Source organism: Sinohyriopsis cumingii, chromosome 6 (genome assembly GCF_028554795.1).
Source record: "Sinohyriopsis cumingii isolate HCF-2022 chromosome 6, ASM2855479v2, whole genome shotgun sequence".
Classification (NCBI taxonomy): domain Eukaryota; kingdom Metazoa; phylum Mollusca; class Bivalvia; order Unionida; family Unionidae; genus Sinohyriopsis; species Sinohyriopsis cumingii.
In genome coordinates, this window is record NC_142966.1 from 65736931 (window position 1) to 65881109 (window position 144179).

The 144179-nt window shown below is 37.0% G+C and overlaps 2 protein-coding genes across 3 annotated transcripts; both read right to left on the reverse strand.

Annotated features, from left to right (window-relative positions):
• Positions 1-2102: 2102 nt before the first annotated feature.
• LOC149797112 (placenta-specific gene 8 protein-like) lies at positions 2103-85435 on the reverse strand. 2 transcript variants are annotated; one of them, XM_089961782.1, is made up of 6 exons: positions 68601-68830; positions 38838-38871; positions 16022-16152; positions 15354-15465; positions 3732-3907; positions 2103-2721 (listed from the first exon to the last, which is right to left on the reverse strand). In XM_089961782.1, the coding sequence occupies exons 2-6, from the start codon at positions 38854-38856 to the stop codon at positions 2614-2616; spliced, it is 546 nt and encodes a 181-aa protein (XP_089817908.1). In that variant the 5' UTR covers positions 38857-38871; positions 68601-68830; the 3' UTR covers positions 2103-2613. The 2 variants fall into 2 exon arrangements, with proteins under 2 accessions (XP_089817908.1, XP_089817907.1); XM_089961781.1 differs by lacking the exon at positions 68601-68830 and adding an exon at positions 85357-85435 and having other exon boundaries at positions 2104-2721.
• A 9855-nt stretch (positions 85436-95290) lies between these two features.
• On the reverse strand, positions 95291-113225 carry LOC149797113 (placenta-specific gene 8 protein-like). The gene is made up of 6 exons (XM_089961783.1): positions 113039-113225; positions 108610-108650; positions 106905-107035; positions 106351-106462; positions 99335-99510; positions 95291-98558 (listed from the first exon to the last, which is right to left on the reverse strand). Exons 2-6 carry the CDS (start codon positions 108626-108628, stop codon positions 98451-98453), a joined length of 546 nt encoding a protein of 181 aa, XP_089817909.1. The 5' UTR covers positions 108629-108650; positions 113039-113225; the 3' UTR covers positions 95291-98450.
• Between the last annotated feature and the right edge of the window lie 30954 nt (positions 113226-144179).

A 144179-nucleotide genomic window follows, 5' to 3' on the forward strand; every position in this document is an offset into this window, starting at 1 on the left:
TGCCACTATGGACAATCTGTATATTGATATACATGTTATAGTATGAGCTTGCTACAAACATTTTAACTTTCATTTTTTAATAAGAGGCAAAAATCGCATTACCATTTATATCCAATTTCATCCATGAGATCACTGGGGTAAAATGTAACGTAATACTGAATTAAGTAATAACCACTCCATTTCGGTCTGTGCAGAAAACGTGAACCTGACAACTGTGAACATCCTATAGAACGTTTATAGAATATAATCGGAACGTGATCGGAATTGACATTTGATGTAGAGAGTTGAGAGTATAGTATCCATTGTTGAGATCAAAGATGATTGCGAGTGAAATGTTGGTGAATTTAACTTTTGTGAAACATATATATTCTATTTCAGCGAAACATATATTTTATATTAAATTTATATTTTAATGTTATATATGCTACCGTGCACCACTTGCTCGCACGGGAAGAAAGTCATTGAAACCACCCCACTACCACGTGCTTAAACAAATTAAATTTACTATTAATGGTAAGAAAATGGTGATAATTATTCATTTTCGTAAACCTTTGTCCGGGATACGATTTACAATTCTCATAAAGAAATTGAATGTTCATGATTTAATCCATATTGATTCACTCTGTTCTTTACATTTAGCATTCACCCACGTTCAATGTCATACTGTCTGCTGCTTAATCTGGGTTCCAGGTTAGCTATAAATATTTTGCATTAATTATGCGCTATTTGAAATTTGGTTTTGAAATTTTCGCACATCTTGCCTACGGCGAAGAATAACATAGTCAAAAAGTATAAAAACAGGACACCGTTTTAATTGTTTTCAGTGATCAACCGAGAAACTTTAACTTGTTTTCTTTTCTTTCTAGTATACAGTTGACAGTGCATTTCCTCAATTGTATGGTCTCTATATAGAGATTAAATACTGAATGTAGTTTGTTAGAATTTATTGAGTTGCCATTAAAGGTTGTTTGGAAATCTATAAATTATTTTGTTTTCGTTTTGAGCTAAATATGATCAAATCCGTTGTACATGGTGTGTTGTCAGTATGCCAAAGATTCCTGGATTGGACTCTAGTTAGTTCCCAACAACGTTTGAAACACAAATTAGCATTATGGCTTGAACGTAAGATGGCACGATCATATGCATATAGTTGCAGCTAATAATAAGAGCCCTTGCAAGCTACCATATTAATGGCATGGAATCGTTCTAAAATAAAACAAAACATCGTACTGTCAATGATCTGGACTCTGTATTTTTAACTTTGATGATGTTTTATTGGGTGAATCGAAGACCCCACCCGTACCAAAATAAATAAATAAATAAAAATTCGTCTAATAAGGAAACACAGCGCAACTTCGTCAATTATATTATGCAAATTATTCACTTCAGACATTATATCCTGGGTAAATAAATATATTCAGAAAATTGAAATAAAACGAGACCTTGATAGAAATAGAAACATATATGCAAGTGACTACTACCACTACTATCAATAATAATAACAATAATAATGATAATAATAATAATAATGGATGGTAATAAACTGTATGCTTGGAGGATTGAAAACACACATGTTAACGTTTATAGGATTTGATTCTTTGACATCGTGGTTAACATATCAGCATGAAACACTCCGAAATTGTGTATGGTATTGCGGACTCGGAGGAGTTCCCCCTATGGACACTTGCAAGAAGTTTCAATTTGTCAGATACAAATTTCTAAAAAGGGCTTCTATATAACATGCCCATTATAGATGAAATTATTTTGGCAGCCGCAATTAAGCAAAAGATACTGGTTGTTGCTGTTGGTTCTCTATTATTTTTTGTCGATCTTTCACCTATCAAATAAGGCTCAACAAGATAACTTCAAAACTCGTTGACTTGAAAAACAAAATTAATGTTTTCTACGCTTTTCGAATTCTGAAATGTGCTTTTTTAGAGTTTCATATTTGTCTTCAGTAGCAGTTCGAGAACGGAGAATGATGCTTCGAAAGAAAATTTATAGCACAATTAGTTGACCTAGATATTTCTTTCTGATTTGTTTTATCACTACCGGAATAAACCCTGTTGAGACGTTATGTGTCTGAGCAGACCGAATTCATTGCCAAATTTACCTTTCTTGTCACCAAATGTGTACGTTTTGGCTATGTTCTCTACAGTACTTTAAAAATACTTCATTAGTTCAGGTACGAGATTTTAAAAAAATGTTTTTACGACTTGTTAGAAAACATGAATTCCAGGATAAATAAAATGAAAAAAATAAAATAAAATGGGCCAATGTTTATTTTCAGACAGCGTCTAGTTAATACGTCAGTATACTGAAACAGGTATTAACAACAACGCAAGCTACAATCGTAAGAATACAGGTTGCCAAATATAAACTGGTACAAAAGCAATTAACGAAGGATTATGTGATGGCATAAATTAATTCGAAATAATCGCCGGAAGGTCATCAAAAAGTTTCATTTCCATATTAGTGTTTGCTTACAACGAGTTTTTTCCTTTTTAAAACTAATGAAACACACAATAATTTGACATTCTGCCAAACGTATGAGATACACGTTTAGGTAGCTCTTTTGTTATGCTCAATTCACCAGTCTCATTTTGGGAGTTTTCAGTCGTGATTAGGATGCTGTCTGATGAAACCGTACTCTCGCTTCAGCTGACACATGACGCACAGAGGACAACAACAAACAGCCATGCAGTCGCCAAGGATATTGCCCTGTAATATATATATATATATATATATATATATATATATATATATATATATATATATATATAGAGAGAGAGAGAGAGAGAGAGAGAGATGATAGATAGATAGATAGATATGTGTGTGTGTTTTTGTGTGTGTTTGTTTGCGTATGTGATGCATGTATGAGGGCCACTGTGAGCTATACATCTTTCTACATATCTAATAGGTTCAATATTCCTTCAGCAGTGGAAAAGGTTGTCAAGAAGTAGTAAGTATTCTATGTCAAGCTGTCAAAGTATTAGTTAAAAGCGGCGTCAATTTTCATTTAAGATTCATAACCATATATAATGTCTTCACCTCCAATCTGAAGTCAGTACCGTCATTAACGTTTGACAACGTAATACAATTCAGTCTTTACAAAAAATAGCATTACAGTACTTTTCAATGCATATGTACTATTACGAGTTGATGAGAGTGTATAGCATGGTCGCTTAATTTGTGGATGATTGTGCTAGACAGTGTAATATTTGCTTTGGTAAAGGAGAAAATAAACGGAAAAGCTGGTAAAAAGGCGCATAAGGGAAGTTTATGTGCCCCGGGTGAAAAGGGTGATTTGATGATTTAAGAACGGAGAAAACAAACCACAAGGACTGCATAATAAATAAGTGAGATAATATTATTTTGAGTGAAACCAGCTATATCTAAACGATAATTCCATTGTTATATTGTGCAGAAAATATGTTAAAAAAGAATTATGACCTGACGATACGATATATAAAGTTATTTGCTCTGTGTTTTCATGGTAAATATTCAGTATATACGCAGTTTATTTATTGCAATTAGTTGTAAATTGATGGTAAATTGTTTTCTTTAATCACTGCTACCTTTTCATTTTTGCTGTTTTAATTTTGTTATTGATTGTACAATTCCAAATATACGGAGTTAAAAATATATCAGTCAATATCCCTGTCAGTCACTGTATTCCACTCTCTCGGTCTCTCATTCCCCCGCTCTCTCTCTGTCTCTCTCCCTGTTACCTGGATTTTATTGGCCTCTCGTACTTTAACCCTGAGGGCGACTAGCCATGGGACTGCGGTTCCACATACAGGAATGCATTCCCCTGGACAGAAACACGTCGGAAGACAACAAGACTCGCCCAGCTCCACGGCCAGGTAGCAAGAGTAACATGGCGTGCAGCAGCATGCCATCATACCTTGAAAGGAATATGTGATGGTTTGAAAATGACATTTCCCACTTATAAGTAAGTATCGCTTTATAGAGATTTTCCCTAGACCCGTTGAATGACATATCAAGAATTTTCTTTTTACTACTTAAGTATAACTATTTTTCTTTAATTCGTGTATATCATATTTTATAGCTAATGTATGTGATGTGATGTGATTTTTATTTTTAGCGTCGCTTTAACAATTTTTCAGTCATATCGCTACGTTGTCTGCAGTGTGGCAGTTTATAGTGAGGTCTAGCACTGGGGCATCATGCCGCAGACATGTAGCATGATGTCCCACCCAGTCACATTATTCTGACGCCAGGCCGACCAATCCTAACACTAACCTCTTAATGCTGGGCGCCAAGCGAGGCAGCTGTTAGTACCATTTTTTTAAGTCTCTGGTATGAAGCTAATGTATGTATGTATGTATGTATGTATGTATGTATGTATGTATGTATGTATGTATGTATGTATATATATATGTATGTATGTATGTATGTATGTATGTGTGTATGTATGTATGTATGTATGCATGTATGTATGTATTGTTATGCATATTTGATTTAATTTATATCTGATTTAATTGTTTGCAAGGTTTAACATTTTTCAATGTTTTTATTTCATTATATGTCAAACTAATGTAGTTTGGTTTACTAGGAACTCGATAATTTTCCAGAAAATAGTTTGACCCTGACTGTTCATTTTATAAATACATAAAGCTGACTTAGTTCACGACCTTAATTCTAAATTAGTAACAGTCACGTGAACAATTTTTTTTAATTTAAGAAAGACAAAAGACAGTTTAAAAAAAATGCATTTACAAGCGGAAGAAAGAGTAAAATTAGTGAGATTGAGGCTGTACTGAATACGTGACCCTAAGTTTGTAAATAGGTTTATTGAAGTAAACCACTTTTTTATTTATTCTTTGAGCAAAATGATTGGTTCTTGCTGATAAACATGACCACGTGGCTCTTATCCGAGCATCTGTTTTGCGCAATATTTAAGTTTTAAACCATTGCTTGGAGAGCTAGAGATCTCAGTCGGGCTTCTAAACACAGGAACGTAATGGTGTTTATTTTGTTGTGTCATTTTCGGAATTGGATTTTAATGTTTATTCAAATTATTTGGATTCAAAAGGATCAATTTGTTTCTCTGGAAATATTTTTGAGTGCTCATACAGAATTCTTGAACAAAGACATTTCTTAAAAAAATTATTCGGATTTCCGAAAACGGAGTGTTAATTCTTGTGTTTCTACAAGTAATTGTAGACAACCACACTATACAGGGTACAGTATACGTCAAAGCCTTTCATTTTGGATTCTTCGTCGGGACTCGAACTTAAATTCATTAGAACATTTCATTATTATGGCTCCTAAAATTTTATACGTGGATTATCATTGGATTACTTTTGTACTTGATTGTTAAAACCTTAAGTTCTCATTTTTTCAATTTTTACAGTATTTTTCTAGGGAAATAAATATATTGTTAAATTTTTCAAAGCTTGTTGTTTTTACTCTTTCTTATGTTGCTGTTTATTAGAGCCTAAACACGTAATATAAGAATATGTATATATGTATGCGTGTATGTATGTATGTATGTATGTATGTATGTATGTATGTATGTATGTACGCATGTGTGTATGTGAGTGTGTGTCTGTCTGTGTATGTATGTATGTATGTCTGTCTGTCTGTCTGTCTGTATGTATGTATGTGTGTATGGATGAATGGATGGATGGATGGATGGATGGATGGATAGATAAATAGTTGCTTGTATTCACTTATGTATGTATATATTGCTTGTCGTATCTATAAATGGATGGACATGTGTAGATATGTAAACGAAGATATGTAGATAGGACGGATATAGATTCGTATCGGTAGCTAAGCAACAAATAGAGATGAAAGTAGGCAGGTAATAGCCACACACCAAATCCTGTATGCCAGGTTGGTGCTTTAGGATTATACCTCTGTTATTTATTGAATTTGGAAATGATTGCGTATAGTTTAGTCTGCAGCATATTTCGCCAGTTTTGAGGGTATTTCTGTCAGTTTCTGTATTATTTTACAAAATCAGTAGATGAGGTGGTAGCTGTTCTGTTGAGTTCACTATCATGTTGAAATCGGCGTTATGCTGCTCAAAAGTCACAGACAACTTTATTTACAATAACTCCAATGTAATTTCAGTTCCTCCAATATTCCATTTTTGCTTGGGAAAATTTGGTTTCATTAATTTGTAAAACCTTAGTTTTTGTGTGGCTTTAAGTGTTCATGGTTGTATCATGCTATTCATAGCAAAATAATTAGACGTAAATCAGAATGTAGAAGTATCTCTTTGATATTGCTTGTTGATTTTGTTAACAATACTTTCTCCTACTTTAGCAATATGAAAATCCAGCAGTTTATTACAGAGAGAGAGAGAGAGAGAGAGAGAGAGAGACAGACTGTGCAAAATGGAATTTATAACAATCTTACATAATCTCATTAATGATAATAATAACGACTATAATAATAATAATAATAATAATGATAATAATAATAATAATAATAATAATAATAATGAGGGGTTAGTGAAGCGCATAATCATCAGAAGTTCTAGGCGTTTCTCAGTAATAGATAACACATAAAAACATACACAACGAAAAGATTACAACAACAAACACCAGGAAGTTGGAAACAAAAATATGCTGATAATAATGAAGGAAGTAAACAGTATTAAGTCCTCAAATCGTTTTTTTTTAGTCGAAATAGGTGAGACTTAACAGCACTCTTGAATGAGATAACAGTGACATTGTGTCTAAAGTCGTTTCACAGTGCCGGGCTCTGGTACGCAAAAGAACGTTGTCCGTATGACATCGTTTTACCAGTTGTAAAATGAGAATACGAGTGTCGGAAGAGGTCATATAGGTACATTGGACTTGAGCCAGTTAACGAAATGCAGCATTGTGAAGATATTTTGTGTTTGATTATGGATTGAACGGGTAGCCAATGGAAGTTACAGAGCAGGGGGAGGAGTGTTCAGTTCTTCGAAAAGCTGTGTTGTTAAATTTTTAAAATTCAGTAGCAGATACAGAGACGAAGCAGATATAAATTAATTACAATAGTAAAAATCAAGGAGGGTCAGGACTTTAATTTACCCACTATCCGAAGCAGAGAGAGGGAGGTTGACTACCCTCAGAAGGGCAGATTCAGTTATATGGCGAGGTAATTAAGCGGCCTGTACATCTGTCAAAATACTACTTGAATTCAGGCAAACAATTCTTTTACGATATTAATATGAATGTGATGTTAGAAACATGGCGGCAGTTCTTAAGATCGTTATGATGCAGCGTTTTTTATTTTTTTGTTTTTTTTTTTGTTTTTTTACCAATAGAGGCTATACAAAAATAGCTTTGAAAATTAATGGGAAGTCCCCAGATGAGAGATAAGTATTTACAACATCAGACAGTGTTGGCAATATTGAATCGAAGCACTCAAGCAGCAGTGATATCGGAATCGGATTGAGTTCACTTGACTTTGGAACTCCCTTCATACCAATTGTATGTACCAATGGCACCATAACTGCCTAAGTAAACTGACAAACACAAAACTCTCTAAATCGATCGACAAACACTAAATTCTCTAAATAAACCGACAAACTACCAAAACAATAAACACTCTAAGCCACTGATAGAACGTAACTCTTTAAATCAACTGACAAAACTAAATTATCTAAGTCAGCTGAGAAAAACAAAACTCTCAAAATCGACTGACCATCACTGTTTATTAAATGGATTAAAAAGAAGCAAACTTCATAGATGCTTTTGAAATTCATTATAATTGTTTTAACATATATCTATATCTTTTGTTTTGTAATATCTTTTGTATATAAGACTTCTTTGGTTATAACAAGCTGATATTAGCAAATATTTAACAATCTCGAACATATCTTCATCTTGAAGGTCTAAGGTTTCCCAACTCCAAATAAAATCCATTGTAAATATACACGCATATTTTGTTTTTCTGTGTACGCATGCATACCTTAAAAAGGCACCATGATTGATATTATTCTTTGGACTCCTACTCTCATCTTCTTGGAATATGTTCTAAACGTGATCATCCTCGCTCGGTATCTTTAGATTGGTCTGATTTCAAGTTCAAGTCATTGATGCACGCTGATGACCGATGACAATATAACTATATAATATCGATATATTTAATATCAAAAGAACACATACTTTCTAAATCCCAAAATTTAGCTATCCTTTTGAAAATGGGCGTTTTCAATTTTTACAGCTTCAATATTGGGATATGCGAAGTGTTGGTTAAATATTAGTGTAAGAAAAGTGGGATACGATGGCCATCTTTCTTCAGGAAAGTTTCAATAGTTTTGAGAACAGCATAACTAAATGTCAGGAATATAATGTTTCCTTCAGTTGTAGATTTTCGAAGGATACAAACTTTTACATTGTAAATACCTGATTTATCCTTGTTCGGCATCTGGCGATTCCCAAAGAAACACACCACTATCCTAACCAAGCTTCAATACACGGTGAACATGTGTAAACAAATTAGCTATACACAACAAAAGGCATTATTTTAACTAAGGTAGGTCTCAGTGAGCAAATATTTTTCTGTAGAATGGTGCATGGTATGAGCTGACCACGTTACTTGAGGATATAGATCTGGATAGGGCAAAATAGAAGACCGGACTGCAGACAATGTTGATAACATTTGTGTTGAAGAGGGAAGGTGGTTGGTGCAGGGGGTGTAACATAAAACCCTGTACGTTGCACAGGCATGCTAAAATGTGTTCATAAGTCATACTGATATACTTGATTTCCTAAAAGAGCATGAAGTAGAACGCAATACTGTATTTTCAGAAACAAAATAATTTTGGTGGAGGAGTGGTAGTGGCAAGTATAAAACCGCCAGATTAATTAAGTTTTGCGTTGTATATCTATATTATGTCTTTAATTTTTGTCCATGATTTTACTCTGTTAAGCCTGTGTGCAAAAACGGAGGACAAACGGGAATTGACATTAATCCATAAGTTTACCATGCAGTGGACTCTTGGGGGACAAACTGGAAATACTATGTTAAATAGGCACACATGTTTAACGTGGGTGTGGGTTTATAGGGTCAAAAGTGTTGAAAGGGACAAACGGTAACAGTGTTTATAAGGGCTGGCCTCAATGAGGTTACATTAGTACTGTTGATGTTTACCTGATTTGGCGCCGCTTTTGGTATGTATAGGAAATCTAATTTTAAATCTGTCCATAGGTTTAACAATGGAATACATTTATAAGGACGGATGTGTTTATGGAAAGAAAAGTGTGTATAGTGTCACATATAACTACTGATGATTAAGTGTGATATATGTCAGGTGTCGATGTATTGCTACATAGTGATGTACTGCAACACGGAGTCGTGGCCATGTACAGAAAAATAACATTTACAATTATTCATTGCGATTCCCATTCTTGTTTTTATCTTACTATTAGTCTTTAATTTGCGTTCAGTTATAATTTGAGAGGACTTCTATATTTATTTATTTAAACTATGCATTGTAATTACAATGTGTTCATGTTACTCTTTGGGCTAAACAATACTTTGTGATTATTGTGAATTCATTTAAAGACACTTTCAGAAAATTCATTTTCGAGAGATCTTTGCTATTGACACTTCTGCACATTCAAAGCTATTGGTACATGAGTATATTCAAGACCTAGAATTCATTCGGAATCCCCTAATATTTTGGACGTCTGACTGAACTTCCTAGTAGCACATTTGCCACATGTTAAGCCACTGTGAAAAGCCTCAAAGGTATAAAATTTATTTTGGTGGAGGGGGTTGGCATGGGTAAACTAATTCTAATTATGTAATATTTACGCTTCACTAATATGTAGCTTACCGTTTTCATATCTAGAAAACCTTCCTCTAATTCTAAGCAGTTCTAAAATATGAACCATTGAAATATACCAGAGCGGAGTGGGATGAGAGAATCTGACTACACAATTTAAACTAATTTCACCCCCACTCAGTAATAATAATAATAATAATAATAATAATAAAGTCAGTAATGCAAAATATGTCACTGCTGTGTAGCTGAATGTGTCAAGTAGGATAGAGACTGGTGACCTACAAAGAGGTAGAATTTAAATTCTGCATCAGAAATTTTAATAAATCCACTACTGTTAACAGAAATCAGTGATACTTATTATATCTCAACTATTGTTTCCAGATACAAATGACCATGGTTGTGTCTGTTAAAGGCCGAAGATAAAAGGAGGAGTAGATCATATGCAATCACCAAAACGCATGATTTAAGATGTTTCCCAAAATCGAGTGATTGAAGACCGCCTATAAGGTAGCGATAACTCTGATTTCATTTGATTGAATGAAATATCTCTATCAGTAAAAGATCAGTGAGCTCTCTGCATAGTGAGTGTAGGCAACCTAGAGATATACTATGGCTGCCGAAACATCGGATGAGTTCTTTAACGGAAGGGATAAAAGTGTTATACACTGCCTTCTCCTTTTAAAATTGTTAATTGGAACATACTAGCAGTCTATAAGATTGTCACCAGGTCAGATACAACTGTGACTCAGAATTTCTCAAGAAGATGAAAGTACCGACAGTAGTTATTTTTTTGTCTAGAAGACATACAAAGCATATGAAAAATTCAAATGACATCTGTGGCTAATTTATTTAATTTGATCCTATTCAAAACGAATGCGCTATTAAGTGTGATAATCACGACCGGCATGATGGATACTCAAAAAGAAAAAGTAGAAAATCTGCCAATGCAGTGAGAGTGGGGCAACTAGGATTAATGAGGTTCCTTGTGCATCAGTCACAAATGATTCTTCATTATGGACAATACACAGACCATCTTCTGGCACGAATGATGTATCCAGCAAACTTTCTTGAAAAGTCTCACTAGCGGAGATTGGTCTAACGTGAAGGTTGATAACATGAGGGATGTTTTGAGGCTGATACCCGTGCTGCGACAGTAAGTTCTACCAGTGAACTAACATTCTGACTTGTCTACCAACAAATTAAGGAGGTCGGTGAACCACGACCATTGAGGTCACAAAGTGCATATCAGGATGAGTTGAGCAGTGGAAGTCTCGACTTTCTGGAGAACTTGTGGAATCAACCTGAAGGGTGGGATCAATAAGCCAATGACCGTTGCCATTCCAAGCTGAAGGCAACGACTACCCAGACTATTGAATCGGAAAATGGGGAGACATAAAGGTGAGCTAGTTGTTAAGTTTCTTAATTACGATATTCCAAAATATTCCCTCCAAGGACTTAATCGAGTAACCGCTACCTCTTGATGCTTGTTCTTGACACAACTCCAATGAAAACTTATTGGCCTGGCCTAGACATACTGTCTACAAGAATATAATTGCCGTGAATATGCCAAGCTCAGATAGTATTTCCTCTAATTCTGTCCGGAGTAGGATGTTCCATATCGCCACCGAAAGAAAAGGAGTATAAATTCCCCCTGGTGTCTGACATGTGCAACCTGAGATGTGTTGTTAAAGGAGATTATCACACAATGGCCCCTAATTTGGTCTATGGATTCCTGCAGGGCGTAAAACACCTACCTGTTTTCATAATGGTTAGAAGGACTTCATCTTGAGACTCAAGACCCAGGAGAAATACACCTTCTGACTCTAGATGTGCGCACCAACCTGAGACTAACGAGTCGGTGTACATAGATGGGCGGAGTTCGAGACTTCTAGTGGAACTCCATTCAGGAGTCGATCCCAATTGAAGAACTCCATCCTATATTATTCAAAATCAGACCCCAGCTGACATCGAAATCCTTGTGTGGTTTCGACGTGAAGCCTTCACAGAGAAAATATTTCATGGACCCCAGGAGGAAAAGGCAAAGTCAGGCCAACATCAAAGTTTTAGCCTGAACAGTCCTCAAAAAATCAATGATTCTGACTATCGTTGCTGATGGTACACGTACTCTCTCCAGAAGAGTGAGGATTTTTATTGCCATGTAAACAAAGTCCCGAGAAGAACGAGCTCTGATTTATCTAGATTCGGCGTGAGTCCGGGCTGTGCCAACGTGGATCAAAATGGAACAAAGTTGCAAGAGGGACTCTTTTCTGCTGTTTCATAGCAACCACTAATCGAAGATGCTTAGTCATTTCTTATATTCTGATGGTGGGTTGGGTAGGCACACAAAATCACAAGCTCAGTTTGAAAGGAAACTGATCCTTATTCAAGAGGATGCACAGTCATTCAATATCGGAAGGCACTGGTTCTCTCAATTTCGGAGGGTGGGATGGGCGCACTCCTTTCTCTCAGCATAATGCCTACTGTCTCAAGTTACATGCGTCCCACTCTGAGATCGATCCTATGCATTAATAAGGGACTGTAAATAAACGGAGGAAGGGGAAAGACCTTCACTCGTGCGTTCAACTTTCGACCACATATCAAATATGATCCTGCCTAGGACAAGAAACAAGACATATGTAAGTACGTATAAATGTTGTGTGCGATATATAGGCTTGGTATGTGTGACGATGGGGTTTCTTAGGCCCAAACTACCCAACTGGCTGTCTCTTTGTTCTAAAGGAATCTGTATAAGTGTAATAACCAGGTTGCCCTAACTTTTAACAAACAATTTAATACCTCAAAGGTGGTGTTAGCACTGTAACCTGGATTAAGGAGTCATTATTGTTACGACTCTATGACCTTAAACTAAGTAAAAGAAACTGTTCAAAATCAAAAGGTTTTGCAAAATCCAACAATAACGTATCACCCTCTGAATGCAAAGTGAACATTTAAATAGAACTTACAGTATTGCGAACAAATTACCATGTAGTCCTAATTATTTTAATTTCAAGTCCAAAATTATAACGTATTGCAAATGAGATCCAGTGGTGCTAAGAATGAAGTCAAATCATGAATGTGCTGATGAACCACCAACCTCGACTGTAATAATGCGTCAAGAGTCTTGATGTAACAGACTGATAAAATCACGATTGTCTTTAAATTAATTCACAGTAATCCAAAAACGTCAATTTATTCCAAAGGCAATGAGCAGTTTGTAATTCCAAGGAATAATTGAATTTAAATGCACACAACCAAAAGACTGATTCCGCTACATATATTAGATAGGATTAATTATTTTTGCTTGATATTACCATTAAAATAAACAACTAAGAAGCACTAATAGATATGAGATGAGGGTTCTGAGTTCATTTCCAGAATACTTTAACAAGATCAAATGATCACGTAAATATGTTTACAAACCATTACAGTGCAGCGTATGGTCATTGAGCTGAATGATGATGTTTAAAAAAAGACACTTAAATCTACAATCATGAACAAAAATGAAACACACAATATAGATATACATATCATCATCCTTACATTTTATTATCATAATATGACTTTGAATAGAAGCGTACAATATCTACTAAGCTACTGAGACATATCAGTCTTGTCCTAACAAACATGATACTTCAAGGAAGAATTATTTGCATTTGTAACACCGCTCAGAAAATAAATACGTCAATAAAAATGTATTGGCAATATCAATGTGATTTCGACACACAGCTAATATTATATGCAAATAATTATTGAAACCTACACGAGTATAATGCTAGCTGAGCTTTAAAATAGAGCCTAAAAACAAACACAAATCTATCTAAATACTATTTCAGAAAAATAATGGGCATTTTGTTGATCGTTGAATGAGAGGGGTTTATATTCTAAAGTTCGGAACAGCAACGACCATTACTGGTATGTATTATATCTGGAAGGAACAAATATCGCACCTTGACACAGCATGTAGTCCAGAACAAATCATGAAGCGCTGTTGCACCTGGACCGAAGAATCAGACTGGGATTGTGAAATACGTCCTCAAAAACGTTCTAGAGTGTGACAATTGTACACCTGGCACTGACGAAGGTTTTCATATCAGAAAGGAATTATCTACATTTAGTGAAATTTAATGCACTACCATTTTTACAGTTAATGTTTTGCCTCCAAAGTTATTGTTCTCATTTTTATTTACTTTTGTGGCTGAGATAGTTTCCTACTATTCATTTATTCAGTGAGCCACCAAATCTTCTTACATTTACATCAATAGTTTTCACAACTTCCTACACTAATTCAACATATCTAAAATGAAAGCAATTTTGCTCATTACTTCATGAACATAGGTAATAATAATAATAATAATAATAATAATAATATTATTATTATTATTATTATTATTATTATTATTATTTCTATTATTATTATTATTATTATTATTATTATTATTATTATTATTATTATTACTATTATTGATAATGCTACGATAGTCTTCAGGCCTTATATCGAGAATGAATTTACATTTGTACAAAAATATTATTCAAATGTCTAGTCGGAGTTTCTCAATGTCTATGCTAAAATAATGATGTTTACATTAAACGTTTTGGTGTAAAGAGATTCTTATGTTACGTGTTTAGGCTCTAATAAACAATAAGAAAAGAAAGAGTGAAAACAACAAGATTTAAAAATTTAACAAATGATTTATTTCCATGGAAAAACACTCTAAAATGAAAAAAATAAGAACTTACGGTTTTTAAGAATTAAATCCAAAAATAATCGGAGAATAATCCAACGAATTAAATTTTAGAAGTCCTAGTCATGAAATGTTCTAATCAATTCAAGTTCGAGTCTCGAACTTTGGATTTCCGAATTAAGGTCAGGAACTAGGTCAGAAATATAACCAGTGTTTCTATTATTTGGTATTTATTAAAAGATTCAGGTCAAACTCAATTTTCTGGAAAATATCAAATTCCTAGTAAACAAAATTACATCACATTAACATGTAGTGAAATTTAAAAAAATTAGAAAGTGACAATTAAATTAAATGAGAAAAAAATTAAATCAAATATGCATAACAAGATATATAGCTGTATTACGGCTATCGAACAAATGACGCCATTTAGGGCGGTACCGTCACTCGTAACTGTATTCAATTACCGTGAATCTCACAATGCAGCCAAGGAAAAAAACTCCCAATTATAAATACTTTTCCTAAATCGCATGATACAGCCAAGGACAAAACGGGTTACAAGATGAATCAAACAATTGTTTTGCCTCATGAAATGAACCTGAATCTTGTTCGTTTTTTAATTGATAAAAAAGAGGAAAAACTGAAATGACAATGACTGTTTGTACAAGTTTCCCGTTGTATTTGGGTGAAACAAATATCAATTTCAGCATAGTGTTGGGATCGACAAAATATTTTCAACATTATATCGAACACAGAAATTCGAAAGCCCCAGTCCCGCAAAAATACAGTATTCCCTTGAAATCGTTTATATAAGATAAGCACATAAATGTCGATAATAATTGCTATATTTGTGAATAAATGAGATTAGAATTAGTGAGGTTTTATATATTTGGAGGGATAGATGGAGAGTTTACATGAGCTCGCATCCTCTAAACACCCGCAAAGCCCCGTACTCCAATCTCTAGGACCAGTGCTTCGTTGTGGCTGCTGATTTATGACGACTGTGGTGCTGTTGCTTTGTTGTATCTTCAGAAGAAAGAATAAAATCAATCAGGCATTTCTATCTATACGCCCATCTATTTAAAAACAATTGCCACTTCAGCAAAGGAAAGCAGAGACAATAAAATAATATTTTTTCTTCTAGCGCCTTCACATCATCTTACACATGTCATTTGAGTACACTATAATGACTCTGACGGGTAAATCGAAAATAGAATGAGAGATTTGATGTCATATCAGTTTATACTGTTTATTTCTTACCATTTGGTTATAACTTCCTTGTATTTCCCAAACTAATTTTATATTTATTACAATCTAATTTTTAATTTTCCTGCACCAAACCATTTTCTGTCAAACTCAGAAATGACGACATAAGTTTTCTCGTGTCAAACAACTATATCCGGAAAAAGGTTCATCTTAATTTCACAAAATTCACAAAACGTTTATGAAACATGTACATTGATAATTTTGCGTGTGTTATTCATAATAAACGTGGGGTATATATAGTGCTTATTCTCATTTAATTTCGAATCCCTGTTTAAAATTACTATACCATCTAAATGCTATATCAATCCATACATACCGGCTGCATCATCTGCATCATGGAAAATCCGGGTTGTTGGACATATTGTACATTCGGGTAATATCCAGGTAAACTACAATCCATTGTCTGGTTGTTCGTAGCCGCTTTAAGTTGCGGACGGCTGCTGGAAACTTATGATCGATACAGAGGTTAAAAAAATTACACATGCAAATCAACTATTATTTGATCAGAGCTATCAAAGATCAACTGTATGAATTCGGCTGTGGATAAAGGTTTTGGTACCAGTATTTATGCATAAAACAAATGCTGAAACACACAAAATATTTGACTCTACTGGCATATGATTTATTATCTTGCTGCAATGTAGGCATGAACATCTGGGAATAATATATGACTCAAAATGAATACTATTTCATATTGTCTCTCACTTTACTGAACTACACTGATCAGATAACACTAAAACAAGTTGAATTGCTTCGACAAATGGAGAAAAAACGAAACCATTCCAGAGAAAGCAAAACAGAAGGCTCAAACAATTAAAATTTCTTCATAAGTTTTCTAAGTTAAAGAATGTTTTAACATTTTTCATTGCTTAGTCGTTTCATTTACATAATATTCTCACACAGCGAAACAAGTGACAAGAAATACGTATATTTGTCCAGTAGAAAACATTACAATCTTTCACCTTTTAACATATTTTTTGGTTCACATTAATTCAAGTTATTAATTTTGTCAAGGCCTCGAGTTTATTCTACCGGTCATCCCACACATCATTCAAAAGTTAACTGATAGTGTCACATGATCAAAACAAACATTACTATTGTAAAGGAAAGGAAAGTTCGTGGAGAGACATTGTGAAACAACATAAGATGTTAAGCTACCATTAAGAATCTTGTAGAATGAAATGCTCATACTTTTACGAAACCAGATCATCATGTCTAGAACTAGTCTTTTATACTGCAGATGTTAAAAATTACGGCAAAGTAACTGTAAGGCTCATGTATAAGTTACTAAATAGAATCGATGTAGAATTGCATATATCTATTATGAACGAATCTCTCTCCATACAATCATGAGTTAAGGTAAGGCTAGTCTTTTCGGCAGTGTGCATTGCTATTCGATTTTCAGTTTTGAAAAAAAAATAAAACTTATTTGTTTCAACACTTAACGGTAGATCCATAAATTTGATATTCATTAGCAGGCAACGGAGAATTGAAAGGCACCTTTTAACATACAAATGAATGAAATCAAACAAAAATAACTTGAAATCAGAGACAATCAAGTGATTGTCTAGTAAGGCGTCGTAACTAATATCAATGTACATTTGTAAGCATTTATTTCCAGTAGAAAAAAACTGTATCAATTCAACAATAATTCGTATGCCTTGTGGAATAGTACTTAAAGCTAATGTCGGGATGTTATGTTTAAAGCGAACTGCATTATCTGTTCTAGTGTCTATCATTTATGAAAGTATTTGACTTTATTACAACCAGGTATATTACAGCTAAATGTTTAGCGAATTAACTCGTCACGATTAAATGCGTACGTGCTACACTGATGCATACCATATTCATTGGTTTTATCTCAAGAATGGACCATATCACAAAGTTATGAAAAATGAATGAACACTTCTGGTTTTAAATAAAATCACATGCTTTCTAGAAAATAACATTTATTCTGTATATAAATAGCAATAATTAACATCACAAAAATACTTAAATCAATACATCATATAGGTATTAAAATGTATCAGAGGTAAGTTTCTCTGTTGGACATGATAAAAAAACATGTACAAAGGCTCTGCGTACCCAGCACACATTAATATTCTCTTGTCAGAACTTGCAAACAGTCATTATTATTTTCGCGATAGGTGGTCTTTTCCTTTAACCGTAACCGTCTTTGAAGACTTGCATTGTCTGAGACGTTTCCAAGCTGGTCCCAATACATGGTTTGCTTCCTGTGACTGCACTGCATTCTAATGGTAGTGTTGCATTCTTCCAGTCTTCTTTACCATCTTTTCATATGATCTTCATTCTCCTTTACCTCTCTTTTGATATTACTAAGGTTATCTTACGATTTTCTTATGTAGTGTAGTTTTTTATAAAGCATTGGAGGATTGCCAAATTAACCGTGTACCATAAAACCTACTCACTGGTTTAATATATGCATCACTTTATCCTTCAACGTTTTCCATGTTTTTTCTCCCATCATCTTGGCTGACTCAGATATGGAGACATTAAGTGTTTCTAAATTTAAAATGTGACGTAAGTGCAATAATTTGGATATTGCACATTGTTTGCTAGTAGATGCAGATATTCATATAAGAATATATGCTAGATGTTTCTTTAAAAGTGAAGTGACCGATGTAAAGAAACAATTAGCTCCACAGACCTCCGTTAGTACGGAACAAAGCTGATGAAGAACTTGTCCTTCAACCTGTTATTCTCTAAGTCTGATCCCCTTATAATGTCAGATCACTCAGGTGCATGCGCAAATATAAACAACTTAGGTCCCTGATATATACCAATAAGTCTTTCTGTCTCAAAACAGAACATAATTTTTGAAGCCTCAGTTTAGTTTGATTTTGAAGCCTCACTTTAGTTCGATTTCTAAACTCAGTTTCTCTAATTCTTTTGGACATTAAATTATACTACTGCTTTACCATAGGAAACGGTTCTACCATACAGATTTGTCAAGTGCGTTCAACGGCAAAGCCAAGAACGTGGGCATTTTTCAAAAGAAACTATCAACCAATTTAGGTCTCTTCTATAGTTGACTGATCATTTCAGTTTTATTACAGGACGATGCGTTCTTAATCTTATTTAAAGCTAATCATTAAATGAATTCTTGTATTTCCATTTCTTTGCAGCATAAATTATTTTAAGCCACGTTGTAAACGTGTCAGTTCCGTTAACTTAAACAAAACTCACGCTGTTAAAATGTGCAAAAACATGTTAAATACGAATTCTGTCCTGACGATGCATTAAGTTATTTTTCTTTATTTCTCATTGTGAACATTCATAATATATGCATTTATTTCTGTTTGATCTTTGTAAATACATGTGTTGTCTCTCCTTTAAACGCCGCTGCTTCCAATATTTGCCATTCTCTTTAAATTTTGGATTGTACTGTTCGTAATGCACAGAAGAAAATAAAGATGTAAAAAAAACACACACAAAAAAAAAACAAACAAAAAAAAAAAAAATACAAAAAAATCAAGTTTGCTCGCTTGCTGGCTCTCTAAAGAAACCAGATGTATGATACCATTGCTAAGTCACACTTAGACTTTCAACCTGCGAAGATGGAAGAAAACCAATCGGAAATACACACCGTCTAACAAGATCTGTGGTGAATACTCTATAACCCAAATTACACCTATGAATAATACCATCTCCCCCCAAAAGGGAATTACAAGTTATTTAAGCAATAGCTATTTTGTCTGTCACGAGCAGGGTCGTTGGTCAATGGAGTGTCTTACGCAGAAACAAAAAGTGGAAGAAGAGAAAAGGGATGATCAAAGAGACTTCATAAGCAAAGGAACCATGTACTTAATGCAAGATACTATTTTTTTATACGATTAAATTATTATTGTGATATCTATATCCCGAGAATACACCAAACGTAAATAAACAGTGATTTTTTGAATAATAATAATAATAATAATAATAATAATAATAATAATAATGATAATGATGGCTTATTGATATGTATCTTCAGCCAGAGGTCCGTATTACAAATAAACATTATTATTATTATTATTATTATTATTATTATTAGTAGTAGTAGTAGCAGCAGAGGGGGCGAATCGGACATTTTGTCCAATCGTTATTTGGCTTAATTATTACTTTCTGCACTCAACGATCTAGTGTCGTCAGCGCCTGGTAAAAAAAAAACGACGACGTCGTTGGGGGATCGTCGCGTCGTCATTTGGTTTAATTAACACCTTCTGCGCGCCGATCCCCAGTGTCGTCAGCGTCCGGTAAGCACATCGACGACCGCGTCGATGTCATCGCCCCCTCTGCTGCTAAGAAGTTATTTACAATGATCTTACAAACAGAGTGATCACTAACTCCTCCTCCTGTAGATCAATTAGGTTATTTGACTGATCGGTGAGTTTAAAATTAATTCTCGTTAAAAACCGATCATGGCATCGCATATAGACCGGATTAATCGGATTCTCAACAATTAAAAATCCCGGAGGGGCTGTTGGTGAAAATGAATAAAGGATATATCCCTGTTGAGCTTGATTTGATTGATTGGTATCTACCTGGTAACTCCCTTCGATAACATCACACACTAGATTGATTGCTATCACCGATGCGATATTTACGTTGTATGGAGCAATATGCATACCATCATCCCCGTTATCGTGTCTGAGGATATAAGTTGATGGACTGAGAAAATCATTAAGAGACTTTCTTAGTTCTGGCGCGTTGTATCCTGGAAACTTGAAATCGGGTAAATCGGCTTCTGTGATATTATACCCGGTTAGGAATTTTTGTTTATTATCATCGCTGCTATCGGATATTGTCTTAACGATTCGCTCATTAATATATTCCATGTCTGATATAAGTTGATTTAACACCTCAACGTGTTTTCGTGTTTTTGTTTTCCGTAGCTGTTCTAGTTGTGATTGGTAATTACGATTAATCTCGGCAAACGCACCAGTGATATCATCTAAACGAACTGTGACCTTGGCTGACAATTCAGGAGTTTTCTTATACGGAAAAAACCATTGCATGGTATTCCTGTCTTGAAATATAAACTCGCTGGGTAATAACGTGTTTCTTATAATAGACAAATCATTCAGATAACTGGGATTAATCTCATGATACGATTGCACATTTGTGTGCAAATCCGCGGGTGGATTCTTAGGCCATCCTAGTATGGTTCTTATTGAACTGTTATAAATATCAACCATATACCCCGGTGTGCTTATTTCAATCGTCGATGATAACGTCGGTTCATGAACCGTAATAGCGATTTTTGATTCCTTTCCTGTGATCGATTTTATTCTGCGTTGAAATTCTTTATTGATTTGCTCTATTTGGTATGACCCAGTTGGTATTGTAACCTCCTCCCAGTCTGGGGTCCCATCGGGTTTATTTTTCCGTGCAAAAACCAGCGAGTTATTAGGTTGTTGTCCGTTAAATGCGTCCGCTCGAATATTAGGCCAACTGTGATATACTCGCAATTTTGCCAGCGCTATTTCCTTCACTGGAACCGGCGACGGGAAGTTCACACTGAATTCGGGTTTCGTTGACGTTATTGATATCATATTTGTTTGTACCGGAGTGGTGTTCTCCGCGATCCGCTGAAGTAATTGAAACCCTTCGGGGTTCAGCGACATTATTATTATTTGTTGTCTTTAGTGTCTAATTTCAACAACCAGGTGGTTCCGGCTTCCAGTTGAAAATCCTCGATTTTTGACATCGCGGAGCTATACAACTGGACCATCGTGGAGAATTCAACATCGGATACGAACAAATTATCAATTGACAACGAGATCAACCCGGATAATTTCGAGTACGCGTCGGATACTATTTGATGTTTTACTGTATACTCGTTGAGTTTTTTCTGAAAACACGATGATATCTTCCTAGTGATTGCGTTGGCGACTCCAGCAACTGTTGTCATCGCGGAGACAGCGATTGGAACAGCGATCGGGGCTATCGTGGTCACCGTGGATAAAATAACACCGGTACCGGCCACTATACCCGACACCGAGTACACGACCGCGTCGATGGCGGTTATTTTTCGGCGGTATTTTTTTATTTTTGCACGGTATTGTTCGGAAAGCGTTTTCAAGTTCGCGGAGAATTCTTTTGCGGTATCGAATCGATATTGATGTGACGTCGGTGATACCTCTGATTCAATTTCCTTGGTGGTCATTTTTATTTTAAAAGAACTAGTGTTTTTAATTACTTAGATTCGCTACAAATTCCATATACCATGTAATGTTTGCCCCGGCTAGATTTCTATCAACGGCATAAATTGTAAACTTTTCAGTTGCGTTCTTGTCTATAATTGTTGATATTGTATTGTTAAACCCGGATGAACTCGACGATAATATATTAAACTGCATCATTGAAATCAGTGTCAATCGATAAATGCCCTTAACAGTTGCGGTGATATTTACTGTATTCTGTGTAGGAGTCCAATCGAATGATCCATGCCGAATTGTGTATACTGTGTTGATGATGTTCTCATGAGGGATTTTTATTTTTTCAAATTGCTCTGCTACTCTCGGTAGCCCGTCTTTAATCGCTTCAACATCAGTTCTGATTATTCCTACTTCCTGCCAATGCGCGTCTATATTATTCTTGTTCGCTGCAACATTAGTTTTGATTGTTTCTATTTCCCGTGTATTCTCGGTCATACTTTTTTTGTTTGCTGCAACATCAAGTTTGATTGTTCCTATTTCATATGTATGCACGTCTATACCTTTTTTGTTCGCTGCAACATCAGTTTTGATTAATCCTATTCCCCGCCAATACGCGTCTACATTTTTTTTGTTCGCTTCGACATCAGTTTTGATTGTTCCTATTTCCTGTGTATGCGCGTCCACACCCTTTTTGTTCGCTTCAATATCAGTTTTGATTGTTCCTATTTCCTGTGTATGCGCGTCCATATTATTTATGATCGTTGTAACATCAGTTTTGATTGTTTCTATTTTCCGTCCATGCGAGTCTACATTATTTATGATCGTTGCAACATTAGCGCCGATTATTTCTATTTCCCGTTCATGCGCGTCTACACTCCTTTTGTTTGTTGCAACATCAGTTTTGATTGTTTTTATTTCCTGTCCATACGCAGTGATATCATTTATAGTTATTGTAATCTCATCCGGCTTGGTATTTTTTTTACCAAAGAATTTATCAAAGTTGTCATCGATCCTGTTAACATTTTTTCGCAACGGGGGTAAATTGGCCGACATCTCCATAAGATTCGAAATAGCATTTTTTATTATTACAAGATTTGGTTCGTCTGCCGTCGGGGGTCCCCGAAAAAAACTATTGACAATGTCTCGCATTTCGCTGACGTGCGTTATCATCGACCTGAACTGTTCTCCATGAAAGTTAAATTCACCACGTAAACCCTTTAACGAATTTGACATGGTTATATAATTGTCGCCAAGTGTACTTATTTTTCCATTTATTGTCAAGATGGATTCACCCGGTTTGAGTCGTCCGTCGCCGGTATACAACGCGATAGTGCCCTCGGCGGCATCACGCTGTCGTATTAAAACGTCATTCAGCGACACATTACTGGATTTCAATTTACCCTGGCGGTCTTGAAATACAACTATTTCATCTGGGTCAACACTGGTTAAGTTCAACGTATCAGCGATTTCATCCTCAAATAGTTTTTTTATGTCATCGGTGGCGGGCGTTTCCGTGGGCTTTTTCAGCGCCGAAACCGGTCGTCCCCAGATATCAATCATCGTTATTGTAAAAAAAACCAGCGTTTCTAATTAACCCGCCGGGCCTCTACGACCCCACTAGTATATTCGTTTACAACCATATGAGGTGGTTTTCGCGATGATGAAATCGCCGCGAGTACGTTCAATACCTCACGGCCACATATCGGCGGGTCACTCAATTGCTGTGTTGGCAGCGTGGAATAAAAAACCCGGGCTGAACACGCCCGGGCTGAACACGCCCGGATATACCGCATAAACTCTTTCGGCGGAGCTAACCCGTATGAATCAAAATAGACGATCGCACGCGGATCAATCGCGTATGCAACCCAATGAGTTCCCGCTCCGGAGGACCCATCGAGGTTAATTATGCCGGTTTCAATATTTCTTGGTGCCGCCGGTAATTGATCCCTCATAAAAACACCTCTGAAGTTTTTTATCGCTAGCGCGTTTGCGGCGTCTATTAAATCAAAATTAGACATGGGAGTCATAGACTCCCGAGTCAATAAACGGTTCCCGGTAGTCTTAGACCCTTTCCCGAGTACCATGAATACGGGGTTCCCGGTAGTCTTAGACCCTTTCCGGCCACGGGTCGTTTTTTTTTGTAGCCTTTCCCGGTTGCCTTCTTCAATGCCATCCCCGCCGCGGTACCAACGGCTCCTAACGCCGCCGCCTTAGCCACTGCTGGTGCGGCCGCAGCAATCAATGCCGGAATCGCAGCTAACAGCGGAAATATCCCACCGGTCTTTTCCATGTTTTTAATTGCTGCGGCTGAAAAATCTATTTGAACACCCTTTTTATTCTTCATCGCATCATTGAAATGTTTTATTTGACGCGCCGTCAACGATATCTTATGATTACCACCTGCCATCTGTGACGGCTTCAGCGTTATTGTGGTTCCGCATTGTTTAGCCGACTTTGATCGTAATTTCTTGACTTGACCATCAGTCAACTCTACACTGACGACACTATACGACATTTTATTGTAAACGCGTTTATGCTTTCAATTACATGTTTTCCACTGGCGCATCAACGATTCTCATTCGTCCACCAACACCTTCTAGCAGCATTGATTTATCGCTGAGAATGACAGCGACCGCTCTGTAATTAACACCAGCTGGGGCTATACGAGCTCGGAAGTGTATATCAACGACGGATTGTCTCGTTAAATCAAGATGTTCCAACGAAAAGTAATAAATCGGATACAGGTTTTTAAAATCAAGTTGTGATATTTGCAAACCAGTGTCGACGTTTTGATCACGACCCATATATGACAGCAATCGATGATACACACGTGCGACATGGTTGTCACCGTAATTAAGCTGTATATCCTCGGATGGTTCCTGTTGTCCGTTTATTCTCAGCGAAACCTCCATGACTCCTAATCGATCAAATATCATATGGCTGCGTTCTTGATTACCCAATCGTTCCCTATTCTGTAGCGCTATGAATATATGACGCGGGGCTGAAACACCCTGTTTTGATGCTAGGTGCCATGTAAACGTATCGGCGACGTTATCCTCTTTAGCATCAGTTGTTACCGCTAGCCAACTCAACAACGATTTCCCTCCCTGTTCCATAAATGCTAACAATCGTGCTTCCGTGGTAACTGATGGAGTCAGCACCGGCATCCACAATGCCATTTTAGTTAAAATGACTTTACAGGCAGCGACGCCATCAGCATGCCATATTGCATTGTTATCATCGCCCCTTCGCGTCAGCGCGATTGTATGCTTAGCCCCATAGACAACTTTTCTAACATTTCTGCAGAATCCAAATATGTGATGGAGTGGAATCGCGCATGAAAACTTTCGGCGTGGTCCTTGCAACATTCCTATTCGTGTTGCAAACCCTAGATTAAAATTATCGTTAGTACTTTTTATGATATTGAACTCAGCACCCGGTCTTGTTCTGCGGTCTGGGTTGGCTGCTTCATCCTGGTCAGCTGCGGTATTTCGTGGTGTCAGCACGTTGATGTACTGAATGTGATCAGCGTTATCGGTGGAGTCCTTTGCGAACATCATAGATGGGCCCGCCGATCTTGTATAATCATCCGAGTATCTCGCCAACCCAATTATCGTCGTTGCAACATCAACCTCGCGTTCTATTGATTCAATTTCTCGCCCGTCAATAAGATATCTGGCGCTCTCAAATAACGCCATGATACCGTTGTTGACGAAGCCAACTCGAACACGATGGTCATCTGCGTATGGTGCATTATCGGCGGCATTTGTCACGAGTTCTCCCTCGATTTCGATAAACGCTTCACACGGCAAAAAATATTTACTGGTATCTTGGACTTGAAGTTCAATTCGCGATCGTAGGTCAGGTTGCGCTGCATAATAAGAATAATATTGATAATCACGGACAGAATCATCCCTGCGTACTGGGGCGTCCATATCAAACGCGGGATCAGCGGTACGCGCAAACATTCTATTATTTATCATGTTGATGTTTTCAATTGCGATTTTTTCGTCGTAAATTCTTTGAATTTAAACCACTCCCCGCTATCGCGTTCATGAGCGCGTTGGTTGCCGCATCGGCGGATGGCGAAGTCGTCGCCAACGACTCTAATTTTTCTTCCACGGCGTTATTTATTACTTTACTGACATTTGCAGGCATCACTGTCGTTGATGGCATTACCGGTGGTTTCTGTTTTTTTCTCCTGAATTTCACCAATGACATTAGTTTGTCCCGCGCGGCTGAAAACGCCCTTCCGGCAACATCTCCAATGGCACTAATACCCTTATCACGAATAACATCAATAGCCTTCATTCCTAATTGTTTGGCTAACGGCGCTACTTTTGGAGCCATTCTTGTAAATAACCCCGCAATGGTGCTACCGAGACCATCTCCATAGTACGCGCGGTAAACAGGCAATCGCGAGTTTACCACGTAGACGAGTACTGGTTTATCATGGTTGTAGTGTATGATCATCCTTATTAAAAACACCAGTTTTCCAATTAATCATCCACGAGTTCGTCTATGAGCGTTCGATATGCATTAATGTCCATAATACCGCCTGCAAATAACCGCTTGCAAATATCAGCGGCCTCATTGATTATTTCCGTAGAGTTATTTCCGGCTCGTTTTCCTCCAATTAGTACTTCCAGCCGTGATATATCACTGAGAACACTATTAGGGCAGGTAACGCCGTAGGATTCTTTACCAACAGGGTATCCTTTTCCTTTTTTTGGTGTTCTACTCTTAACTTTCTCGAGGAATTTATCGTAATCGGGATCACCACGATGTGGTAATGCTTCTCTATGTTTACTCGCTAAATACACTATTCTTGCCCAGTTCTCCGTCGAGGTTATTTTTTTCTTGTAACCTTCATTGATATACTCATCTCGAATGCTCTTAGTTGATGTTGTAGCAACAAAATTAACTAATTCTTCATCGTCGTCGATGTCTCTAATTTGATCTATTGCGGACTTTTTAAGAACATTACGGGGTATATTTCCCTCTTTCTTTTTTTCTTTCGATGTTTCTTCGGGTGTTTCTTCGGGTATTTCTTCTTCTGGTTCTTTCGCAGTAGCACCTAATTCTTCCTCGTCGGCCATTGTAACATAAGGTTCTTGTGGTTCGGTTATAGCGAGTGGTGGTGGCCTCCGTGTTGTAGCAGCCGCTATTTTTGCAGGGAGTGTTTCTAAAGACCTTTTTGTTTGTTTTGTCTCTGCCGCTATCTTTTCAAGCGCACCAAGAACGGGTACAGTTGCCGCTGTAACATCCTTAGTCGCTTTAGTTACCGGGGCAAAGAGTTGTTCGCTTCCAACAGTAAAATCGGTTTGCATTTGTTGTCGCGTTTGAAGTTTCTCTCTCACCCTGTCTCGTAACGGTATAAACTTTTTAAGCGCTGCTAGCCGCTCTCTGGCTAGCCGAGTAGTAAGTGATTCACCTACCATTATTGTAAATTGATCCGCAATTTTCTAATTTTCCGCCGAGTGTACCATCGGGGGCTCCACGGAGTTTTCGTCTATAATCCTTCTAATGTTTTTGATCTTACTAGAAATCTCCCGGCGTCGTTCATAAACACGTCCGAGTTTTTTTCGTATTATTTCAACGGCAGTGAATAGTCCAATGAATGCATTTGCGTCATTGTGGTACAAGTTTTCATTGATCGTATGTTGTAATCGTTTTATAAAAAAATACTCGCGGGCCAGGGTAAAACGCCCCCGTTTCGACTGTTCGTTAATAATCTCATAATCGGATAATATTTTTTCACTGTCGAGACCATCAGATAATTCAATTCCTTGATTTTTTAATTTTGAAATCTCAGTTAATATATTATTGATGTCTTCGATATTCATTATTCTTATAAAACATCTTATTTCTAATATCAAAAATTTTAATAAAATTATTGGGGCCATTTTTGACCCCGTTTTTTGTATGGACAGTACAATGCCGTAGATCTCCACTCGAGTGTTGTGGCAGATTGCAGGCATACATGGACAGTACAATGCCGTAGATCTCCACTCGAGTGTTGTGGCAGATTGCAGGCATATACATATACTTAATTAAGGACATTCACATCTTGGAACCCCAAAGCATACATCTCCGGGAGGGAGGCCTAGGGTGACAAACGTCATCGTAGACCGCCCAGAAGATATGCTTGGGGGACATCACTACATGTACTTAATTAAGGATGAATATATTTATAATGAAATGATTGATGGATGATGGGACGGCACAAGACAGCACAAACATAAAACGGCGGGGCGGAACTCTACGGCCAATTCAACCAATCAAAAGCAACCCAATTAAATTAACCCGGTTGCATGATTGTGAACAAAAGACAACCACACGCCCGGGTCAAGAGCGTGGGTTAGTTTTGATTAGTTGAATTGGCTTTCGAAAGCCCCAGGCTTATAACGAGTCATCTTATATATAAAGTGACTAATACAGCGGCGTCAGTCACAAGGTGTGTGTTAATTTGAATTCCCTTGAATCGTTTGAATCCTTAAATACTTATTAATGGTGTTTCACGGCATTTAAATGAAACCAAATACTCAAATAAAACATTAAAAAAAAGAATACAGCTGTTAGATAATAGCGTGTATTTCATTAGTTTTCATCGTAAAATGATTAATTAATCGCAACATTAATTGGACTTCAAGGGACGCAACATTAATTAGACTTCAAGGGACGTAACTCTTGTCATGCGACGCTATCACAAAACGAGTTATCTCCCTTTGATGTTATATATGAAAATCGAATTCTATGACCCGTCTTTTTTGAGATCGCTGTTTGATATATTCGTTCTGCAACAAATTGTATTGAGGCGATACAAATGTCAAAATATTTTCCTGCCTCATTCATCGACTGAAATATTTTTTCCTCGTGAGTTGTTGTATCAAATGACTTTACGGGTTTTGCTTTCTTTGAGTATTTACCAGTTTGGCCTTTTTTACTATTTTCACTCTGAGAGATGGCTTGCAGATTACACAGTCTATTATTTTGATAATTAGAATCAATGTGATCAATAACGAGACTATCTTTGATCAATCCGTGGAAACATTCATAGATGATTCTGTGACAGAGATATTTTTTCCCTCCAGCAGTAAACATTAAATACCCGTGATTGTTTTTCCATCCAACCGGCTTCTTCAGTCTACGATTTCTAACAATACCGTCGCGAGATGCCTCGTAATTGACGAGCAGGGGATGCGGCTGAAATTCTTGGTCCATTTGTATAATAATACTACTTGTCTAATTTATTATTTGGTTTAATTATGAATCTTTCAACGTAGTCTTGGGGGGTTTTGATGACGAAGTCGGCGGTGGGGTTGATGACGGCGTTTTTAATTCGCTTGTCATAATAGCGTTTTAGTTCCCTGTATCGCTTTCCGCCACAATTGATACACAACTGTGATTTTCCTCTTACACCGACGTGGCAAACCAAGCACGGGAGGGGGCCAAGAGAACCATTACGAACGCTTTGTAAATGATACCCGCAGAATTCACCTCTACATGATTTATTGCACGGGGTTGTCGACCCAATCATCAACCATTTGCAGTGATTCATTATACTATATTCTTTCATTTAAATACTTGTTTTAATTATATGGATGAGTTCGAGAGATTGGCAGCAATTAAACCCCGGAAAAATATTAGGTTTAATCTCGATAGAGTCCTCAAGGACACACCAAAAGCGTTAATAAACGATAAAACCCTGTTGAGTAAAATACGCGATTGTATCAATGAATTCAAGCGTGATGGCGCATCTCACAGTTGGTCAACATTTCGAATTGATGGCATTGTTGATGCTACCATGAACGACAACCGCGCAGCAATGATAATATCACAACTTGACGGTAAAAGGTATTTCTTCAGAGTAAAATTCATTGTCCGGGTGGAATCAGGCGATTGGATCATGCGTGATAAATTTGAACCAGTTCTCAGCGACAAGAAAACAGTCACTGTCAGCCGCGACTCCAAGCCGGGGTTGTTAACCGGAATTGACAAACCATACTATGAACGAGCGTATCCTGAAACAGCAGTTGTTTATGGAATATACCCGTTAAATAAGAAACCTGATATCGGAAAACTGAAACCGATGAAACAGTCAACTGGGATAAATTGTGTAGCAGAACGAATAATAGAGCATTTTACAAATGCATGTCGAGGAAACAAATTGACTGATTTACGACGTAGCAAAATCAACCAGTGGGAACTAACCGTAAAAGAGCGTGGAGCAACCATCAGCGACATAGCGAGATTAGAAACATCGCTGAGATTTCCAATAACCGTTACAACGATAACCGGTGAAGTATTATACGAATCGAAGTATAAATCGAAGGGAGCCCCAATCAAAATTATTGATCATAACGAACACGCATGGACGCCCGTGATCACAATATTTCCACGGGATAGAACAGTAAAGTATATACCCGAAGAATTCCTGGGAGAACAATTCTCCAAGGACGGTTTTCTCGCGGAGAGGAAACTATTTGATGCTATTGCCTACTTGTGTAAAAACGACCCTGTATCAATGTGGTTACTTCGCAGCGCTGAAAACGATGCGGATACCTTTGATCAGTTTGTAAGACCAAACGGTGAATTATATCGCACTGAAGCATTTCACAACAGGATGAAAAAAACCGCCATAGAATTTGAGGAGCATGATGAACAACTGCTAACAAATTGTTTTACGATTCCATCGGTTGTAGCTCATGTTGCAGCAAGGAAAAATGCGTGGAGACCAACGCGCAGGGAATTTCTACCGGATGTACAATCCAGTTGTTTGGAATACTATCACGGTGGACTATGGAACACTGAATACAACCGCGACGCTATGATCTCGGTTGATATGGTTGCCTGTTATCCAGCGAGTTTTCTCGGGTATGGATCCGCCGCTGAGTACTTTAGACGATTTGGACACCCCAGTCATGAAATGACTCGTGTTGCTATTAATGGACCACTGCCTGATTTTGATTTAACCGGATTCGCTCGCATAGTATCATTTGAATTCGCGGCAGGACTCCATCGCTGTTGCTATATTTGGATCGGTAGACACATGGCTGAAAAGAGATGGCTGCCAATAGCGCTGCTACGGTATATGATTGATTGTAGCATGCTAGTTTCGTTGATTGTCAGTGACGCGATTATATCATACCGGGCACAGACTGAAGTCTGGTTACCAGAACCGGAGCGTCTAGATAGCATAATTGACGAGTCCAGAAAAAACATTGATGCCGACGAGGAATATATCATCGAATGGTCCAGGAGGATATTTAACCAACGAAACCGCGAGGCAAAAGATCTCGGTAGAAGAATAATTGGTAAGTTCACACAAGGTGGAAAAAACCACGACTACAAACGATATTGCTCACGGCTGATTATAGATGACGCAGAATATGATTTCGTAATCAAGGACACAGTGGCAAAAAATAGATACGTGAACTGCAAAACAGCTTTCTTGTCCAATGGAACGAGGTTGGGTACAGTTGTTACCTACAGCGATGGAGACAGCCCGGCGTATCCACATTTGAGGGCGTCTATGCTGGGATATGCCGCTATCAATTTATTCTCGATGATAAATAGATTCCCCGATACCGCGGTTAGAGTAGCCGTTGATTCGTTTTATGTTGACGTAGCGTATAAGGGAAACGTAGCCGAGTTTACTAGTCCGGACGAGAGTTGGGGTACATGGAGAATTAAAAATGAAATACGACGCGATTATTCCCCGTCAGCAGATGTCACCGTTGAGAACAACTACTTACGCGGTGATAAATTGTCAGAATGGTCTAATGCACCATCGTGTTCTGATCCAATTTGTAGACACAAGACGGTTTATTTAAGCGGCTGTGGCGGGTCAGGAAAGACGACTCGGGCAATTGAATTATTTCGAACGCGGGCAAGTATAATCGTGCTTACACCGACTCATAGACTAGCGCGAGAGATAAAACAACGAAATGTTGACGCCGTTACTTATCACAGCTTCTTTCGATACAGCGGCGGTGAGTGGACTCCTGATCGAATGGGTGAAAAATTTATTCCCGACATTATCATCTGGGATGAGATATGTACTGTTTCGTTAGATACTTTACAAATGTTTCTTGAGTGGTTGCTGCGCGCGAATACAGCGGTAATCATGTGTGGGGACCATGGCCAACCACCACCATTTGTCGGCGAGGGTCCACATGATTGGTTAAGGGGTTTTGTGGACTATTATGAAGAAACCGATACTGATTACCGAGCACTTGATGAACAACTGCGCGAGGTTAAGAAATTAATCAGATTACAGCCGGATAGAATTCAATGTGAAATAATTCGCGAGGTGATTCCGGAAACGCCGTTAAATGAATTCTGGGAAACATGGAGACCAAACGATTTGATTGTAGCGAGTAGAAAGATAGTCAGAGACACACTTCAGCGGAAGTTGTTTACGTTGCATAAGGAAAAGTTTCCAACGCGTCCAGTGCCGTTATGTTATAGACCCGCGGACACACGGCGGCAGAACATTGAAGTTGAAATTCCAGGCCGGACAGAAAAACAAATTCTCGTGCTGAATGATATCGTGCTCGTTGATATCAGCGTCGTCGAGGACGCGCTACGTGCTGATAAATCCCCGTGGACGCTAGGATACGCAACAACAATACATTCCTCGCAGGGACTAACCATCACGGACACAATTGTTTGGATAGTTGATAATCGCATCGAATGGTCGAATCTAGTCTATCTTGCAGTGTCCAGAGTACGAAGGATAAATCAGCTTCGAAGAATTGTTATTGACGAAGCCACCGACGAAGCCGGCGACAAAGTCACCATCGATGCAAGCGTCATTGATAGAAAACTCTCGGGTTACCGCCAACAGGATAAAAAAAAACAGCGGCGTTTTGATATTGATGCCGAATTAATAATCTCGCTACGACAACAACAGAATAATCACTGCGCGAGTTGCAATTGTATAATGAGTTGGCGTTATTCGGATAAAGACACTCGCCAATTTACCGTGGATAGGATCGATAACAGTCTCGGTCATGTCAAAAACAATGTGAGGTTGACCTGTCTTGAGTGTAATAGACGCAACGGCGCTAGTTAAGACCACGCGGGGGTAATTGAGTATCGTTAGGTATCACTTGTAGTTGCTCGCGTGTAAATCCGCGCTGAGGAGCAATTGAATCCAGTCTATAGATCGGTGGTCTACCAGTTGATCGTGTTATCGTTGATATGTTATGTGTGGTAACACTCCAAATAGGATCGGTAGCCCTTTTTTTACCGCCTTCAAGCTCTCCTGGTTCATATAGATATCTAACAGTGACATCGCCAAGAATCGGCTTAGAAACGCTATTTATTTTTAATTTTCCGGGTATATACTCGTATTTAATCGCGTCGCTGGGCTTCATGTTGATTACTCGGGTAATCTCGTTATTTAACGCTGCAATTACACCTGGCAACCTTTTAACCCATTCACGAGATCGTTTTTCTTGGATGAATTCCTTCGCGTATTGATATCCAAATAACCGTTCAGCGAGAGTCCGATTGAATCGTTCAACAATTGCCTGATCACGATGTAGCGCAGTATGACCTCGTCGTATCGCGACGCTATGATGTTTCAGCGTTGATAAAACAGCGCCGCGAAATTCACTACCAGGATCAACTTGTAATAGATTTGGCCAGCGCAGAGGACCTCTTCGATAAATCCGCTCAAACGCATCGGCTACTTCAGTTGCTGACTTTGTTTTCAATGGTTCCGCTTGTTTGTATCGACTCGCAACATCAACTACGGTTAGCGCGTATTTGTAACCGTTGTCATGCGGCAGAAATAGTATATCAGCCTGATGAACTTCATTAGGTACGCTGACATCAAAGCGCGAGAAGTTGATTTGTTTAGGCGGTGGTAGATAGATTTGCCATATAGCCTGTTTGGATAACCAATTAGCCGCAGTGGTCTTTGTTACCTTTGCAGCGCTTGCAAGCTTACCAATTGCGGCCTTCCCCTTCCAGTATCCTCTCGGAGAATAATAGATGGAATCCATCGTTTTTCTTGGATGATTGTTATTAATTACCAGCGCCAATCATTAATTTACCTTTCATAGCCGATTTTACCAACCATGAGGCCAATTTTTCTTTGACGGATTTATCAGGAATAGCATTTAATGCGTGAATTAATTTTACATCCGCGATATGACGCTGTTGCAGATCGCTACTTTTGTAAGCAACATCATGAGCATGACACGCCTTATCGATAGCGTTTATTGGATACTCACCGGGTTTGGGCTGATTTTGATCATCGAGTCTAATATCTAATCGTGTTCCGGGGCCACAGTAGTTATATCCTGGGAGGTGTTTTTCTCCTGGATACTTTGCCCACGGTGTTCCGGGGAGTTTTGCCAATTTGGCTGCGATGTCACCTCCTCGCTTTTTTTTAAAACATCTCCGGGTCTAATAGAAATAAATCTAAATTTCTTTGTACCGCATTGTACACACTTACCAGTAAGCGCCGATCTGTTATTTCTTGTCGTAACGGTTGTCATATCATTTGTGCCAGTACGCACTCTACACTTCACACAATATAGATCCATAATTTATGTATAGAGATATGAATATAATTGATTTTTCGGCGACTAAAACAAGAGAACCAGTTAAGCATGTTGCAGCGTTACCAAACTCGATCCGGATGATTATCATCGGACCATCTGGATCCGGCAAGACGCAATTGTTACTCAATTTAATAATGAGATGGATGAAGTGGGATAAGTTGTATTTGGTTGCTCCTAGCGTAGATGATCAACGATGCTACGAGGTGTTGAAAGATTTCAACGAGAATGCATCAGCGATCGCTAAAAAGAATGTTATTGAGTTTATTACGGATATCAATGATGCACCGGGTATTGATGATATTGATGGCGACGTTAACAATCTAGTCGTGTACGATGATGTTATGTTAGACAATCAAAAGAACCCAGCTAGGATATTTTCCAGAGGCAGGCATAAAAACACTGACGTGATATATGTCACTCAACGATACACTCAGATTCCAAAAGTAATCAGAGATAACTGCAATATTCTTGCTGTATTCAACGGCGTTGATACACACACGCTACGAAATATTTGGCAGACATGGTGCGGCGGTGACATGGACTTTAATGTTTTTCGAAACTTTTTTAGTCATGCTCAGTCGACCCCACATGGATTCATAACGATAAATTTACATGATCCTCGGACACGATATCGTATCGGACTTGACCAAATATTCGGTTAGTTGTAAATAATTTTCATTGTAAATAACCACTTAGCAGCAGAGGGGGCGATGACATCGACGCGGTCGTCGATGTGCTTACCGGACGCTGACGACACTGGGGATCGGCGCGCAGAAGGTGTTAATTAAACCAAATGACGACGCGACGATCCCCCAACGACGTCGTCGTTTTTTTTTTACCAGGCGCTGACGACACTAGATCGTTGAGTGCAGAAAGTAATAATTAAGCCAAATAACGATTGGACAAAATGTCCGATTCGCCCCCTCTGCTGCTGTAGTAGTAGTAGTACTAATAATAGTGTAGTAATGGTAGTAGTAAAAGTAGTAGCAGTAGTACATACATATATACATACATACATGCATGCATACATACATACACCTCTACATACATACATACATACATAGACACACACACACACACACTTATCCATCCATCTATCCATCCATCCATGCATGCACGCACGCACGCACGCACACACACGCACACACAAAAAAACATACATACATACATACATACATACATACATACATACATACATACATACATACATACATACATATTTGTACATTTTGTGAACCATTTTATTTTTCCTATTAATATATTTTCTTTTAAATTTGTAAAGTTATTTCATACATTTTTAAATGATATCTTTAGATACCTTATTGTTTGCAACACTTGAACTATTATTTTAAATCCTTCACAACTTTTCCAAACGTTTTACACATTTGAAATCTTACAATTTCTTAAAAAAGGTACGTTTTCAAATTTTTAAAATATTTAATGATTTTCTCGCTTCGTTTTTAATGTCTCCTCCAAATTTTAGATACTTACATTATTTTTGTGAAATGTATTTTGTATTAAGATTATTATTTTTTTCAATTTGTGTTAATTTTAAATATTTTTTTCTGATATTTCTTGACAATGTTTGAATTTCATTTTTTCTTTTTCTGCAAAATTTATTTTCAGTTGATGCAATATTTATCTTTTCCCTTTGTTATTGATTTTAATTTTTTATTAAGTTTTGTTTTCATTATTTTTTGGGAAAATGTTATATCATGTAGATTTGCTTTGAGCATTTTTGGATGATTTAAAAAAAAAAAAATATTTTTAATGTCTGTGAACATCTTGGTACAAATTTTTCTTAATGCTAATATTTTTAAAATTCTTTTATTCCATTTCTTGTGTTTCTTTTATTGCTGTTTTGTTAAATTCATTTTTGAAATACTTCTGTTCCTTAAAATTATTTTAAATGTTTTACTCTTTTGTTTTGAAATGGAACTTTTAATGTTTTGCAAATGCTTCATTTATTCAATCAATTTTATACTATTGCATCGGTTATGCATCTATTTTTTTAAACCATTGTTTGATTTTTTCTGCAACTTTTTTAATTGTGATTTTGAAAATAATTAATTTTGTTTTCTCAGATTTTTAAAATGTATTTACTAAACTTGGAGATCGGTTTATTTTCTTTTCTTTATTTTAATCTAAACAAGGGTTATTTCAACTTTATTTTTTAACCAAAAAAATCAACTATCTCCATTTTTAGTAATTTCACGGTATGATTTTATTTCTCTATATTTGTAATTTTTATCTTCATTTTTCATCTTCAGTGAGTATATGCTACTCTTTATTTTTGATGTTTTATGTAGTAAGAGTTATTTCCCCTCTTATTATTACGCCCTGGGTCACAGCAATGTCCCGTTTTGTTCCGCTCTTACGTTAATATATGCATCTGACAGAGGGGTTGTTATAAGGTGAAGCTGTTTTCATTGAGAACATACAAAATGGTGAAAATATTGACATAACCATAATGATACTTTTCTTGTACTATGACTGAAATATCTTCATATGTAGTAATTAATGCAACTATGTCAGAGCACTGTCACCTTTTGTTCTGCCTTTGTTGAAAGGGACTACTTGATGATGTAACATCTATTGTGTCCTCTGTAAGCGATAATGATTATTACGGCATTGCCACCCATGATTACTGCCATAATTGTACCAAATTTTCTAAATAATATCTGCTCATGTGACATATACTCTGCTTTAGCAATATATTACGATCATATTTAAATTTTAATATACCATAATCAGATAATATTTTTTGTTGTTCTGCTTTCAGCAATACTTATCATCGCCTAAAACCGACAGATTTTGCCACTGTTAGCTTTAAATCAAAATTAACGTTATTCCTGTGAACATATATTATTAACAAACATTATTATTAACTTTGTAATACATATATTAAATCTTTTCTGATCACATAGCGCATAACGGTTTATGCTTATTTCTCTAATATACTAGATTTTTAGTAACCCATCATCAAGTAATTTTAGTTGTTGTTTTAGTGTCAACATCGTTCGATCAGGCCTCAGATCGATGGCTTATACTAGGTTCAGTTCTACATCGATATCATCGAGCAGTAGGTAAGCGTTTATAATTTCTTCCCCTAAGTCTGTGCGGTTTTCTATCATCACGTCTGTGATATAAGTGTTTGTGTCATTAGTCATTATAATATATTATTATTCGATTGAATGACGGTGGATTTGCCTCAGACGTTAAAAGAAGGAAGGTATATGCAAGTATACGATCAAACAGAAGACAACAGAATGGTAGGATCCAAGGGAAACAACCATATGAGGATCTGAATTTGCCACGGTTATCGGTTGTTGTCCTTTTGGTAATATTGGTTCTGTTGTTCACATGAAAAATGTATTCTGCCGTGTATATGGGGATCACTGTTCGAACCAATCAGCAGAACCTACACCGAAATGATGTTAGGATCGGAAATAGTTGGAAAAGATATATGCATTAACGACATAACAGGTTTAACAGAACATTATCAACGCTTTTATTCCCATTTATATTTTTAGTTCAGGTAGTGAAAATGACTAAGCGGAGCTAGCATTCTTCTGAAACGTAAACATCTAAATTAAGGCCGAGCGAATACACTACAACCCAATCTTCACCAATTTATGTACATAACCCTACCTTACCTAAAGAGGAAAATAAAAGTTATTTTTACAATAGTAAGGTATACAAGACCGTTTCTTAAATAACCAATATAACCAGTCATCAAACCCTGGATGATTATTTTTTTTGAAAATTCAAAACCCTATGCTTTTATGAAACTGTATAGTGAAACCGTTATCTATGGTCCGAGTAATTTTTTAATTGTTTTTTCCTTTTTATTTGTGAATAAAGTTAACCGCCCTTTTGGGTAAATTTTAGCAAAATCTCTCTCTCTTATTTGTTGCACACTTTTATAAGTAGAATTATCTCCACTTTATTTGTAACATATGTTTTTATGTTTATTTTTTATTTTCGGTAAGAGCGTCATTTATTTTATAAAGAGTTTCTCCCATTGATTCTGACCATTATATTTTAAAACAAATAAGTGGCATTTGCCATTGTTTGCGCAAGCGCACTATACTTTATGGGATGTCATAACGACGTAAGATAACATATTATTGGCGTCACCATGTTAACTTACCTTATGCCAGCCCACAAATGCTAATCCTATGGAAACGTTTATGCATTCCCTTTAGTGTCCTTAATGCCTTAGTGACGTCCAGTATTAATCATCTGGATGTTTCTAATATTGGATACCCGTCGGAAACCTCAGCGACATCTTTCTGAAGTGTCCAGAGGGTTGTTTTCATATGGAGTCATGGCATCAATTTTTTGACAATATACACACGTTTAACTACTTACGAACGTATTTACATACCTGGTCCGACACTCGACATTTCTCATAAATATTCCTGCAATTTAAAGTGCAAAATACATAATTCAGTAGATATGCAAGAAAATATGCTAGTTCACGTCATTACACAAACAATGAGATAACTTCTATAACAAATACCATGGTTTCTCTTAATGCAAAGTGACAAAATATGGAAATAAATTACAAATTCAATGGAAACACTCAAACGCAGTAAATATATCAATGAGAATTGAGCGAGGAGCCAAACGAGCAAACGAATAAGCGATAATTAAATAATTTCGAATGTTGAATATGGAATTTAAGGTGATGGGGTTGCAAACGTTGGGTATCTAGGGGTGGAAATAATATTGATTGTCATCAGTCATTTGAAGATAATGCAATAAAGAAATTTACTATTTTGACTAAAGTTTCAAATGATCAATTTGAGCGGCACCAATATATGGATCTACTCCATCTTTTGGCTTCTAAAATTCACATGGACCAAATTGTACTCAAGCAGACGATATCTCAACCATAATCTTTCTATAATACTTTATAATAATGTAAGCCATTCAAGACTGTGTTTTCAAAACGGAAAATCCACATTTGCCGGGATGTTTTCAAGAAGAGCTTTCTGCGATGTGGTATAATAATGCACGATATCAAAGTACCCTTTTTTTTAAAGCTTATTCACAATATTACACATAACTAAAAATGGGAGGACAGAATTATTTTCTGCCCTGAAACTACCTTCACGCAATGAGGTATTCCAATTTATAGAATCATAATGGCTCATTAAGAAAGCTACAATGTCACGCGAACTTTATATTAAACTTAATGTATTTCTATGAGAATTTCAATAGTGTCAATAAATACCAATCTCCATATATATATATATATATATATATATATATATATATATATATATATATATATATATATATATATATATATGTATGTGTGTGTGTGTGTGTGTGTGTGTGTGTGTCTATGATCATGTAGGTTTTTCTGACACAGCTTTCGTTTGAAACTTTCAAACATCTTAGAACTAATAGAAAAGGTTTTATATGGGCATCGTTCTATTATTCAGACACTGTACAGATTTTAAGTACATTTATATTTACATGCCTTTACATAGTAATCATTTTGCATGTTTGATTGTATCAAAGCATCTTTATTTGCGGTAACCAAATTAAGTAATATTAAACTAGAAACGGATACAATGATTTTACTTTACAATAAATTATGCCAGTTTTATCTCCACTATTGTACTTGTAACCCAAAACATAAATGACGGAATGTCAATCCACTACACCCAACAACATGAAACCCGAATATGAATCTGACTAGACATATTGCCCTAAAATCCAATTTCTTTTGGGCATTAATTTGACAGATCGATATACATTAGTTAAGCAATTTATCATGCGATTATATTTCATAAGATTTTCATATCATATATAAGACGAACATGAGGGGTCAGTAAATTATGAATGTAGTTCACAGTGACCTTCCTTCGTGCTACTGGTGTGGCACTAAGAAACAGCATGTACTCATATATAATATAAAATAAGTATGATGTGAAATTAACAACACAATTTGATTAAAAAATCAGTTAGGCGTGAAAATGAGTTCACAGTCACCTGCTGAAATAAAATGAAATATTCTTGTTTAAACTCAAGAATTTTAAAATGTTGAACTTGTTTTTAAAAATAATCTGCATACACTTCGAATTTGGTTCTAAAAATGACTCGAACTTCCGTACTGCAGCACGTCTGTACAGATTTCCAATATGGACTCAGAAAATTTCGACTTTACTTTCATTTCCATGCTTGCCTTCTAAGAAAATGCAATCTCGCCGTTACTTTCATTTCGACACATGCCTTACAAGAAATCGCTGAGTCAGAATAAAAACGTTCTTAAGATAAACAACCCATTTATTTGCGTCAAGCCTAACCAGGCGAGAAACCTAGCTCAAATTTTATTGTAACTATGAGATTATCTTGACGAATATACTTCTGCTTGTACTACCACCTATAATACTACGGTATCAAATAATAATAATAATAATAATAATAATAATAATAATAATAATTGGTTGATTCTGTGATGGTGATTAGTACATCAGCACATAATGGTATAGTTAATACCATCATAAGTTTAACATGAAAAAGGAGGTCAACGACCTAAGCTGTTTCAGGAATGTAAAGCTGTATACATGATTAAGTATTTGTATGTTGTTTAACGATATGTCAGCACATACTTGGCTATTCATTGCAATAAGAACAAAATTATTCATCCGTTGGCCTACCTGATCATAAACATGAAACCGAACGTTATCAGATTTGCCTTTGAAAGTTTATTTTAAAGACAATAATTGCAACAGTATTCAAGAATATTACAAGTTAAGTTAGTAACTATATTAAAAGTACAAACATAAGTTAAACAACTGATGTTGATCCCAAGCATACACCTTTAGGGTTATATAATGTAGTTTTTCCCACTCTTTTAAAACCGGGGTACATGAAAGATTTAAGTTGTCCTTTTTTGAACCCGTTTGTTTGTCCCTCCATCAGTGAGTTCTTGCTTGCATTCGTAGGTCTCTCAGTCCTCCTTTTCTTCGATATAACCAGTGTACTATGCCATCTAGTAGCACCCAGCAGCATCCAGAAATGAATATGTGTCGCGTACCAAATCAGGATCGATGTGACTTAAAATAACGTATGTATTAAAACTTTTATAATATCTGAGACCGGATTCTAGTTTTATAAAAACGTCTTATCCATTTCCAGTTAAAAATGAGGTTACATTTTATAATGAGCATTTATCGCATACTAAATTTACGTGCTGTGACCTACTTTGCAGATTTATTTTCAAAACTGTTTGCAGATTGTGTCTTTTTTGTGTCCTTACTGTAAAGAGTATACTACTTCAAACGTCAAAATTAAATTTAGTGTTCATCTTGGTATTGTCGTGTGTCGTGCATCAAGACAGAGTCAATGCGACTTACTTTCCAGGATGTCTTACAAATGGTCTTTGCTTTAATTCCAAGATGTTTTCACCTTTTATGACCAAATCTACACAGAAAATACAGCTAAGGAAAAACGTATCTAAACTGAAGGTATTCTGTATAGACTGATTCGTTCCTGTCCACACTGAAACTGTTATATATAACACCTTTGATATAAAAATTCACCGGTATGTTTATCTTTGAAAGTGCATGTATTTAGCACCAAAAAGTTAATTGTGAAATACTTTCGCTGAATAAATACAGTAGTGTTATATTTGGCGCGAACTCTGTCTAACTTATTTTCGTGCTAATTGATAAGCTGCCTGCACATAAGGGTGCAAGATAATAAAAAAACACACACATCGTCCTTCAAAGCTGGGTCACTGTGACCCAATTTTAAGGATTTTCCACACGCGGGAACCTATTGCCACCAGGTAAAATTTCGTTTTCTGTAGTTTCGATGAGCCTTCATTCTCTTTTATAGGCACCTATACATTTCACTCTTTTGATTAATATGGGACCTGTGAGAGAGTCCGTTCTTATAGCGTTACTGTATGTAACATCTGACTTCTAACAGGGGTACAAAACATGCTGGTGATGTAGTGGTGACATACATATTGTAACCTTTCATTGCAAACATATGACCCGAGAAATTAATATTTCAAATTGGTTCATCAACAAACACTATAATTTTGAAAACATTTGTATCACTGTTGCATTCAAATCCATTCCTGTAAAATTCCATCTTCATTAGAATATCGGAAACAGTAGATGTTCCAATGCCAATTTGGCCAATAGTTTCTTTATCGTATATGTTGGCACAGATTCATACTTACTAATTAGACTAATTTCGTTCCTGTTAGGACATTTGAATCCTACGATGCTTAGCCGGTCGTTCATATAGCTTAACATGGGAGGTAAGTCAACTTGACAGTTGTGGCCACTTAATACTTATATGTAATGATATTTCTCCACTGCAACTCAGTTGAGCAAATGTGGCTTTTAGAAAACTGTTGTGTCGGTGGCAATCGATAAAGCATGCAAACTGAGGCCGCACACCTGATTAATAAAGCTATAATATTTATTTTAAATTTCAAACGAAATACATCTATTGATTAAGTATTCAAATGGATACCATCAATCACAATTGGATAATAGGACGATAAGCATACAAACTTTTTTTTAAAATGACTATCCTTAAAGAACGTAATTATTCGTCTTAAAGGCCGTGGATCTTTTTTATTATGCAAATACTTCAGATTTGACTTATTTCGGCACGCTTCTCAGGGATATTTTGTTTGAAACCTCGCCTGCCCTCGGACATTTGCTTGATCTTTGTCTCACAGATAAGGAAACTACAGCACTTCCCATTTATAATTATTCTGTTCAAATATATGCCAGGAATTTAGCAGTTCAAATAAATGCATTTTCACCATCGACATGAGTTTCCGTTTTTTTATTCTCGTCTGCAGGAGATTCCGGTTCACTGAGCTGAGGTTCATGCTTACAGAAGAGTTTCGCCCTATATACATATGTCAAAAAATGCATAAAGTTTGTGTTTCATTAGTTTTGTTCAAACAAGTGCGCGTTCACAGTTAGAATCTGTTATTTAGTGAAATGAATACACACGAAACATTCCTCAATGTATATTATTTGGTGTTCCTTTATATTTTAAATTGTATAATGTTTATAACACTAGTATATGCACATTACATATGTGATTGGTCAAAACGCAGATCCAGAAATGTCATTTAGGTGGGGTCGGTGCCAGCCCCGAAAATAAATCACGGAGCGTCGATATACTACTCTGAACGGCAATAATCCTTTTCATAGAACAAAGCCCCAGTAACAATCAAATATGGATCTCCTTGGACATTTTGCCTTAAAATTCGTGAACCTTGCCTAATGTTTCAGCCTCGTTGCCCAGTGAGTCTAATGCTAAACTCTCGTAACATCTCTTAAAAGAAGATAAAACGAAAAAGTGTCCTACAATTTGATATGAGAGACCAGAGCAACAGGGAGAGAAAGATTTTATATAGATGGCCTATCCCGATAACCTTTTATTTGCTGATAAACTTGAAGATGCCAGTACTGGCTCCATTTGTGCACAAACTTACTGTCGTTTTGTAAACATAATCAGTCCAGAGCAGTCCTTACATGCCTGACTTTTAGTTATTTTGTGTATGTGCCGGGGTTGGGTGAAGAAAATAAAAGATATGATATAGGTGACTCCATCAGTAAGTAGGAAAAATCAACATGTATATTTAGTTACAAAAAATTGGAAGTGAACAACAAAAATATATATTCTACCTGATAAGAGGTAAGAATAACACTGAAATCTTTGACTTCAGAAATTTTACAATTATCTCTTTATCCCCCACGATAAGATAACGAAGATCACACCAATGTCATTGGATTCTCGGGATTTAAAAATCGATCCAGAATCTTGTGAACCTACTAATTCAGCGATTTAGTGATGCTCAAAACTGCATGTAATCATCTGTTGTCCATTGTTTTTCCCCCTCTTAATATAGTCTTGCACAAGAATTGCTAAAATATTTGCTAACCAAAGGTATCTGATTTACTTCAACGCTCAGATTACTGCATTCTCAATGAAATCACTGCAAACGTTTCATGGTTTACAAAGATTGATAATTTACGTTCTTAATGGTAACTATGGAGACAAAAAGAAATTCGGCAGGTAACGATGATCAAAGGAACGTTTATACTCTTTGGATGTAGTTTAGGGGTTAGCATGTCGAAATCACGACCTGAATTTCTTAACATAAACAGACAGGCACACACACAAACACAAACACATATATGACCAATCAAGATAACCAAATTTAGTATAGCTGATGACAAAGACCGTAATACACTTTTAAATATGAATGACGAAGTACAATTAACGATACATTCAGTAGCATCTAAACGGCCGTAATTGACTAAATCATATTTTATCTTCTCCTAATTTTACACAATGAAATCTCATACGCAGACGCTAGAATAGGCACGGCGACCCATATATATATATACAAATACCCACATGTCCAAAGACTGTTATATATAATTGCTGTATATGCATGGATATGCAAAAGCAGTCATCTATATTAAAGCAGACAGTCATTTATTGCAATTCAAGATCTATATTCATGTACCAAAACATTTCTCAATCACTCATTGTTTAACAAATTCACCCCACCCCACTCCCACCCCACAGCACTAATTTATGTTCTACTCAACTTCAGTAATGGCAATTAGGCACATTGTATTGAACTAAACAATGTTAAGCGTGCATACAAATATATGTACACACACACACACACACACACAAACACACATACATACATACACACACACACACACACACACACACATATATATATATATATATATATATATATATATATATATATATATATATATATATATATATATATATATATATATATATATATAACTCAATATCATAAATCAATAAAAATACGGTAACTTGTTTTATTTTAGGATGACGGCTTGGAGTACACATAAAATAAGAATAAGCCAGAACAAAAACTTCTTCCACATATTGATTCTACACTTCTTCCAAGATTTGAAGAATGTTGAATATTATTTATATGATGTTTCAGAGGATGTGATACAAGAGTTACTCATGCAAATTACAGAAGATCCTTTCTAATGGAATAGATGGAATTGAGTTGAGGAAGAATTATCCTAACTTTTGGCATGAGTTAAAAAATACATCACCTAACTAGTGTAACTAATAATTGGAAACTAAGGCCAAGGAACATACTTTTCGTATTTCCAGTTTTTTCTAGAGATCGTAGAACAGTAGTGAAGTGGGGCACTATAGGGTCTATGGGAATTAGCATTAAAAACACCCCTGGGTCGATATAGGGTCTATGTAAATTTAACATGGAGAAAAATCGTGGGTCGATATAGGGTCTATGGGAATTAGCATTACAGACTTAACCTGGGTCTGTATAGGGTCTATGTAAATTTAACATTAATCACCCTGGGTCGATATAGGGTCTATGTAAATTTAACATGGAGAAAAATCGTGGGTCGATATAGGGTCTATGGGAATTAGCATTACAGACTTAACCTGGGTCTGTATAGGGTCTATGTAAATTTAACATTAATCACCCTGGGTCTGTATAGGGTCTATGTAAATTTAACATGGACAAAAAAAACCCTGGGTCTGTATCGGGTCTATGTAAAATTGAAACAGGGAGGGTCTCTATTTTTTTAAAAAAAACTAAATAAAAAAAGGGGTAGGCAATTCAAAGGCTATCTCTTTTCGAGATATATGGCTGGCCCTGAAAAGGGCCTTTGGTTTATATTAATATGCCCTTAACATAAAGGGCATTTGCGACATCTTCTTGTCCTCAAACTTCGTCTTACAGCAGGGCCATACATCAGAGTTCTCTTGAGGCAACCTTGTCTCTCTATATAGACTCTTCTTATCCACAGGCTGCTGCTGGTCCTGTGGACAACGGTCCACTTGGATCGGACATACATGAGCATGTCCGTCCTGAACATCATTGTTGACACAAGGGTTGAAGATTCAACGTCTGTCCACATGTTGAGGCTCCGACAATAGGTGAATCAATGCAGTGAACTGTGCTTATTTATAGGGACAGAAAGGATTGAAACGGATTGAGTTCATTCACCAATCCGAACACGCGTTACAGAATTCAGTCAGCCCGCATCCAATCTGAAGAGAGCAGTCTGTGACGTCACGTAGTCTATATAGATTCGCTAGCGCTTGTGTGCAGTCAATCTATGCGACAGTGATTCAACATGACGGAAACTCAGAAAACGATCCAATGGGGTGCACCAACAGGGGAGACCGCCCAAGGGAACCCGGACTTACTTTCAGAAGAGGTGAATTGGGATTTTGTGGATTTTCTCTCCTCGCAAGAATTTGTTCCGGAACCTTCGTTACCTTCTTCATTACCGGAAGTGGAAAATTTTAGACAGAGACAGAAAGAAGAATTGGAGAAATTTATACAACGACAAAAGGAAGCGGAACAGGCTTTTCTCCTACAGCAACAGCAACAAGAAGAAGAGGTAAGAAAAAAACAACAGCAGCAACAGCAAGAAGAAGTAGCAGCAAAGAAACAAGAGGGTGAAAATCAAACGGTCACGGTACTGTTGGACATTTTAGCGGAGTTAAGAAGTCTGAAACAAATGTATCAGACTTCTTTATCACGACCGAAGAGAATACGACCTTCCCGAGCTAAACACGTCAACCCTGTGACTAAGCCTACCGTACCACCCTTAGTGATTTCAACCCAATCATTATCATCATCATCAACATTACGCAGTCCAGAAGTAGGCCTTGGCCGTGGCAAAGGCATAAGGCAGTTAAAGTTGATTGCTTAAACTCACCCCTACACCATATATAAAAAAAGGCCCTTTTCAGGGCCACCCACATTTCTCGAAAAGAAATACAATTTCAATTTGCCAATAACTCAAAAAAAACCCACCCATTTTACCCTTATAGTACGTGTCTGTGTATGAGTGCGTGAGTGTAGCTTCTTATTTTAAAATCAAAACTCAAAGACACTTACCTTATATCATTCATTTATTCTTTTATCCATTGTTACAATCCAATTCACAATTCTCAACACAACACTTTAATTAAAAGTTCATTGACTTCTTCTGTCTCCTTGTTTAGTCTCTCTGTTTTTTGAATTTCTTCACTGTCACACTCTTTTCCTCTTCTTCCTCCTCACTTTCTTCCCTTCTTCTTTTCTTCTCCTGTTTCTTTTTCTTCACCTGTCTGCTTTCTTCCTCTGAAGAATCCCTCTCTTCCTCTGAAGAATCCCTCTCTTCTTCTGAAGAATCCCTCTTTTCTTCTGACTCCTCTTGTTTCCTTTTTGGGCAATCTGGAGACCAATGTCCTTTTTCTTTACAATAATAACAGGTATCTTGACTTTTGTCTTTTTTAGTCTCTGTTTTTGTTCTTTTTTGACGGTCTGGACACTCTGAAGACCAATGCCCTTTCTTCTGACAGATATAGCAAGTATCTTGACTTTTATCTCTAAAGGAAGGAGAGTAGTCCGTAGGCTGGTCTGAAGAGAATTTTCTAATGACCCCTCGCAAAGCTCTGACGAAACGTTCCATCTGGTTAGTCTCTTCCATCGTTGTGCTCGGCTTGAGAGTGAAATGAATAGTGAAAGGACAAGACACACACCCTTTTATATACGCTGGTCTGCTGTGACTATAAAGAAGCTCATGGTGTTTGAACTTGAGTCATTTGACTTTTTGCTTTCAAGATGAAACGATCTAATTCATTCGAGAAGAAAGAAGAAGAAAGTAAGAGGCAGAAACGTGATCTATCGCCTCGAACCAGGGCTGAAATCTTGGCACAAATTCATGCCAGTGATTTTGAAGAGGACATGAGTGAACCAGAATTTGAAACCTCTAAACCAATTTCACCACCCTTAGTCAACCCTGAAAAATACTATTCCATTCGAGAGACGGAAAAGCGCTCCTCTAGAAAATTTAGAACCACGGCTTACAAATACACGGTGAATTTTAAAGATTTCAAGTCCGAAGTACCGTTAGAGAAAGCAGAAGGGTTCATCACCGGAGTGTGGGATTCTCTGCTCACTGCACTCAAGCGACAATGTCAACCCAAAGAAGACGATCGCTTGAGACTTTCCATACAACACGACGGTTTGAAATCCCCTGTTTGGATCGAGTTTAGCACCCCTGCAGAATTGACCGCTTCCAAAGTCATGGACAAGATTCAACACGTGCAACAATCTAATGACCAGTTTGACATCACCGATGGAAAAGCCACATTGGACATGACCCACGTCTCTCCTCCTCAAGGGACCGGACGCAAAAAGATGTTATTGGTGAACGACCTTCGAAGCATTAAGCGTAGCCTTGTCCAAATTCACAATCCTCATGACCAGATGTGTTTAGCCCGTGCCATCGTGGTGGGACGAACCTATGCCAACAAGAACGACACGGTAGAATGGAAAAGAGACTGGGAGAACATTCGACAATCGGACCGAGCCAAACAACGAAATGAAGCAGAACTCCTGTTACGACAAGCTGGCATGTCCAAAGACACACCCTGTGGCATTCCTGAGATGCAAAAATTGCAAGATGCCCTAGCTCCACGATACACCTTGAAAGTGCACCCTCAAGAAGTGCGCGGGTCTCTGTTGTTTCGGGGGCAAGATTTTAAGGACGGAAAATACATTCACGTTTATCATCACGATGACCATTTCGATACCATTACCAGTATCACTGGATTCCTGGGATATGTTTATTATTGTGAGAAATGTGACTATGGTTATAATAATCGAGAGCAGCACAAACATTGTGGATGGAAATGCTCAGGATGTTTGGCCTCTCCACCCTGTCTGAGCGAAGAACCAGTGCCTTGTTCAACTTGTCTGCGCACGTTTGTCAGCCCTACCTGTTACCAACAACATTTGAAGACGCAAGGTTCACAGAAGAAATGCGCTTGTCAACTGCTGAGATTGTGCCCCGCGTGTGGACAAGGCATACGTACCAACAATGCCAAGGCACACGTATGTCGAGGAAAGAAAAAATGTCACATTTGTCACCACATCGTGGACTTGGAACACGAATGCTACGTGCAAAAATACCATCCCCCACCAGAGAAAGAGGACGGTCACAAGAAGAAAGGCAATTTCATCTTTTTTGATTTCGAATGCATGCAAGAGACTGGCATTCACATCCCTAATTTCTGCGTGGCTCATCGAGCGTGCGAGAAGTGCATTCAAGAACCTATCTTCAGTCATTGCCCTCACTGCAGCAAGATTCCCGGAGGGCGTGAAAAAATCTTTCGGGGACCAAACACGTTAGCCGATTTTGCCCAATGGGTTTTAGACCCCATCGACAAGACATGGAGCCAAGAGGACATCGAACGTTACGGAGATTGTCATCGCCATGCCACAGTGATGGCTCACAATTTCTCCGGATACGATGGACAGTTTCTTCTCAGATACTATACGGAACAAGGCACCGAGCGTCCTAAAGTGACTTTGAACGGGGCCAAAATCATTTTCATGCAAGTGGGACAAGTACAGTTTAAAGATTCGATGAGCTATTTGGCCATGCCTTTGAGTCGAATGCCTAAAACGTTTGGAATGACAGAAATGGCTAAAGGGTACTTTCCACACTTTTTCAATACGGAAGCCAATCAACACGCCGTTCTACCCCATTTGCCTGAGGCTCACTATTACGACCCCGACAACATGCGTACCGAACAACGAGAAGCTTTCTACGCTTGGTACCAGGCTCACGCCTCGGACCCTTTCGACTTTCAGGAAGAAATGCTAAAGTATTGTCGTTCCGACGTGGACATTTTACGGCGTTGCTGTGGAAAATTTCGAGAACTGTTCATGGAACACGGAGGGATCGATCCTTTGAAAGAAGCTTGCACCATTGCCAAAGCGTGTTCCTTAGTGTACCGCCAACGATTCATGCCTGAAAACACCGTGGCTGTCATCAGTCCTCAAACGACCCACTTTGTCAAACGTCAATACTCGGTCAAAGCCCTACGTTGGTTACATTACTTGTGCGACAAGGAAGACAAATGGATTCAACATGCCCGCAACGGAGGGGGCGAAAAGACCATCGGAACGCATTCGGTCGATGGCTGGGACTTAGAAAACCCCAAGATCGTGTACGAGTTTAACGGTTGCTTATTTCACGGATGTCCTGTTTGTTACCCTGACCGTGGCACTAAAAATCAGTTTTTGCAACGAACCATGGGAGACTTGTACCAGGACACTTGTCAGCGACGCCTAAAGTTAGAACAGCAAGGATACCAAGTGGTGGAAATGTGGGAACACGAGTACGATCACCGTATGAAAACCGATCCCGAGTTTAAACGCCTCGTGGAAAGTTACCAGTTCATGGACCCGTTGAACCCGAGGGATAGTTTGTACGGAGGAAGGACCAATGCCACCTGTTTGCTGTACCAAGCCGACGAAGAGAAAGGAGAAGAAATCAAATACTTGGACGTGTGTTCGCTGTATCCCTACGTGTGCAAATATTGTCGCTTTCCTGTAGGGCACCCGCAATTGTTCACGGAACACATCGACCTGAAAAACATTCGACAATACGAAGGCTTGATCAAGTGTAAAGTTTTGCCTCCCACGAACCTATACCATCCCGTCTTACCTCACCATTGTCAAGGCAAACTGATGTTTCCCTTGTGCCGTACTTGTGCCGAAAAGTGCAACCAAGATCAACCTTGCCATCACAGCCAGGAAGAACGGGCCTTGACGGGAACCTGGGTCAGCGTAGAATTGTTCAAAGCTCTGGACATGGGATACCAACTGTTAGAAGTGTACGAAATTTGCCACTTTCCCAAGACACAACAATACCACAAGGGTGACCCCACGCAGAAAGGCATTTTCGCAGACTACGTGGATGCCTTTTTGAAACTGAAGCAAGAAGCCAGCGGCTATCCTTCCTGGTGTCACACTCCCGAAGACCAAATACAATTCAAAGAGAAATACTACGAACAAGAAGGCATCACTTTAGACCACATCGAGAAAAACGAAGGCAGGCGATCGTTTGCCAAAGTGATGTTAAATTGCTTGTGGGGTAAAATGGCACAACGACCGTGTTTACCCAAGACGGAATATTTGACAGAACCTTCCCGCTACTTCCAGATGATTCACGACAAAACCAAATACATGAAACACGTGGACGTCGTTCGAGAGAATTTGATCTTGGTCAATTACGAAGAAGATCTGGACTTTGTACAAGACGACCCTTTTGGAAATGTCATCATTGCGGCTTACGTGACAGCCCATGCTCGCTTAAAATTGTACGAAGCTTTAGAACTGTTAGAAGAACGCGTCCTGTACTTTGACACGGACAGTTGCATTTACATCCATCACCCGATTCAACATCACCCTAACATCGAAGGAGACCGTTTAGGAGCCTGGACAGACGAGCATCCGGACGACAAGATTCTAAGTTTCGTCAGTGGTGGTCCCAAAAATTACGGCTACGAATACCGGGACAAACAAGGAGAAGTGCACACGACGTGCAAAGTGAAAGGACTGACTCTGAATTATCGTACCAGTCGAGTGGTCAACTTTGGGGTATTGAAAGAAGCCTTGCAATCGGGAGAGGATGGAAACTTTAAAGTGACCACTTACCAACCGAACAAGATTGTACGTTTACCCACTCACCACATCGTCAGTCGACCTTTGGAAAAAGTTTATCAAATCGTGTACCAGAAGCGAGTTCGACTTCCCAATCATTTCACCTTACCGTATGGACACGTTGGTATAAAACATTGGTTGTAAGAGGATAGCCACTCACCAGAAAGATGACTTCGCCACAACAAGAATCGAGTGAGAAACCCGATGAGAACTCCAAGTTCAAACCCTACCATTTTTCAGTCTTCTTACCTGACTATTGTGATTGTGCCCGTCGATTGGACACGTTTCAGAAATGGCCTGCGGATAGGGAAGGATTAATTTCTTCGCATGTTTTAGCTAGAACAGGATTTGTCTACTTGGGACCTGAGTCAGGATTGGGATACGAGGTACAGTGTTTCGCTTGTGGACTGAAGTTACGAATGGATCTATGTATCTATAAAGATTCAGCTATTCTGGAACATACTCGATGGTCTCCGCACTGCCCTTACCTTTATATGGCCTTTCCACCCATTACACTACGGTACAATGTTGACGGTACCTTAGAGACGGTACCTTCCGAAACAAGACATAAAAAACGTAAAAAAGGAAAGATGTACAAACTGGAGACTGCATTGCGACTAGTATAAAAAGGGGGCTATGGTCAAGATCGATAGTTCATTGTGACTACCAAGACAGAGCGAACAAGATGAATACTTTGAAAAAGACATCGTTCCAGTTTGGGGATTGTAAAAAAGTTGTATCTTCCTCTAGTGTGACTAATATTGGATGGATAAGACCCATGCATTGCGACGGAAAATGTCCGGAAGGAAACTGCGATTGTCCATGTGGTTACCATTGTAATTGCGTAACGGAGTTTGCAGACGAGTGCGATTGTGAGCCTTGCGATGGATACGATGCTGTACCTTGTGACCTGAGCGATGCCGTAAAGCATCATGGGAACTTTGTTCTCACTGCCCCTATCATGGAAAGTGATGCTGTGCGTGTCAAACCTGAGGGATGCGAAAGCGATGCCGCTCGTCCTCTTAGACATTTTACCGGGTTTAAAGGGGAATGTCGACCTTCACGTTTACCTCCCTACGGATGTCATCCAGCCCTGAGCAAACTCCTACCCATGTCACTCAACCCTCATCGAAACGAACCTGTGAAAGACGAATATTCGTTTCCTGTGCGTTTGTCGGAATACTGCGACTTTGAAAATCGTCTTCAATCGTTCAAAGGAAAATGGCCTAAGTATCTGGGAGGACCGACCCCCGAAGAATTAGCCAGAGCCGGATTTTTCTACTTGGGCGAAGGAGATAAAGTCAGGTGCTTCAGTTGCGATGTGACACTTCACCACTGGGAACCGCAAGATTCGGCCTACGTAGAACATGCTCGATGGTCACCGAATTGTCATTACTTACCCTTAGTGGGACCGAGACATTGAAGTAACTTCTTACCATAATAATCTGTTCATGAATACTTTACAAGAGAACATTCGTGCTTTGCCTGTGGAGTTGAGAGAATGCATTTACCGAGAGCTGGTCAAAATACAAGTGAAACGTAAAGAACAATTGCATCCGTTACGTCACCGGTGTTTGAACCACTGGTACCTGAAGGCTATACAAGGATTGATTCAATTGAAAGTGTTCCATCGGACAGACATTGATCAACGATCCTCTAGTTTTAAAAAGGATTGGTTTGGTATGGACGATTGTAGTTACATCATTGTAAACGTACTGCATCGAATTCCAGAGGAAGAGTTAACGAATTACCAACATCTTGAACACAATGTCAACTTAGTGAAAGAGGAAACTTCTGAACGAATTGTAATGTGTAGATTAGTGACTCAACGATTTAAATTTGACACTGAAGTGAAACCATGTTTGTGCAAAGAGTACATTTCTTGTGTCAGACCAAAGAGGATTTAGTATGACCTATTCATGGATACTTTGCTAGAGAACATTCGTGCTTTGCCTGTGGAGTTAAGAGAACGCATTTACCGAGAGCTGGTGAAAATACAAGTCAAACGTAAAGAACAATTGCATCCGTTACGTCACCAGATCTTTAACCACTGGTACCTGAATGGTATAAGAGAACTGATTCGTCAGAAATTGTTTCAGTGGTCAGACCTTGTTCAACACTTTGAGTTAGTGAATGATCGAAATGTTCATTATTTTGGTTACTTCGAGATTCACCTACAGCAATACATTGAGGAAGACAAGTTAAAGGATTATCAACATATTTTACGTGGAATCTACTTAGAGGAAGAGGAAACTTCTAAACGAACTCTGAAGTTTCGGTTACAGTATGCAAGATTTAGATTCCCTACTGGAGAACGAAGATCTCTGGCTAGAAAGTACGTGTATTGTTTCCGAAACAAAGAGACTATAAAAACAGGCTGCCATGCCACGACTTATGTCACATGTCATCCAACAGATTCCGTGGAAGGAACTCAATGACCATATTCGAACCGTGGATCATTACCATCGATTATTACAAGAACTGTATCCATTCAATTTGGGACGACAAGTGGTGTGTGTCTTAGTGACTTGTTTTTTGGGATTTCGTTTACCAGCCGATTCTTTGTGGACTCTTTACGATCAGTACTTACCACCTCCATGGCCTTAAATGGTCACGAAAAACTCCTTTTGCTCAAAGCCTTGCGTTTTCATCTGGATACTTCTCAACCTCAACAGGAAAAAAAGATTCGTCAACTTTTAGCTACCCAAGACGTGTATGACGATGTGTGTGTAGCTTGTGACTTACATCCCCATTGGACAGATGTCCGTGCCTGGAAAGAATGGGATTTTGAGGCTTGGACCCAAGAAGTGGCCCAGTATGCACGAGAGTTGTTCAAGGAAAAAAGTTACTTTTCAACCCGTGTTAGTGACGGTGCCAGAAGAACCCGTCACCCAGGACAGGACTGTCGTGGACAGACCTGAAAGACCCTTTCGGGAGGACACTTGTGTGACCTTACCCCCTACTACAGAACTGGTTAGAACATTACCCAAAACATGTGGTTGTACAGACACTTGTGTTTATTCCACGTTCATCGTTATCATGTGCCTTTTATCCTTGTACTTAAGCCTTTGGCTTTTATGTATTTTTGTCTTTCGTATTCATGTTTGAAACATTCAATAAACGTGTTCTGAAAAAAAGTATATAAACTCTTGTCTTGTTTGTTTTTCGTGTCACAAGTGACATTTCTCATACCATGGCTACCTCTACTGTCTCTGCTCCCTCTTCCTCTACTGTCAAAGTCATCGACGAACACTTAGATCGTGCCAGTTGGGAGGCTTTGTATCTTCGCCATCCCTTTAACATGCTCATTGCTGGACCTAGCGGTTCAGGCAAAACCGAATTCGTCAAACGTTTGATCGAACATAAACATCATTTGATCGATCGACCCCCTCAACGGATCGTGTGGTGTTACAAAGAGTGGCAATCGGCGTACAGCCTCTTGCGAGAAAGTCAAGGCGATTCCATCGTGTTTGTGGAAGGCATTCCTAAAGAAGACGACGGCATCGTCTCTGACTCCCGTCAAACCCATTTGGTCATTTTCGACGACATGTTAGGAGAAGACGAAGAAGAAATTAAATTGTGGTTCACGCGTAAAGGGCATCACCGTAATGCCAGTGTCGTTTACATCACCCAAAATTTGTTTCAACAAAGTAAAGCCCATCGCACCATCAGTCTCAATGCGCATTACGTGGTCTTGTTTAAAAGCCCTCGAGATAAATCGCAAGTGCAAGTCTTAGCCAAACAGTTAGGAACGCCTTGGCTGACTCAGGCGTACGACGATGCCACTCAAACGCCACACGCCTATTTACTCGTCGATTTGAAACCTACGACCCCCGAGGATTTGCGATTTCGTACCCACTTGTTTCACCACTGGTGCCAAGACGGAGGGCCTGTCCTGTACACGTCTCCGTCCTCGACTTCATTTCACTCCCCATGAAAAAATCTATAAAAACCTCAGACCCTTTTTCGTCTGTCTCACACAGTGTGAACATGACGTCCCTTCAGTCGCATCTTCCCGTCAAATTGATTCGTGCCTTGTATGGCATCAGTCGAGAAAAAGATCCACAAACACGAGCCCGTGTCTTAGAAGCTAGTCTCAAAGAAGTCTTACGATGGTTCACGGTGACGGCACGTCAATTACTCCAAGGAATCATTCAGATTCCTCATCAAACCAAACGCTTTTTCGATCGAAACAAAGTCGCTTTGGTCCAACTGGCCGATCCCCGCATCGACACTCAAACCAAAAAACAAATCATTTTGAAACCTGGAGGGAGCGGTACTCTAGGAGGGGTCATCATTCGCTCACTCTTAAGATGGGATCCTAATGCCCCCAAAGTTATCCCTAAGACAAAAGTTCAACGAAGCCCCAAGAAGAAAAAGACCAGGTCCCCAAAGAGAAGAACTTCTCCAGTGGCGGGACCCTCCTCTTACCAGACACCACCCCGAAAAAAGAAAAGAAGCCCCCAGAAAAAGAAACAGAGAAAAAGTCCTCAGAAAAAGAAAAGTCCACAGAAGAAAACTAGTCGCAAGAGAGGCACTGCGGCCAGGACGCAGCCTTACACTCGCAAACCACGACCTGCCACAGCGGTGACTGCGTCTCCGGCATCCTCACGTTTATCCACTTCTCCGTTGATGTCACCAGGAACTGAAGAGTATTTGGAGACGTTAATCACACCAAGAACTTCTCCGTTGATGACCCCCAAAAGAACTTCCCCAGTGGCAGGACCTTCCAATTTAGCGGCAGTGGCTGCTGCTCACAAAGTACCTTCTCCCAAAATCAAAGTCCATGAAAGATCGGGCATGTTACAAAGTTTACTGGATTTGTCCAAGCAAGAACTGGCTCGATTTAGTCCGTTACGTACCCCTGCACGACGTGTCATGCCTGTCATGAAGTTGATACGACGTAAAGACAATCAGTGGCGACGCGTTCCAGTATAAAAAAGGCCTGTGACCAAGTAGGGTATCAGTGTTCTTTTGGTGCTCCTAAAGACTCAAAGATGTCACCCTCCAGAAAACCCCAAGGAAAGAAAAGGAAAGGACTGCCACCACGTTTAGCCAAACATGGGGACCTGTTATCTGTCCTGTCCAAAGCTTCTCCACCCCTACGAAAAAAACTCATTCAAACGGCCTCCAAAGAGGTCATCGATACCGTGTGCGAATGTTGTTTGAACGTTTTGAAAGGCACGATCCCTTTGTCCAAACACCAGAAACAATGCTTAGGCAAACATCGTCACGTTCTTCGCCAAATGGTTCAAAAGAAAATTCCCATTCGTCAAAAAAAGAAGATGTTGGTTCAACGTGGAGGCATTTTGCCTCTCTTGTTAGGCCCCATACTGAAAGGAGTCTTGGGAACCATGTTGGGAGGACTGATGGGAGCAAGATAAAAAGGCCTTCGAAAGTCCCAAGATCTCAGAATCGACCCCTGACAACCCCATGGAAGGACGAAAACTAGCTTTAGTGCCTTACAAACGATGGATGGAATACCATCGGTGGCAAGAACAACACACCCCGCATTTACCTCCCAATCCCAATTTGAGCGAGATGTCCCAGTTACAACACGAATTGCAGTCCTTGATGGATCGCCAAGATTTGTCCGAAACAGAAAAATCGCAAAAGTACGGTCAACTCTTGCAACGACTGCAACTCTTTCACCAGAAAGCTTTAGACGAAACAGCTTTACCCACTCTAAAAGATTTTAAGACCTTGATGAAAAGTCCAGCACCATCATCATCATTACCACCACTACCATCCCCAAGGGTCACCAGAGATGCTACCCCACAAAGACCTGAGGAAGAAGAGATGCGCGAAGTGTTTCAAACACCGTCAGCAGCTCCCATTTCGAGTAAGATTGCAGCATCCTTATTGACCCCGTCCCCTACACCCCAACGAGAAGAAATGAAAGCTTGGGTTAAAAAGATGATGTCCACGCCTCCTTCGACAGAAGTGAAAAAGAAAGAAGGGAAACCAGAAGCGAAAAAAGAAAAGAAGACCAAAGCCATTCCATTGCCACCACCACCACCACTACCTTTGACTTCTACTCCCGTAGCCCATCGGACACGTAAATCCGTTTCCAAACCACCCTTTCGACCCACCCAAAGTAGCATCACCGAAGAGTGGGTGACTTATTAACACGCCAACACAAAAATGGAAAAAGTCTTAGCCAGCATTTACTACGATCCCTCACATCCTGCAGGTTACGCAGGAGTTCAAAAATTGTATCGTACTGCCAAAACTCGACTGAAAAGTCTCCGTTTACCTCAAGTGCAACGATGGTTACAAGAACAAGCTACCTACACTTTACACAAACCCATTAGACGCAAGTTTGCCAGAAGTCGCACCCAAGTGGAAGGCATCGATCATCAATGGCAAGCCGATTTAGCCGATGTCTCTCATTTGGCCAGCTACAATCGCGGCTACAAATATTTGTTTTGTGTCATCGACGTCTTTTCCAAATTTGCCTGGGTCGTGCCTTTGACTTCCAAATCGAGCAGCGAGTTAGTGCGAGCCCTGCAACGGGTGTTGAAACAAAGCGGTCGTCGCCCTCTTCGATGGCAAACGGACAAAGGCACCGAATTTCTGAACCAAGCTTTCCAAAAAGAATTAAAGAAACGTGACATTCATTTTTTTACCAACGAGAATCCCGAAACCAAAGCCAGCATCGTGGAACGTTTTCAACGTACTTTGAAAGAACGCATGTGGAAATATTTTACGCATCACCACACTCTGAAGTACATCGACATCTTACCGCACCTGGTGCAAGCGTACAACCAATCTTACCATCGAAGCATCGGACGTGCCCCGCAAGACGTGACTCCCGACAACGAAGTGCTGGTGTTCGAGCGTCTGTTCGGTACGTCCCCGACGAGGGCTGTCCCCGAGAAAAGTGGAGAGTTGACCGTAGGAGATTGGGTACGCATTGGCAAAACCAAACGCAATTTCGACAAAGGTTACTTACCTAACTGGACGACCGAATTGTTTCGCGTCACTGGACGAGTGCATGGCCGTCATCCTGCCGTCTATAAATTGGAAGACATGAACGGAGAAGTGCTCAAAGGAACGTTTTATTTACCCGAGTTACAACGTGTGACCAAAAAAGAAGACGACGTGTACGACATCGAAAGCATTCTCGAACGCAGAACCCGTAAAGTGGGCAAACGACGTGTCATAGAAGTCAAAGTACGTTGGAAAGGATATCCACCCAGTTTCGATTCTTGGATCGACGCTTCGCAAGTCATCGACTATAAAAAGAAGAAGTGACCATCATGCCCTTTCACACAGCAGACGCAGCTACGTCGACCACTCCTTCTTCACCTAGTTCTTCTGTGCAAGATTTACAAAAACAACCCTTGTGGGTGTGGTGTGGAGAACGTGTGCCTAAAACGCAAATCGTCTTTTTCTGCCAAATCTTCGTGGTGTATTGTGTCATCGGGGCAGCCATTGCCAATTTGAGTTTGCAACAAGGAGACAAACAATTGTGGACCATTTTATTGAGCAGTTGCATCGGTTACCTGCTTCCCAATCCCTCCCTGAAATTCTCCTCGAACGGGAACCACGGGAACCTCGTGTCCAGTGCCAGTGCCAGTCACCACTCCAACCACAACCAGAACCCCATTTTGGGCGGAGACACGCCTCTGACATCCACTAACCCCTCGGACAGCCACAGAACTCTGGAATTATGAGTCACCAAAACCAATTTTACTTAACCTTACCCAGTGACAGTTCCATGGAGGTGTTTCCCCACAACACGTTGTGCTGTTACACGGCCAAATTACCTCAGGCCATCCCCTTAGATCACGAAGCCCATTGGGAAGTGGCTTTGGTAGAAATGATTCACCCGACCCAAGTCCTCAATGTCCTTCCCAATGAAAATAAATTTGATGTGGAAGTTCATGACGAGCAAGTGCAACAGTGGATGGATACCGATAGCAAATATGACAAGAAAACCCGTACACCAAATCTAAAGTGGACCACCTATCACTTGTTCATTCCCCCAGGCTATTATTTTAGTGGTCAACATTTGGTCAGCACCATAGCCACCAGGTTTAATGTCGTGTTTCTGAAAGCTTTGGAAAGTGTCAAAAAAAGTGTCACCATGGAATACCACAAAACAGCTCGTCGCTTCTTGATGAAATTTGACGGGAGTAAAATCCTGTCCATTTTATTTTGTCCTGAATTGTTTGACATGTTGGGCGGAGACATGGACATGAGAATGGCGATGATGAAGAAAAACGAATCACCCATCGTTTACGACAACGAGTCTTTTAGCAAGTTATTTCGTGCCCCGGTAGAACTGAACCAAGGACTGAATTTGATGTTTGTGTACTCCGATGTGGTGGAGTATAACGTGGTGGGACACACCTCTGTACCGTTACTGCGTGTCATTCCTTTCAAAGTGGATTCTGCCACGAACGCTGACGAGGAAGGTGGAAACACTTATCACGTCCACCGCGAATTTGTCCATCCTCACTATTTGCCTGTCAGCAAGTCGTATTTGGACACGGTCAACATTACTATAAAAGGAGATTTGGGACAAAATATTCCATTCACCAAAGGAAAAGTCACGGTGAAACTCCATTTTCGAAAACGGTTTTCTCACGACTCGTAAGTAAGTCATGTATCCAGTGTACCGAGGGGTTGCACGACAGCGAGGACACGGCTTAGGAGACATGTTAAAATCCGCCTTTCGTTCGGTGGCCCCAGTCTTGAAACCGATGGTGACACGCGGATTGCACGCCTTGAAAGATGCGGCACTGACGCAAGGCAAAGAATTTCTCCAAAATGTCATTATCGACAAACAAAACCCTAAAGAAGCCTTCATGAGGGCAGGCAAAAATGTCTTGCTGCAAACGGGCAAAGACATTTTGGGCCGACGAGACACACCTATAAATGCTCTGCACGCTACCGAGTCAGGCATTCAGCAAGGACAAGGCAGAAAGAGACGACGCAGAAAACACCCTTTCACCAGACTTCAAGCGAGAAAGGCCAAGAAAAGAAGAACCGTTCGAGACTTAGACGTTTTCGATTATTGAGACACAGCAACAAAAAATGATGCACCGAGAGTCTTGCGCTTGTTCCAAGACGGAACTGGATCTGTTTGCCATGCCCCCCACCATGATGACCATGCAAGAATCCCAATGGGTGGAATTTCACCCCGTCTCCTCACTGACCGATTCCGCTCCCATCGAGTTTGAAATCAAGGGACAGCCCGAAGATTACATCGATCTGAATAGCAGTTACTTGTACTTGAAAGTCAAAGTTCTAGATAAGGATAATGGTGAAGTAAGCGATGAGATTATAGCTCCCGTCAACAATTTCATGCATTCCTTGTTTAGTGGAGTGGACTTGTACTTGAACAACAAACTGGTCAGCAGCAGCATGGATACATACCCTTACCGTGCCTACCTGGAAAACCTTTTGACGTACGGAATAGATGCCAAGGATACCCATCTCAATGCTTGTGTGGTATGGGAACCTGACGAAGCGACCAAGTTTAAGATAGGTGACGCAAATGACAATGACGGCTTTGGGGAAAGACGAAGCAGAATCAAAGATGGAAAGAGTTTAGAACTGATGGATCGTTTACATCTGGACATGTGGTTGCAAGAGAAATATTTGCTAAACGGAGTCAATGTCCGCTTGAGACTGAATCGCAGCAGTGCCGCTTTCCATTTGTTGGCTGATGAGGCTGCTACTAAGAATGCCACTCCTAAAAGCAAAATCGAGGAGGCCAAACTCTACGTACGACGCGTGGAAGTGTTACATAAAGTGGGAAACGACATCAGTCAAACGTTGAGCAGAACGACCGCCAAGTATCCCATACGAAGGGTGGAAGTGAAAACGTTCACCATTCCCGTTGGACATCATTCCATGATCGAAGATCATCTGTTCCAAGGACAGTTACCCAAACGTTTGATCCTTGGTATGGTTGAAAATGAAGCCTTCAACGGAGCCTTCGCTCAAAATCCTTTCAACTTTCAACACTTCAACGTGAAGAAAATCGAAGTCAGTCGCGATGGCAAAACCTTGTGTACCCGACCTTTCGAACCTGACTTTACCAAGAACAATTACTTGAGATCGTACTTGTCCCTGTACGAAGCCACCGGTCAGTTAGGAACCAACACCAGTCACGGCATTACGTACAACGATTACGCAGGAGGCTACGCTTTGTGGGCTTTTGATTTCACTCCAGATCAAGGCAGCGACGAGGGACATTTTCACCCTATAAAATCAGGTCAGATTCGTGTGGAACTTCAGTTTGCAGATAAACTGGACAAGACAGTGAACGTCATCCTGTATGCAGAATTCGATAATACCATAGAAATCAATAGTTTGAGAGAAGTCATTCTAGATTACTAGAAGTCATGGAAGACTGTTATCCCTCTTTACCTAGTGGAGAAACTTTGGACATGGAATGTAAGGAGACTGTGGAAGAAGAAGAAGTGATCATGATGAAATCGAGATGGCCAGAACAAGAAGCCCATTTAGTCTCCTGTTTTGCCAAACACTTGGTCGATAAAATGACGGAATTGATCAAGAAAAATTGCTATGGATGTCAAAACGATCATCCCAGTCAAATTCAACACGATAAATGCCTAATGTTGAGTCAAGAAGAAAAATTGGACGAGTATCTGGACGAAGCTTGGAGTCTCATCTCGAACAAAGACGTGTTGCACCAGTGGTATAAAGACTTGCGTGAACATTCTTGTCCACCATTAACCACTCAAGAGATCCATCGTATCGAAGCTCTCCTGAATCAGAGTGAGGAAACAGAACGAATAACCGTTTATTCGTCAGACATTTTCAAGCAAAAAGTCAGGATCGAATTGACGACTTATTATTACCTGTGAAGAAGAAGAAAAAACACAAAAACAATGGATACCTGGGAACTTTATTACCTTTTGAACCACAGTTCGTATACGGCTTCTTGGAATCCTGTCGTCTGTGCTAAAGATGAACTCCCTCATCGCAAACCTAAAGACCATCAAGCTTACGTGATCAACACGGACGACAGTCATCTCCCAGGAACCCACTGGGTAGCCGTCTACTTTCCTCAAGAAGGATGTGTGGAATATTTCGATTCGTACGGATTGCCCCCTTTGGAAGACGATATCATCGACTTTATGAGAAGAAATGCTCAAACCACCCGATTCAATAATGTGAAATTACAAGGCACAGATTCCTTGGTGTGTGGACAGTACTGTGTGTATTTTCTGCATCATCGCAGCCTGGGCTATTCCTTAGAACATTTAGTGACTCATTTCGATCCTCGTTCTTCTGCTAGAAACGATGTGAAAGTAGATCGATGGTTTTGTGACCATTATGCTTATCTTTTGTCTCAAGCTAGGAAACGTAGTGTCCATCAATGGCCTAATGATTTCCAACAGTGGAAATCACAATTTCATTCACAACGTTGTCAGCCCTGTTTAAAGTAGATTGTCCATTGAGAAAAAAATGTTTGTGATTTGAAAAAATTGTTAGATGTTATAGTGTTGGATTATTGTTAAAAAATGTTAGAGTTGTTGTTTAGTGTTAAGTGATTTTTGAATAAAAAATGTTGTGTTTTGAAAAAAATGCCTTTGTGGTTTGTTTAGCTATAAGAATGTTGGATTGATGCTCTTTCATTTCTTACTATCCCTCTCATGACACTCACTAAACGTTGAGACTCGAAAACCGTGTGGGGATGTTTTCCTTCACGTCCGCGCTTTGACTTTAAGAACCGGTTTGTTCCCAGTCTAACCATCCATTGTCGACTCATCCTCTTAAGAAGATGTGCTCCAAACTAGCTAAACTCAACGAAGCCTACGTGAATTTGCATAGGGTCAGACACAGTCTGATACCGAAGCCAGAAGAAATAGAGAATGTGAGAATGTTAAAAATCACTGAAGACCTAATAGAAGAGCTCTTCAGAGAAGAAGTGAACAGGGAAAAAGAAGAATGGACAGAGAAGTACAGACTTCAAAAACAGCAGCAACAACAGCAACAGCAGCAGCAGCAGCAGCAGCAGCAGCAACCTGAACCTGACAGAGGCTTTGTCGATTGTCGTATCGACACCAAAGAGTTCTTCTTCTCTTTCCGAAGAAGCAGACCTATCGCCAGAAAGTCTATCCTCAGAGGACATCGCATTCTTAGAAACTAAAAAAGAATGCCATAGCAAACAAAAAAACAGCCCTTTTCAGGGCTACCCAATACTCTAGAAAAGAAATAACCATCAATTTGCCAATGTGTGTAGGTAGAGTAGTGTGAAAATAAACACTAACTCTTTATTAATAGTGGAAGTGTATGTATTTGTGTGTTAGTGTTAGTAAGCGGTTAAGTAAGTTGGTATGGATAGTAGATTAAAATGATGTTTGTTTTTTTGGCTGTTAGAGGTGTATATTTTGGATTAGATTGGATTGCTTTGAGTATGTGGATAGTCTATTGAAGTGATTTATAAAAAATTTTAAAATAGTAATGGGTAGAATAAAAAGTGAGTGAGTGTTTCTTTTAGGTCCGCGCGTTGTTGTTTTTTTTTGGTCATGATCTAGGTAAGATGAATTTTATGTTATTAGGGGATGTTTTCCATCACGTCCGCGCTTTCAGTATAAATTGAAACCCGTTCGGCAGTCCAGCTACCCTTGTTGATTGATCAACACCAAAAAATGAACACGAGACTTGAGAAACTGTTGGAGCTTCATGTGCATCTGGAATATGCCAGGCGCATATTAAATGAACTGGCCGCGGAAGCCATTGTCGAGGAGGGAAGGATAAGAGAGGAGGAAAGAAGAAACAAAGAAGAGGAGGAGAGAAGATATAAAGAAGAAGAAGAAGAAAGAAGATATAAAGAGGAAAGAAGAAACAAAGAAGAGGAGGAGGAAAAGGAGAGAAGAAATTTCAAAATCCCAGAGAGCGAAAATTGGCATTCTGAAGCGACATATCCTGCCTCTGCACTCTCCCCCCAAAAGGTAAAAAGTAACTGGGGGATAAGATGTGTATCTGGCGCCAGGCCTGGAAGGTGCCACCATTAACCAGGTGCCCATGAAGTTCCAAACAAAACAGCCCTTTTCAGGGCTACCCAATACTCTAGAAAAGATATAACTATTAATTTGCCAATGTGTGTAGGTAGAGTAGTGTGTATATAAACACTAACTCTTTTTTAAAAAAATGTGAGGGTATGTGTTTGTGTGTTTGTGTTTGTAAGAGTAAAGGTATGTTTGTGCGAATAGTAGATTATGGGTTTCTTTATTGTTTCTTAGCAAATGTGAAGAGTATAGTTTGGGTTATATTATATGAAATGAAAAAGTAGGGGATGTTTTCCTTCACGTCCGCGCATTGTTAGGTCATGATCTAGGTAAGATCCATTTTATGTTTTTAGGGGGATGTTTTCCTTCACGTACGCGCTTTAAGTATAAGAACCCACAGTATTCGTCGTTCAAACCATTCTGCAAAGAATAAAAAGAAGATGGCGTCAAACCAAATGGACAAAATACAAACCTTGCAAGACGTTTTAGACAACTTAGGAATAATGGAACAGATGCTAATAAGACTCGTTGAAGACCATTATTCCTATAGTCCCCATCGTGTGAAGATGGAAATTAATAACGTAAGGAAAGCAAAGGACAAGATTAGTGGTGTCATGAAAGAGATCAAGGAGGAGAAGGAGGATGAAGAGGAAAGAATAAGAATACGCAAATGGAACGAAAAAATTGAAAAAGAAGAAGAAAATGAAAAGAGGAAGAAAGAAGAGGAGGAAGAGAAGAAGAAAGAAGAGGAGGAGAAGAAAAAAAGAAAGAGAAGAAGAGTGTAGGAGATAAAATAAGAACTTGGTGGAGGAAAAGAAGAAATTAGAAGAAGAAGAAGAAAACCCAAAGGCCCTTTTCAGGGCCAGCCATATATCTTGAAAAGAGATAGCCTTACCATTGCCTACCCCTTTTTTTATTTAGTTTTTTTTTTAAAAATAGAGACCCTCCCTGTTTCAATTTTACATAGACCCGATACAGACCCAGGGGTTTTTTTGTCCATGTTAAATTTACATAGACCCTATACAGACCCAGGGTGATTAATGTTAAATTTACATAGACCCTATACAGACCCAGGTTAAGTCTGTAATGCTAATTCCCATAGACCCTATATCGACCCACGATTTTTCTCCATGTTAAATTTACATAGACCCTATATCGACCCAGGGTGATTAATGTTAAATTTACATAGACCCTATACAGACCCAGGTTAAGTCTGTAATGCTAATTCCCATAGACCCTATATCGACCCACGATTTTTCTCCATGTTAAATTTACATAGACCCTATATCGACCCAGGGGTGTTTTTAATGCTAATTCCCATAGACCCTATAGTGCCCCACTTCACTACTTAGAACGCTAAGACTCTGGACCGAATTTTGACGTTCGATTGGTGAACACACTGATGTTAACCAGCGAAACAAGTCTGACTTTGTGCGTATTTTTTGTAATTTCGTTGAATATATTACGACGCACTTTAACAACTTCATAATGTCTTTACACGATTCACGCAATTTTTGCAATCAAGGCATTTCAGTTGCATCGTGGGATACACACAAATTAAGTACTTGTTATTTGGTTTGGAGGAAAAAATGATGTAAAAGAAATAATTATGGTAGCAGTGAACTGTAAGATATATAAATCTCAGCCTAGGCAGAGCCATGCAGAATACAAATAATATAACCTATCGACTAAGATTTCCTTGTTTATATTTGCCGACCCATTAATATATTTTATTATATTCTTATATTGTATTAGCATCGCCAGTGCATCCCCACAAAGTACGCCCATGCATATGTAGACACGTTGTCTGTTGATTATCAAATCACGCCTTATGGGTTGCCTCCGCAATCAAGTCTTTGTCGTAGTCTCGGTAAATTAAATGTTTAGATAACTCTTCAGACCTTTTTAAGAATGTTTCGTCGTCATAGCAAATTCTGAGTATCTTCAGTGCCTGGCTACATGGGATGTTCCTAATTCAGTGTTTTGGATGACAGCTGGTTTGGAGGAGATGCTATTGTTTGTCGGTTAGTTTCGAGTAGATGTCTACATGGAGTTTGTTTTCTGCAAGTCTGGTTGTAGTGTCCAGGAAAACGTGGTTTGAGTTGGAGACTTCTTCTGTTAATTTTATTGAAGGATGGAAGTTGTTTGCCTCTGATATGAAATCATCCAAATTTTTCTTCCACTTCATTTCTATATCATCGATAAAGCGTACCCACCGGTATGGTATAAGTTCCACCGATACAGGAAGTTGACCTTCCAGTGTTCCCATACCAACGGTCATTGTTGTACCCATTGCGGTTCCATTGATTTTGGAGGTAGTTTTCTTCATTAAATTTAAAGTTATTGAGTTTTAGGACAAGCTTCAAGGGTTTGACTAGGAAGTGTGTGGGTCGACTGTTTACAGTTCTGGTTTCCCATGCTTTTCGACATGTCTGTATCCCTTCGTTGTGCGGTATTTTAATATACGAAGATGTGATGTCTAAGGAAACAAGCAATGTATCTGGCAGTAATGGTTCACTTGCTTTGTTTTTTTATAAGGTAATCTGTCTTGTCCTGAATATAAAACTTTTATCGAAGGGTTTGAGTTTCTGTCCCCTTTCAAAGATATACGACAGAGGGAGGCTGCTAAAGGACAACGAAGAGTTTAGCCGCTGAATAAGACTCAAGGCCCATTTAGCCTTGCAGCCAATAAAGAAATCTAGGGAAAATTTAAACTGCGACCAACAGGCATGAACATTATTGCAAACGGTGTTTCTGTTTGTCTTGTCTATGTTTGGTATTTGCCTTTAAAAAGGCGCATTAGGAGTCGAAAGCGCGCAGGCTAGCTATATAGCTATATACTAGTTTTGCACTCTTCCTTGTCAGTTTATTGCACACACACACGTGATATTTTCGATAGTCTAAGAAATGAAGGCAGTAGTTTACAACTTGGTAATCTATTTCAGTTGTATAGTAGTCCATGCTATCTCTCACTACTTATATAATATGACTGCTGATATTGTATCAACAGGTATGGCGCATTGATGGACAGAGACTAGATTAAAATATATTGCGGAAGGAAGACAAGATGTAAAATGTGGACTTTAGCACAACAGCTGCAGAGACCTTCAAAAGAACATCCAGGAACAAAATTTGTTCAGCATTTGAAAGCAGATTAAAGCGTTAACGTTGTTCTTGTTCTTAACGTTTAAAAGTTGTACACGGTGACGAAAGTATATATTGTATCTGATGTAAATACCTGCGATGCAAGGCCATCGTGTCTATACTTGCAGTATGAAGCACACAGTCAAAAAGGGGACTTTTACACTAGCAAAGTTGACATTAATAGACTGACAGGGCAAAAGCTGTTTCAAACTCATGTTAACAATCTTATGAGATCTGGCTCGGAATTTCCTTTGAAGATATTCTCAGATTTGAATATTAACTTTTCAAAGCAGGACATCAATGTCAGATTTGTTTCAGGTCTCATCTTCATTTCGTCCCTATACCGATAGCATTATTACATTTTCATCTCACGACAAAACATGCAACAACCCAAATAAGGACCATCTTTACCTTTTATTGGTCGTATACTGCGCATTAGTGTATAAGCGATGCATACCTTTATTAATTTCAATTTTGTCCTATCATTTCGTTGCACGCGAGAGCCGACTACATTCTAGCCAATATCATTCATCTTATAGCTCTCCTCTCTGTATGTCGGTCTGTCTCTCTCTGGAAATATACATGCAAAACTGTTAGACTAATCGTTCCAGAGAGAAACAGATTGACGATGAAACAATTTTAACATGCATACAATGCACACATATGCCCCCTCTATCTCTCCGTTGGATGACCATCCAACATATAAGTTTTACAGTGTTGATAATTTTAACAACTATATATTACACTGGTCAACAGTGAAATCATTACTGACTTGAAAAGGCCCTAATCTGTAGTATTTTGGTGTGCCGAACACGAATATAACCGTGAAAAATTTGTATTGGCTCTCGTTTTGAAGATATTCATATACCTCATTTTCTATGTTTCACTGTGTAAATTTCTCCAGTAGGACTGCAGCAACATCCGGAATAATGATGTAACATTGCATAATACCATCATGCTCACATCATCCACAGTTGATTGCATCATTTTCTGATGCAATGCAATACTAATGCCATGCGGCTGCTGAAGTAAGTTGACGTCAGCAGTGTACTATACATGTGTAGGCCTATTATACTAATGCCAGGCGGCTGCTGAAGCTGACGTAAGCAGTGTACTATATAAAGCCCAATCAGATAGGTTCAGCATTTAAAATATTTTAGACGTTGTGCGAGACAGTTCAAGCTACTGTTACATAAAACTTATTATTTTATCCATTTACGTACAATAAAGAACAGTAATGCCTCGAAAGTGTGTTAATACCGCGGACAATTTTTGTTATATTTGTGGGGAAGTGACATTTGCCAACCAGAAGAAAAGTATCAATTCTCAAGTGAAGAAGGCATATCATCTTTACTTCGGATGCAAGGTTGGTGACCAAGACAAGCCTTGGGCTCCGCATATATGCTGTGCTACATGTACAACACAGCTTTCACAGTGGTTGAATTGCAAAAGGTCATCAATGCCGTTTGCAGTCCCAATGGTGTGGAGAGAGCCAAGCAACCACCTAAATGACTGTTACTTCTGCTTGGTTCCTCCTCTTTCCGGCGGAATAACGAAGCGAAAGAAGTCGAGAATAGTCTACCCAAACATTCCGTCTGCATTGAGACCAGTTCCACATGGTGAGGGACTTCCTATTCCAGAACCTCCAGCAGAATATTCTCTTGATTCATCTGACGAAGACAAAGGTGAGTCGACCTGTTCTTCTCCTGGTCCATCAGCATGCAGTGATCCAGATTTTCACTGTGGTGCATCATCAACCCCACACAGAATAACACAGGAAGAACTAAATGACCTGATTCGTGATTTGGACTTATCAAAGAACAAGGCAGAATTGCTAGGATCAAGACTCCAACAATGGAATCTTCTAGAAGAAGATGTCACAATTACTGCATATCGAAAGCGCCACCAGCAATTGGAGCCTTTCTTCAGAAAGGAAAGTAATCTGATATTCTGTTCCGATATTGAGGGCCTCATGAATGCTTTAAAAATCACTCATGACCCACAAGAATGGAGACTATTTGTGGACTCTTCGAAACTGAGTCTCAAGGCTGTGCTTTTGCACAATGGAAACATTCTTCCATCTATTCCAGTAGCGTATGCTGTCCACATGAAAGAGACATACGATAACTTAAGGCAGCTACTGAATTCCATTGAGTATAACAAGTACAGCTGGCACCTCTGTGGTGATTTGAAGGTAGTTGCCCTTTTAATGGGACTGCAGCAAGGATATACAAAATACATGTGTTTCTTATGCGAGTGGGATAGCCGAGCAAGGAAAATGCACTACATGAGGAAGGAATGGACTCACAGGCAGAATGTAGCCATTGGAGAGAATAATATCCAACACCCAGCTCTGGTTGAGGCTCAGAAAATCTTGCTACCACCCTTTCACATCAAACTAGGTTTGATGAAGAACTTCGTGAAAGCCATTGACCGGACTTTGCCAGCATTCCGATACCTGCATGAAAAATTCCCTCGACTCAGCGAAGCAAAGATTAAAGAGGGAGATTTTGTGGGTCCTCAGATTCGAGAGCTTTTCAAAGATGACCGGTTCAACAACTTGCTGGAAGGTGACGCGAAACAAGCATGGAATGCTTTTCGCCTAGTTTCTACAAACTTCCTCGGAAATGTTAGGGCAGAAAACTATAAGGAACTAGTAGAAGACATGTTGATGAAGTATAAGAAACTTGGCTGCAATATGTCTCTAAAGATTCACTTCCTTCATTCCCATTTGGATTTCTTTCCTAGCAACTGTGGTATTGTTAGTGATGAACACGGCGAACGTTTTCATCAAGATATCGCGACAATGGAACAAAGATACCAGGGAAAATGGTCCACTGCAATGCTGGCTGACTACTGCTGGACACTCCTCAGAGATGCTCCCGAACAGCTGTACAAGAGACAGGCGAAGAAATCTAAGATGTAGTCAATGACTTGATTTTTTATAGGTAGGCTATTACAGTTGACCTTTTACTATTGGAATGCATTTCGTTATGTAAACATTAATTTCTTGCAGATTACAAAAAAACTAGAGCCAATTTTGCAATTTGACTGTCATATTCGTGTTCAGCACATACAAATTGATAAGAATTGACTAATTTTATTTCAGTAACATGACTTTTGTAAAAATTTGTTGTCCAGTGTTATGTATATTTGATTTAATTATATCTGATTTAATATATATTTGTTTAATTTAATTGTTTGTCAGTTTTATTTTTTTATAGTTTTCATTACATGCTATTTTAATGGGAATTTATTTTATAGAGATGATACTATTTTCAGAAAATAGTTTAACCATGACTGTTTGTTTTATAAGCACCAGGTGTTGATCTAGATCCTGACCTTGCATTAAAATTTGTAGCAGCCACGTAAACAAGTTTTATTTTAATTTTAAAATGATTGGCTGTTGTCGAGGACATGATGGGACAATGTGTTTAAGATATAAACAATTTTTATAATTTTTTATTTCTTGGCAGGGTCACATTGGTGTACGTGACCTTTAACAAGTACTTAATTCCTATAAGCTTCTAGAAGATAATCATGTGACCCCTTGTTTACGTTTAGGAGACCATATAGCCTCTGTTTTGGAGAGTTATTCTCAGTAGAAGCTGGGTTGTTACACTTGAAGTTGTATGCTGTGCTGTTTGGAGTTATTTCAAATTACTTGAATTGGAGTTATTTCAAACTAATTGGATTTAAAAGGGATTATATCTTTTTTTTCTGAAAAATACATGTGCTCATATGAGATTCGTAATCAAAGACAGTTCTTATAAGAAATTTATTTAGATTTCCGAAACCGGAGTGATAATTCTTGTTTCTACAAGGAACTGTAGACTTCAATGCTACAGATTACAGCATACGTCATCGTCTTCCATCTTTTAATCTTGAGATACTCTGTTGCATGGGATGGGGCATGATTAATGTTTAATTAGGAACTGCTGGAATCATGGTTAGAGATATAGAAAAGGCGACATTAACGCGGGGTTAAGTGGCGGCAAACGACAACATTGAGACAAACCGGATACAATTTTGTGCTATTTGGATTGCTTGTGTGTGATTTGGGTTTTTAATGTAGCTTTAACAATTACTCGGACATAACACTACAATTCTGCGGTACTGAAGCATATAAGTATGACTCGCACTGGGATATCATGCCGCAGACATGATGTCACACCAAGTCACATTATAGTAGGCCGACCAGTCCTAACACTAACATTGTATTGCTAAGTGCCTAGCAAGACAGCTGTTAGAACCATTTTTTTGTCTTTAGTTTGACTCTGCTGTGGTTCGATCCCACAAAATCGTGCATCCGAGGTGGACGCTCTAACCACTGGGCTACCAGATCAGTCTGGTGCCATTTGGAAATAAGTATCTAAAAATAGTTTTTCCTGAATAGTTATTAATAAAGGCAGATTAGAGAGAATTATTCTAACTTTACTGTTGTGATTAAAATTTTGGCATTAAATATAGTTAATCCTGATTGGCTAAGTTAAAGGAGGGGTTCTGCTTCCGTGACCAATTTCAAAGTTAAAGACCAAAACGAGGCTGGAGAGAGAGAAGATGACAAGGAAAACAGGGTCTCTGACCTTTCACCAACACTGAATTTGGAAGGACGAGACTCAAACAGGTTATGTCGGCATGTTGAGGATTGAGTTTTTTTATTATCGTACACTCAGCTTTATGATGAAATGTGTTTTATAGGAATAGCGAATGAATACTTACATTTCTTATTAATTCTGTAAATCTATTTCTAAGTGAAAGTGTATCAGTCAAATGTCATGTTCAATTTCAGTTGGTTTATGCAACTGATTAAACTGTTAAATTTTACATACATGGGCTTGTGTTGTTCTATTCTATATCTCTGCTTACATATCTGTTATTCCAGCCATTACTTTTATATTTTGCTTTGTTGTTTACTCAGTCCGGGCAATAACACCACGATCAATCATATTCTAGATAGCAATAACAAACAGAAGCGCCATGTAACAGGTGGGAGATCCTCTCTCAATCAATTAGTGTCTATCTCATCTTATATATGAGCAATACACTTGATGTGGTCAAGGCAGTGAGTTTACATGTAGATAACCATCTTCAGTCTATCATTCCTAGCCAACTGATTTTTGATACCTAAAGTTAATCAGATTCTTCGCAAGGGCAAGTTGATGAAATATTGTAGGGAGCCTAACTTATTCTGAAGAAAATAAAGCACAAGCAGACTGACAGCTGGAAAACAGGAGCCCATATAATATTATTACATGGCTGTTGTATAACAAAATAAGAAGAAACATTAAGGTGGCCATGCATTGCTACAAGGTACAGCTTGCATGTATCTAGTCAATGATTCTCAAACACATGGAGTTATTTCATACGGACCTCTATGACATATGGAATTTTTGAAATGATTATTAATGCCAATCTGTTTCACAGCTAGACAGTTTGATAAAAATTGGATTGTTACATCATTTACTTCTTGTTTCCAACATTTCAACTGGCAACTATGTATTTTATATGAACCACTTTTGAAATGTCAAGACTTATTAGTCTTTGAATTTCAATAATGTCGAAACTCATTAGTGTTTGAATTTAAACGTAAAAACTATCCAAGTTATTTTCCCCCAAATATCAGACTAAACGGGGTTTTAAATTCACCTATGGCAATTAAAAATTGTAGAAACAGCTCACTGGTTGTGGTTCTCTACTCACATCTGTGATTCTGACAAATGAAACGATGATGCCTATTAACGCAACAATATACTTATTAACAACTATCAACACAAATTATGATGTAAAAATTCCAATTGAAACTAGTTTATCATTGTAAAAATTATTTCAATGTAAATCAAGGAGCAATCCCTCACTTTTTATCTGTATTTTGAAAACAGTTGAATTGGAAGGAACTCATTGCACCTTTTCTTACTTGGATAAACAAAAGAAAAAATCATAGTGCTGTACCCATTTCAGCTATGGTTTTTGATCAACGTATTTGTTTTCTTGCTGGGAGTATACTATGCATAAATAAGAGCAACTCCTGAGTAACGTCTAACTTTGATGCACTAAATATTCCTTATCACATTACAGAAAATAACAACAACAACTATAACAGCAAATACTACTGTTACTACAGTACAAATAACAAAGATTCCCTAGGATTTACTGATGCTTTAGTGTGTGAGAAGAATTTCCAGGGATTTAATACAATACCATTTATTTCAATGATTATACATTGTTATGGGTCATTTTGTAAAGAACATATTAAATATTAATTTTGTCCCTTACTGTGGGCCTGTTCTTTAAGATAATGTAATTTTGTTTGTAAACATGTTTATTTTGATGTGAATTCAGGACATTGGTATTCCCCCCAGAAAAAGATGGTCTACCTACCATTTTCCAGGCAGCTGCTAAATTTTATGTAAACAGACCTGACCCGTTTTAAAGAATTTGATGGAATTTCCACTAAGATGACAATTTCCAGAAAATGATTATTACGTCATAGATCAAGTGGGAAGGATATACATGTAATGTTGATTAATTCAGAATTGCTATTCCTATCCTAACATCTGTAATGGCATCGGTCTCTTAGTAGTGTTCAATTCTTATTTGAAGATATTTATTTATTTCGGTTACAAGTATTCATTGGCATTACAAAGTGCTCATTGATATTAGGATAAAATTACTCTTTGGGGATTATTTTGAATTTATTCAAAGACATATTCTAGATTATATCAACTTGAAATAGGAAGACCATTTGCGAATTCACAATTTCAAGACCATCATCACATGCAAGATTAGAATTTATTTGGAACACTACTGGAATTTATTTGAAACACCACTGAAATTCATTTGGAACATTATACTTTTGGAAATGTCATATCATCTTTAGACCTCTTTTGGATTTAATTCACAAGGCTGTTAAGTTCCCATTTAGTCTAAGGATATCAATTATTTGTTGCATTTTACAAAACGTGATGGATTTTGGTCTATTATGTTACAAAGTTGAAGACCAATAATATGTTAATATGAAATCCATTTATTAGGAGTAGTGATGACAAACTTCTCAAAATGATAGCCATATTGGATTTTTGACCAGCACCATTGTCATAAAACTATTCGCTATGGAAGGGTAATGATAAAAAGCTTTTAAAATCGATGCTGTGACAAATATAATGGAACTCTTATCAACACATCATAAGAAGTCTTTTAGTTAAAACTTTATGTCACCATCCATTAGGAGGAGAAATCACCAAGATATATGATACCTACGGACTCCATCAAGGCAGGCCAAATCTGTGACTTTGCCAGTGCATATCCCAAACAAAAAATGGTCATGCAACATAAGCCTGGTCATGACCGGTACACCATATACATGTAGAGGCTAAGTGAGTCAGTAATTATCCTGGATTATATTAATAATCACACAAATAAGAAAAGAAAAGAACATGGGTCATTTGAATGGTGGGGTTTATTAATAGTTTTGGTGATAGGGTGTTTAATTAACTGATTACATTTTAATGGATATCAGGAAATATTAAAGTGTAACAGTGGGTTCTAAAGTGTCACAAGGCTAAAATGATAGCACAGTGAAAAATTATGCTACTGTAATTTTGGGCCCGATGAGAAGACAGTACACTTTCAACAGTTATCTATATCAAGCAAATAAATTTCATGTACTTTTCCAATGATAAGCCCTGCTGTGACTGACCTTTTGGTCATCAGCTTAGCACAGTGTTTCATTTAAGCCCAAATGGACATCATGCAAAGGCATATGGCGAAAACCCCATGTGAATATTACTTTCTGTTTAAGTAGAGATGAGATAGCAAACGTTTTAAGATGGCTGCCATTGTGGCCATATTGGATGTCAGATCGTTACCATTTCTATTAAGAACCAGTTGTTAGACATCTTAAGAAGTCTTTTGGAGAAAACCCCATTTTAACACAACCATCCTTAAAGGAATGAGTAGAAAAACAATATATTAAACTGGCCACTACAAAACTGGCCACTATAGTGGCCATACTGAACTTACTGTCAGTACAATTGTCTTTTAAGCCCAAGAGGTTTCTTTAGTGAAAGCGTCATGTTGATATGACCATCCATTCAGAAGTAGCGATGACAAGACGTTCAAGATGTTTGACGTAGTGGCCATATTGGATATCAGATCAGCACCATTTTAGTTAGGACCAACTAGATATTATACAAAGTCTCTAAGTGAAAACCCCGTGTTGATATGGACATCCGATCCGAAGAAGTAGCAATAACAAGATTTTCATGATGGCTGTCGCTTGGGCCATACTGGAAGTCAGACATGCACCATTTTATCAAGGACCGACTTGCCAGCAGCAAAATTCCTTTAGTGAAAACCACATGCTGATATGACCTTTCATTCAGGAGAAGTAACATTAACAAGACTTTCAAGATTGTCAGTGGCAGTTATATTGGAGTTGCCGTTTTCATTAAGGACCAGACATCATGTTAAGTCTTTTAGCGAAAACACATGGTGATATGATTGTCCATTAGGAATAGTGATACCACTATTTTTAAGATGGCCACTGTGGTGGCCATATTGGATGTATGAGCAGCGCCATTTTTCAGACACTGGGATGAAATGTGTTTGTAAAGTTTTATGTCAATCCTATAAGTAGTTTAGGAAATTGAGAATCAGCGACAACAAACTTGTGTAAACACACACAAATGATGGACTACTACCGACCATCCAAAAGCTCCTCTGGTATATAACCAGTAGAACTACCAACAAAACACAACATAATACATGTATCTATTAGTTTCTAAACACATTTAATTATTTTAAATTTTGTTTTTATCTTGATTTAAAAGAAAACATAATATCATATCGAAAGCACCCTCCCCCTAATATTGGCTGATTCCTTGCTGGCCTTTAAGTTCACAAATACTCAACAGCCAAACCATACCATTTTTAATGTAACGAGCAGAAATTGTGCATCTACATTTTTTTATAACTAATGCTATCATTAATGTGTTGTTGTTGTTTTTATTATTGTTGGTATAGGGTTTAACATCATTTTTCAGCACAATATAGGATATATGGTGGTCAGTATAAAAGTGGAGGAAGAACCGTGAATTCCCGGGAAATAACCACTGACCCACGAGAAGAAACTGGCAAGCTTTCTCACAAACCCACATTGACCTAATCCGAGACTTGAACACATGTAGACAGAGGTGAGATTGTAGTGATCCATAATGGTGAGGAGTTTAGACCACTTGGCCAATCGGAGCACCATCATTATTTTGTAGAACTAAAAACAGTAAAAATCAAAGGTTAAATGCCTGAAGATATGAGTGTACACAACACAGAAAAAAGGCTGTTGCCGCAGTCAGTTTGTGCATATGGGAGAGGCATTTTATTAATAAAATTTCAAATTGTAATTGCGGATACATGTAATCTTTCCTGGACATCCACCATACATGTATCATAAATTCGGCAATTCATCTGAAATGTCCACTACAATGCCAGCTTAGTTGTGAAATGGGTATCTCAGGTAGATACGATTGTATGTACTGTCTATTTTGAATAGAAAGTAAAATCAAAATTTTAGCTCTATTGATAGTGCTTAAAACGTGATGGCAGCCACGGAGAGTCGAAGGTGGTTATTCAAGAGAATAGTTTCTTTTATAAAATGAAGGTGTTTAATAGCTTTTGTCACCATCATTATATTTATATCAATTTCATTAAAGAATCATACTATGTGCTAAAAACGAATTGGACAGACTGACACTCAGGACTGCTTTACCTACAGATCAGTCCCTTCCTGCATTCTAAAAAAAGCGCACATCCAGTTTGACCAAATAATGTAATTTGCCTGTGAAAGCTCTGATTGTGATGAGGATATGTGGAAATTTAATTTTATGTTGTTGAAAGACAAGTAAAATATTAAATATTTATTCCCATGTACAGCCCTCCCACCCTTATGATGAGCGTCTCCGTATCATACTTCTATTGCAAACTGTACACTTTCTGTAACGTGAAACATGTGACCAATGAGTGTGGAACTGATTGCCTAGGTTACCCATTATCAGTGCTCACTTGGCTTTAATATACCTCTGATTCTACTTGGTAGTAGGACAGAATACACTTTTTAAGGTTCTCTACTGCACATACCGTCTTACAGTTGAAATTTATCACTTTTATTTTATTTTTTATTAAAACAATACATTGCAGAAACCAGCCAGAACCAGTCTATTGGATACTTGAACTGTTCCAGCAGTTGCTGAATCCAGTACAGTGATGCATGGAAGAGTAATGGGATTATAGCTAACACCAACAACAAAACAAGTTGTTAATAGATTACCTTATTGTTGTAATATGAATATTGTAATCAAATGTGTTGCTTTAGGTTCTTGCATGGTTAGTAATAAAGGAATCAAACAGGGTCTATGAGTGCTTCGTAGTCTTTGATTAAAATTCGTATTTCCTTTGGTGAAGGTGAGTTAAAAAAGAAACATTGACCAAAAAACTACTTCCTCATTATCACTTATGTGTTTTGATTTAAATTTCTTTTTTTGTTTTTTTTTGGGGGGGTGGGGGAGTCTTCTTAAAATTGCTCTATTGTTGTTCAATATATTTCGAGTTCAAGTTTACTACATCATATTTGAGCTGTCCTCTGCTCATGCGTACACTAGTGTAATGCAACACTGGTTAAACATATTAAGTGGCACCTACGAACAACATAAAAAATGTTAAGAGAAACCGTAGAAAGCAAAACAAAGATGCTAATGAACACCAGCAAGGCTGATCTTGATCAAACAATGATGACTAGTGGTGAGTTATCTGACCTTGAAAATTTATAGGCAGCACCACCACTATTGGTCCAGCAGCTGATATACACAGATATAAATGTACATTCCAAATATGGTTTGGTATTGATCATGAAATCAAAATTTGGTTGAATAACAATTCATCAGAGAATAACTAAAGACAATAAATGTGGGGCTTTTTAGACGAAAGGTTTGCCTGTTAAAATGCATCTTTTAACACATGTTACACGATGTTATTAATGAAGGTTAAAGTAGAAATTCTTTCGAAAAGGGTCGCTTATAAAGTTATTGCACAATCCTAATGTGGTTCTGTGGTCGATATCACTCACCATTATACCATGGCCGAGGGACTAATTTGTACAGAAAGTGTAATTTCATCTCGGTCATGTGAAATATTAAAGATTTTAAACACAGTTGTACTCTTCGAACGTGCAGTTGTGTCACGTTTACTTCAGAAGGACTTAAATAAAACACTAGCTGAATAGTTTACATAAAGGTGGATGCATTTTCCCAATATGCTCCTTTTTACATTTTATACTGATGTACAGATTAGACATGAAATCAGATATAAATTAATATATTAATATCAAACATTTACTGAGTTGTTCACTTTTAAAGTGTTAATTGTTTGGCCACATCTATTCTTCTCTCAATATGTACTCTTTTAATACTTATTTATCTGTCATTTAAAACTACCCAGGCACACTATAACACATATTCGGCATGATTAAAGAAAGTTTAACCTCACAATTCATTCTGGAGGTTTTTTGGTGAATATGAAAGTCAATGTATGGAACAGATAGCACCAAATTAGTCAAATATTTAATTTTGTCGCAAATGTAATGTCCACATCTATTGAACATGGGTGCAGACATAAGGTGGTTACTGCACAGAGGTAAATGGAGGTCTTGGCAAATTCTGTAAATTCAGTACAGCCCTGCAGACTTGTAGTCTCCAAAGAATTTCCATTTCTGGTTGCGCCACCAGATGGTTTTGTAAATATAACTAATATTGTGGACTTCAAATGTCCATATTACTCAAAGGATTAAATGTCACTGCCATAGTCCAAACTTAAAGGTAGACGTCTATTTACCCAGGGTGAGGGTCACTCCTTGGTGAAAACCATGACTATCTTTTTCAAATTCAAGGATAACTTTTCTGCACTGGTGCACATGCATGTATTTTGTGTGTACAGTTTATAACCGTCAAGTTATAAACATTAAATACACTGACGTTTATAGGAATGAAACATTCAAACTGAAATGGTCAAAGAGTTTAAGTTTTTTAAAAATCCTATTTCAAAGCAGATCGTCTTGATAAGCATGTATATAAGCTGTATTTGAAGTGGACAATCATCACTGCATCTATAGCCAATATATTCTGAACTCAAATAAAAGACATAAAGAACATCTTTTTTTAATCCTATTTATTTCTTGCAAACCCTTTTCAAATCCAAGGAAATATTATAATATACACATATATTGGATAAAGAGCACTAATGCATGTTTTGAATCAATACCAGTTCTAAAATTACACCACATAAAGCAAATGAAAGCATTTTCTGATGGCAATTTCGACTCCATACTAGTCGAGGGATTTGTTAAAATTTTAAATGTTTTGACTAGACCTATCATTTTTTCAATACATACTTTTACTATCTTTTTTCTGTCATTTAATACCACCAAGGTACACAGCAAAGAACATATACTCTACATAATTAAAGAAATTTTAACTTCACAATCTAGGAAGTGTTTTCTTATAACTAGAAAAGTAATTTGATCGATAGACCAATAGCGGTGGTGTTACTTAGGTAGTAACAATAACTTGCTACACTCTACCGCTGGATAGTAGCTGACACCAGGACCTGGCTTGACTTATATATTTAGATCGGAAAAAATACAAAAGCCAATTTAATATGATTTCGATGATTTATTTTCATGTTTGAAGTACAGCAGTTTCAACGTTGTGTGACTAATAATAGTTTTTAAGAAAAGGCAATTGTGAGCATGGAAATTGGAATCAGAGCTTGTGATTTTTTAAAATAAAAAGTCACCAGCCCTGGGCCAGTATCTGAAAAATGTTCCTATGTGCATTGATACCCCAACGACAACTGACTTTGGCATCCCTAGACATCCATCACATTCAACCAATTAAAGGGTATGTACAAAGAACTTGGAAGTGCATCCACTTGCTTGTGTGAGAATTTAATTCCATCTGGAAATGTATGTGTGTATGTGTGTCTGTGTGTGTGTGATACATATTTTTAATGTAGCTTTAACATTTTTGTGATAACGCTGTTTATACTGATATCTAGAAATGGGCCATCATACCACATAAATATAGCATCATGTCCAACCCAGTCACATTATCCTGACACCTGGCCGACCAACCCTAACAGTAACCTCTGTTTGAAATCAAGGGTAGACAGTATCTTGCAGTAATCAACTATTTTTCAAATTTGATAGAAGTGAACTATTTAAGTACGGGAAGTTATAGTCATGTTGTCACCGCACTCAAAAAACGATTTTCCAGACTCGGAAATCCCACCAAATGGAGCATTAACCACAGAAAGTCAGCCCCAAAATCATTCGAAAGCAAATGAAAATGATGAATTTGCTTTTAAGGTCATTAAGAACATGCTGAAGAAGACACCAAAATATGGTAGAGACCAATATGAATACTTGTTAGAAATTAGGAACACTTCGCGTCAGGATGCTTGACTTGATCCGACTCCAATGTTTTTCGTAAGAAACACCCCATTAGTGATCCCATCAACAAGTGATCTGAATAAGGAACCAAAATTTAACTACCGATCAGCGCGAAAACGCTCCGTAAAGAAGTGGTACGATAATAGAGTTTGAAACTTACCTCCATTGAGTATCAGAGACTCCATATACTTCGAACACAAGGAAGGAAAAAAATGGAAACTTGGTAGAATCAAGGAAAGACTGAGGGAACACTCGTACATTATGGAAAGTTAGGATGAAAGAACGCATAGACAGAATCGTGTGCACATACGGTCCACAAAAATTCAAGTACGCATCCGGAAGACTTCATCTTTACGTGAACCTTAGGACACTGAGGTACCTAGAAATAACCACAAAGATCAAACAACTGCAACACCAAGTGAATCACATAGCTCCGCAATGTAGCCTTCAGAGAATGCTAAAGATGACGTATTGCCAATTACAAATATAATGACAAAGGCTGCACCAAGAGTAAGACCCAAGAGAAACATCAGGGAGCCTGCATATCTGAAAGACTTCGTGTGCTACAAGTGAATTATTAACTCTTAACATATAGACCCTAGTCAGTGAATGGTACATTGTTTTGGTTAGGGAATATGAACCAATAATATGATAATAGATTCAGACAGCAAAGATTTAAAGTTTAGCTTTCACTATACACTATATAACGTATCCAAAGTATTAGTATTAATCATCCAATGAAGTAGCGATAACTAGTTTTTTAAAGAAAAGGGGATGCTGAATAAAATTAGTGTAGCATATTTTGTAGTCATATGACTGATATCTGGTACTAGCCTATGATGAAATGTGTAGAATGTACATGACCTAATAAAATTGTATTGCTCTGAGAACAACTTCTGGTTTTATCTGCATGTTAAGCAGTTGACTGGTATGTCCCCTAATAGTGGACAATATATGAACAACATCAATGTCATGGTGGATGCCTTACATTGTATTATTGGGATAAAGTGTACAAAATTTCCCACTACTTACAACTAAATGTTTACTGCCATTTTTCTGAAATGTGAGAAAGCTAATTCCTGGCACCACATACGCTCATATTTGTTGCATAGAATTTACCGACAAATTATATATAATAACCCATTTGTTATTTGGTTGTAAGATACAATTCCCACAAAGAAATGAAGGATATACCACAATCCCTTCCGCCTGAACAAGTTTTTTAAAAGCTTTTCAGACCATCACAAATATAATAGCCTATGCTGAGATGGGATAGGGGACAAAGCTAAATCAGAAATATTAATATTTAATTCAATTATGGAATTTCATGTTTATAAAATAATATTATGGCTCAGATTTTATGTACTTCACAAATTAATAGTCAAATACAGTACACTCATTTCTTAGTCTATCTCTATGCTAGGAACGCTGCATTTCCAACGGATACAGTACACAGTAGAACTTCGATTATCCGGTGTTAACCGTCAGAGCATTGTACCTCAAAATATTAAAAACATGTACATGTACATATGTAGATATTATGATTTTTGATGACCTTGTCTATTGTATAATACTTTTAATGCACATATTCTATTATCCGTCTATTTTTATATCCGTCATGGTTTGGTCCCACACCTTGACGGTTAATCGAAGTTCTACTGTACTTTAAAAATGAAAGTGTTAAAAAACAGATGAAGAATTTAATGTAATGGATTAAAAATATATGTAATGATGCTTAAAAAAGGTGAGTGAAAAAGACGAGCGCGCAATAAGTCCTTATATCATTAGGCATCTTAATCTCCTTATCTGTTTTTGTTAATATCTAACATCTAACAAGCACACACAATTTCCTTTATCTACTCAAAGGATGCCAACACCACAGGAGTCTGGCGTTTTATCAATAAAGTACGATGAAATCTCTGACAACACGAAATCACCTTATCGGTACTATAAATCGACACAAGCGTGACACAACCATCTGCTCGATTCGACTTTTCTCACGCGTCTTTTATCGCTTCAAAATCGCAAGAAGACTGAAAAACTGCACATATCCATTCAAAAGACAGTGACGTACTAATGCATAACTCTCGGACGACTTTTCTTTTAAACTGGTTCATTCCAATTTTTCTTGTATCGTTTCTAACTGTTTTTATTCTCGTCATTAGACGGGCAATTAACCTAGTTATTATATAATCTGTATATATGTTGGGACAACATACCAGTTGAACCGTTTTAGACTTTTTAACCACAGAAAATAAAGTGTAGTAGTATTAGTATTAGTAGTCGTAGCAGTAGCAGCAGTAGTAGTAGTAGAATTTGTAGTAGTAGTAGTAAAATTAGTAAATCGAGTAGTAAACACATTTTGCTGGTCTTTGACTTTGACAGCTACATCTCTCCATTTTGAATACATTTACTATAGCCGTCATCAAGTTTAGAGCCTAGTACATGCATTATCAATACTTTATTTTCTGTTAGGAACGCAAATCTATACGATATATAGGATAATTTTATTGTATCATGAGCCATTATTAAAGTGTTATATTGAGTTGAATACACAGTGGAGACAAAAAGTTGACCTTCAGTAGGTTGTGAACAATGTGAAACTGTCTAATAGCGAAGACAAATTTATACCATTGTAAATGTCTATATCATTTACAATTAGAACAGTCACAAACAGAGATATGTTGTTAGTTTAAAGAGCAAAAAGTAAGATTATATAAAGAAGCGTATCTGTGATCTTGTTTCTAGATTTAAATAGGTTACTTACGCCTGTATTTTGTTACAACAGATTCAAAAACCGAAATGAAACTTTTAATTACAAATGCAGATTATTTGTGTACTTATGTAGAGGACTGTGGATTTACCAATGACTTGATAGTAGATATCCATTTCTACGACACTATCGATTACAAGAAAAGATAATATTGATGGTGTTCCTCAAATAAATAGTAAGGTCTCAGGACGCGTTAAAAAGGAGTTGAGTGTTAAACTAATATTATAGTTGTGTGGCCCCAGAAATAAGCAATATGAATTTACAACAAAACCAAGATGAATCTATGCAATATAAATCAGAATAGTAGTTAGGATGAAATTCAAATTAGTAAGATTAGAAAATTGCATATTGCATCAAACCAGTCATTATTCAATACATGAATTGAATTAGACAATACCACCATGAGCAATACAATATTACACTTAAGAAAGATGCATTGAAATGAAATGATCCTAAGAAATATTTAGTGGAGAACATAAATACTTTGCTAATGGTTACTCTCAACCATGGAAGTTTTCTCCAACAACTTTATAATTAAAGGCGTATTCAGAATTCAGTTAAAGTTATTTTCATTAATTATTTTTAAAATTTTCATCTATTTCCTCTCTCACCACTGTTATTTTACTCAAAGTCGTTTCAAATAGATGTTTATTGTTTTGAGTAAACTACAACTATTATATTCCATAATGTCTACCACTAAATGCTAACTTGGTTAGACTGGTTGATCAGATTTTACATATTCCTTGTTCACACAATTATCCATTAGAAGCAAAATTTATATAACATTGAATAATTCTAGCGAGTTCTCAGTCTTATTATCAAGATATATTAGAATTAAATTATCGTCTCTAAATTGTTGTTTTATGCTTAATTCATATATTGTACATACATCTTGATGAGATTTTGACAATAACAAATAAACAAATTAAAGATCATACATACTATTTCAGTCAAATCTAATGGAAGCTTTGCCTTTTCCTCGATTTATGACACCACATATGATCATGCAATGATGTTCTTATCTCAGAGTATTTAAATGTCAGATAAAACTAAGCGAGCATCACACAGTTATCATGTCATTGCAAGGGAGATATCAGCCTTCTTGTTTCTCCCATATAAACTGGTTTTGCTTTAGTCCAGGTTTTGTTTGTGTGGTATGTAGTTTTGTAGATGTATCTAAGTCATACATAGGAAATATTATGTGTAAAACGAATGGGTACTTTATATGTATTTGTCTCTATTTAATTTGTATAAAAGTGTATAAAATTAGTAAATAATATCTAATACATAAACATTTTATTATACAAAATTCGGATGTATCCAAGCAGTGGTGCCACTAGGGGGTGAGGGATTCGGACACCGGATGACACCATCAGAGGGTATGACACCAAAATGACTGTCTATAAAATGTTTGAATTGTTGCTCAGGGAGGAGGTCCGTGGGGGTGACACCATGATTTACCGCACACGACTGTCTGTAACATTGTTAAGCTTTAGTGCAGGAAACGTGTCCATGGGTGGTGACACCATGAGTTACTGCACTGGGTTATACCATGAGTTACTGCACTGGGTGACACCAACCCTAGTGATGCACCTCTATCCAAGTCATACAAAAGAACATATCTTTTCAGAAAAGTATGGGCGGTTTATATTTGGTTTCTTTATTTCCTCCTAATGTGTTTAGTGTCTCATACATTAATGGATATACCTGTCAGTTCTAGGTAATTTTATAAAGTTAGAAGTAAAGTTGAAAGCAATGCAACTGTAACATAACTAATTATTTTAAAGTGCATTCTTCTCGTGGAATCTTTTGTGTGCATTAATGTGTTCTTGACTAATGCTAATTTGTCTTTAGTTTCACATTATTACCTCAGGTACACTTTATTGACACCTGAAATGTCAAATTAATTCATGTTCGACAATTTGCAAGTTTATCTGTATTCAGATGTTACTTATTTAAAAAGCCTTAAGCATTATCGAGTGATGGGGTACGTATTCTCAAATACAGCTATAATGAATGCTAATCGTTAGAAAGAACTATCAAGGCTTCATAAATCTTATAATTGGTGAATCAAGAAGGTTGTTCGATACAGTTGCATTTTCTCATGCAACTAGAATTATCTCTCTTATCACATAATCATAAAAGAAAACAGCTAAAAGGATGTATTGCTTGTTAAAATACCTGGCCTTTCTTTCATAATTGATGGTGTTCTCTTACATCAGAAGATTTTTTTAATGTTTTGCAAATTTTGAAACCTTGAGAAAATACAGAGGAATACAGCGGACAATGATATTCAAGTGAGCAAAAATTGATGCGATATTCCAAAATACCGTTAACAAATGATAAGCGAAACATCATCATTAACAAGGCATTCGTACATTAATCTTTCCTGATCTGCATTTGACGAACCTTTTAGTAGAATTATGTTAGATTGTGTTGGTCCCTCACCTAAGACTAGGCCAGGTATCCAATACCTGTTGACCATTATGTGTGCGCCAACAAACTTTCCGGATGCATTTCCTTTGAGGCATATTAATAAATCTAAATCAATAGTAAAAGCTTTGAAAATATTTTTACTCAATTTGGCCTTCCCAAATCTGTCCAATCGGGTCAAGCGTCAAATATTAGCGCTGAAACTTTCGAGCAGATTATGCATGAATTTGGAATCCCGCAATTCAGATTAAAAGTGAAATTCAGGTTTGACAGAACTACAATGGATATAACTTTTGAGTCTAGCAATAGAGTCCTGACTCTCTTGCTCATTCTTCAAAAGTTCTTCTGTTAAAGTATCTAGGCCCTTACAAAGTCATGAAGATAAAGAATGAGTTAAATTAAAATATTAGTGCTCCTGGGATCTAAATAAATTATAGGAATACAGTCACGGAATTGTATAAATCATTTTATTTATTAAATACATGTACTCGGGTTTCGTTGTTTGTGTACAGCGATACCCGAGGGTGATTTATGTATATTGTACAAAGATTTCGAAATAGTGAGCTTGGTTCATCCTATGTTGCACGTGCGAAGTGCTTTCATTAAGAAGAACAGAATACTTGCAGCGCACAGACGATGTATTGCGGCATCGTCAGTGTATAAATACCTCACTGTAGGTCAACATCTTTACAATACGGAACGTCTTGTCAGTGAGCGGTCTACTTTAAGGACTTGCACATCTTCATCTGAACAGGTATGTGAGTTATTAATTTATTGTGTATAAGTTATAAATATTGTACTACCACTTCTAGTTTTTTTATATTTTCTATGTAGCTTCGGCTCACATAGCATCATGCACATATGTTCTATTCTTGTTTCTCACTTAGCAAAATATTTATATTAGCAATATATAAATTTTTATCTTTAAGAAACATTTAGTACTGTATAATTCTTGTCGGGCACGGTTTGGTTCACTTCTGAACTTGTGTAATGTTGTGTAATTATTGTGCCGATAATGTAATATGTGTAGCTTACCGTATATAACGTCATTACTTTTTATCGTACACGCCAGTGTCACGCATAGTACATGGTGTTAGATGTATATTCAGCTGACCAAAGTGACCAGAGTGATGCCATACTGACCAGAGTTATCGGTGTCGCAGCTGTATAACAGACCAGAGTGACCAGAATGACCAGAGTGAACAGAGTTATCGGAGTGATTAGAGTGATCTGACGTGATCGTAGTCGACGCGGAAGCAGCTGCGAAGTTAACCATAGCAGCTTTGAAGCTGGACCATAGCTGCTGCAGAGTTATGTAAACAGTGTTGCTGATTAAGTAGTAGGTGATCGGGCGTTGCTGACCGAGGTTGGTGGGCACTTAGTGCTCGATTGCCCAACCTGGAATATTGATTGCTTGATTGACTAGTGTGACTGGTTGCCAAGTTTGCTGTTGACGAAGTGTGTAACTCCATACATGTAATTTTTTAGCTGTGGGCTAATCTTTTGGGCTTTGTAATACCCAGTGTGTGTTTGGGACTGTAAAGATATTTTGTACATTTGTCCTTTGTTTTCGTCATATTCACAATTTGAGTGAATACATTTTTGCTACTTGAGTAAAATACCACAGTTTTACTATTTGAGAAAAACACATCATTATTTCGTTGAGAAATCACTGTGAATTATTCACCCCTTTTCCTTGTACTGTATAAGGTCATTTATTTGCATTTTCATTATTTAGTTCGTGCGGATTATATTAATTGATCCAATATTTAGATATTATACGCACGTATTAATCAGAATTATTTTCTCATTCATGTCATTCGTTATTTAACATTATATTTATATCACCATCAAAAGTGATCTGTCGTAAATCCGAAATCTCACTTGGTTATCTTGTTACAAATGGTGTCAGAACTGGTATCATCTCGGATTTAACGAATCACTTATATTGTTTCATTATTCTTGAATGATCTTCTGTGTTTTTCAGACGCCTTTGATAAGGCAGTGAGGTTAAATGGACACATTACATGACTTTATTTTTTGCATACATTTCATGTTTTTGTTGCCTTTCGAGAAGGAACATACGGTTTGTAGACATTATAGTAATTACGCATTTTTTTGCATAATACTGTACTTTAAGTTGGTCATATCAGATGTTTGAAATGTCATTAATGAAATAACTTGTAGAACTGGGGAAGCAGTATGGCTAAGAGGAAGAGTTCCTTAGAAAGTTTTTCGTGAAGAACAGGCTAGGGAAAAAGATCAAAGGCTAGATGAGAAGGAAATAGAACGGGAGAAATTAGAGATAGAAAGGGAAGCCGAAGAAAGGAAAAAGGCTTTTAGAAAGTAGAAGATAGAATTTTGGAGAGGGAAGCAGAGAGAGAGAGAGAGAGAGAGAGAGAGAGAGACAGAGACAGAGAGAAAGAGAGAGAAAGAGAATTAGCTTAAACAAGTAGAGGATATGAAGTTAGAAAGGAAAAAACATGTAAGATTAGAAGATAGATATAGGGAGAGTGAGTATCAAATAAAGTCTGAGCCATTGCAAACTTAAAGGGATGGGGAACATATTTTAAACTGAGAGGTCCAAAATTGCCCCCATTTGAGGACAGCACAGATAACATGAATAGTTATCTAAACAGTTTCGAAAGGTACGCCACTGTACAAACATGGAACAAAGACGATTGGTCATTTCATCTTAGCGCGTTGATGAAGGGTAAAGTATTAGACGTGTATTCGCGTTTATCCGCGGCCGATGCGCTAAAAAAAAAACTCGCGTTAAAAGAGGCACTTTTGAAGAAATACAAGCTAACCGATCAAGGGTTTCGCAAGAAGTTTATGTATAACAAACCCGAGAGAGGCTAGACATTCACCCAGTTCGTCAGTAGGACGTGAAATTACTTGCAGTGATGGGTGGAATGTGGTAAAGTCGTTAAGAAATTTGAGGATCTTATCGATTTCTTGCTTCGGGGGCAACTCTTGACAACTTGTGGCAAGGAGTTATATTTGTTCCTAGGGGAAAAGTGCTTCACGAATATATATGACATGGACACATAGGCGGATGTATTCACTGAAGCTCTGGGTGGTTGTCAGAATGTCATCTCGTGAAACAGCAAAGGTGAGAATCAGGTCAAGGACCAAAACCCACGGAACCTCAAAAACATGGTAGGGATAACAAGGGAAGGCACAAGGACAAGCAATGTTTCATGTGTAAGGAGTGGGGACATATCTCCCCCAATTGCTCTATGCGGAAGGGACCAGTCCAGAGACTCGCGGTGGCCATTGAAGGAAGACGGTAGGTAGATGGAACACTCGATGTTTCGCAGCAGGCTACGCGGAAAGCAGTGTACGAGCCCGTGGTGCGTGCAGCAGGTGCGTGCAGCAATAGGTTGCAAAGCGATCCAATCGATCGGCACGTGTACATTTCCAGACGCAATGGTACTGACGGCAAATGGCAGTGGCAACGGACAAGAAGTGACCGTTTTACGAAACACAGTGTGCACTAGTGTAGTAGTGAAACGGAGCCTCGTCCGCGATCATTAATTGCTTTTGTTTAAATCGCCTTGTATGTTACTGAACCAAACAATCGACCATCTTCCTGTCGCAAGGATAGATATCGAAACACCGTTCTTGACAGGGACTGTGGAAGCGTTGTGCATTGACAACCCGACCTTTGAACTTACGATTGGCAATGTACAGCGATGTAGACTCCCAACCATGTCCGACTTCCGATTACCGATCATTCAAGCAGTGCAGACCAGAGTTCAGGTAAAAGAGGATAACAAACCGCTACGTAAATTAAAAGTTCCGGAATCCATTACCGGTATCTCCCGCGAAGAATTTCTAAACCACCAAGAACGTGACGCGTCTTTAAGTGCAACCGTGGAGAAAGCATTATCGGGTACTGTGAGGAAGTAAAGGAATGGGGGGGGGGAGATTTATATATCGTAATGGTTTCATGTATAGAGAGCATACTATACCTGATAGTAGGAAGTGTTTAAAGCTAGTTGTTCCCCAGAACTTTAGGTCACATGCACTCAAGGTTGCGCACGAGTCGAGTACGGCAGACCATTTGAGTGTGAATAAAACAACGGTTAAGGTATTACGGGAATGCTTTTGACCCAAGGTTAACAGCGACATAACACGATTTTGTCGTTCGTGGATGGTTCTCCTATGAGATGGTCTGAAAGGAATTGACATGGAAAGTAGGTCCAATTTTTAGGAACAGTATGAAGAAAGATGTAGTTTAACAATTGATAAAGCGGTCTTGAATGTAATGTGTGTAGCGGTGATAGAGGATAGGTCGTGTGACGTATCTGTATTCGTCTCTAGTACAGAAAGGACCACTGAATACCCCCTTTGACGTAGGGACAGAAGGTATAGACCAGATAAATGTATCCCCGGCTTTATCCGATGGTCAGCGTATGCAGATTTTGGAGGTTTTGTCCCAATACCCGGACGTGTTTACGGGCGAACCAGGCTGTCCTGGATTGACTCAACACAAGATCAAGTTCAGTACATCAGCACAGATCAGGATTAAATGATATCCAATACCCAGTAATGCGCGGAAGACAATTAACGAAGTTGTGAAAATGGTAGCTCGGTAGGATGAAAAATAAAAATCAAAGACTACTAAGGTAAAGTTTGTTTCTACAGGAATATGATATTGACATCAGACACATCAAAGGGAAAGATAACTTATTGGAATATGCACTTTCCCGTGTTTATAAATGTACTATTTCATGTACACTGTTTACAATTTATAAGAGTTCTTTGTAACCTCATGTATAATTAATCTATAGACAACGGAAAACTTTATCATATAAATCTTTCTTTGTCTTGATGGGGGAAGTGTTATGTATATTTTACTTAATTTATATTTGATTTAATGTAACTGTCTGTTCGTAAGTTTTAATTCTCTTTTAATTTCACTACATGTCAGCGTAATGTAATTTTGAATACTAGGAAGTTTTTTTTCTTCTCCAGAAATTAGTTTGACCTGACTATTTAAAAGAAACATCTAAAAATACAACTTTGCATCTTTTTCCTGACCTAGTTCCTGATCTTGATTGAGAATCAAGTAAATAACTTTTTTAATTCATTCTTAATGTGTGAATGATAATACTGAAATCGAGGTTGACTGGGACTACGTGACTTTAGAGGTAAATACGTCTAAGTTGATTTCGAAATTCTGGAGGAATTACTCCCATCCGGGAATCTGTTTTGCGTCTAAAGTTAATGTATAACATTTGTCTAGAGAGAAATTAGTCAGGCGGCCTTCTAAACACTGGGACGTAAGGTATTTTGTTTTTTCTGTTGTGACCCTTTGAATTATAGTTTAAATTTTATTCAAACTATTTAGATTCTAAAATATTAATTCTTTTTCTTGAAAATATTTGAGTGCTCATACAGAATTCTTTGATAAAGACATTTCTTGATTTTTTTCCTTCGGAAATTCAAACACTGGAATATTGTTTGTGAATCAACAAAGAACTGTGGACACAACATCATAATACTAACTTCAGTTTACATCATCGCCTTCGATTTATGAATTTTTATCGCGACTCGAACTTGATTTCATTAGAACATTTCATTACTAGGACTTCTGAAATTTAATTCGTGCATTATTCTTGGATTATTTTTTTATTTGATACTTAAAACCGTGAGTTCTTATTTTTTTTGATTTTTATATTTTTTTTTCTCCAGGGAAATACATTATTTGTTACAGTTTTCAAATCCTATCACGGGAAATCAAATATGATTCATTTTATCGTACAAATGAAGTCAAACAAAGTTTCAAGGAATAACAGTGGTCCAGATTGTTTCTGATCATACATTGAATAAGGTGTGTTTCTAGTTGAAACCACAGTAAGATAATGTCTGAAAATGTCACCTTCAATATTTCCTATATGTTATGACTACGAAGAAACTAATATATTTCGTAACTAAAAGATTAATAGGAAGCGACAATGTTTGGATAAAATCGTGGCAAAATTTTAAGGACTACTGAGAACGATGTCTTGATGTAAAGAGTTCGGGAAGATCGTGTCTTCTGTGCTATATGTATTTTATGTTCCTTTGCCACATTTTCGTTTTGTTTGCTTGATTTACCCTTGTTGGACAAAGTATTCGCTGAAAATATTAAGTCAGTCTTTCAAGCATGGATATATTTCTTACGTTCTGACTATTTTAGAAAAGAAATAATATATATCTTTGGAAATAAATTAAAAGAAAAGAAAAGGTGTTAAAGGTTATTATGACATGACTTGTATTTTTACCAGTACGTACACCAAATTACATTTAAACAGGAATATCATCTAATATGCATGATAATATTATATTTGTTCACCATTTTGTCTTGTTTTTATTTATATATATATAATAAAGTCACGGTTGACAGTTTTTTATTATTTGTTTATAGAACGAAATTTCACCATATAAATTTAAATGAGATTTTCAATTTTACATTGCTGATCAACTTCATGTACACAAAATAACATAATCTTCTTAATGCATAAATATGTCAATTAAAAACTTAAGAATCTGTTTAAATAATTTATATTTGCTCAAACTATAATATTATCGTATTCACAATGCTCCAGAATCATTAGGAAAATCAGACCAACTTTAATTGAGTTGTTACAGTTTTCCACTTTCGTTACCTTTTAGTTTTTTTTTCCTTGTACACAGTGTCATACATCTTGTGCACATCTTGGGCAAATGCTTTTCGCAGTGTTGTAAATCCCGACGTGAACATTACTATTTCCCAACTTATTTTTAATTTAGTTCACGACATTGTTTTTCTGAATAATATATATTGTTACATTATTAAATTTGCAGTGTTAATTACATTTTTAATAATTGTATTTAGGACTTGATATTGTCCAAAATCAAGTTCATTTTCAACATCTCCTGAATTATTGTTTTTTAATACTGTAAAAAGCTAGTAAATAGCAAATATTTTCCCTATGGGTATAGGTTAACTATTAGGATTAATATCTTTGCCTGAGTCAAGGACGGTGTGATTATTATTTTCCTTAGCATAATTTTAGTAATATAATTTCTAATTATAACTAAGATGTTATCTTGTAAACGTTTGGAACCTTCCATAATGACATTTTTAGCAGGTAATATTTGTTTCTAGTAAATGTTAATTGTAACCATTGACCAAGTAGAGAACTATATAATCTTGTATTTTTGCTTTAAGATCTGAACACAATTAATATAATTATTGTTATATTCACCAATTCGTTTGGGTTGGAATTTATTTATCAAATTATTTCACTAAAGCGATTCTTCTCTAGAATTACAAAGTGCTCAAAAAGGGCATAAACATAACAATCTTGGAAACGTAAATGTGGATTTATATTGAAATTTCAACAAAAGGGTATATTCTTCGATTGTATTAGTGCGATTCAATGCAATAATGTTGGTACATCACCACAACATGGAATATTGCTAACGTTTATTCATACTTTAATCAATAGGACGTATGTTTGAAATTCCATGATTATTTGGGATACAATTCACATCACCATAACTATGCTTTACATTTTTCACCTCTTGATTTAGGGAAATAAAAACTTGCTGGTTCTCGCTCTATTCTGTTACATTGTTAAAGACCATATAGTATGCTATATTATTGGCCGACACAAAATCCATACTTCAAACTTGCGCCCAAAAGTTCGATCATCTCCAGTAACAACGCTGCGACTGCTTCTAAAGCTGCTGCTGCTACTAGTACTATTACTACTAATATAAATGATAATAATTTGTATTTATATGACAAATCGTGACTGATCATGGACGATCCATCAAAGGTTTTAAAACTCCTTCAAGTGAGGTTCAAAGGGATAAAAATGTTGAGACAGTGCATTTTGTATATGTAACTCCCGTATTTACTAAACTAAATAAATTGTGCCAAGTATTAAAACTTAAACATGATTTCAGAATTTTGTAAAAATTCTACTACAAACTAATTTAAGTACTGAGAAATAATTGAACTCTGCTGTGACTTATAGTGTAAGACGTATAGCCGATTTAAAATGACCTGTACCTGAAATGTTCTTGATTAAACGAGAATATACAATTTTTGAAGCGTTGATAAAAGAAGGTCATTCACCTTCTCCGCTAACACATGGTGAAGCAAAACTACTAACTAGTAATTTGTGCAGACTTTTGTATGGTTCAGGTAAGATTGACATTTCTCATAACAAACGTCTTGATCATGATTTTGTCCTAATTAATTAATTCTATCCTCCACTTTTAGCATTCCTCCACTTTTAAGGTCACACTGTCTGGTGCCTTATCTGTGTTCAAGGTATTTTATGAATCTTATACTTTTATTGAGTGCCATTTTGAAGTTTGCTGTTTTGAATTTTCTTAAACCAGTTATATGACAAAGAACAGAAAAAGTAAAAATTTCATTATATGAAAGCAGGGCACATTGTTTTAATTGTTTTTATTGATAATAAACAATAAGCTTGTCTGAAGAGAAATTTTAACAATGCATTAAATGTTTCTAGTATCTTTGACCGTATTCGTCGGAACGTGTGTTCCCTTTCTGCAGACTAAAATGAATGTACTTTCTGAGAATTGACTGTTGCCATTACCGGTTATTTTGCATCATCAGAATGTATTTACATTTCGCTTTGCACCAAAAAGGATCGATTCTGCCGTTTACAAATGTAATGATAGTTTGCTGTCAGCATGCCTAAACTTCCAGGAGTTCAGTCATTTTCTTACATGGGGCCCCGAACGGCCGAGTGGTCTAAAGTGCTCTCCGTTACGGATCACTGCCATATCACCTCTGTCTGCGTTGATTTGAGTCCTAGGTTCGGCTAACGTGGGTATGTAAGAAAGCTTGCCAGTAGCTTCTCGTGAGTCGGTTGTTTTTTCTTGGGTTTTCCCCCGGTTCATCCTCCACCAATAATACTGGCCGCCATGTATAGCCAATCGTGTGCTGAAACATGGCGTTAAACCCTACAACACCAATAACTTCATCTACCATTAATGAAATGTAAGTTAGAATCCTCGAGAGAAAACGTGATACCACTGCCTGAATATAATAAAAAAATCAATGCTAGTTAAATATTGGGATAATGTAGGACAAAGAAAGAATCGGTAGACCAATCAGCATGGCGCAACGTCCGACATATATTATGCACGTACTCCAGAAGGTGTGTCCTGCATAAAGAATCATGCACAGAGAATACCAGAATCCAAATACTTGATAGAAATATAAACATAAATTTAAACAAAGAAATATTGACAGGAAACTGATTGCTTACAGGATTGAAAGACACGTTTTAGTATTTGAAGCTTTTATTAACTATGATACGGTGATTAACAAATCTGCAATAGACACTCCGAAATCGTGTATGGTGTCAAAGTATGTGTAATGTTCTCATGTATGTGCAATTGCTACAATGAGGAATTTGTCCGATACAAATCTTTATAAGTGGCCTAAAAGTGTATTAGAGTATTTCAGCTCTGATATTTTATATTAAAAGTACAAAGACACCAGATTCATATCGTTCATCTATTTTTGCGATGTTTGTTTGCAATTTCTTTAAACAAATTTCATCAGTTCAGCAGTGAGATTGCTTGGGGAATTTTTCAAGACATTCTTGTAACAGGAACCTCAGCATGAAAATAAAAAATAAATCAAAGTTTACCAAGGAGAGTTAAGGCCTATTATGACATATCGTGATTTTATATCTCAGTACACATGAACAGATGTTAGCAGCGACATAATCAACGATTACAAAAAACTGGATTTCCAATGATACATAGGTAAATTACATATCATTTCTATCTACATGACACACGTCGATGACAAAAGGTTATTGACAAAGAGTAAAATATAAATGGAGAGTCGTCAGAAGATTTTAAATCCCATTTTCAAATTTTACTTCCATCCAACTTCAATTTCATATATATTCTCAGATCTTTTTAATTTGTTCACTTCCTGCTAAATACGAAAATATACGATCTGCTTAAACAAATATATATTTCTTCACCAATTATTAGTGTGTTATACTGGTTTAGCGAATCATCATATTAAATGGTGTTACGAATTTTCCAGTCTTTTGTTTTGCTTTCCTTCTTCTATATGAGTGGGATAAAGATGTTGAATGTCTTAATCACACATGTCTTAATCAAACCTGTTTAATCCACAGATTGGAAAGTATTGTTTCTCCAGGTGATTAACCGTTCAAAGACCTCTGTCTGCTCCATTTTCATGTTGTTCTAATTATTTAAGACTTCAAAAAGCCAGTATTATTCTGATAATATGTAGGTGCTACAAATGATATATATATATATAGATGTTACGTCAAGCAATATCAAAACTATGTTGTTTATAATATATTACCAATGTAAGTAATTGCACAAAACTGTACAGTTTAATTTTTCATGAAAGAAATTGTATCATGGTAATGTTTACTACAAATACAAAATAAAATATTGCAAACAAGCTATATTTAAAGCTTAACTAGCAGCATGACGGGACATACTGTATCTTTTCGAAATGACAAATGACAAAGAAACGAAATGGAATTAAAATCTGAAAAAGAAACAATATAAACGGCAAACAATATTGTGGTAACTCGTCTAATTTAAACATTACATAAACGATAAAACACACCCAGTGAGGGGAGAGTGAAGAGACTTAGTCTGGAGATGGTAAGACTGTTTGGAAGATGAAACACGCATATTTAAGATGTGTAATATGTGATGTGGTGAAAAGGTGATTGACTAATTAGTATGGACACACGCTTAATGATTGTATGGTGCAACATACATTGAAATCATCCCCTATATATTCCAACATGTTCAACATGTCAGACGATATTCATAAAATAAGGACTACAGTGCTTATTTGTAAACCTGGGACTCGGAATTTATTTACTGAAAACAAACGGGTGATCAGAGTTCATGTCATTCCTTTCCTTGGTAAAAATATTAATTATATGAAACATTTTCTTTATAGATGTAGTTTGTTTCGTCAGCCTTAATAAAGTTTAAACTGGAGCAACTCCACGCCATATATTGATCTAGATGTGAATATATTGTATTCAATGTTTCCTAGTCCTTTCAAAATCTTCGAAGCATAGAATCCCACGTGTTTGACTTCCTTTAAATTTGGAAAACTAACAATTGATATCTTACATGTAAGTGTCTCTAATAGTTTCTACATTCATCAGGGAAACTGGCAAAATTGGTATACAAAACAAAGCGAATTAGTGGAAATTCGTCAGCTACGAGAAAAGTTATTAAAACACGTGCTTATTTCTTTTGAATTAGCGTCCATTTCAAACAGAAATTTTCCTTTTAGAAAAGAAAAGACAGCAGATGAAATTACCTATTTTAAATGAAGTACATAACCTAAATGGTAGTTTTAGTGGAAGAACAATTGCTAGCGAAAGCCATCACAAAATAAATAAATGGAAACACAAACCGAAATTCATTAGTTACGACCAGTTTCTTCTTTTCATTCAATTGATTAAACATATAAGAGTTTTGAATTCTGCAAAAGGTACTACAACATCCTTTTTGTAGTTCTTGTACTAAGCCCAAGTCATCACCCTTGTTTTGGGAGCTCATCAGAGTTCATTCGGGTGCTGACGGATGAAATCGTACTCTCGCTTCAGCTGACACATCACGCATGTAGGACAACAACAAACAGCCATGCAGTCGCCCATGATATTACCCTATCGTATAAAGATATATATATATATATATATATATATATATATATATATATATATATATATATATATATATATATATATATATATATATATATATATATTCATAATGACCTCTCCACATAAGTCTACCAATGGCTATACACACGTCTTTACTTCCCACCCTGATTTCGATATATTTAAAACGTTTGACAAAGTAATATAGGATTCGTTTTCAGATGACTGTACATCACTCTTCAATTGGAAGGAAAAACGTGGCCGTAAAATAAGTCCGACAATATTTATTTGTTTGGGAACAGTTGTTTGGTAGCGTAGGGGATTCAACCTGCATTGGCAAATATACTGGGCTTTATTTCTAATACTGATGAGATATATTGTTACCAGCATGTGCGTGACTACTCGGTTAAGGTTTAGCAGTCCTAAGCGTTTAAAAAACTGTCTAATTTTGTATACCGTTTTGTAGTAGAAGATATTGAACACCACTTTGAATCTGTTCCAGTTCTATTCCCCTAAATATGACTTTTATGAGATGTGAAAAGAAACTTTAAACAATTTATGGCCTGACCTTATATTAAGGTATTAACCAATAGTGTTCTTTGTCAGTGTCCACTATATATGCATTTAGCATTGCGTAGTCATTTATTAATATGTGTCATTTTTCTACTTTAATCACTTTTACATTCAATTTTCTGCATATTCTTTAATTATTGATTGTGCTGTTTCTAATATACGGAGACAAAAAATATATGTTTGTTTCGAACTGGATGTCTCTGTCATACCTGGATTTTATTGGCCTCTCGCACCTTCACCCTTAGAGCGACGAGCCACGGGGTTGGTGTTCCACATGCGGGTAAGCATTCCCCTGGAGGGAAACAGATCGGAAGACAGCAAGACTCGCCCAACTCCACAGCCAAGTAGCAGGCGTAATAATGAGTACAACACAGTGCACACATACCTTGAAAGGAATGTGGGTTACGTTTGAAAATGTTTCTTTTATAACTACAGTAACGACACATAATTTCATTTCATCTGACTATTTAACTATAATTAATTTTTCTAAGCACATTTATGTCATATTATGCAGCTAATGTATGAATGTATGTATGTATGTATGGATGGATGTATGTATGTATGTATGTATGTATGTATGTATGCATGTATGTATGCATTTATGTATGTATGCAGTGCATTTTCGGATTTATCGAGTGTGTGTATGTTTGTGTGTGATCTTGACTTTTAACGTAGCTTTCAAACATTTTCAGCCATGTTGCTAAAGTATCTGCATTATGGCAGTTTATAGTGATGTCTAGCATTGGGACATCATGCCGCAGACACGTGGTATGATGTTCCACCCAGTCACATTATCCTTACACCAGGTCGACCAGTCCTAATATTAACCTCTTAATGCTAGTTTATGTCTTTGATATGACTCGGTTGGTTCGAACCTGTCACTTCCAGCATCCGAGGCGGACGCTCTAACCACTAAACCACAAGAGTGGTCCGTATTTATAGAAATATTTATATTTGTGTATATGTAACATAAGATGGGCAGATATGATGAATATATATATATATATATATATATATATATATATATATATATATATATATATATATATATATATATATATATATATATATATATATATAGTTAAATAAGTAGTAAAAATATAAAAAATTAGGTGGGTAATAGGCAGACACCAAATCATGTACGCCAGGAACATTTTGGTTTTTCTCGCTATGTGACCTCTAGTAATATTTTTTTCTCCAAAGATGGTACACAGAGGAAGCGAACAATCTTTGTTTGGTGACTAGTCTTAGCTACGTAACATTACAAATCAAAGTACATACATACACTATCCATTAAGGGAGTGAGTGAGGGAGACAAGGCTGTGACCATGTCCGTTAATCTTAACAGCTGGAAATTATTGCGTACAGATTTGTCTACAGCACATATCGACTATTTTAGGGATAATGCTGTCAATGTCTCTTTTTCTGATCAATGTATGAGGTGGTATCTTCTGTCAAGCCCAATACCATGTTGAAATTGAGATGTTATTTCATTGAAAATCCAAGGGAAACTGTATTTACATCAATTTTATCGTAATGACTTTTTTCCAATCTTCCATCGTGCGTGCGACCAAGTGGTTTCGTTCATTCATTTCAAAATACATACATACATACACTATACATTAAGCGAGTGAGGGAGGGAAACAAGACTGTGACCACTTCACCTACAAACAATGCAATGCCAGATACATTTCAAAATGCATTCAAATACCATTATTGGTGTGAGCATAATTATCACTTCTTAAAGGGTAAAATGCATGAAAATCATGTCACTATGCTCTAGTTTTGATATGGTGGTTCCAAGCGAAACAAATTTACACCTAATTACAGTTCACGACGAGACTTTGCCTCCAGCTCATGATATAACACCACATAACACCACAATAAACCCTTTATGATGGAGTTGAATTAAAAAAAAGGCCATTATAATTAATTAAAGTAAGTCACTCTGAATGTATATTCCCCTTGATGGCCAAAGGGGTGCATGAAAGAACCTGACCATGTTCTTTGAAGATACACCTCAGGTTATGACAATCGCAGGAACAAAAATATTTGGGATACATCAATAGCAAAGGTATCATTGAAATAAATGCATATTATTGTGATCCACGTTCCAACAAGGTAGTTGCACATTACTTGAGGAAGGTTAGGACAAAGTGACTTTTCTTTGGATTGCTCAGGATGTCACATGGAACTATCTGAGCAGTATAAATACAACCAATCTTATGCCAGGCCGCCAAATTTGTAATACTGGGACTAAACTGTGAATACAATATAACCTAAAAGTGAGTGAGTCATTATGACCTACCAGTGTCTTAGATGGTTCATAATTATTTAACAAAATACTCTAATTAACTTTAATAAAGTCACCATGCCTAATATTTGAAATGACGATAGTAAATACCTGTATTTTTACGCTGGAATTAACCTAACTAAAGATAATTCTGATCTCATGGATGCTTGTCGCAATAATATGCTTGCACATATGTACAGTATTGAAATAGAAGGTAATACTACTGTATGTTTCTTTGTTCCCTGATAAAATGAAGGAAATTAATCCAAGTAGAAATGTAGTACATGCCAGTATAAAACACCATATTGAGAGAGGTGTGGCTAAATTGAGAGAGATGAGGGATGTCTTTCTAACATTAAAGAAGCTTAACAAAGAGAAAATGCGTAAGAACTGTATTAAAGAAATGTGTACTATTCATCCAGTGAGGCAGAGCTTTTCCTGATAAGGATTGTCCTATCCCACATATGATCATTGGATATTCATCAAATAAACATTCCATGGAAACTCAAGCAAACCCAGATACACTATCCACTATTGTTTAGCTTTATTTGTCAGTTCCAGCTGACAGGCAATTCTTGTGTGGCTTCCAGGTGAAATACGTTCCGTAAAGGAACCAGGTCAGCTGCTGCGTTTATGGTCCCAAGGAGGTAATGGTGATGTTGGGGCGACAAAAAGGGCTTGACCAGAAGAGTTCTCAAACGGTCAAGGAATTTGTCAATCGTGTCAGTGGATACACGAAGATGCCCCAGGTAGGTGAGCAAGTTCACTCATTTCAAGTCAACTCTTGAGACGAAACGAAGTCCTCTTTCTCTAGGCCCAGAGTAATTCGTAGGTGTGTCGCACTTGACCAACCGATAGACAAATGTTGCCTTGGGACTCTTTGCTTCTGTTGTATAACAATCAGTCGTAGAAATACTGTTGCTGCAAGAATTAGGCAGCTCCCCATAAGATCAATTAATTAACAGATGCTTTCTGTCTATTTTGGTACCAGAACAATCTGAAAGTAGAACGCTGGAGACCTTGAAAGAATAGCGAACCCTTGTTCATTAATTAAAAAAAAACAGTCAATATTCAGTGATGCTTCATCCAACTTCCCAAACGAATTCTAATGAAAGGTTTATTAGTATTGATGGAAGAAAAAATTACTGAGTCAAAGGCATATAGTCCCTAGGACTGAAAACTTCCCTCAAGGAATAACTCTACATGCATTTCCAGCCTACCCGTCTCTTTGAGGAAGGTCGAGAAAGGAACGTAAAAGGGTTGGTTTATTGGACTTTAACACTTGCATCGCCTTTCAAACTGAGAATGCACATATGTCGGTTTGGAAGGGATCAAATTTTGGCCGGTGTTGCCAAACTTAATGCCGAAGTGAGGAAGGTGAACCTTGAAATCCTTGGAAGTAACATAACAGATAAGACTGCCGAATAGGGTATTTGTACTCCAGAGGAGTAACCCTAAGATGTTTTAGCTATAATCTAGCAAGACCTTTGAAGCGTTTTGCGCAAAAACTCTGCAGAGATAAAGTTAATCTGCAGAAAATAATATGTCTTAACCTGTTGGCCACTGCCGCTACTAGGCGTTAAAAAATGACAGAACATAGAGATTCATCCTTCACGAAACAGCCGACAATTGGGCAGCATACCGTGTTACCAGCCGTGTCTTCTACCACATCGACTCTAAAGTGTTATCAGTGAAGCAGAACTAAGATCTCGTTAAAATGCACAATTACGACGCTCTGTCGTTTACGCGTGGTAGGTGAGGGAGGGTGAGGTATTATGGGCCTGACGCTGTCACTAGAGACATGTCTACCTTTTATGTTGCCTGCCAATCCCCTGATCCTTTGCTAAAACATCATGAGAACTCCTGATCATGACACAATAAACTAGGAAACACGGCCTTGAAGTAGCCATCGAGAGGCTTTCCATACTGGAGATAATCTTAGCATACACTGAACTTAAAGGGTTAGGTCGTAAATCGGGGATATAAGACGTTAGATTACAGTCATGTCCATATGAACACAATATGCCTATTTCTCTTCAACCATTGGTAATGCAAGTGAAACTAGGCAGATTACTTCAAATGGACTGGGGGCTCCTCTCCTAATGTTTTCAACCGAATGCTTTAGACGTAGGCAAAACTAGCAAGACGTCATTATTCTATTATCGAACTCGAGTCAATACTAGTTGCACTGGAATCTTCCCGTCTAGGGGAAGTCCCAATGCTGGGAGTTGTAATTTGCTGAGTTCCTTAAGCGGGCAGAGATAACTTTATATTGTAGTCACCTTGATTGAACGGCGATAATGTATCTTTTTCTTTCTTGGTCTTTTGGGAGAAAAGATCTGATCCTCTTATCCCGTGTGAATACCGCTTAAGACTGAGGCTGAGGTGTACACACATTAAGCTGTGTCGACGTGTTCCCCTAGTCAAGACCGCCAATCTACCCGTACTGACCGGTGGACATTGCCCTTGGAACGGTGCCTAGAGAACAGTGACCGATGTCTTCAACCCTTTTATTGAATAACTGCCAGGTGCACGATGCTTGATTTACATACACGGTGACTGGAAGCCGCTGACAGATGTCCGTAAGATCGTTATCGATACCCATCCAGTGGCCTTTCACCGGATTCCGTACCAAGTGACGACTGAATCTCCTCCAGACATGAGGTAACTAAAATATTGCATATCCTTATCTGGATAGCGCCATGGATCCGTCACTGTTAGAAATATTGGTGGGGTGGGCTGGGGTGGAGTGGCGCTATGACTCTCGAAGATTGGGCACTGCTGTGTTCGAACAGGTGCAATACTTCCAAGCTCTGAGATGATGCCCTTGAGGATTTACGCTGCTTTCGTCCGAGTGGGCGTATTCTCAGTAGTTGCCAATGTGTTGCTTCAACCTTGTATATTGGGAATGATTGTGGAGTCTGATACTTGATCATATCCCCACAAAGTTTTTTGTGATTTAGGCAGAAAGCTGAAATGTCAAACCTGCAAGAGAAAGGACGTGTAGGTGGTTTCTCGTATATTAAAACATGGACCAAAAATAAACAGAAACTATCAAAGAAATGGTTTTGAAGGATAATGGACTATGGGGATTTTTCTCTAATTAAGAGTAATTCTAATTCAAAGCTCGTTAAAAGCATCAACCATTGCTGATATGTATTATTTCATCGATTGACAAATTTTCCATCTTCACTCTGTATGTCTCTCAGAAAAGAATGAAATTCTGGTTTTATGGTTTTGCGAGTTTATTTTTTTTTACGCATGATAAGCTATTCACGGCGGCCAGTATATTTGGAATAGAAAGAGACCGGGTAGACAATGGGATGAACCACCGACCCACGAAAAGCTACTGATACGCTTTCTATCATACCCATGTTTATTCATCCGATACTCGAACTCACTTGGACATAGGAGAGATGTGAGTAAATCTATTGTCGGCGCCTTAAAGCAGTCGACCACCAGGAGCCCTTAATATATGAAGAGTTCCTGTCTATGACTCGGAGCTAGACTGCTTATACGATGTGCTTCTTCTAGAACTAATGTTATGTATATTTGATTTAAGTTATATCTGATTTAATTGTTTATAAGTTTTAAAATCTTTTTATTTTTTAGTTTCATTACATGTCAAAATAATGAAGTTCTGTTTACTAGGAACTCGATACTTTTTCCAGAAAATAGTTTGACATTAACTGTTCATGTTTGTGAACATGTAAAGCTGACATAGTTCCCGACCTTAAAGCAAAATTAGTAACACTTACATCAATAAGCTTTTCCTATTTTCTATAATTGTGGGAATAATAAAAGTGAGATCGAGGCTGTATTGAATACGTGACCCTAGGCTTGTAAATAGCTTTATTGAAGTAAATAACTTTTTTATTTTATTCTTTGAGTAAAATGATTGGTTCTTGTCAGGGCCATGCTAAGTGTACGTGATGTAAACATGATCACATGACCCTTATCCTGGCATCTATTTTGCGCGACATTCAAGTTTTAAACCATTGCTGAGAGAGAGAGAGAGAGAGAGAGAGAGAGAGAGAGAGATCGACCACTTGGGATTCTAAACGCTGGGACGTAAAGGTGTTTATATTGTTGTGTCATTTTGGAAGTTACATATTAATGTCTTTTCGAATTATATGGATTCTAAAAGATTAATTCGTGTCTATGGAAATATTTAGAGTGCTCATGCCAAATTATTGAACAAAGTAATTTCTTTAAATATTTATTCGGATTTCCAAAACCGGAGTGTAATTTCTTGTAATTCTACAAAGAACTGTAGACTTCAACACAGTACAGGATATAGCATACGTCATTGCCTTCCATCTTGGACTCAAACTTGAATTCATAGAAAATTTTAATGTTAGGACTTCTAAAAGTTTATTCGTGGATTATTTATGGATTTGTTTTTTAAAACCTAAGTTCTTATTTTTTCATTTTTATATTATTTTTCGAGGTTGGTAAATGCTTGTTTAAATTTTTCAAAGCGTGTTGTTTTCACTCTTTCCTCTTTCTTGCATTATAGTTGTTGAGCCTAAACAAGTAACACTATCCAAATGGGAGAAATTGTACGTCAGATCAAAAAAGCACAGAATAATGATGACCGTCTTCTTGTGAAACGAGACGTTGATCTGAACATAATATTGGAAAAGATAAAACAGTTGCAACCTCATCTACATATTCCAAAGACCCCTCCCTAAAAAACAGGTACACACACACGCACGAAAATGATAGTAAGTCAATCGAAACGGTCCATATACACTGCTGACAAAATAAATGTTATAAATGCTAATTTTGATTTTTAACCGAGATCCAAAGCCATTCCACTAACATAGCATTCCATGTAATGAAATTAAATAGCGGTTTACAATAAATCATTGACTATCTATAACATTTGGGATATTTCGTACACCATAAGAAGACAGAGGGAGAGTTTACATGAGGAAACATCCTCCAGACATCCGAAAAGCCCAGTACTCCAGTCTCTAGGACCAACCCGTCGTTGTGGCTGCTGATTTATAACAACGGTGGTGGTGTTGCTTTGTTGAATCTAAAGAAGAAGATATAGATGCAATCACGTGACCCTTTAAAAAGGAAATCATTTTTTCCAGCTCAAAAGCATCATCTTAGATGTTTTAGGTGTACACTGTAGTAACATGGATGGATAAATGGTGAAGAGGTATTTGGTCACATCAATCTAGTGTTTATTTTGGTTCTACTTGGTCACAACGTCTTTTTGGATTCCAATCTCATTTCATTCTATTAAATTTTAATTTGAACTTCTTTTAGAAGAATAAATCTCCATCAAGGACAGACATGTTGACATAAGTTTGGCTAGTGTCATGATAATTATCTCCGATACAATTTTCACTCTGATTTCATCCAAATCTCATGCAGTTTCATAGAAAAATTTCATTTTGTATTATCTTTGGATTCCGAATAACTGTTCAAAATTACTATACCAGCTAAGTTTTATATCAGTCAATACACACCGGCTGCATCATCTGCATCTGCGGAAATCCTGGTTGTTGGGCATATTGTGCGTTCGGGAAATGTCCGGGTGGACCATAATGCATTGGCTGGTAGGTCGGAACGACTTCAGGCTGTGAAGGGCTGCTGAAAACTTATGATCGACAAAGAGATTAAAGAAATTACATGCACATACCTAACGTCATTTGATTGTTCGATATAAACTTATCTGAGACAAATGTGAAGTGTGACTTCAGATATGGATAAAGATTTCGTTTACAGCATTTATGTATAAAATGAATGCCTAATGGATGCTAAAACAGAAAACTATTTGACTATGTGGGCATCGTATTTTGTATCTTGTAATTTTGGCACAACCAATTCGAAACAACACATGACTCTGAAAATTAAAATACTGCATAATTGCTAAAATACACACTATTCAATTCAAGGCTAAAAGGTGACCGAATGACATTAAATTTTTTGGCTTCCATCAACAAATGGAAATAAACCAACAGATTCCAAAAGAAACCAGGCATGAAAGTTGTTATAAATATATCTGTTTTATAACTTTTGCATAGCGTAGAATCTTGGCCGCATAACCAACAAATCAACATTTCCCGTAATCATTACGGTTAGCTATGCCGTACATTTCAGAATAGTGTGATACAATGTAACACGTGACGACAAATGCTCATATTTGTCCACTAGAAACGTTGCGAACTTTTACATCTTCAATTTGTTTTGGTCCACAGGAATAATTATTCGAAAAATAATAATTTTCATGTTCTGTTTTGGAAAATCTATCACGTGACAAGCATCAACTCGGCAGACCAAGGTTTTGTGGATATTTATTAGCAAACAACCAAGCAGAAAAAAGGCACTTTTTAACACGAAAAAGGTTTCTCCTAGTAAGCTATCAAACTAAAATCAAGGTTGCTATTTGAAGCATGTATTACCTATACAGACAATGGCATAGCATATATTATTAAAGTTTAAAGATCAAAAAGTACAAACTTTGCTAATGTTTCTAACAAAAACATACATAAGCTTGCGAATCTGCCTTGTTATCGTTTTTCCCCTTGGTTCTTTCACAAATGAATCAAAAGAAACACTTTTGTAATATTTTGGTAAGCTTTGTCTCCTTCATTTTGTTAAAGACTTAGTACTGAAAATGATTTCCCATGTCTTTTGGTTCTAAAAATTGTGTTGCATGATATATCTCCCCTGACATATTTTAATTTGAAAAGAGTATCCCCTTTTTGTTTTAACAAGAAATTGACATCTTAAATTATTAGTAAGATTTTTTCTTCCTTATATTTTATGTTTGTAGGAAGTGATACCTTCAGTTTATTTCTCATAGTTGAATGTATAATATTAATATATTTTTTATTTCAATGCTTATACATTTTTGTTTTAGCGCGCAATTGTACCAGACATTATGGATATTTTAACTGTAATCAAATATCCATATTGACGTCACTATGTCTAATTCATTTGCAATACCATACCAACCCACATTGTTAATACTGTCGACATTTTTCTTTTTAATATTAAATTCCGCTGACTGTCCATGGTGACAACTAATGCATCTGACATTAAGTAACCGTCGGAAACCATAGTCAGATCCATCCGAGATGTCTGCAGAGTGGATTTTCAAGTGGGGCCATATGATCAATTTTGTGAACATTGAGACCAATATAACTACTTACCATCATAAGTACTTACCTGGATCGACTTTCGACATTCCTCAGGAATAGAAATTTCACCTGCAATTTAAAGTGTTCTATCAACAAATAAATAAAGCTGCATTAGCTTATATGAGTATTGCATGTCATTACATAATCAATGAGAGAGTCTTTATTGACATACCATCAAGGTTCAGTCTGTAAAGAAAGAAAGCACTGAAATAAATGATAAAAGCTATGGGAAACAAATTAAACGGTATAATATGAGTGATGTTGTAAATGAGTTAGGCAGTACAAGAGCAGACGAACAAGCGATAATCAAATAATTCGCATTTTAATTCATCCGATTTAATTGGACATGGAATCTTAGGAAATCAGTTTACAAACTTTGGTACTGAGCGACATAATTAGCATCGTTTGTCATCGGTCATTGGAAGATCATTCAGTAAAGTAGTTCACCTTTTAAACTAAAGTGTCAATCGATAGATTTGTTTGAGCGACACACATATGTAGATCCACTAGGACTTACTGCTTCTAAAATCCACATATGCCGGAATGGCTTCGAGCTGAATATATATAATATACACGTACACAAAAATGTGATTCGATCATTTTCTTTTGATAACGTGTTCCTTTTCATAGAAACATAATTGTTCATTGTGAAAGCTATATGCACATGCTAGCTTTATATCATACCTCATGTATTTATATTGGTAAGACTCTATCGTTTTAAACTATGTGACAGAAGGAAGCAGCAAATCCAGAAAGATTAGTGATATAAACAAGTAATGTGTTTCCCGAGCTTACAAAGTGAAACTTCACAATACACTAACACTATATGTAAATGAATTATTTCTCAAATAATCGAAAATGATCTATCACATGTTCAAGAGGTTTAAATTCTAATAATCATGAGTATACTGGTGTAACAAGAGTCTGGAATGTCTGGATGTACCACAATGCTATAATCCAGAATGTCTTTGAATAAGTTCTCAATAATGACAAAGCGGTGTTTCGGGCCAAAAGTAAACGAGCGCTTTGCAATTCCAATCAGTAAGTCAAATAAATAATTCCTTTCAAATTATATCTGAACACTACTACAAATGATCCAGATACTAACCAAAAAGCAGGAATGAAATGTTTGTTTAAGAAACAGTCTATATAAATATTAACAAGTTCGCTTCCAGGACATTCTACGTTCGTAAACAAGGTCGGGCTTTGAAATAAAAGTTTAGTAAATATCAAGTATATTCTATGAATATTTACAGATATCAGTTAGGCTGAATCCTCAATTATGACGAAAATCAGGTACACAATTCAATATAAATAATACGAATCTAAATCTTATTTGGAAAATAACAATCTCCATATCAAAGCAAACATGTACTTATGTGCAATTACATTTTGTTCAAGTAGCTTTCAATTGAAACTTCATAATCGTGTATGAGTCAGTAGGAAAGGTAGAATAGAGCTGACTTTTTATTATTAGAAAATATGCAGATTTTAAGCCGTTCTCGTCACATTAACATTACCATTGTTATTACACATAGTTATTTATTTATAAATAATTGATATACAACATATAAAATGTTAACACAGTGTTATGTAATGCCTTATTATTAAGACCATCGGGATACAACGGGGTCTGACCGATGAATCCAGTAACTTTCTTTAATTAGTCTGTTCATGTCTGTCTGTCTGTCTGTTTGTCTATCAATATACATACATACATACATATATACATACGAACATACATACATACATACATACATACATACATACATACATACATACATACATACATACATACATGCATACATACATACATACAAGTACAGAGTAATCAGTTTGCTTTTTTCATAGTAATAAAACTGCCTTATCTGCAGAACCCAAAGTACGGAATATTAAACTAGTCACAGATAAACTTAATCCCAATTCAGACAAAATCATGTAAATTTTATCTCAACTATGGTACGAGTATACCCAATATATCTACAGAAGAATGCCAGTCGACTACACTCACCCAACCTCCTGCTTATCTACATATCTATATATCGCGATATATGTCTATTTTTATTTCTCTAAGGTTATATTTATTGGACTTTGATCAATGTACTCAAACGATTTCAAAAAAATGTATTGATACAATCTCAAAATTGTAGTTACTTAAAAAAATTCATAGTCTTTCTTTTTAAAAATTTGGTTTTGAATAGTGTGATATTGCTTTAAAGATTTTACTATAATACAGGGCCAATATACGACCTCTGTAGGGTATTGACTGATGCATTAGGATTGAGGGACATTTTTCGGACATTTAACTGCAAAGAGTCTAATTTGTTTCGTGTTTTACTCTTTTGTTATGCACGAGACCATGTAGATTTAGAGACGGACTTGTATTTACATGTGTATCCTTCTATATATTTATTTTATGCATATTTTAGTGAAGACGTGTCTTCAAGAAAAAAAATGGGTTTTCTAACATTGTCAGATACTTAGTGCATTCCCAACTAGGCACAAAACATCTTTTACATATTCTGCTAATCTGATTAAAATCAGATCTCCGCTGTCCTACTTGAAGATCTGACAGCGACCGCTTAGAGGTTATGTTCTGTTGGCCTATGTTATTAATATAATCGCTAATGTTATCATCCAATCAGATAAAGTCTTATAGCGTCTCATTTGGGGGACTGAGCAGTATAGCTGAAGAGCACCAGTATGTGTCTATCGATTTAGTTCACTTTCAAATTTCTGAAACCAGCATTTCCATTGGCTAGCTCAAAGATCACCAGAACATGGCACATAAAAAAATCATGTTTTTGATTATTTCACTGCGCAATGTAATAATATTTTTTTAAATATTTTTTGTTCATGTTCTTTGCATTTAATATTTAGAAATCATATTATAGAGAACTATATGTATGATTGGTTGGTGGAATCCTTAAGGGTGTAGTGTTTTGGGAAGGCATAACTTTTTTTGCGGGTTCCCATACTTTTTCAGCTCGCCATTGTCCCGTGCATCGAAGTAACCTTGCTTCTTTATTACGTTTTCTCACTTCTTCTTTTAGCACTACACTACTGCTTCTACTGGTTAACTTTAAAAACATATCTCCAATAATTAAAAAATTAAAAATATTTATACTTTTAGGGATGAATTACAGGAAAATAATCGATAGTCTGACTTGTTGTGCTATTTCTATCGATTTGTCAGTGATTTAGTTTAATATGGATCGTATTTCGTTGGTGGGGATAAATGTACATAATTTTTTTCAGCACACGATAGGCTGTGGAAAGTACATTTAGTGGAGCTGCCCAGAAGACCACGGAACGAACTCCCTGTTCACAAGATGCTACTGACAAGCTTTCTGATACACACACACACACACACACACACAGATATATATATATATATATATATATATATATATATATATATATATATATATATATATATATATATATATATATATATATATATATATATGTTTGTCATTCCGTGACTTTAACCCACGCAGACAGAGGTTAGGATGTATGAGCAATATGTACAGGCAAGCGTCTTAAACCACTTAAACCATTCGGCCTCAACCCCTTTCCAACGTGCAGTCAAATCTTATATAATATTTCTTGAAATAGATTATGTTGTGTAATAGCATACAATAAACTAGTATATTTTAAATTTTTAATCTGGCTTAAATATAAGAGCTGAATTTCAAGTCAAACATTTTTAACATATCAAAGGAGTTAATGGTGTGAATCTGTTCGAAATTGAAAATTTGGCAAGCAACTTTCATCAGCATAGGTGATCTCATCATTTGATAAGTATCACAAAAAAGAATAAAAAAGAATACAGTGATATAATTGTTTTTAAAAATCACTTAAAACTGGAGCTGTCTGATCACTGAGTGCCCTACCCCAACTTGCAAGATAATCAATTGCATAAAAAACTACGACTTTACATTAATAATTATTTCCTAAATGATTTCGCTTACATTGTACCATATCCCATTGTACCATATTACATTGTACCATAGTACATTGTACCATAGTACATTGTACCATATTACATTGTACCATATTCCTTTGTACCATATTCCTTGTTAATGATCCATATTCGTCTAGCCACAGACAATGCATGGGTGCATAGAGCGATCAGGTGCATATGCATTCAGTAACCAAGGAGCAGGAGGGATATTAGCATTATTATTTAAATCATTATTATTATTATTATTATTATTAGTAGTAGTAGTAGTAGTAGTAGCAGTAGCAGTAGTAGTAGTGGTAGTAGTAGTAGTAGTGGCAGTAGTAGTAGTCTTTTAATAAATAGCTTCAAATATGATAACACTAGAGCTTTTAACAATCACAGAACATGTATTTCGTGGATTAAATAATGTCAAGATTGTATCAAAACATCAAAAAATACAAAATAAATTCCATGAGTAACATTGTTTTATGAAAAAAGAAGGTTTACTTACAAACTGCAATTGGGCAGCCTGCACCTATGGGAGACGTCAAGAAAAGTCACGAAATAACAAGAAGGTAATGACAGCCAATGCGTTGGTATGACGAAGCCTCGCTTTAGCGTTCGTTCTTCACTACGCTTGCCTTCCAATGTAACGATACGTCTGAGTTCAAAAGCATTTGATAAGGTACAAGACCCATCTCTAAGCGTCAAAATAACCAGGTAAGAAAAGTGTCTACCATTTTATTGGATATAATTAGCGTATCAGGAATATCTCTCAGGATATTTATCAGTTGTTATATCTTTAGATCAAACCTTGACCACTGTGTTACTGCTGTTGCTACAAGTAATAATAAAACATCAACAACAACACAAACTAATAGTAATGCTAATAACAATAGGATAACAACAGCAACAATATTAATAACAAACACAACAGCAATAATAATAATAACAATAATAATAATAATTTCATTTAGTGTATGCTGTTTATCTCTATATTAGAAGATAATTTGGCTACCCATTACCATTATTAGTTTCAAAAGCAAACAATTGTAAAGGTGTATAAATGATTGTTTGAGTATGTTGTTTAATGGTACATCAGCACATACAACGCTATCAATGGGATTATTAGAGTTAAAATATAAACAGTTTTAAAAGGACCATTAGGTCTACGAAATATCAAGGTCTATAATTTAATTATGTAAATATTAAAATACACAAGACACAAAATAACTATTACAATTATACGACATACTCATCTTTGAAAAGAGAGTATTAAAACAATAAATTCAACTCAACAAAAAAAGGCGAGGAAGAAAGCTTTAATTTATGCGGAACAATAGAAAATTAGCAGGTGCTATCCGGATAATAATATAAAGGGATAATGACTTTTAACATGACATATTTTGCATATTGTCTTGACAACATATCAGTATCGCTGAATAAGAAGCGGATCAATCATATTCAGATATATTACGAAAAGTTATGCTAGTAATTTAATCAGTACTGATAAATCAGGTTATAAGACTGTCGTTGGCAAAACACGGACAGAGGCATGTACTTAATTATTACCCTTCTTTGGAAAATGCAGGTGATATGAACGATTTAATTTGTCCTTGAACCCGTTGGTTTGCCCCTCCGTCAAGGAGTGCCTGTTCATGGATATGCGCGTCCTCATGCTCAGACCAATACCCGTGTTTTACGTCATCTAGTGACATCCAGCAGCATCCTGGGATCAACATATGTCAAATACCAAATCCGCATTGCTGTGACTTACATATGTATTTACGTTCTTTTTAATAAGTTGTGAAACATTGTGTTGGTGCTCTAATTCCATAAAAAGTTTTACATATTGCAACTCAAATTATACGGAGGCTGCATCTTAGGATGACATTCATCGTGTATTAAATCTGCGTCCATGTGCCCTCCATTGCATGATTATTTTCAATACTACTTTCAAGGATGTGTCTATCTTAAGTTTCCATACGGTATTAGCCATTAATACTTAACAAACTGACAACCAAAAATTATACTGTGTGTTCATGTTGGGGTTATAATGTGTCGAGCATCAAAACAGTGTCAATGTGACCCACTTTCCAGGATCTATTAAAAGTGCTCAAAATCAGGCCCTTGCAGCAGCAGGGAAGTCGTACAGACCAGGTGGCTCAGATAAATTTAACCCTCCCACCAAACATTTCTCCGTAGAAGCCTCAGAAAGCAAAAATAAACCCTCCTGCGCAAATTAATCCGCAAAATTTCGACCCAAAGTGCATTTTCGGGCATAAAAAAAAACAGCATTTTTTGGGGGGGGTATTGTAAAATTTGTTTGTTATTGCAAGATTGGGTTGCAATTTTATGAGTAAATTTGATCAAGACCGATTCGATATCTACTGCGCGGATCATGAAGATTAATCGTGATAAAACCGTGTGGTGTTGCCTGAGCGTGACTGAAGAAATTTTTAAACTTATTTATATCCATGTCGCCGTTGCACCAAGTTTGATGAATATTCCTCAGCGTGTGAGTATCAACGCCATTGAAAACTGATAAAATATTACAATTATCTCTAATTACCTTCGGAATTTGCGTATATCGCTGCGTCACGTAAATCACATCGGTGTTCTTGTGTCGGCCACGCGAGAATATCCTAGCTGGGTTAGTTTGTTTGTCCAGCATCACATCGTCGAAAACAACAAGATTATTAGCATCACCGTCTAAACTTTCCACTGATGGAGTTTCATTAATATCCGTTATAAATTCTATTGTGCCATCCTCAGTTTTATCGCTAAATTCCTTTAGTACTTTATAACATCGCTGATCATCAACGGATGGCGCAACTAAATACAATTTGTCCCATTTTAGCCATCTCATTATCAAATTTAGCAACAATTGCGTTTTTCCAGAACCAGATGGTCCAATAATTATCATTCTTATCGAATTCGGTAATGCTTCGGTGTGCTTTACTTGCTCGCGTTTTTTCGTGGCTGAAAAATCAATTACATTCATGTTATTAGAATATTATGGATTCATATTGTGTTAAGTGTCGCACTCGAACTGCTACGATAAATCCAATCGAAGTCGTTACACGCAACAACAGGAATGCAATTAAGGGAGAATGTGAAGTTTGTAAGACAATTAAGTTTAGATTTGTAAAAAAAAAAGTAGAACCGGAGGAGACATCGCAACCTCCTTAACAAATCTGCCTGGAGCTCCCTGGGCGAAATATCCCGGAGAGAAACATTTACCAGGATATAATTACTGCGGACCTGGTACAAGGCTAGATATAAGACTTAACGATAATAATCAACCAAATCCTGGCGAGGATCCAGTAAACGCTATCGATAACGCATGCTACTATCACGATCTTGCATATCGCAGCGGAGATTTACAACAAAGACATCTCGCTGATATTAAATTAATTCACGCAATAGATGCTATTCCTGATAAAAATTTCAAAGAGAAATTGGCAACTTGGTTGATAAAAGGAGCAATGAAAGGTAAATTAGTACTAGGTGCTGGTAATTTATAATGGAGCAAATATATTATTCTCCGCGAGGATTTTGGCGAGGAAAATCAGCAATAGCCAAACTTGCTAAGGCAGCAAAAGTAAAGCAATCTGTCGCTGAATCGTGGCTATCGAGGCAAGCAGTCTGGCAAATTTATCTTCCTCCGCCTAAGAAAATATCATATGCGAGTTTCTCTGTCAGTGTCCCTAATGAAGTCCATCAGGCTGATCTTATGTTTCTTCCTTACGATACCGTTGACGGAGTTATATACAAATATGTTCTGACGGTTGTTGATATTGCTAGCAGATACAAGGAAGCGGAACCGTTATCGAATAAAACAGCAACAGATATTGCTAAGGCGTTTAGCGAAATTTATTCACGATCTCCATTAACATGGCCGAAGCTTCTCCAGGTTGATCCAGGTCGAGAATTTCTTGGCGCGGTTACTTCACTGATGAAAAAGAATAATGTTAAAATCCGTCGCGGTATTGTAGGTGTTCATCACAATCAAGCTATCGTTGAGAGATTCAATAAAACTCTTGCAGAACGATTATTCGGATATCAGTACGCGAGAGAATTTATCCAAGATAAACGATCTCACGATTGGGTAACAAGATTACCTCACGTGATTAACGCACTAAATAACGAAGTAACACGAACAATATCAATGAAACCCGCAATTGCAATTACAAAGACAAAAATACCACTAAAGCGAGATTCTACTATTCCACCTGTGCTAGGTAGCGTCACGGTCAGATATTTATATAAGGAGGGAGAAGCCGAGGGTGGCAGAAAAAGAGCAACTGATCCAAACTGGAGTGTTACGACACATAAAATATCAGCTGTAACAAGATCATCAGGAAGGCCAGCGATTTATTTTCTAGATTCACTAGCGCCACAACGCGGATTTACCAAAGAAGAATTACAAATAATACCAAAGGATACTCAATTACCACCATCGTCGTTAATGTGAAATTTAATTCTACCTAACTGAGATAATTTTCTTACTCGAGACACGGCTAGATAAACTAAATTTGACCAGGAAATTCTATCATCGACGATCCAGACCTGGCCATCTACTGTTAATCCCTGTGATGAATGTATCGTTGCTGCGTATCCGAGTTTCCATGGCGATCTTTCTGCGTTTATTGCATCATTGACAAGATTAATATCAACGAAAATAATATCATTCAAAACTAATATTTTTTCTTCTCCACATGGCAAAATAACATTGATATTTTGTTTCCTAGTATCAGTTGGCCTATAACACAACGGCACCTGCAATGTTGGAAATTTATCACAATGAAGTTTGAATAATATTTCCTGAATAACATCGCGAACAATTTTTCTGCTAGCAACAATCAGATGATCTGGACGCCACAAAGTTAGAAAATTATCCATCGAAGTTTCGTCGATTATTTTTCTCATCACATCACATTGAAATTTATTAGGTTGCAATCGAATCATTTTTTTAAACTCGGTCAGTAAAATATCATTAGATCTATAATCAGCGTCAATTTCTTCATAATAATCTACAAAATTTCTAAGCCACCTGTGAGGAGATTCACCATCAATAGGATCAGGTTGGCCGTGATCGCCGCACATTATTACTGCGGTGTTTTTCTCTTCCAACCAACTTAGGAATGATTTTAGTATAACTAAATTTACTGTGCAAATTTCATCAAATATTATAATCTTATTAACGTACTTGTTTCCCATTCGAGCCGGATCCCACAATCCACCACTATATTTGAAATAACTGTGATACGTACAAGAATTAACGCCACGTTGTTTTATTTCTCGCGCTAATCTATGAGTTGGAGTCAACACGATCATATCAGAGTTTGAAAATAAGTTTATTGCTCGTGTTGTTTTACCACTACCGCCAGGACCGTTCATGTAGACGAATTTGTTTCGTGAAATCGGATCAAACGCAGATGATGCTGTTGATATTTCATCACATTTATCTTTATGAAACTTATCGCAATCTTCTACATCCGCGTCCTCACAATAATCTAGAATATCCTCGTTTTTTATTCTCCAGGTTCCCCAAGAACCATCGGTGATTAAATTTTCTAATCTGCACTGATATTTTTTATCAATATAAAATGAATCCGTTGCAACCCTTACCGCGATATCAGAAAATTTATTTATCATCGACAGCAAATTAATACTCACATAAGCGAGCATTGATGATCTTAAATGAGTATACTGTGCTGATTCTCCATCAAGATAAGTGATCACGGTACCCAACTTTTCTCCATCAATAATAATATTTTCTCTACTGCAAAATATTCCACGAGACACTGTATCGGCAATAATAAAATCCATCTCAGCATCATTGATAAATAACCTAGCGTGGCGATGTTTATGATCAACTGATCCTCCTTGAGTAAATTTACCAATTATTTTTCTTCCAATATCTTTCGCGTTTTCACAATCTGTCGGCAACCACACCTCGGTCTGCTTTCTATACGATATAATTGCTTCACTTACCGTCAATGATATTAACATCGACGAATCCAACATAAATCTCAACAATACCGTAGGAACCCATCTGCGTTGAGATAAATGCCGACCAAACCAAATATAACAAATTTTATGCAAATTTTCAGCAAGTTCGAATGAAGTAACATGAGCGAATCCTGTCATTACAAAATCAGGTAACGGTCCGTTAATTGCCACTCTTGTCATCTCGTTGGTAGGATGGCCAAATTTAACAAAGTAATTTGCACAATCACCATATCCGAGAAAACTTCCAGGATAGCATGCGCTCATATCAACGGAAATCATATCCTCGAAATAGTATTTGGTATTCCATAATCCTCCATGGCCGTATTCGATACAGCTAAGTTGAATATCATTGAGAAATTCATTTCTTGTAGGTTTCCACGAATTTCTCTCTCTAGCAGCGTGAGCAGCAACAGACGGAACAGTAAAGCAATTTGTCAGTAATCGATCTGGATTTGACGAATACTTCTCCGCGATATTTTTCATCGATTCATGTAATATTTCATCTCGGTAAATATCTCCGCGTGGTAAGATAAATTGATCGTATCTTTCTTCGCTAGAAAATAACCAAATCGATATTGGATCGGACTTGGCTAATAGTTTGATATATCTAAACATTGCATCGGAACTATCTTTGGATTCCACGGGATAAAACTTAACAACACGATCTCGCGGGAATATCATTACCGACTGACTCCACGCATGTGAATTATGATCAACAATTTCGATTGGTGTTCCTCGAGAATTATACGGCGATGAATATAATATTTCTCCCGATAGTGTTTTAACCGTAATAGGAAATTTAAGTTTCTTACTTAACGCAGCAACATCATCGATTGATGCGCCATCAGCAACTGTCTTTGCCCATGAATTAATTTTATTCAATCTCAATTGAGTCAGACCAGATCCGCGACGAGCATTCCTCATATGTTCGATAACTCGCTCAGCTACACAATTTATCATCGGAGATTCCCTCATCGCAGGTAGATTTTTCACATCAGGATTATTATTCAGCCGATAAATTCCATAAACAACAGCACTAGAAGGATACGCCCTAGCATAATAAGGACCATCAATCCCCAGCAGCAATCCTGGTTTCGAATTTTTATCAAGAACAACATTTTTCTTACCGCCGCGTACCGGATCTCGTTTATCACGAATAATCCAAATGTCATCGGGCATTTGTGCAATAAATTTTATTCCGAAAATAAATCTCTCTTTTTTGTGTGAGTTTTTTATATGTTCGATTATCTTTTTCGCTCGCTCCAAATTCATCGTAGCATCAACAAAGTTAGTTTTCCAAGTTGACCAGGTATGAATCGCTCCATCATCAAAAAATTCCTTCTTCGCACTATCAACTTCAGGAATGATATATTCTGCCTCATCGAGATCAAATAAATCCATTATTATATTTTAGACAAATATCTAAATTATAATATGCAATGCAAATGGATAATAGTTGGATCAACAAAATCATGTAACAAATCCTGCAGAGGTGAATATTGTGGCGCTCATATATACGAAATTCGACGAGGTAACAAAGGACCACAGCGATGTTTAGTTTGCCAAGTTGGTATTCGAGGAAAGACAAGATTATGTTTCTCCTGTGGAGGGAAAAAATATCGTGAGTTACGGAGATATTATGAAAAAAGATCCTCTTCGGTAATAAAATGCGAAGAAGATTATATTAATCGTTTCAAAGCAAATTTCGATTTAAACAAAGAGAATATCATATATGGAAATGAAATCAGCGATTCCCACAATGAAAATCACATGCGAGTATAAATCGCATCCCATCATCGAAGGTTACGAAGCATCTGAGGATGGTAATGTCAGAAACATCAAAACAAAGAAACGTGTTGGTAGTATTTGTAATTCGGGATATCTCAAATTTACAGTCCATAAAAGAAATGAAAGAACAGAATGTTATTCGAATCATAGATTTGTGTTCGAATGCTACAAAGGACCAATAGAGATCGGACTTGTTATCGACCACATTGACGGTAATAAACTTAACAATAAACTTTCCAATCTACGCGCGGTAACCCAGAGTGAAAATTCAAGATTTGGTAATAACCGTGGATTTCCTAATTATTCGAAGACTGTTAAATCAGTGAATCAGGCAACAGGTGAGGAAATCGCGTTTACATCGATGAGTGCAGCAGCAAAACATTTCTTTATTGAACCACGATCAGTACAATTTGTGGCAGAAGGAAAATATAACGCAACATTTTCTTATGATGCTGATTCGTGGATCAAATTCTCCTATGTACCAATAATATTTGATTCGGAGAGTGACGAAGAATAATTGAATATCTCCGCAAAACAAAAAAAAAAGATTAATTTTGAAATTTTCCCTGGATTTTATTTATTTTTTTCGCCCATTTTTTCCCACGGAGACAGATTTGGAAAATCTCACTTGCGATTTAAAAATCTATGATTTCACCAAAAGATTGATACTTACAGTTTCTCCTCGTATATCAAGTAAATTTCCTTTCTGATCCGTTAGTTTGAAATTTATTCTTGTCAATAATCGATTATGACATCGCAGGTAAAACGGATTCATTGGTTCTTTTATTATCAAATAACCGGGAGATGCGCTAGGTGAAAATGAATACAATACAAATCCCTGATTCGCTTGATTCGACATTGACGAATCAACATTATAGCTACCCTCGACAACATCCGCGTGAAGATAAATCGCGATAACTTCCGTTATATTAACGATACCCGGCGAGATATGTCGTCCAAGTTTGGAAGGATCATTATTGTGTTTAAGAATCAATTCTGAATATATTTTTTTGGTCCATGAGGCATGTAATTTCGGAAATAAATCATCAATGGTATCAGTGACGGATTTTCTCATCGCATCAAAATCAGAATTGGGAAATTTGAAATTTGGCAGTGTTTCCTCGGTTAATTCAAATACTCTCATGAATTTTTGTTTCTCACCCGAGTTCTTGATCAACTCGAATTTGCTAATAGGAAGAACATAGTCGGCAATTGATATATCGTCGACTATCGCCCGAATAAACATATCATGATAATATTCAATATCATTCGCAAGTTGATTTAAAATTTTCACGTGCTTTATAATTTCGCTACATGAACCAGATTTATTTAGGATGCATTCATGAAATGATCCGCGCAATAAATTTAATTGTAATTCGTGTTCTTGAATAAACTCGTCGAGGGTTCTTCTTACCAAGATACCGTCTATGGGGGCTATTATCCTGTTAATGTGGGTAGCGTCGAAGATTTTCACATCTGGGGGGATTTTAGGAAGAGGCAGCCATGAGAGAATTCTTTCGTTAATAAAAGTGAAAGCGAATATTACTAGGTTAATTTTGTGGTTATTCATGAGATTGATGGCGCTGTGGATCAGAGGTTTGTGTTTGATATCTCCATACCATCCTTCGTCGGTTGTAAAATCTTCCTTTTTTGGTTCCGGTAGTTCTGGAAGGGTTTCATCATACCAACCTGGAATAATAACATCCGATTTCTTTGGTTCTGCTAGAGGTGCAACCTCGGGCCAACCTAATACGGTTCTAATCGACGATTGGTAAATATCAACAATATACGGCGATTTTACTTCGATGATCGATGACAATGTTGGATCATGTGAAGATATCTTTATTCCCGGATTAGCATCGCCGGTTATATTTGATATTCTAGTGGTAAACTCATTATTCAGCTGATCAATTTCGTAACTACCGGTTGGTATACCAACAACGATCCAATCCGGCGTTCCATCGGGTTTATTCTTATTTGCAAAAACTAGTGAATTATTTGACATCAAATTACCGAATGATTTTGATCTAACATTTGGCCAGCTGTTGTAGACACGCAACTGTGTTAATGCAATTTCGCTAACGTTAATTGGTGTTGAGAAATTAATACTAAACTCTGGTTTCGTTGAACTTAGCGATATTAACGTTGTTGTCGGCGGCGTCGTGTTTGTCACGATCTGGGCTAACTCGGACATTATTAATATTCATTTGTTCAATCTCCGAGTAAATACTAATCATTGAAGAAAATTCTAGATCGGATATAATACCATCGTTGAGACTCTCCGAAAGTAACAATGATAACTTCGAGTACGCATCATTTACCTTAGTTAGTTTATTTTTGTACAAAGATAATTTCTCACTTGTGCACGAGGATATCTTTTTCGCGATGATATTAAGAACACCAGCGATTGCTGTTGTTGACGAGATTATTATTGTTGCAACGATTGGCGCTATCATTGTTACCGCGGATAAAATTATTCCTGCACCAGCGACCACAGCAGATACCGCGTACACTGCAACATCAATGATAACTAATTTGCGCTGGTATTTATTTATTTTTATCTGATAATCGTCAAGTTGTTTTCGCAACGAATCCTGCCATGATCGCGCCTGATTGTAGCGGTAATCCGATGCGGTCATTTATTAGTATCTTACGATAACAATTGCAGATAATATGGCGTATGTTCGGATAAATATTCGAACATTATAGAATAATGCACAATTCCCATGCTGGTTCTTGGCGTGAATATTGATCTGTCTGGCGGTTCTAGCGTGAATGTTGTTTTGCTATATTCACTTAACGAAATAATAATAAAAAATCCAGGGCAGAATTCATAAATTTTATTATTCTGATCCGGTTGTACCTTAAATTTTATATCGGAGATAATATGTGCTCGATATATGCCAGCAATTGGCGCGGTAAATTCAAAAGAATCATTATCGGGTGTCCAGATAGAATCATTTATGATTAACACAAATGTTGGATCGAATTGTGTAATTACATCTATCAATTTATTTGGTATATGTAATTTCTTCAATATTGGGATATCCAACGATGATATTTTTGTGTTGATATTGTTAATTTTTGTGGTTGTTTCGATAATTTCCCTACCTAATTGTTTTACGTCAGTGGCGTGACCAGTTTTATCGACGGATTGGTCAATCTTTGCTGTTGCAGCAAGAAGTTTCGTGTTTAAATCTCGAATTTTTTCGTCGTACGTTGATGTATCTAACTTTTGACGCGCCAATTCACGTACCGCGTTAATTTCATCGTTGATGGATTTTATTTGTCCTTGCATCACGTTAATCCCCTTGGTAAATTCAGGAACAACAACATTGCCGAGTTTAATAATTTCCTCGTTGATTTTTTTGTTGAGATCGTCGATGGATGGTTTCTGACCCATCGAGATATTTACTTCGTTAATTTCGGCAAGAATATTAGTAATTTCCTCGTTGATTTTTTTTATTTTTTTGTTGAGATCGTCGATTGATGTTTTATCGATTTTCTGACTCATCGAGATATTTACTTCGTTAATTTCGGCAAGAATATTAGTAATTTCCTCGTTGATTTTTTTATTTTCTCGCTAAGATCGTCATGTGATGCTTGATCGGCTTTCTTATTTGCTAGTTCGTTTGCGGCGGAGGAAGTATCACTGGATGTTTTTATATTCTCGTCAAATTTTTTGCTAAATTTATCTAAAACATCGTCAAGTTTTTTAAGGTCGTTATTTAGCCTATTAAGTCTTTTTGTCATTCTATCCTGAAGATCGTCGTGTAATGCTTTATCGGCCTTCAGGGGTAACTTTGCTATAATATCGGCGATATCAGCAATAGATTTTAATACCATCTCCGATTGGCGAGTAAATTGACTAATGTGATCGCGGTATTCGTCTCGCTTGATTATATCAGTTATTTTAACGTTGCTAGTTTGTAATCGCCCTTCGGTATTTTGAAAAACAGCAACTTCACCAGGATCAACTTCTGACAGCGATAAAAGATTGTTAATATCGCTCTTGGTTGCAAACTTTGATGTATCGATGTCGACTGCTCCCTTTTTTTCTTTTCTGAAGAGAGATCTACCGTAAATGTCAACCATGATATTTATCTACGGTATATTCAAATAAAATTTTGCGATAAGGATTGGATGATTTTGAAATTGCATCAAGGACGTTAATTGACTCTGGACCGCATATTGGTGGATCCGCTAATGTTTGTGTTGGAAGTGTTGAATACCAAACCGGAAGTTTTAGTTTTGACACGTATTTGATAAATTCATTTGGCGGTGCTAATCCGTATGAGTCGAAGTAAATAACTTCGCGAGGATTAATCGCGTAAGCAACCCAGTGAGTGCCAGGGCCGGAATTTTTATCGAGATTTATTATTCCTGTCTCGGTGGGATTTGGTTTATCTGGTAGTTGATCTCGCATAAATACGCCTCTGAAAAATTTTATTTTCTTTTTTTTTGCTTCACTTATTAAATCTAAATTTGAGGCTGGTAGGCTCGACTTAGACCGGATCCGTACGGGGGTCGTCTTAGGTAAAGTCCTGATCCTTGTTGCGGCTGCATCAATTTTGCGAGAAGAGAGGGGAAGAGAAATCCTCCCTTTTTTTTGCGATATCCTCTTCCAACAACTTTTCCTGCTATTGCGGAACCTATCCCACCAAGTGCACCTAATCCTACTGCCTTTGCGCCTGCTATTAACGCGGGTATAAGCGCAGCCAATGGAAAAATACCACCTACTTTGATCATATCTCTGATTGCGCCTACTGAGAGATTCAGACGAATACCAGTATTTGCTGATCTGGCTCTGGTGAAATGTCCGTGTTGATTTTTAGTTAACGATAGTTTGTTAGGTCCACCGTGAAGTTGATTACTTTTTAAGGTTAAACTTAAACCTCGTCGTGCTGTTGTTGCTGCATGAAGTTTTTTCACCTGACCGGGGGTCAGAGTTACGCTGACGTGATCGTATGGCATATTAATAATCACTTTTATCTAAATTTAGAATTTGTTACATGTTCTCTACGGGCGCGTCAATAACTCTCATTCTACCACTGATACCTTCCAGGATCATTGTTCTATCACTGAGAATTACTGCGAATACCTTATATAAATTATTTCCTGTTCGAATTCTAGCTTTGAAATGAATATCGACGACGGATTGCTTTATCAAATCGAGATGTTCCAAGGAAAAGTAATAAATAGGATAAAGTTTATTAAAATCTAGTTGTGATATTTGCAATCCAGTATCGATATTTTGATCGCGACCCATGAAACTTAACAATCGATGATATGCGCGAGCTGTCGAATAATTTTCAAAATTGATGGATATTTCCTCGGATGGCTCCTGTTGGCCATTTACTCTCAGTGACACGTTTGTTGCGCTGATATTATCGAATATCATGTGGCTATATAATTGATGATATCTTCGTGTATGCAAAAAAGCGACAAAGATATGACGTGGCGCAGAGGTACCTTGCTGCGATGCAATGCGCCAAGTAAAATCACCATCAATATCAGTAGTTGTGGAATCTGTTGTTGTTGTTAGCCATGACATGATAGATTTACCACCTTGATTCATAAATGATAATAATTTTTCTTCCACGATTAATGATGGAGTCATCGCTGGCATCCACAAGGTAAATTTTAGTAATCTTACCCTACCTCCATGATTCGTGGTATCATTTGCACCTACCACGTTCGTTTGGTAATTGATATCACCTTCTCGCCAAATAGCATCATTACTATCTGCTTTTCTAATAAATGTTACGGTATGCTTTGCTCCGTAAATAACTTTTCTAAAATGCCTGCAAAATCCAAATATATGAGATAACGGAATAGCACAAGAGAATTTTCTACGTAGATCCCACAACATGGATTTTCTCGTGGCAAATCCAAGATTATAATCAGGATTAGTGCCGAGGGGAAGATCTTGGACAGTATTAATAAGGACTGGGGGGGCGGCGCGATCTCTAGGTTGTCCGATATCAAGCGGTCTATTATCAGGACGATCAGAATTATCTTTGGCAAACATCATACCCGGACCAGCTGATCTGGTAAAATCATCCGAGTATCTCGCTAGACCTATTATCGTTGTTGCTAAATCAACATCATTGGTAATTGACTCAATCTCTTTTCCATCAATCATGTAAGTGGCGCTCTTGAATAATGCCATAATACCGTTATTAACAAATCCGACTCTAAAATCTGCTCCATAGAGAGTAACGCCGTCATCTCTAGTAATTTCACCGGTAACTTCGATATATGCCTCAGATGGAAGAAAATATCTTGTTGTATCGTGAACTTGAATTTCCAGGCGATTATCAGTATTTGGTGTAACTGTGTCGTACGAGAAATACTGAAGATCTCGCATTGATGTGTCTCTACCTACTGGCTCGTCCATGTCAAACGCTTCATTTGACATTTGTGAAAACATTATTATTAATAATATCGTCTAAAACGAAGACCATCACCTGAAGCAAAACTTGTATTTGCTAGATTTGTCCTAGCAACATCCTGCACTAGATTTGTATTAGCAACTTCCTGCGCTAGATTTGTTATAGCAGCTTCCTGTGCTAGATCATTTATTTTTTTATTTGCCGCATCATTTATGGCCTTACTGACTTCAGGTGGCATTTCGCTGGTAATGGGTAATTTGACGGGTTGCTTTTTACGTACTAAACTTAATATTTTATCTTTGATAGCGTTGAAGCCTTTACTGGCCAAATTACCGATACCAGAAATGGCAGTCTCGCCGATCTTTCCTATCGCTTTCAACCCAAATTGCTTAATCACGGGTCCAATTTTAGGTATTACTCGCGTGACAAGACTTCCAACGATATCGCCGAATCCATTACCGTGAATATATTTGTATACTGGCAATCGAGAGTTTACTATGCGGACCTGATTAGGTCTGCGCTGATGTTTATGAATAATCATATTATTTCAATTGTGTTGATTTAATCGATGAGTTCATCGACAAACTCTTTATAAATGTGAGAATCGATGATACCACCACGGAATAATCGCTGACAAATATCTGATGCTTCGTTGACTATCTCACGGGAATTATTTCCGGCTCGTTTTCCTCCGATTAATACTTCGAGGCGAGATACGTCGTTGACAACACTGTCAGGGCAAACTGAATATCCATATCCTTTTCCTTCCTTTTTTGTTTCTGGAGATTCCAATGGCGTTGAGTAAAATATTTCGTCTGACGGCGATGAAGATGTCCCTGACGACGATGACTTCGGTGGCAAATCCCCTATAGGACTATCTTGTTTAGGATATTTATCCTTTATAGTAAGATATGGGCTTATAGCAGCCTTTTCAAGAGGAGCATATGGTTGTAAAACAGAAACTTCTTCAAGTGATTTTACACGCGGGGGGTATGTTAATTTAGAAATAAGTTCCTCTGTGGGATTATAAATTTTTTTAGGACTAAACTTTTCAGGACTATCTTGTTTAGGTGTTATTAAAGTTGATAATCTTGCTTTTCCCTCTGATAACTTTATTCTGTAATTACCAACATCCGATGAAAATTTCGCAAAATCTTCATCGGAATATCTTACTGGTTTTCCTAAACTACCAAAATACATTATCGCATACCAATCAAGTATGTTAACTTTATCAGCATCAAATTCTTTTCGCAAAAAGAATCTTTTATTTTTCGTAGAATCATCCGCAGCTATTTGAACTACTGAATCATAGTCGCCAAGTAAATAAAATCTTTTTGGATTCAAATAAATATCCGCTGTTACACTAGGATCAATTTTAAACACACTAATAGCCGGTGATGATACATGTTCGGGAACAATTATCGGTTCATCACTCTGATCTTTTTTCTTTCTTGATTTTCTTTCTTTTTTCTGAGGTGAAGTTTTTTCTTTTGGTCTAGCTCCTAATTCCTCTGGTTGAAATATTGGCTCCTGTGGTTGAATATCTTCCTGTGATGTTTCTTTTCTCCCTCGTTTTTTAGTTTTTTCCTTCTTCTCCTGTTGTTTTCTTTCTTTTTCCAGTTGTTTTCTTTCTTCTTTTTCCTGTTGTTTTCTTTCTTTCTCCAGTTGTTTTCTGTCTTTCTCCCTTTGCACAATATCTTTTTGTGTATCTCTTGCTGTTTCTAAAAATCTTCTGTAACGCGGATCCGTTGTCTTCCTTACTGATGTTGTTTGTGTGTAAATTTTATATACCATATCGTACCAACTATCGCGAGTTGCATATCTTTTTTTCCCCACTGCAGTCAAAAATTCAGCTCGACTACTAAAATATTCCTCCGCAAATTGGCCAATCTCATCTATATTATACAATGTCGAGAGGGGCTGCGATATTATTTCCCATCCCTCATCGGTGAAATTTTCTCTTAAATTATCGATATTAAACTTCCCTTTTATCATTGAGATTTTTCTTCCTCCCGGTTTTCCACCTCCAGGTTTTCCTCCATCAGCAATTGCAAGTTGTTGCGCCGCTGCTGCTATTGCTAATCGCTCGGGTAATGTTCGTGATTGATCCTCAATACCTTTCAACATAGGAAAGATTCCACGTTTTCTAGCATCTGGATCTTTTTCGTCGCCATATACAACCTGCTCAATTGTTCCGGTCACTGGCTTCAACCATTTTGCCGAAGTTTCTGAAATTCCATGTTGCATATCTTCGTAATCACGAACATTTCTCTTAAATAATCGTTTTGTTGGAATGAACTTCTTTAATGCCGCTAATTGCTCTCGCGCTAATCTGGCCGAATGAGGTTCTCCAACTGTGCTAACTTTTCGACTCATCTTATTTTCAACGATATTGTTTTATTGTGAAATAAAATTAACATCCGCAGCCGGAATTTGCAATAACAAATAAATTTTACAATACCCCCCCCAAAAATTGCTGTTTTTTTTTATGCCTGAAAATGCACTTTGGGTTGAAATTTTGCGGATTAATTTGCGTAGGAGGCGTTATTTCTGCTTTCTGAGGCTTCTACGGAGAAATGTTTGGTAGGAGGGTTAAATTTATCTGAGCCACCTGGTCTGTACGACTTCCCTGCTGCTCCCTTGCTCTAAATCGTGCCTACCTTTTACGACCAAATCTGCATTTAGAATGCAGTTTAGAATATACACGTGTCATGTACCAAAACTCGAGTTACCGTATCATGATGTTCGAGGATTTATTTAAAATGAAAACAAAGGTTTGCACCCTGATTTGTCCCTGCCCACACCGAACTTCTACAATAACACACGTTTCAATACCAAGCCTGCGCTGTATGTGTAACTTTGAATGGTTTTTGCACCAAAACACGGTCAACTTTCATAGACTTAATGTAGCTGTGGTACAACTGGCGCGAACTCGGACTGTAATACCTTCATGATGTTTGGTAAACTACATGCAATGATCGTGCAGCATAGAAAAAGAAAAGCGACCCATTGTTGCCAAACATGAATTGCAGCTGTACTGTTTGTGAAGATTTAAATATGCTGCAGTGAAACAAGTAGCTGAAGCTATACAGGGGCCTCTTTACGTATAATGCGTACGTGAAGATTAAAGTGTGCTGCAGATTAAAATGTGTTGTTGTGATTTACCCTTTACGGCTTTTACTTTCACACGCTGTAAGAGATATCGATATACGACATAAAAATGATGATACCTAACTCCCACACACGCAAATCTAGTTGTCTGAGTTACGCTGATTCGGATAATACTGCTAAGTTTAAATTCTTTCTTGGATGGTATACTCACAGTGAAACACGTAGCTGAAGCTACACAAGGACTTCTTTACAGATAAATGCTATACATTTCTGATTGTCCAAGTGAAGCGATGCAAAGTGCTTTCCATCTGTGTTATTTGCCTTTGCTGGTGTTAGCGGTATTTTGACCACACTGTTGTCTATATTATGCCGAGATCACCCGATCCTTGGATTAAGTGTCCAATGCTATTCTAACAGTGCTGTCGTGGCGCCTCTCAGATGACACTCACCAAATGAACAAAGGAGTAATCTATAACTTTTGAACATGGACTTTGTTTATGACAAGAGTGTAGCTTGTTATGATTAAAATATAGGGACATGCATGCAGCCGTTTTTTTTGAAATGTTATTTGTTTTTTTCTTCTCACAATACTGTTTCGTCATAAAGAAATGTTTATAAATCTTATTTCGATCAAACCAAACAACACTCCATAAGACGAACTATTATATCCCTATTTCGAAATGTTATTTCATGTAAGCGAAATAATATTTCGTAATTTTTTAATTCGGCATCAAGCTAATTACATTGTATTTCTATCTTATATTTGCGGATTTCATAATCTGGTGCGGGCGCCGATAAATTTCACTCTTTTGTGAAATGTGATATATTTTTCTTATGTCAAAATATAAATATATATTATTCACATGTTAAAATATATGAATAAAAAAAAATAATTATTTCGCCATTTATACATTGTACATAAATACATACATACATAGCTACATACATACATACATGCTATTTAATATGGAGTCGGTAAAGTACTAAAAGTTATCATAAACACTATACAAAAACAAACCAATTCTTGCTTATAGAAGACCCAAGAAATTGCAAGATTTTTTTTATTAGAATAAAACAGACAGAGAATTAAAAATATATTTTTCGTCATCTAAATGTAGCAGACATCGGTGTTCTCAATGTGCAAATGTAAGAGAAAGTACTTCTTTTAGCAGCGTCAATGCAAATGTTCGGTACGTTATAACACTTACGGCGTATCAGCTGATGTGATTTATTTGATAACATGTAACAAATGTAACATGCACTATATTGGACAAACACTTCAACGAGTTTCTTAGGGAATGAATAACTATTGCTTTCATATAAAAAATTATAGAGATCCTCAGTTTTCTTCTAATATTTTCAGCACACTTTAACACCAATAATCAATCTCTGCTCGAATTTTATTTCATGTCAATATATACTGTGCATGGAGACATACATAGAGTCATAAAAGAAAGTTATTTGATTCATAAGTTAGATACTTTGTATCCTAATGGACCTAAGTCCAAGACACTATATAAAATTGTAGAAAATGTTAATTAAATTATTGATATGTTGTGTATTCTTTATAAAAAAATATAATTGTATGTATGACTGTTTGCCTCTAGTTATATATATATATATATATATATATATATATATATATATATATATATATATATATATATATATATATAGAGAGAGAGAGAGAGAGAGAGAGAGAGAGAAAAGAGAGAGAGTATGTTTTAAAAAATTGATTTTTGGTTCACGTTTTGGTGTCAAACGACTTTTTCAGTTTAAAAGATCTCATTACGAAGAAAATGTTTTGACTGAAAGAATGGAACTCTGAAAGCATAAATTATCTTTTAAGATCTTAAACGATGGCATTAAGCTATATTGTGTTGAAACGTAATTGCAATGGGGAGTTAAACTGAGCTTCCATTTCTACTTTTAATATTGATAGCCGATACTAGTAACATTCAAACGTGATAAAATACATTTATCAATATTATGATTCAGGGCTTTGTTGCTAATATTGTTAATGTATTGTTAGCATATCAAACCAATATCATGTGTTTGTGCGTACGTTTGGATTTGTAGCGTAGATTTGACAATTTGAGACATATCTCTACAATGAATGCAGCGTGGCAGTTTATAGTGATGTCTAGCACTGGGGCGTCATGTCGCAGACATGTAGTATCATGCCCCACCCAGTCACATATACTGACACCAAGCCGACAAGTCATAACACTAACCTCTCAACGCTAAGCCACAAGCGAGGCAGCTGGCACAACCATTTTGATAAGTTGTTGGTATTACACGGCCGGAGTTCGAATCCGCATCCGATGCGGACTCTAATCTCTTTGGAAACCGGAGCGATCTTAAACAAACCAATAGAGACTAACTAATATATGCCAGAGACAAAGAGAAAGTAATGGCCATGCAACATATATGCTAGTTTCTTGCACTTGAATAACTTATGGAGAGAGAGAGAAATTGGACAGACAGATTGACAGACAGAGTGAGAGAGATTACTGTCTTCAGTCTAGAGGTTCCTCTGTGTTACCTAAACCATCAGATACTAAATTGCCGAAGTAAACCTTGGTGAGGTGTTGCTTAGAAGGACCAGATTCAGTATAAAATAATGTATATCATATATTATTACATTTTACTGTAGTTAAAATTATGTGCAGAACATAGGGCTTTTATCTGGGATACGTGAGTGCTTAAAAATCTTAGCCCAACGCGAACAAGCAATTTGTATTTAAAGACCAAAGTTTGTTCAGCACTCCAAGCTTATCTGATTAACTTCGTGTCTGAATCATAAAGCATTTGTTATATCCACGTTCCTTGGAACAATCATACAGATTCATTACGGAAGGGCCGAGTCGCTATGTCAAATCAGGTTTTATCCATATATGCATATAATTGATTTTATTTTAAAATAGCCGTATTTACTGACAGATGCTAAAGTTACATAAAGTAAATCTTTGAATAAAATGTATTGTTGTGATCTTCATTAGGCAGCTTGAATTGTGTTATGATTGGTAGAAAAAGCTGAAAACATTTTATGTTTTATTATTTAAAATTATAATGTTCTTAAGTACAACAGTTTTACTGTCACGCGACACAAGCAAGATCCGGATAATTATATGGAATACAATTATCTCCATTCCATCTGTTCAGGCGTAATTGTTACGCCAAATATAAACGGCGGAGAGTCAGCAGACGACAACGAATGACACGAAACCTTTTCATAAGTAAACAACCATAAAAGCAAGCTAGAAGCAAATATGGATCTACTTGGACTTTGTGATATAGAATTCTTACTAAGGTACTGAAAACAATTTGGTTAAGTAACTGTTTACGTTTAATGTAACTGAGTGATGAATGAAAGTCCAAAAAAGAATTTGAGTAAATGATGCGCACCTAATCGCGCAACCAATATAACGAAGTGACATCATTTTTAACTGGAACTAATCGAAACATGTAAATTCAACGAGTAATCAAACAGGACTAAACGTCTGGAAATTATAAACAAATGGAATTGATATATGGAATGATCAATAGCTGTATATGGGTTACACGAAACTCTGAAGAGTTCTATGACTCCGAATATACAAATCACTATAGAGCTGATCCCCTCATGTGGACAGTTTTCCGACAAAGCTCGTTACATTGTTAGAAAACAACGGCAGTTTACCTATAAATGGTTAAAATTCCAAATGTAAGGATTCCCCTGACTTATCTAGAAACCTTCTACTACACTGGTCAACAGTGAAATCATTACTGACTTGAAAAGGCCCTAATCTGTAGTATTTTGGTGTGCCGAACACGAATATAACCGTGAAAAATTTGTATTGGCTCTAGTTTTGAAGATATTCATATACCTCATTTTCTATGTTTCACTGTGTAAATTTCTCCAGTAGGACTGCAGCAACATCCGGAATAATGATGTAACATTGCATAATACCATCATGCTCACATCATCCACAGTTGATTGCATCATTTTCTGATGCAATGCAATACTAATGCCATGCGGCTGCTGAAGTAAGTTGACGTCAGCAGTGTACTATACATGTGTAGGCCTATTATACTAATGCCAGGCGGCTGCTGAAGCTGACGTAAGCAGTGTACTATATAAAGCCCAATCAGATAGGTTCAGCATTTAAAATATTTTAGACGTTGTGCGAGACAGTTCAAGCTACTGTTACATAAAACTTATTATTTTATCCATTTACGTACAATAAAGAACAGTAATGCCTCGAAAGTGTGTTAATACCGCGGACAATTTTTGCTATATTTGTGGGGAAGTGACATTTGCCAACCAGAAGAAAAGTATCAATTCTCAAGTGAAGAAGGCATATCATCTTTACTTCGGATGCAAGGTTGGTGACCAAGACAAGCCTTGGGCTCCGCATATATGCTGTGCTACATGTACAACACAGCTTTCACAGTGGTTGAATTGCAAAAGGTCATCAATGCCGTTTGCAGTCCCAGTGGTGTGGAGAGAGCCAAGCAACCACCTAAATGACTGTTACTTCTGCTTGGTTCCTCCTCTTTCCGGCGGAATAACGAAGCGAAAGAAGTCGAGAATAGTCTACCCAAACATTCCGTCTGCATTGAGACCAGTTCCACATGGTGAGGGACTTCCTATTCCAGAACCTCCAGCAGAATATTCTCTTGATTCATCTGACGAAGACAAAGGTGAGTCGACCTGTTCTTCTCCTGGTCCATCAGCATGCAGTGATCCAGATTTTCACTGTGGTGCATCATCAACCCCACACAGAATAACACAGGAAGAACTAAATGACCTGATTCGTGATTTGGACTTATCAAAGAACAAGGCAGAATTGCTAGGATCAAGACTCCAACAATGGAATCTTCTAGAAGAAGATGTCACAATTACTGCATATCGAAAGCGCCACCAGCAATTGGAGCCTTTCTTCAGAAAGGAAAGTAATCTGATATTCTGTTCCGATATTGAGGGCCTCATGGATGCTTTAAAAATCACTCATGACCCACAAGAATGGAGACTATTTGTGGACTCTTCGAAACTGAGTCTCAAGGCTGTGCTTTTGCACAATGGAAACATTCTTCCATCTATTCCAGTAGCGTATGCTGTCCACATGAAAGAGACATACGATAACTTAAGGCAGCTACTGAATTCCATTGAGTATAACAAGTACAGCTGGCACCTCTGTGGTGATTTGAAGGTAGTTGCCCTTTTAATGGGACTGCAGCAAGGATATACAAAATACATGTGTTTCTTATGCGAGTGGGATAGCCGAGCAAGGGAAATGCACTACATGAGGAAGGAATGGACTCACAGGCAGAATGTAGCCATTGGAGAGAAGAATATCCAACACCCAGCTCTGGTTGAGGCTCAGAAAATCTTGCTACCACCCCTTCACATCAAACTAGGTTTGATGAAGAACTTCGTGAAAGCCATTGACCGGACTTTGCCAGCATTCCGATACCTGCATGAAAAATTCCCTCGACTCAGCGAAGCAAAGATTAAAGAGGGAGTTTTTGTGGGTCCTCAGATTCGAGAGCTTTTCAAAGATGACCGGTTCAACAACTTGCTGGAAGGTGACGCGAAACAAGCATGGAATGCTTTTCGCCTAGTTTCTACAAACTTCCTCGGAAATGTTAGGGCAGAAAACTATGAGGAACTAGTAGAAGACATGTTGATGAAGTATAAGAAACTTGGCTGCAATATGTCTCTAAAGATTCACTTCCTTCATTCCCATTTGGATTTCTTTCCTAGCAACTGTGGTATTGTTAGTGATGAACATGGCGAACGTTTTCATCAAGATATCGCAACAATGGAACAAAGATACCAGGGAAAATGGTCCACTACAATGCTGGCTGACTACTGCTGGACACTCCTCAGAGATGCTCCCGAACAGCTGTACAAGAGACAGGCGAAGAAATCTAAGATGTAGTCAATGACTTGATTTTTTATAGGTAGGCTATTACAGTTGACCTTTTACTATTGGAATGCATTTCGCTATGTAAACATTAATTTCTTGCAGATTACAAAAAAACTAGAGCCAATTTTGCAATTTGACTGTCATATTCGTGTTCAGCACATAAAAATTGATAAGAATTGACTAATTTTATTTCAGTAACATGACTTTTGTAAAAATTTGTTGTCCAGTGCTATCAGACGAAAGGCTGACGATAAATATGAGGGGATGAAATCACACAAACATACTATACAACAAGCTACGTACATCACCCAGAATCACATGAACACCACATAAATATTATCTAAAATGCCTTGTGTAGGGTCTCACAATGTACACTAACTGTCAGAAGAAAAGAGTGTAATGAATAAGGGATGTAATCACACACGCATACTATCCAACAAGTAAACTATAACATATAACACCACATACACACACATTATCAAATCTCTATTTCCATATAACGGAGATAAGAAACTGAGTGTTTTATATTTTGCGTCTGCTATAGTCAACAATTTTGCATGTTTGTTATTCTAAGATGGATTGTTGGAAAGTTTCGTTTATAATGAACACATTTTATCTATTTTCGTTAATCGAAAAGTGTACTACTTTTACTAGAAATGTTTTCGAACGAACACAAAGAACCTACTCAACTCCACCACAACTGCCAAATATCTGAGAACAATGTTAACAAACTTAGAACGAATCCGCGTCAATATTTTGTGAAATAAGAAATGAATATATTTAAACGTAAGACGTATCTAAAATATGTTGGTACATACAAAGTTATTGGTTTGCAAAATATTAGAAATCTTCGCGTACAGATAAGAACAGGCAAATTTAAAGAACTGATATTTAAATCATTTTGTTCTAATATAACCGCAGATCAATTATATTTATCACTGTTGCATCTCTGTTTGTCATGTATGTCCAAGATATTGATGAAAATGTCTTTTTCTACCCTTCGCTAGATGCTTCACCGGCGAATTCTTTATATGTACGGGCAACATAATTGCACCAATATTAACAATATGATTTAATAATCTATTCGATGCGGGATATTATCCAGAACATTCTTAAACGGCTATCATCATGCCAATTTTGAAAAATGACCATGCAGATTAACCATCCAATTCCTGAAGCATTAGTCTACTACCTGTATTTAACAATTTGTTTACGTAGATTATAAATAATAGGACAAATACATGGGTGGACGAAAACGAATTACTGGGCAAAGAAGAACCCGGGATTAGAGCGTTCTTTTGTAGTAGATATTATATTTATATTTCATAAAGTAATATGTAAATATTTAAGAAAACGTAGGGGTAGATTCCTTGCAGTATTTGTTGACTATGAAAAACAACTTTGATTGAACAGAGCGGCGTTTACTGTACCAAAGGCTAGCTAGTGAAAATGCTAGTGGAAAATGTTAATAAGTATTAGGCAATTTATGATGATGTAAAAGTACGTGTTACGTCCAGCAATCGTAATGCCAACGTGTTTAATTGCCCTTTGGGCGTACTCCAAGGTTGTGTTCTATCGCCTTTACGTTTTTATTTCTGAAGAATTTTAAACCATTTTTAGCAGCAAGAGACAGGGGACATTCAGCAGAAACATGACTAATTTTTCGTATGTATGTATACGAATTTGCTGACACCGCTCATCTGTTGTAAAATACACACAATAGGCTGCATACATATTGGCTAAATTCGAAATTAAATGTGAATATGGAAATAAAAACAAGAGCGGAGGTATTTAGGTATCTATTTAAGAAATTAAAAAAGTGGTACTATGGCCATACAGAGGTAATGTTCGAATTATGTTATAAGTACTCAGATGCATATTTTCTTTAAATAAATAGACTCTTGGCATATCTGCCAGAAAAATATATCCTTGCAGGAGCTGAAGGCTATGCATATATTGAAGCAAAGTCTTTCAAAATTGGTCAGATTACCCGTAACTTAAAAGCTTCGTCTGTTTGACTCGAAGATAGCTACTATCCTTTATTATGGTGCTGAGGTTTGTGGTTTGGTGGTTTTCCGATGCCAGTGATATTGAAAAGCTCATTCGTCACTTTGTACATTATATTCTTGGTGCCTCTAAGTGTGGTTCAATGGCATTCGAAAATTAGGAAACATGAGTATGCAGATTATAAAATATAAAAGTATTTTGAAATATTGATTAAGATTTCTAAAACTGCCAGAAGAAATATCTTAACAATGCCACCATTTGCAGTTAAGATTGTGGGGAGCGGAAATTGTGATAGCTGAGCAAACGATGCTAAAAGCTTCTATTTACACTTGGTTTTGGCAATGTCTGGTGTATTAATATTATTGTTATTATTAAATCCGGTGATTTTAACAGAGAGAAAATATGTTTACTGCGTGTTAGAGCACAAGTTAATTCATCATTTAATTGCAGTTACATAATTAATACAAGGACTCTAGAGTCTGGACTCATCAAAAGACTAAGTTCACATATTCGTTTTTACTACGCTTTTAAAACAAAAGTGATTACACGATAATATGTTGACTGAAATTCGGGCTGTTTATGTGTGCAGTGGGGAGCGGGGAGCGGGCTGAATAAGTCATTTCTTAACCGGGAATTTTAGTACCCAGGATTTCTACCTATAATAGTATATAGTACGAGCAATGACGATTTAGTTGTGTCCATGCCATAACCTGTATAATTTGCCAATTTCCTATCGCAGCCGTCTTTACTCAAATATTGTAAACAGGACAATCGGAATTGATTGAGTTATTTTCCTAATGTTCTGTTTTTTCTCTCACTAAACAACCCCTGCGAGTATTATAGTCCATATAGCGAGATCAAAAATCGATTGCATTTAACTGTTCCCCTGTTTTCATAAGTTGAAAGGTAAATTCAATGCTTTTTGAGGAATGTTTGCTCATAACACGGCACCTAATCCTGTATGGCTTGTTGCTGCGTCAGTTTGAATCGTGTACACATCTCTGATAAGCCCCGGTCTCCTCAGAATAGAGGATCAATTATTACCTGGTGGGATATTAGACAACCCTTCATAGATTTGTGCATATGTTTGCACAATCGTTTATACCACACAGTGATAAAAGCAAATTCCTGAAATGAGAACATGCTACTAATACACTGTGGTTCACGCAAACACACACACACACACACACACACACACACACACCTTCTTGTAAAACATACAAAAAGGGATATAAGTTTTTGCGATCAAAGTAAGGACATCTTTATCTTAACCGATTCTGAAGAGGGAGATCAGTTTTAGCTTGCTATCGACATTTGTATCTATTTCACAAAAATATGTATTTGATTTCCAAACATTTCTATTACTTTTTCATTTAGAACGGGGACACACAAAAATACATAATGTATAGGGATAAATATAATCGAATCAGAGACATTCCATAATTTTTAAAAATAATTCTAAACAACTATTAATCCAAATTTTCTAGTAATCTCAACTCATGCACATATTTACTTTCGATTTCAACAAACCAAATTGAATTGAAGTTTAGCATTACGTTTTGCAATACGTTTAAAATGTATGCATAGGTAAAATTATATGTAGCTTGTTGTGAAGAATCGTAGTCGTCCGAATTGTGCGAATACACAGAACACACGTTTCTATAAAAAGAAATTATTCAAAGATCTGCATACCATAAGTTCAGTGAAAATAACTTTACTGACATATATACCTTTTTTTTAACTTAAAATATAAACAAACAAGAATGATTATTAAACTCTGTTCTTAAAAGATAATACATGGATGGAACATGCTTTGTGTGGAATTGAAAAAACAACAACATAAATATAGCACGAAGTTGCGATATAATAGTCTGAAAGGAGACGACGGTGTCGATTAAGTCCCCACACAGGACATTAAAATTGAATTTTGCTCTAAGAAAACAAAGCAATTTAACATATATTCGAACTTACTTTGAAGAGTCTAATATTTGCAGAATTTTATTTCATCACTAACTTCTTTTAACATGATCAATGTTCAGTTTTGTTAAATAACCAAACGAGATTTCAAAATTATGAACTTTTTCAATACGTAAAACCATATTTCAAGAAGCCTGGTGCTCGATTGCATGTGTAAAAAATAGATGAATGCCGTACCACAATTGTAAAAGTCCATAGCTATAGATAATTTTCGTCTGGTTGTTTCTTGGTGACAGTTATGGTGCAGAACATTCAATAATCATGATTTAATAGACTTTGGTTAAAGAAAATTAGTGTTAAATTTTAAAAGTGCAATTTATAGTTAATTTAAAATGTGTAAATGCACATTCCTGACCCATGTGACTTATAATATTGTTTTTAGCGTGTTTGTGTGTAGATTGTTTGCTGGGGAAGTAGAGTACAAAGAACTGCATTGTTCTTAGTCCTACTGAACCTTTAGTGTATATTCAGAGAAAAGAAGTCAAACTAACAATTTAAGCTCAGTTTAATAAATAATTTATATCCCTGGAATACAGACTGAAAATACAAAAAGCACGTACATAATTATGAATTAAATTTCAAATAATCCAAAACCTTCTTTCACAGGTCAAGAAGTATCGAATGTTTGGAATGAATTCCAACAAGCTTGAATGTCCTCATATGCCAATTGTCTTGAAATATCCCAATATATTACATTGATATAATTAGAATGTGTTGAATGAGCTCACAATAACCCCAAAGTCGTGTTTTAGATCAAAAGGGCAATGAGATTTGTAATTCCAATGAATAATTTAAATAAATAAGTCGGCTCAAATTATATCCAAACGCAGTTATAAACCTTGACCAGTGATTCCCAAAGACTGATATTAAACAGAAATTAATAATTGTTTACTAAATCTCTGAATATAAAAGCGTCACCGGAACTGGAAAGACTCAATATCCCTAAAACAAAGCAAATTCTTGAACTCAAATTCAATTAAACATCTTGTTTATTCTTAAAATCATGCAAAAAACATGTAGGCAATATCTTTGCCCACAGTCACGGATAGAAGTTATGCATACCATATGCAGTAAAATATATTAAAATATATATTAATAATTTTCTGAGTATTGTACGACGAGCAAGAATTAATCAGTAATGTTGGTGTACTTCTCTTTTGGGACGTATTATTTGTAGGCAATTAAATCAAATGACCATCATTAATACATTTTGCAATGATATTTATGAAGATGACTCAAATCTGCTTGTAAAAATAAGTTATCATCTGGAAATCAAATATACTGGTAATTATCCATTTTATTAGCAGTTAATTTGTCATTGAACCAGAAGGAAATAAATAAATAAATATAACTTTTGGTTGTATAATGTTCCTGGATAAAATATATCCACTCGAAACGTACGTTATTAGTCTAATTGTATACATGCGTTCCAGGATAAATCTGGACGTACTCGCTGCTATTGTAAAAAGCATGGCATATTACATATAATTTTGCATGATATGTTATATTTATTTGACCTATACAAAACAGTTAGCTTATGTTATTGATGTTTTCATGAAACTGAAACTTGGAAAACGATTTTACTTATTAGAAGTATTTGCATTCTTGTAATATTAAAATATCGTTTGATTATAGAACAATATTGAACAAACATCATGCTAAAGAAATTAAAGGCTAAAATAAACTGGAAACATTTGGCTCAACGTACTTAGTTGAAACATCAGTTTATATATTTTTTTAAGTAATGTGCATTTTCATGCAGTGGGGGGGGGGAGTAATGGGTGGTTTGTAGTCTTATGCACCCTTTACAACTTAGTAAATCACTGTCTTTTTGTAATTCAGGCGTCGCTTAGGATTCTACGGGAAATATATTTATCCCATATACTGTCATCACAAATAGAAAGAATATTCTCTTTTCCTCTTTCACTTATCCCTGGAACATATCTTGGAAACTGTTGACATCCACGCCCAATATCAATAAAGAAGCCTTTTAGGAAAGACTAATTATTCACATGTGCAACCAAAACAGGCAACTGTGTCTACGTTTACCCAATTGTGATTGTTGATCTTGGCGTACATTGGGTTGGGGGATACGAAGACAAAGAGTACGGATATGTATTTTGCAGCATTCTAGTTATGGAATGAATAACTCACCTGCTGCTAAACTTCAAATATAAAATATCTCTGAAGTTTAGATAGCTTAGACCCGTTCACTTTTACAATTACTGAAGTAGATAGTTTGTCCATAGACCATTACAATTAGCTCCGACGTATCTGTTATATTGGTTGATCACCTAGAAATCCATCTCACCGAAGTAATGACCGATGAGACTGTAACTAATAGACAAATGAAAGACAAACGAAAGACATCCTTGGTATCTGGTAGTTAGTTCAGGACAACAAATTGAGTACGTATATAATTTTACAATTCGTGTAGTTCGTAACTGATTTTGCCTTTTTGTACTAGAATCAGCTCTGACTAGAAAACGATGAGTGGGACATTTTTGATATTCTTGATTTAAACACAGAATGCATATGACACATTAGCCTCTCTAATTAAATTATATATCTTTTTACGTATCAGGTTTTAGGAACTGTGATTGGAATCAGTTATCACTTTTCGTTTGTAATCTTTGGCAAATACATTAAATATGTTAACTTGTTGCCTCTGTTTCTCGTGTAATAAGGTCATTTGTCATCGAGCATGTGCGAGTGGTAAAACACATATACAAATATTGCATAAAACCTCAGCACAATTAGGGGCTTGGTCAACTTGGTCATACCGTACTAAATGTAATACTGCCGTGAATTCGACTCACGATCTTCATACACATATCATAATCTTTCAGAAGTGCTATTTCAGCCTTTAATATCATTATGTGTTTGTGTGTGTGTGTGATTTGGATTTTTAACTGAACTTGAGCAGTTTCTCAGTCATATCGCTACGGTGTCTGCAGTGTGTCAGTTTATAGTGATGTCAGGCACTGGGACATCATGCCGCAGAGAAGTAGCATTATGTACCAACTAGTCTCATTATCCTGACATCAGGCCGACCAGTTCTACCACTAACCACTAACCTTTTAATGCTGACCGCTAAGCGAGGCAGCTATTACTATCATTTGTATAAGTCTTTGGTATGACTCAGCCGGGTTCGAACCTGCAACCTGCCGCATCCTAGGCGGAGGCTCTAAACACTTAGGCCACCGTATCGATCTCAATGTATGTAAACCAATATCATGAACTGGCTATGTTGTGCCTAAATAGAGAACAATATTAAGTGTAATGTTTAAATTAGGCATCTATCGATCCGTTTTAAAAGTCACGCAGATCACCTGTTGTAATGGTGATGTCCAAGATAACATCATGTATATATTAGGAATCGTCAAAAGATAAATTTGAATTGCTAGGTAATACGTTATACATTGTTTCGATGTGTAGATGGTTCAATAAATACACCCAAACTGTCAGACTACTCATATGAATATATGTCCTTTCTCACTAATTAGGTTTCATTCCACACATTTCTTTATTATCTCTAAAAACGTTTAACCGTTTGAATTTTTGCTTAACTAATATATACACTGGCCCAGGTTCCTAAAGCTAATCTAATCATTATTTTCACAGTAATTTTTTTTAGGACCCTTAAAAACCCTTCAACTGTGAAAACATTGGTATGCGAACTCTATTTGTTGCCATTATTCATTATTATTGTTACCTCTTCATCGGGATCATTTGTTATAAGCATCTGGATAAACAGATAAATGTTATACCCAGACAAATTGTGTATACACACAGAGATAAAGTTTGGATATTATAAATTAAAATTGAAAATATTATGGGCAGGGCATGCATATTTACCAAGTCAAATAATCATGGTAAGCCTTTAATGTTTTCTTCGTTTCTTTACAACGTGACACGAGTCATAATAGTTTTCATCCTTTTCAATAAAGATTATAGGTTTTGCATTTTTTAGGTCCTAATAGGTCGTTGATTATTTTACTAGCTTTACACAACGACTTGAAGAACAAAATAATTCAATCAGTGTCTCTGTAAATGATTCGCTTGTATCATGCATCACTTTAAGATTTGTCCTCTACTGTAAGTATTTACTTACAGAACGGAATATAGTTACCTAAACTGACTTTTCTACTTACACATGCAGCCTAGTTTGAAAACTTTTGTTCGTTTGATAAATAAGATTCACTATTAAAAGTCATATACGTCAAAGAAAGAAGATACACAAAGTATTACCAAATTTTGATAATGACAATTAAGGGGCTTTTACGTGTGAGTTTCTAAACAGAACCTGAGACATGCATATATACTGTTAGGTGTCACGTCTTGGCATAATAGAATAAAGCAAAGGAAAACATCTGGTATAGGCATATGTATGTATGTCTGTCTGTCATTTGGCGTATGTCTGCCGGTTGAAAGAAATGCC

Coding starts and splice junctions, on each gene's coding strand:
- LOC149797112 (XM_089961782.1), bottom strand. Junction 3,908..15,353: donor TTTAGAGGATGCGAGCTCAT/GTAAACTCTCCA, acceptor ATTCCTTTCAAG/GTATGATGGCATGCTGCTGC. Junction 2,722..3,731: donor GAGAGGCCAATAAAATCCAG/GTAACAGGGAGA, acceptor TATATATTACAG/GGCAATATCCTTGGCGACTG.
- LOC149797113 (XM_089961783.1), bottom strand. Junction 106,463..106,904: donor AGATGCAGATGATGCAGCCG/GTGTGTATTGAC, acceptor CTTCTTCTTTAG/ATTCAACAAAGCAACACCAC. Junction 99,511..106,350: donor TCTGGAGGATGTTTCCTCAT/GTAAACTCTCCC, acceptor ATTCCTTTCAAG/GTATGTGTGCACTGTGTTGT.